The following is a 121,896-nucleotide window of genomic DNA, read 5'->3' on the forward strand; positions in this document are numbered from 1 at the left end:
CTCTGGTTCTTTCCCTTATTCCCCTCCAGTAAAGCGTCCAATCGAGTCTTTCTGTCTGCAATAGCGCTGCATCACCCAGTAATTTACACAGAACATACAGTATGATGAAGGGTGTGCTGTCTGGTTACAAACAAGTGACACCACCCTGGAAACAAGTGGAATTACCTCATGTGTGCCAACACAGCTTCAGCACTGAGTGAAATAATTATCTATGACATGGAGAGTTTCCCTGCTATCGTCTTGTCAGTTTCTTTGGTTTTGAGTCACCGTTGCTGTTGTTTCTCACAGTCCTCTCCGAGTCCTGTGTGCAGCAGTAAAAATGCTGCAATCTCTCCTGAACACTGGTGCCTCACTTGCTGGAGGAAGCTGTTCTCACACACATGTTTTGAAGTTGTCATTGTGATCCCGCTCTGACAGCTGGGTGAGTTGTGGAAAGTCTCTGCGTTGTTATATTTAACCACATTCGGTGTCCAGAGACTGTTTTGTCACTGCAGTGTGTAATAGTGGACATTTATGAGTGAGGCAATCCTCTTTCTGTTTTCTCTGTGCTGTATGAGCAAAGAGGAAATCCCTCTGTAGCTCATGCATCCTTTCTCACTGTCTCTTTACTCTCTCTTGGTCGGTTTACACCTGGCATTAACATGTGTCTGGGGTAATCCAAACACAAGTGGACAGCTCTTAGTACGTCTGTTCACACCTGGCCCTACAGTGGTTCTCCGCATGCGTATCAAGTGACCACTTGTGATCGGATCTCACTTCCTCGTTCTCTATGCAAATAAAAACCTGGATCGTTTCTGTTTGCAAAGACCAAGCACTCTGTTGTTTTTAGCCTCAAACACACCTCGACAAATGGCGCCAATGTTTTTCACACAAACAAAGAAATGACTTTATGTATAACATTTGCCTAATTGACAAGGGGGTCCAAATAATTATGAATTTGTTGGTGACAGCATTTCACAAAGTTTAGAAAATTTCTCCTAACGCAACAACTCACAGAATAGCACAGCTTTTTAAAGGGAGTCTGGGGACACATGTTTACCATCAACAAAATGCTGTCTTGTTTCCATTTAATCATTGTGTTCAAACAGCTCAGAGAGCACATAACATGAAATATAGTGAACCAAAAAGATGTCACAGTGTGTGTCGTGTGTACTTCTGCGGAGGATGTCAGTTGCGTAGGTGGTCCTTTAACCAGGATTGCACGCACACACTGCTAGAAGGACGTGGCCACATGTGGCCCAGACCAGCTCTGAATATGGTTGAGCAATTCTCAGATCTCGATGCATCCCGGGTGCATTCAGAACATTCATCGGGCTGCCCGCTTGTGATCGGATCACGCAAACACGCATGTTAATGCCAGGCGTGAACAGGGCCTCTAATTCTTTAAGTCTTTGTCAGTGTTTCTCCCTGTAAGTGAGGCGTGGTTTGCAGAGGAAGTGGTTTCGTGACTGAAGGGGTGTCAGCCCTTTCTGTGGAATCAGCACACCTTTCCTGTCTGATTCAAATGTATTTCCAAACAGTCATTTAGGCAGGAGTTTAGCTAAATAAACCTCCATTTTCTTATTTACATACAGTATTTTGACACATTTAGCACAGATTGTTTCACTAATACGAGCGCCAGCCTGTTGAGTTAAAAGAACAACCTCACACACCTCACAGACAACCAATCACATACTGTACCAGTGCTTTGTGACAAATGTTGTTGTTGTTGTTGTTGTTGTTGTTGTGGTATTTATAAATGCAACTTCCTGTATTATTACATCAGGAATCACTCCAGCATCATGACAAGGACAGGCAAGAACATTTTGTAATAGAGTAGGAGGTCATCTGAGGGATGCAAAGTCACTCATGCTCTGTGTGCATCAAAGTCACATCAAAATATGGACTCTCATGCTGTACTATGGCGCAACCCTTTCACCTCATATCTGCTGCATTTTTCATTTATGGACGTTCATTTGAGGGTGTCTTATACGCTGGTTTTGGGAGGAGGAGAGGGTGTTTATTTCATGCTCTTCATCTCCTCATAACAGTGACAATAACAGGCTGCTGGTACAGCAGGTGGTGTTTAGCATGGCCTCTTTTGTTGACTGTGTTAACATGCTAACATTTGGGTAAGCACAAAACACAACGTATTGCGGAGGCTGACGTGATGAATAGTCAGTGGGATTCATCATCTGGGTACCATGAATGTCTGTACAAATTTTCATGGGAATCCATTCTGTAGTTGTTGAGATATTTCTGGATCAAAGTGGTGGACCGACAGCCTGTTGCCATCTCCAGAGCCGTGCTCTTAGCAGAGCTAAAAAGCAAAAGTAGTATATATACATATAGAGAGAGTGCATATACTGTGCTACTATAATTATATGATGATCTCTGGCTAATGAAGGCGTACTTTGTCCTCTCTTCACCCAGAGTTGACATCACTAAGAGTCAGTATTACATGGCTTCTAGGCCACTTCACAGCATTGATCCAGCTTGCCTTTGAAATCCTTTTTATAAAACTGTCTCTGAAACCAGAAGATGAAACGCATAAAATCATGGCTCTAGACCTGTCTGGCTTGTCTGATAGTAATTTCATCCCAAGGCCTTGTGTGCCTCCTGTACAGCTTTATATATTGTGGGATGCTGGCAAATCTTTATCAGCGTGTTATAAACATGTTTTTTTTACATGCACGTGCATCTGCTGTATGTAATAGGACATTCCTGCAGCAGTATACTAAATTTGCATGTGCATGCATGCACGTATGCATTGCTTGATCTTAGAGAAACATCTGCTTAATCTGACTATGAAGGAGGTGATTTACCACGACGACCACCACCACATTAAATGTGTTGCAAGATGCCTCTCTCAAGGTCGAAGCTGATTTATGAGGAAAACATTTCACTTTCGGGATGCGTGGTCAATGAAAGCTCTTTGTCATTGCAGATTTTATCCGCTGCAACTAGCTAGCCCATTAACTCTGCAGAATGATCTCAATGTGTAGGCTACATGATGTCTACATACACAGGCTCGAGCAACACGGTCCAGGCATCCTCGCCAGCTGACGATCCATGAGATGTTCCAAGACTTGTCGTGTTAAATAAAGAGCATTTTTGTTTTCTTATGTCGAGTAGAATTAGTTAGGCGTAGTATCAATAATACAGTAATTGATATAATTAAAATGTTCTTTTGTTCTAATATCATTTCAGATGCTAGCTATAGAAAAACAGGGAGTTTGCAGATTGCCACTAAGAGAGATCTAAGAGAGCCTGTTTACGGCTTCTTCTAAGGAGGACAAATGAGCTGGGATCAACTACATATACAAAATCCACCCTCGTTAACTGGCTGTTATTTCTTGTCTTTTGCTCAAAGAAGCCATTTACGGTCTTTGTCTGCGATCTGTCTTGCCTCAACTTCGGTCAAGCATTCCTGGACTCTCAAGTTTGTGGTTTCGAATGTCTTTACAACGTGTGTGGATGTGATTTCCATGAAGGCAAATTAAGCTGCTTTAAGAGCTATTACCCGAAGAATGTTCCTGCATCAGGGTGAAGAAGATTCTCCAATGAAAGCATGAAGTCAGGCTGGAAAAGGAAAGAAACTGAGGGGTTTTAACCCTTTTTTGGTACAGACGTGACCTTCTCATTGCTTATGTTGTCTTAACTGGGTCGTGACTGACTGAAGAGAGCATCATCTAATTGTTACAAAAACTGTTTTAAAACTTAGAAAATTTCTAGCAAACACAGAGTGCACATTATTTTAACTATTTTTATCATCATCTGCAGCATTAGCTTATAGATCAAAGATCATTACAAGTTCAAATCTAGGAGTAAAAGTAAAGTCTAACCACTGTGCTGATCTGCATCTGGGTCTGACGTACTCACTTCCCCCAAAGCTATACTTTCCTGTGTGCACGATGACCTGGTAACCCCTCGCTCAGAAGCTGCTTTTCTAACCTTTGACCTACTGTTAACCTCCAGTTCATCAGCTGATGGCTGCAGAGGGAAGATAAGGGCAACTCTAATGTACTATATATATAACTATGAAATTGTTAAGATTTGTTTACTTCAGTATTTTTTGATGTACGACAACGAGAACTATCGGAGAGAACTTCAGAGAAGCTCAGTCCTGGCAGTTAAACGCCGATGCAGGGATGTTTGGACATTTGTATGAATATTTCTCATCTCATCTCATCTACCAAGCAGAGGATCCTTCTCAGAACGAGAGAGGATTGAAAAGTGCAAATGAAAGTGGAAAATATTATTCATCAACAACTTCTGCCTCTGTTGCCAGTTATAACTAACAACTTTCTGTTTGACTAATTTGGAAACTGATTTCCTGGAAATCAGTGTGGCATTTATGCCTGTGAGCTGTTTTTTGAAAACCTAGACAGTCATTGTGAAGATTCACAGTCATCCAGGTCAATGTTATCCAAGGAGAGTTGAAACAAGGGCAACCACACTTGGTTGTACAAAGAGGGACTGTAATGACTAGACTGTGTACATCAACTGACCTTCACTTCAATTTCACGTCATTTTACCATCCTTCAGTCAGTGCTCTTGGCCTGGCACGAAACTGAGATTGTAACTGCTATTTTAACTTCTTTCAGTGTTCATATTTCAACTGCCCCTTGAATTGCTTCAACTCCCTCTTTCTATTTTCAAGATGTCTTTGGTCAAAATTGATACTGACAAGACCGAGGCGTGACTGAGTTTTGTCACTTAATAAATATTCACTAAAAATGCCCAATTCAAGCAGTGCATTTGCAGACTGTTACACAATATGTGAGTATATTCTGTCATCACACACATAAGTTTCTTTGAAAGCACATAAAAACATGGATTACTTGCTATGCTGATGACACCTAGCTTTATATCATATTTAAATACAGTCGCAGTGTATTTGGGAAACCTGTTTTTGAATCCTGAATGCCAGGTGGCAAGACATGAAATGGAAAATACTGAAGTCATTTGACCAGGTGGTCTGGCTGGAACGACCAAACATAACCTTGTGCCAACATTGTGATTCTTGACTTGCCTCCACATTTGACAAAAGCCCTGCTGTGAAAGTCAGCTCTCTTCTGCTATAGTGTGTAGCCACAATTAAGCAATTTCTTGTATTCCTCAAAGTGGTTTCAGGTTTCATGGTAATTGCTGTAATTTTCTGTTCATGTTGTCTTAATTACTCATCTTCAGCTTGCCTGCAACTGGTTGGTTTGGCCCAGGGGTCAAAGGGGTCGTAAACATCCCCTTGAATATTTTATAAATCTCCACTGCTCCTGTCACAAGGTCAGCCTCCAGTAATATGATGCCAATATCTGCAGTGAGCAAAGTAATCTGCACACACTCTATTACAAACTTGACACATGTCAGCTCCTTCCTTCCTCTGGCCTAATCAAAGCACAAGAAGACAAGAGATTATCCAATTAAAGAGACAGGCTTAATTAATCAATTAATCAATTATGTGGCGTAAACTCAGTTAGTCCAGATGTCTGGTTAGTCAGTTGGATGTAATTGTTTATTGGTGGGACATTAATTGACAGAAAGCAAACAAGATATATTGGGAATTGTGGGTAATTATAGGGGGAAATTACGTTCTTGTCAAAATGTGATCAAATGACGTGTACTTACGAAGGTGCAGGCTTGAGTCTGACTCTCAATACATCAGTCCTGATTTCCCATGATGGCCACTGTTTGACTGTAGGTAGTATGAGCTTAATAAGGCGGTGTCATTAACAGAGGACATTATTACCTGCCAGCACTGCTGTTTGATGTGAGCCTAGCAATTGAATTGAATTGTGCAATGGTTTGGTACATATTTCCTAACTTTACTGTTATTTGCTAATCAATTAACCTTTAGAAAACATATTATGGACCATGATGAAATATATGGAATATGTAAAGATCACTTGGTGTATATGTGAATTGGAATACTTTGCCTCCAGTGTTCAGCAGTGGTGGGAAAAGTACTCAAATCTGGCATGTGAATAAATATATCAGGACTGCGGTGCGTAAATACTCTATTCAAAGTTTTGCATTCAAAGTTTTGCTTAAACCTGCATTCGTTTAGATTTGTAAATGACGCTGATGAGCGCTGATGTTGTGGGTCAACTGAAAGAGGCAAAAAATTCTCCACATAGCTGAGGGGAACTGCAGAGTCGAGTGATAATCGCCATGAATGACCGCTGTCACACGCCGTACAGTCGGTGTAATTATTTATTCTGTAGACCCTCTCACAGCAAACATTTTGGCAGTCCCAGCAGGACAAAGATGGAATTGATTTGCACAAGAAATAACTGCGTGCCTTTCGGTTAGCAGCGACTCTCACAGCCTGCTCTTATCAGTCGGCGGGAGGAAAGCCATACTGGCTTTTGGAGGGAAAGAGCGCGGGGGCTGAAGAACATCTTTACTGTGGTTATCATTGTTAATATATTTTATCAGAGGAAACACCTGTGACTCATCTAAAAGCCATGCAAAGACACAGGAAGTCTCTATTACATAACTTCAGTCACACTAGAAGACAGATGTTTTTTTAGAGACTTTAATATCAAATCCATTTGCCAACACTTTTAATGCACTTGGTAGTTCATACAGTAGCACCAGGAGGTAACAATCAGATATTCCCCTTCAGCCACTCACACTTTAACACACCAACACACACTCTAACTGATAGACTGTTCGCACCAGTGCCTGATGCCAAGGGGCTCTTAGTTTACTGTTGTTGGAGGGACAAATGAACAGAAAGAGGGAGGGAAGGAGGGAGAAGGAGATTAATTTGGAGAATGGACTGCAAGACAGGGAGAGGGCGAAATGGGCACCTAAATAGGTTGTGGCATTTAATGTCTCCAATGCCGAATCATAACTCTTGATAAATTCGATTATCTCACATCCACCGGCTAATGGTGGGAGGAGAGGGGAGAAGGAAATGTCGCAAGAAGAGGGGAGGAAGGAATAGAGAGACACTTCATGAAATTACACTCATCTGACGGGTAAATGTGCAAAAGACAAAATTTGCAAAGTGCAGCGGCAGCATGAGAGAGGAGATTCTTTCTAACTGCCTTATTTGGTGTGGTCACCTCTCCAAACACACAAGAGACGGCCGGAGTATGAAAGCAAAACACAAAGCTGGAGTCATGTAGGGGTTTATCTGTTGACACCACAATAACATGTGTATTCAGATTTATACTAGAAATGTATAAAGACACCGTTTCATTCTCAAGTTTAGCAGCTCACAAAATACACAAAATCATGTTTCAAGCGTGTGCCTACACGAATAATAAAAATGATTTCTATTTGAACCTCAAAGTAGGAGCTGTGTTCCTGTGATTGGTGGTGGTGCAGATGAATAGTGGAAATAGAATGTTTTAACAATGGAAAAATCCATGTGAGAATTGCATTAGGCTGCATTGCATCATTTCTCTTCAGAAGGAAGTTGTGCATGCAGTGGGTGGAGCCGCAGATGAAAATGAAGTCGGTCTGAAGTGTCCGTGACACACAGTGAGAAAGCGGTTGACAGGAATCTGAAAAGCCCTCTTGGCCATTTTTATCTGCTTTCCAGGTGGCCCTTATCTCCACCCCCCCAAATTTCCTGCCCATCTTCAAGATAGCAAGGTGCCAGACTTCCATATCAGAACATGAAATAGAAATAACATCTGTCCTACATCTGTCAGGCTTTCTTCATCAATCTGATGTGGTTGTGAGGATGAACGTCAGTATGTTGAACTTCAGTCTATCTCCACCTCTGGGGTTTAAACCTGTAGCCTTATTGTTTACATTTTGGTAAATCTGTATGAATGTAAAGCCATGCTGCTTTGGCTCACTGCACAGACAACAATCAACCTGGATTACTGACACAGTTAGAACATGCACTTTGTTCTTAAGTGGATTTATGTACATTTTACCTCTTATCCAATTGTAAACTGTGTATTATGTCTGTGATTTGGCAGAGCTGTGACTCTTAGAGGAGGTGGTATTAAGTCTGTGGCAAATTGCCTCAAGCATGGTATGGTTTGTATCTGTTCAGATGTGAATAATATATTCATATTCATCTGCATTGGTATTTTATGTCCCTATTAAAGGTTGTTTTTTTCCTTTCGGGCTTTTAAATTTGATGGCAAACATTGTTTCCAGTTTCCAAGTCCCGTCAATTTTCTTCTGTTGATAAAGCGTCATGAATGAAGAACACAACGCCAGAACAATTTAGCACATTTCTGATCATCAAACTGCGGCCTCAAACAAAACAAATGACCCAGCTGATTGTGATCACGAGACAGCTCTTGACTTCCTGTGTGCCGATTCGTCAAAAGACCACATAGGCCGATGTGGTCAGTGCTCACGCTCAAGACATTCAGAATGTTGAAGGGAGAGAGAGCATGTATGTTGTGTTCAAATGATCTGAGCATAACACACACACACACACAGCAGAGTGCTGCAGACATACAGAAACTGAAGCTCACACATGTCTGACTGAAAGATTCAGTTTTATTGTCCACATCTGTAACCTATTCACAAACTCTATGAGTGTGTGTGTGTGTGTGTGTGCGTGCGCGTGTGCGTGCGTGCGCGTAGGTAGAGGGTTACAAAGCAGGTCGGACAGAATAAGTGGAGGATGAGATGTTTATTTACACGAGCCGTAAAACACACACATACATACCGGTGTGCTCAGTGCATTCAGTTTCATCTACAGTACTTTATAATTACAGAGTACAAGACATCCAGGTAGGTAGCATTCTCGTTTGGCATCATTACATTTCAGTGCTGTCTGTCTCACTCACACACACGCACACACACACGCACACACACACACACGCACACACACACACACACACACACACACACATTAGCATGCTCATATAAATAAGCTTGAACAATTCGAACATTTATGGGAAATAAAAAAAATGAGCACACTCACAAAAATGCAATAGGAAAAAGCACTGGCACACACACACAGAAGCAAAATTCACACACAACACCCACAGGAAGCAGTAAGTCACTGTCGTAAACACTGAACATTTTGATGCTGAGCTCAGAACCAACAACAGACCGATGGAGGCAATAAACTGCAGTTCTCACAACACAATAGCAACATCAGCAGTGCACACATGCACACGCCTGGACTTCTATCCTTGTGAGGACCCTCATTGACATAATGCATTCCTCAGCCCCTTACCCTAACCTTAACCATCACAACTAAGTGCCTAATGTACACTTAATTCTAACCATGAAAACCAAGTCTGAACCCTCAAACAGCCCTTAGAAAGTCTGTTTGAAAGTGTGGACCGGCCAAAACGTCCTCACTCCTCAGGTCCTAAACTCAAATTGGTTCTCACAAAGATAGAAGTGCAAGCTCTCTCACACACACTTCCTACTTTCAAATAAAGGCTTACAGCCCTAAAAATTACCTGATGATCATACATTTTCTGGCATCTTTAAAATGAGATAGTTGAGAACTTGTGTTTTTTTTTTTTCTCACGTTACACACTTGAGAACCAGACTCAACTTTCAACTTAAACTGGACTCCTGCTGTTGCATAACCCAAATAACACCAGCAAGTTTTTCTATTTTCAGATTTATGACCGGAGGTCCTGCAAAAAACTCGGTAGTAGCTTCTTTTCTTGCCAGACACTTGAGCCCTGTTTAAATTGGATCCACTGTTAAGTGATGGTGTAATAGTTACAATTCCCCATGGCGTTGTGTAACTTCAACCAGTATGAATCCAACAACATTTAACTTGTACCAGCATGCAAAAAAAAAAAAGAAAAAAAAAAAGAAAGAAAGTGAAGAAAGCTCCCATCTTTTTCCAGGAATCTGATTTCAGCAAGCCGGTCAGAGCTGACATCACTGTAATGTAACGATGTGTTACGTTGGTGGGCGGCAGATCACATTACCCATGAGCTGTGTAGGCTAACTGCAAAATGACTAATGGAGTTTATTTTTAGATTTAGATGTTTATAGGTGGACCTGAAAGCGAACCTGCATTTTCTGGGTTTGCTTTAATTGGCTGGTGAACTTGTTTGAGCAGCATGAGGATATAATCCGGCAAATTAAGCAGAAGTCTTTAAAGATAAGATAAGATCAACTTTATCAATCCCCAGCTGGGGAAAATTTGGTATGAATGGTGGTCCTCTGGAAAGACACACTGAATAAAAATAACATTTCGAGATGTTCCCTTGTAAAACTAATGCAGTTCAAATGGCATTTTAGTCGTAAAGTTAATGGATAAAAATGAAGGGCCCTCTTTTCATAGTTTCCACATAACCTACAGGCAGCGTGACAGAACAAAGTATCTGGCAAGAGAAAGTAAAAAAAAATTAGAAAGTTGCTCAGAGTTCCATCCCAAGATGACTTGACTACTAGCTGAACTTATGGAACAAATTGAAAACAAAACCTGGTCTTCTTTAACCCTATAATGCCGTGGGTATCATATTTGATACATGCATTTGTGAAACGTTTTGCATTACCATGGGGTAAAAACTTTGCTCAAAACGATACAAACGAAAAGACATATTTGCAAATTTTTAATTTTTTTTTTAATTGTTAAAGGGCCAAATAAAGTCTTGATATTCAAAAAAATAGATTTTTCTGTCCATTATTTCTTGGGTCAGGCATTATAGGGTTAAAGGTTAATTTATATGAACAACATACAGGCTTGATTTAATTGATTTTACATTTTAGATTATATGCTGTATAATAATATTACATTTTATAAACGAGATTTTCAGGTTATTGAACGATTGTATCTCATTTTGAACAGCATTTTTTAAAAAATGATTACAGTTAAAGGGATCGTGTGACTTTTTTTCACACTTTTTGTATGCATGGGCCTCGTTTTGGCCACACTCACAAGGACACGTGCATGAAGACCGGCGACAAAATGCACATTACTGCCAGTTGGATGTGGGCATTCCCAGGAAGTAACCCTGAATGTAAACACCCCTTTGTTTGTTTACAAGAAAACGCCACAGGGCACCTTTAATTTCAGCTCCAGCATATATTCATTCAGGAAAGAAAGAGTAACCTCAACTTTTATCCTTGTAGAACAAAAATTAACATATCGACAACCTGATCAGTAAAAGCATTTTGACAAAATGATCTTGTGTTATTTTGGAATCAAAGGCAGCAGCTCGCTCTTTAAAAAGTACCATACTTGCTCCAGTCGTGTGCTATCATTCATTTCGTATTTCATAAACCTGATCATGCAAGAATATTTACTCTCTGTGACTTAATGATGTAAGAAGAATAAGTGCAGTTTCATATGAAGAACTTTTTGGAAAATATCTTTGCTTCATATTGTGCATGTAACTATAAATGAAGTATGAGCCCTGCAATCAACATAACCTTTGGTTTGTGTGTTTGTTTGCTCTCTCTCACACCCAGTCCTTGAAGTTCAGGGAAAGTCTGGACTATCTTGTCCACCAAAACGTCTTTCCAGGAGGAATGTGGTCAGAGTGCGAGGGGGAAGGTTACCAAAGCGGGCCAGAGCTTCAGGTCAGAGGTTAAGAGGCTCAAAGGTGATGAAATAACGCTCTCAAGATGATGACCCATAACAGCTGAACTGTTCATGCCCATATGTCTAGTATGAAATATTCAAGCTCTCATTCAAACTTGTATAAACATGTCTCATGTCTAGATTATATCTAGATATGCTTTAGACATGAATCACTTTGCTTTCCTGTCGCAAAAGTCCAATTTTCTGGTAAAAATACCCCACCAAGCTACCGTACTACACCATCATCCTAATTGATCTGAATGTGCTGTTTTTGTAGGCGTGCCATTAAGTTTGTCTTGGTTCCTATTCTTTTTACCTGATATGGACTCCATGCAGGATTTTTTTTGACTGTGCTCTGCGCAATTACATGTAAACGCCAATTTAATTTGCATCAAGGGGCTTTAAAAAAACCTGGAAGAATGTCTGGTCTGTCACATTTCTTTGCAGAAGCTTCTCCAACTCTTTGTGGAACACAATATAGACAAAAGCACCCGCAGTTTGTCTGTCCCAGACCATCACAGAACCTGAATGAATCTCTCTCTATTGCCAGCTCCCATCAGCAGCGTTTTTCATTTCATTGATTAATCGGCATAAAATAGAAGCAGCAAATGAGGCAAAATGTTGAGCTTTTACACTTAGAATATGGAGCTCTAGAGGAGCCGGTATGCATTCAACATGCATAAACTTAGCTCAAAGGCCAGACGTGGATGGAAATGTAAATGGCAAGAAGCAGCCACCAGCTGATGGAGCTGATAAACATATCAGTTAAACGGATGGGGTCGTTCTCTAATGGAAACACCCATAAAATGTCGTGGTCCACGAAACCTCTCCGCTTCACGTGATCGCTAAGTCAAACACACTATCCAATACTGTCCAATAAATAGAAATATCAAACAATCAAATACTGTTGTGGTCATACGCTTTCCTCAGTGTGAAAATGCTCAGTGTACTCCAGCGTCGGCCGAGACTGTTCTAGGTTCGGCGGAGTGTTCTCTTTGGCCAGCGATGATTTAAACACGGAGCCCCTGGAGATTGCCAGGGGGGCCCGGCAGGCCGAGGCCCAGAAAAAGTGCAGCACGCTGGGGGAGAGGAGGATGAAGACCCACGGGTCGATGATGGAGTTAACGGAGATGAAGCGGAGGGCAATCAGGTCCAGACGGTGGGACTCCTTGCGATCCCCTATGGAGTTTAGGTAGACCCGGATCTGAGAGAAGGACAGAGGGAGGAGAGAAGAGGCGGGGAGAGGGAAAAAAGAAATTGTGTGTTGAATTAGCTGCCACAGGATAATCCCTCCGCCAACACCATCCGTGACAGGCCCACATATCCCTGCTAACATCCTGGTTTAACACTAAACCCTCTAGAGCAGCAGAAACAGATGGAGACTGGGACCAGTTGGTGGGAGCAGCGGGTCAACCTGATATGGGAGATGAACAATAGAAACTGAAGCCACTAATCTGTTGAAATGTCAAGCTGATGCGTTTTGTGCATTTTTAACCTTAAAGTCAGCTGAATGCCAGCATTGCTGACTCATAGTTTGATGTGACAACATATCTGATCTCATTGTTGAGGACACACTGTTGTACAAATACATGAAAGAGAAGGTGGGACAGAAACCAGTGACCTTTCTTTGATTCTAATCATGCCAGTTCAGCAAGATGTTAATCCCCCCCCCACACAGGAAACTGTCCTCAGCTCTGAGTGTGGCACGCTGAGGGTACCTGTCAGTTACCAGCATCTCCAAAGACTGTTTACAGAGGTCGCTTGAGTGACTGTGCGCTTTAGGTCTTAGTCCAAATACGTGTTTGCTCACACTAACTAACAAAAAAAAAGTTGCCTTTGTAGTTTCAACAAAGAGCATGCTTCCCAGTTTTCTCATCTTCCATGCAGAGAGCGCTGTCACTGATCCCAGGACACACGGGATGTTTGCAGAGAGCGGAGCATCGCTCTCATTCAGAGAGGATATTTGAATTACTCTCAGCGTGATTTTGTTTGCCTTTCGGTCTGAGTGCCCAGGCAAACACAGGCAGCCTATAAATAATAGAGAACGTGTGTGTATTTTTCTGCTTTTAGGAGGCTGAGGGGCAGATGTTGAGTTCTATGGCCGAGCCAGACTGAGATTCCCATGCTGATATCCAGCTGAGTTGGATTACTAACTGCATTCAACAGATAATGTGAGAATCCTTGTTGCGTGGATCGCATTCATTATTGCTGTCATCTGTCACTATCTGCACAGTGGATTCATGCACTTTCACATAATATGACATAAAACAAGCTAATAATTTACAGCCTGGCGAAGTGGAGAACTCCAGGACTCTCTGGGATGAGGACGGTAGCCGTAATTCATGCTTAGTAAACTGAAAAGATTTGCTTCTCATCACACAGTCACATTTATATCACTACTTACTTTATATCAATCATGATGCTGTCTGTCTTATATTTACAGTATTGAAATTAATACAATAAATTAATCTTAAATTCTCAAATCTGTTATTTCAAGGTAGCTTAACTATACAAAATGCATGAATTCCATTAGCATCTGAAGCCAAGATACCTTACTAAGCTGGGCTAGCTACCTGCTCTATATTTAGCTCCAGAACTCATCCATGTGGGATAACGAACTTATCAATGTTTTGTCATAATTTATATTTTTTAATTGGCGAGTAAAGGCCAGCTAACACCGTCTTATCAGAGAGCTTGAACTTCACGTCGCTCTCTTACCCGGAGTGCAGTTGCCATGCTTTGCTATTACTCATTTATATAATTACCACATAATTGAACTGTTTTCACAGAAATTACAGGCTGCATTTCTGTGGCTTGTTATTATTTATACGGTACAACAGATGTCAGGAAGTCCGACTCTGCTCTGAACTTCATTTTGACCTAATGTGGTTTCTGGGTTTTGCCTTCGCAGGGCACCATAGTAGAACGTAACAATATGTTTTTAATCTTTGAAATGAATGCCTGTCTTGCGAAATGAGAAATATACGCAACCTTCAGCCAACTTCCAAACAAATAAAACAGGAAAGATGGAAATCTACATTCCAGCTCGGTATATTACGCACACACACTGCAGTGACGTGTGTTCCTCTGCAACTCCATCGCCGCTCTATTACAAAGTCTTTGACCTTTTATTAGGGAAAGTGCTTTTGAATGCGGCTGTTTTTATTAGCACCGGCGAGGCCAAGAACGAGCAGCTGAGTTCACTTATTAGTTCCTCATCTGTGGTTGAAATATGTCAGTGAAATCAGCTACTGCTGCGATTGGCTGGACTGAAAAGCAGTAAACTCGCCGGGCTGACGGCCACAAGGTTGGGAACCAGCACATGAATACAATCCATGGAAGCTATGAGTTGTTCACAGCTTTAGGAATTCCTGCTGCCGGTCTCTCTGGAGGTCAGAGAGGAACAATATCCAGTTAAATCTGATGGGAGCGCTGGTCGTAAAACAGGTCGTAAGGCCAGTCTATTGACACAGCACCACTTCTCTTTTTTCATTTTCTACTCTCTCTCACTCTCTATCCTCATCCGTCCACCCAGACCTTTTCTCAGGTTGTTTCATCTCCATCTATCTCCTCATGCCCCCCCCCCCCCCCCCCCCTCCATTAGAAGGTTTTCTTTCCAAACCGACTCCAGTAAAAGCACCCAGTTTCCAAAGATTGCGCTGGTTGCCCAGCATCGTCACGCCAGCCTCATTAGGCCAATTTCCTGTTGCTCGGTCACGCAGCCGAGTGGCTGAGTTGTTGCCATGAAGATTAATTGGGTATTTTTGAGCAACTGCCTTCCCAGCAATCTACACAGCTGCAAATGAGCTTGAGGGCACATCAGCAGCTGTAAGTTGACAGATGAGCTCTCTTAAATACTGAAGTTTCCAGATTTTCTCAACAACTGCAGGGGAATGCTGATTGTTGCGCATCTCATTTAGGAAAAGTTGGTTCAAACTTTAAAAATGATGTAAACGCTCTGAGAAATCAAACAGCTTTGGAATGAAAGATGAATGAGGTGTGGAGAGTTTTTTTTTTTCTTAAAGAGTAGAACAACTCCTTCCTAATCCCACTGCCGTTTTAAACAAAACCACATGAGATCATTACTGTGATTAGTGACAGGCCTCGCCATGTGTGCGAGACAAAACCAGAGTAGGCGAAGGCTTGTGTGTGCGTGTGGAGGCAGATTTTGTGTGTGTGTGTGTGTGTGTGTGTTTGTCCAGGCTCAGCCGTGAAATCCAACTCACACTGCGAGCCCATTTTCTGCCCCTTTCTCAGCACCAACAGGAAGCGCAATAAAAGTGTTGATGTGAAGTGTCTGCCCGGGGTTGATGCTCAAAGGACGAAACGCCGTCCTCTGCTCCAGTTTCATTTTCTAGACTTAAAACTGTGCTGTGAAAATACTCGAGTCAGAGTCTGCTTCTGGCTTTTTTCCTTTATTTGGTCCTCAATATGAGAAACAATTCAAAATATCTCATTTCAAACATGCATGCTGGTCTGTTCCCACGCGCCTTTAAAAGCTGTAAAAGCATCCTGTTTGCAAATCCCCCCCAAAGCAACGTGTTTGGAGCTAACAGCTGCACCATCCACACCTCGTAATGTGATCATTTCAGTCTTTCTTACACCTACACCAGTAGATCAGCCTCTCCATCGAGGAGCCGCTGTTTCTGTACCTGAAAGGCTGTTGTCTGGGCCTTTTCAATTTTTAATGCCACCACAGAAAACTGGGAGCACATCACACACACAAAAACATAATCGACACACAGTTTCATACTGGCAGAAAAAGGTAATGTGATCTGTGTGTGTGTGTGTGTGTGTGTGTCTGTGTGTGTGTGTGAGAAAGAGAGAGAGAGAGAGATGTCCTGACCTCAGACTGTGGTATCACATTATTGGCTGGACATCCACGAGTGTTTATATACGGCTCCTGATAAATTATGCATTTGTCCTATTGTTTAGCCTTTGAATATGTAGCCTTGGGAAGCTTGTGACCAAAAGCTGATACAGAAGACCTTTAAAATCTGAATACAAGAGTAATATACAAGTCAATCGTGCCACTCTTCATCTCAGACTGAAGTATGCATAAGCAGTTCACTCCCTGGTAAATTTGATCAGTTGTAGCTGGTTAGCTTATTAGCTAAAGCTAATGTTAATTCTGTGAGTTGGTCGAAAGTTGCGTCTCCAGCCGACTTTTTAATGTTTGATACGTCAAGTGGAACCCAACAAAATAACGTAGTTCGTGAATGAAAAAATGTAAAAATAGTTGAGATCAGTAGATATTTTTCATAAAGAAAGGAAATAAAACTTGAGTGTGGATGTTCCTTTAAAATAAGAGGCGTGATCCCCCTCAGCATAGGCACTTAGCGTGTGCTTTGAATGAAATATGGTAAAAGCCTTCCTACGTCTTCCTGCAGGGCAACCAATGGAAATGCCTGCCGACACGTTAATGTGGCCATTCTGCAGAAATATGGCGAGACGACAGAAGAGGAGAGACGACTGTGACAGCCACAGGTAAGTGATTCACGGGTATGTGTGACACAGGCTTCCCATTAAAAGAGGAATTTATGGGATATGGCTGACGTTAATGCTAACTTCCTCCTGCAGTGGGGAAAGGCCTGGTGACTGTTACTGGATATCAGATGAAGAGAAAGTATGACTGGCTAATGGGCGGACACGACAGAAGCAGCCTCATGAATTAAAGGATCAGTGCGCTGGCTTGTAATCAGGGTGTAGAAACACAAAGACCAAGCCAGCCGAAGTTGAAATCAAGAGAGATTGAACGAAAAGAAGCAAAGCAAAAGGGGGCTGTGAAGTTATGCTGGAGCAACATGAAATTTCAACTCTCCCTTGACAAGACATCGCCAAATGTTCATACACATGTGTGTCAAAATGTTTGGAGCATCAATATTAGTTCATAATCCTGATAATTTTGTCAGTTTTTGAGTACGGAAATATAAACTGTAATAATATCTGCATATTTTTCATTTCTTAAAAGCGGATCGAACCATTTTTGGACATATTTGTGGTAACAGCATGTGAAGCTTCAAGCGTCCGAGTGGGTGTTTCCCATGGCAACGGTCAGGTGACAATTAAGAACTTGGTGTTGCCAGGAGACACGCTGTATAACGAGGTGTCTTCCCATTGTGTTGGATGCTCCTGCACAAAAATGAATACCGGGGAGGACATGTCATGTTATTAAGTTTGTATTAAACTCAAAAGGTGGATGCTGGCAAGCTAGGCTAACTAGCTCCTACTCAGAATCCTTCTCTCCTGCTGCCTCCTCTCTGTCTGTCCTTGTTTCACCTCCTTCACAGAGTCATCTATTTTATTCAGCCTCCTAATGAAGCAGTGAAGACAGCCAGCGTGGAAAGCTGATACCAGCGTCCTTTACCTGCCAACAGCAGTCGACACCGGGTACATTATCACATGGAGGAATCTGCGATACAGGCCGTGCCCACTTTGTGTAGAGTTTTAAAAAGACTTGTGTCAAAACGTTCCGTAAATTGATGACTTGATTTACCTCGCCGACTGTGTCGAAGCCGATTCTCTAAAAGGCCTAATTAGAGAATGCTGCTCGTGCAATCGCCTCTGTCTTCATGTGGTCTGTGTTTGTGATGTTGTCAACGCTATTAAAGGAAATTGTAATGCAGAATTTGGCGGCCGCTGCAGAGACGACAACTCTGCCTGTCAGGCCACAGCTGAGACACAGCGGTGCACAACATGGCACTCTGGCCCATTACTGCAACAACATCACATACTGCTGGGAAACTTATTGATTTACCATTTCAAATCCAAAGTGACACTTTCAGAACTGAGGTGGTTACACACAGGCTGGCCGGGCGCCTTGCTGAGACAGCATAATGGCTGATCATTGGCTAGTGAGCCATTTGTGGGTTGAATTTGCTCTTTGCGCTCTCCAAAATCAACTTCCTCACTCACATTTTAGCCAATCGAATTAGACGCATGTCAAAGTTCACTGAAGTTACAGCGCCAAAGCCTTGTGCCAGCACTGCCATCAGCTAATCAGAATCCTGTTTCAGATTTATCTCTAGTACCATTGGCTCACGGTCAGCGTACGGTGACCTACAGCAAGGTTGTTTGCAACCAGGACAGCTCAGAAAGTTGCTGTTCCTGACTGCTGCTGGCGTCCATCCTCACTTCATACGTCCCCTGTGTGTGATTCGTTCGCGTTGCAGGCGCAGCGAGTCTGAGGCTGTTCTGCTGCGGCGGGTCGATCTCATTAACATGTTATTGCAGCCCATCATTTGAGCCTGTGACAGGCACGGTTAATGATTATTAGGTCCATCCCACAATCAGTCACAGATGGTTTTTTGTTGTTGTTGCTGCTGCATTTGAGACCAAATTCGTAATTACAGTCTCTCAGACAGACGCCCTTATTTTCTCATTCCGGCCTCTGTTCAGATTGCTTCCCAATGAAATAACTCATTAAATCCTTAACGGACATTTACAATTATCCTGCTTTCTTTATGTACAGTCAGCTGTTTGTATGGTGGAGCTTCTCTTTAAATATCAGCTCTGTCTGATTGTGATTTTGCGTACTCTTATCTTTCACCATAGATGAATTAATGGTATAACCAGCACACTGACGAGGGCAAACTATTCGCTGAAATCACCTTCAAGTCTTGGAAACATCACATTTTATTTTAATTACATTTTTCACAATTAACTGAGACAATGATTGCCAGCTTAATTAACTAATAATTAAAATAACCATCACCTGCAGCCCTAATTGAGACCCTGTGACCTTGTTTGCACATGTAATTTTAATGCACTCCATACTTTTAGACTGAGTTCTAAACAAAGCACTTTAGTTTTCTTTAAACCCAATGAAGTCAGATCAGTTTTATTTATATAGCACCAAATCAAGGCACTTACTGGAAAGAGCAGGTTAAGAAAAAGTTGAAATAATATAAATATTATCACTTAAAAATAATTTGTCAGTTCCAAAAATGTTAAAAAGTCCCATGATCTGAGGACTTTAGCAAGACACCTACATCTGCACTGACCCGATATCTATATTTAATACCTGTGGCATTGAAATAAGCAGCTGGGTCAGACGTGCTGTGAATGGCACTGATAGAGGGCTTCCTGTCTACAGCTTGGCATCAGAACAGCCCATAGTCTATTGTATTATTTCTGAATAGCAGCATGTCCCCAAAATGCCACAAGTGCGCACACACATGCACACACACACACACACACACACTGATATATCAGATTACATAACAAGTAGTATGTATTGAATCTACTCTGGGTGACATTTAGCAGCATTTTATCTTTCAACTGCAACCAGCTTACATTAGGAAATTAGATATAAAAGGAAATATATTGTATTACAGGAAATAGATATATCCTAAAAGGAAGTGTTCCCATCAAAATTGTCTTTCAATGAGACTTGTAACAAGATCCCACTAAAAAACTTGCATATCTTTGTGTCTCTAATGATTTATGTGCCTTTCTTCTTAATGCTGATTGTGCCTTAATCACTCTCCATGCAGAAATCGGCCCAATATCAATAAAACCTAATGCAAACACAAACTATTTCCTGTGCAAGAGCTTCAACCGAAACAAACCCTCTTTGTTTGGCTTGCGAAGCCAAGCAATAAATGAAAGTCATATCCATGCTGCGCTGTCATCAGTCGTTTGTAGAATTGTGATTAATTAAGCTCATCGGATCTTATCTTCAGCGCTGTTTCCTGGTCTTAATGGCTGCATTACAGTTTTAGCTACAGCACCAATAGTCATACCCGCAATATTGTCACATTACACCAACTAACTCATTGATTTTGTGAGGAAAGCCCTTCCTCAGAGCCTTGTTGTCCTTCAGTATTGTTTACATGCTCATATCAAGTCTGATCTAACACTTCTATTTATGTAAATGCTGATTATAGATACAGTATTTGCAGGCTGCTGCTCACTCACAGCATCATGGACCTTTAGAACCAGCAAACTGAACATATGTGGATTCACACAGAACGGGCAAAGCATGCATGTGAGTAATCAAATGTCATCTTACCACCAGGGGCAGTGTGCAGATGATGAAGATGATGGTCATGAACACCAGCAGGATGAGATGCTCCACCTCCTCAGCCATGGACATCGCCCTGCGCTCGCTTTTGGATCTCGTGGACGCCATCACCGAGCCGCCGTTCCTCCTCCGACGTTGGTACATCTTGAACAGCTGGTACACCACGAAACCGTTGCACGCCACGATAGCCAGCACCAGCACTAGCATAACGGTGGCGTACAGGTTGGCGTAGACCCGGTCCTCCTTTCCCACTGGGTTCATGTCAATGAAGCACCATGTGCCGGGGCAGTATTGTACATACTTACCAAATCCGGCAATCTCCGGCAGGAGACAGAACAACGTACATAACAGAAACACCACCGGGATTGTGATGTAGGCACATTTCTTGGTGACGTGCTGGCTGTACAGGTAGGGGTAACCAATGGCGAAGCATCTCTCTAGCGCCATAGTGAAGAGAAGCGACATGGTGGCCAGGCTGAAGAAGGTCATGCTGACACCAAAGTATTTACACACGCTGTGAGTTTCAGGCGACATGCCCACCAGGGTGGTGTTGCGCGAATACGACAGCTGCACCAACGGACTGACCAGGCAGGTGCCCGCCAGGTCCGTGACCACCAGCGACGTGATGAGGATGTGAAACAGTGAACGCCGCCGCGTGTTCCCGGTCCTCGTGTCCCTGCATCGCCGGATTTCCAGGATCACCAGGGCGGCCACGTTGCCGAAGATGCCTGCGGCGAACATGATGGCGCTGATCAGCGGGCTCTTGGTGGAGTCGATGTGGTCCTTACTGTGGCACGGGTCGTCGTCTAGATCCATGGCGGCTGAGAACTGGCTGGGCTGAATGAGGGAATGTGTCTGCTTCCGAAAACAAGCGTCACAAGTGTGTCCTTAAAAAGTTGTCCCCAGCCATCCTGGTAAAACAGAAAGGAAGAAAGAGCGTATGTGAGACGGAGAGCTGCAACGGTTAGTCGATGCATGGATTAGTCGATCGACGGACAATGAATCTGCAACTACTTTGCATCATCTAAAGTAGTAGCAGTCGATCAAAGGGTCAAACAAAGACATGCAATTTGATTTCATGAGTTTCAGAAAGTTAAAACAAAAATTTTAATGAGAAAACAATCCTCAGATTCATTAATAATGAGAATAATTTTCATCGCAGTTGCAGCACCGGTGAGATGAGCAGAGTTTTAGAAGAGAAACAAGCACCACAGCGCTGATACCACTGGTGACATGGATGATCTCTGAATTTACACGCGACGTCTCGGCTGCCAGAGAATTAGATCCTGACCAAACTTTGGGGAGGGCTACAAATGAGTGCTGTGTTCCAGCATTTTCAGAATTACACTAAAGCCGACCACAACATTTGTTTACTTACTCGTTTGCCCGCAGAGATCCTGCATCATTTGTTTACGGGTCTCCTTTACTTTCAGACTCTTGTTTTGACTCACTGTCAAAAATGTTGACTCAACTCACCGCTTTAATTTGATGCTTTGCGAGCCCTTGTCTAACCGAGCCGATCCCATGCGTACACAGAAAAGCGAGAGCACCTTCTTCCTCTCTCGTATGCTGAGAAAATCCCTGCTCCAGTGTGAGCTCTGGAGTTGTGAAACCCAAATTTGTTCCCTTTCTGTCTGGCCAGTGAGCAGACATCAGCTGACAGGCTGAAGGTTCAAGTCTTATGCCCAGATTCTCTCTCGGGTGTGTGACTGTTCTGCAACTAGTAAATATAGGCCTGCATAATATTACACATCTGTTCCATTTGTATGACTTGCATGTGTTTGTGTTTGTGTGTCTTGGCTTTCACTGGGTGTGCTATAACTGACTCACCTACTTGCTCTGTCTAATGCACGACGTGTCCACTCTGGTGATGCCTGCTGGAGTTTAGGGCTACAAATGTCACCAAAGCAGTCCAAAAAAAAAAAAAAAAAAGTGCGCCGTCTGCGTCAAAACGCACAGTCCAGCCCTGACAGATGCGTCCAGGTGTTGGGTCCTTGGATGGCTGGCTGTGCTTCGGTGGAGTTTAACGCAGATTCTGCGCCACTTGTGATATAAGCTGGATAAAACTGTAAAACCAGACGCGTAAGAAAATCGGAGTTATTGACATGCCCTTCTTCCGTTTGGAGAAATGCCAGATTACTTTAAAACAGGCAAATCAAGCGTTCCTTGCTTGTGGTGACAGAATACGGGTTAGAACGGAACTAAAGTCCACAAAGACACGAGTCTGGTCTGCAGATGAATTAGATTATATTAATTGAGTGTGAAAAGAGTTAGTACAAGGGTGTCCAGCGCACACAGCGTGCTGGCAGTGAGGCAACCGGCGCGTAACTCGTTGAAGTTGGAGTTTATTTGTGAAAACGTGCTGCTGGATGTGTTAAATGTGTGCCGAATGGAAGGTCGACTACAGACATGCAAAGTTATTTCAGTCAAGTTCAGACAGCATGACCGTTTTTTAGTCAGCAAGGAAAATTTACACTTCTGTAAATGGAGTTTTGCTCTCAGGTCGCTCCGAATGAGAAAGCAGCGCGAGGCAACAGCTGTCACATCCGCGTGGACCTCACCGCGAGGAAAAGCATCCAAATAATTAAGTTCTCACCTTTTGAACAACTTGCTCCTCGTAGTGTAGACAGTTATTTCCGTGTTTTACAGTCCCGACTGAGAGAAATGTATTCCAACGTATTCACTCCTAACGCTGCTCGTGTTTAAAGGTGAGGTGTGGCGAGGGCGACGCGCGCGGCACTGTGATGAGGCAGGCATGAATGGACCCGGGGTACAGGGAGCGATGCGGTGACGTCACGCGGAGTAGGTACACCCCCGGCGGGTTTCAGGCTGGAGGAGGCGAAAAACTACCAGAAAATGCCATTAACCTCAGTGTGCATCTGAAAAATACATGGAATGATACAGCACTCATTTAACATTAATACTAATAATAATATAGTACTCATTTAATACTGATTTCTTTTCATTTCCAAACCATTTTAAAGTGAGAAAAACTCTCTTAAACTCACAATTCCCAATTTTCCCCAGCTGGGGATTAATAAAGTCTTATCTTTTTTTATTGACTTAATTAATTTGCTTTTAAAGAAAGGGTTTGCACACATTCCTGGAAACATGCACAGTCACACAACAGTTGTTTTAATCCATTTTTCAATTAGTTGATTAATCATTTAGTCTGTAGAAATAAACAAAATAGTCCAAAATCCTAAATTATTGTGTTTCAACTTATATAAAACAGACCTAAAGCAGCATATTTTCTCACAGTATTTCTCAATTAATAAATAAATACCGAATAATTGATCATCCAAATTGTTAATAATCCATTTTCTGTTCAACGCCGACTCAATTAATTGACTGATTGTGTCAGCATCAATGGAATTATTTTGCACAGTAGTCCAGACAAACAAGAGTGATTCATGATTTGCAGAGACGACCGAGGCTACTGTTGTGTGTTTTGTGTGTTTTGGATAATGGCAGAATCGAGCCGCTCACCTCGGCTTGAATTATGCAGCACACGCAAAGTGTCGACTGAGTGAGACAATTTGTTTAGCATAAAAGAATCAGCAAACAACAGGGAAAAGGTCTGCCAGGCGTACATGGCACTGTGCAGATGTCCTGACCTGCAAATAATATGGCGGCAGCAATGAGGAGGAAAAAAAGGCATCGTGTAAAGCTCTGTGTCAAAGTGTGGGTGCACACATGTGTTTGAGCACGTCCTCTTTTCTTCCCCCTTGAATGTAAATTCAAAGTATCCAGCATGAAAGATGTGTGTTTTTTCCTGTGTGTCTTTCAGTGTGGAGATTGCCTGTCGTTCTCCTGGGCGTCCTCCCACCATCACATGGATTTGAGGCCCTTAATTTCCCATCTGGATGTCTTCTGCCATAACCCCGTTCCCTCATGACCCTAAGAAGGCGAATGAGACGGCCAGTGTGACAATTTCACATTTTATCGTTTTGCTTTTCAGGGTTGTGTCATGCCTTTGGTGATTTTGCGCAGCCAGGATGACATCAGTCATAAAGGCTTCTGTCCATTTTCAGCAAAACAGCCTTTAAAAACTCACTTAATGCGTTAGAACATGGCCATATTACCATTATGCCATCCTCTCTCACTCCGGCCCTCTCCTTTGGCCTACACCTGCCTCTCTTTCTGCACCTTCTGTGCCTTTTCCAGAATGATCTCAGTCACTTCAGTATGTGCCTGAGCCGATGAGGTGTTGAAGTTATGGCGTAAGCCACGTAAACGTTTTACAACCTGACTCGCCAAGACCTGAAGGTTATTTCTACTTTTGACAGCACTCGTCAGACACAGGGATCCTACGCTCTTCTCCTTTCTACTTCTCTGCCACTTTTTATCTTTGTCTTTGTGTTGCGTCTCTTTCTCTCTGTTTATGTAGCTCAGTCAGTTGATTTATTTCTCTCTCTCAGTCTCCTTTTGTCCTTGCTCTATTTTTATTTGCTCTTGCAGCGGAGGCCTCTTTTACCTTGTCCCCTGCCCTCACTGACACCAAAAATTCCTTTCCTTTCCTTTCCTTTCCTTTCCTTTCCTTCCTTTGCTTTGCTCTGCTGGTAAACAGCCTTTGTTTAGGGCTTGGCACGAGTTAAAGTGCTGACACGTGCTGTATATATTGTCAGTCTGTCTCTCTCTCACACACACAAAAAATACAGTGTGCCACTGCGAGGCCTCATTTCTCAGGTCACCCATTCATGTCAACACAATACGTTGATGCGTGCACATACAGCCTGCTAATGGTCCGCGTCTGAATCATTGATGAGTTCATTGATTTTGTTGAATATCTGATGCTGGTCAGTCAGTCAGCAGCCTGTAATTACACTCTGCGATACTGGAAAACATCAGCAGGGAAGGAGACATGATCTCATTCGATCGTAATGATTTAACTAATTTGTTTATGTGCGCTCCTTGTTTGAGAGCACATGTGACATGAGGGTGTTTGTGTATGTTTGTGTATATTTTGATCATTTAATACATGGTAAACTGCTGCTGTAAGAATATTTTGTCACATATACAAAGTTCAGCATGGCTAATAGTTGTCACACACCAAATAAGTGAATGAAAATGGACTTTGTTGTCATGCTGTGAGTTTAATCATCTCAGCCTTGCCTCTGCCTCCCCCTACAGGTTCCTCTGGGTAAGTACAAGTATCGTCTGCGGTTGAACAGCATCACTAGAAGGCATTTTCTATGACTATGCCCTTTTTGTAATTTTCTCGCTGTTTGTGGTAGACAATAGTAAGCTTATAACTACTTTAACACGAGCCGATATGTACAGTGGAAAGTATTCAGCCAATTGTTGCACACATTTATCGTGCATGTATATTCTATAAACATTAACATTTGAAAACAAGGCAAAAAACTATGATTTTTTATTCGATTTTTTGTAAATTTATCAAAAACCTAAAACTGCATTTATACTTTATATGGACTCTTTGCAATGGCAGTGCAGTTGGTATCCTGTTTGTTTTGGTTGTCTTTTAACTATCTCTAGAACTTGATTGATTTGTGCCAAATTCAGATCATTGAACTTCGATCAAGAAAGGCACACACCTGTAAGTATCAGGTCTGCAGTCAGCAATCGATCGGGGCAACGTCCACAGCAGTGTGGAGGGCGCCATTCACCGATTCTCTGGTCTGACGAGAGAATAATTGCAACTCCAAGCGCCACATCTGGTGAAATCCAGGCACTGCTCATCACCTGGAGTCCAGCCAAAGCTGGACCTGAACCCCAGAGAACATCTGTGGAAAGACGGAAGACAGACGTTCACCAGCTAATGTGAGGATGAAGGAAGCTGGCCGACATGGGGCAAGAGCAGATGTTGTAGTTGCTGTTGCTGCTTTGTCATAATGTGTCACAATGTAAAAGTTTAAATGAACACCATGAAGTGAAGTGTAACACACAACTTTATGTTCTCTGCTGGACTGACGCCATGTGTTTGACTGACCAGTCATCCACATTCCACAAAATTGTGTGATGATGATGATGATGATGATGATGAACTTGTCCTCTCTTTACACTGCCAGAGCATTTCTGTGCTGGACCCCGGCCCATCCTTGGACCTCTCTTTCCCCTCTGGCTGTTGCTGCCTCATACCAGATGTTTGGATCTGGATCCTGGTCCTCCCGGAGACTCAGCCTCACCTCTTATCTCCCTGCGTTCGAATTGTGTGCTTCAGTTTTGCCTCTTTTCTGCAGTCTGTCCTCTCTCCGGGTCTCTGTGGTGAGGAGGTCATGTGGTTCAGGTCTGGAAGTTGCTCCACGTCCTCCCAGATCATATTCTTCATTTATGCTGGCAGTCTATCTAATATTGTCATTCTGACTTTTCATATTCTAGTTATATTATCGTCTATCTCATGACATCTTATTCCTGAGGTTTATTCCTTTTTTTCCCAGTTAAAGAGGTTTTATGGGGAATTTTTCCTTATCAAATCCAGGGTCTAAGGACAGAGTGTGCTGTATACTGTACAGATTGTACAGACCTTTGGGCCTAATTGGTCAGTTGTAATTTTGGGCAGTAAAAATAAAATTAACTTGACTTCATTCTCTGTCCAGCCATCCAAAACCCAAAGATATTAAATTTGTAATCATAAAACAGGGCGACGTGCTAAATCCACACATTTAAGAGGCTGAGAGAATGATCATTGTATAAGATAATTCTTGAAAAAGTTAATCAATCAATCGTTTCAGGGTTAGTGTAAAACCACTACAGCGGAGTAACCCTAAGCTGCAATGTGCTCTTGCAGACACCAGGTGGCACACAAGGTTCAGAGTTCTAATGTTGCGTCTGTTGCCTTTTAATGAGTGAAAAAGTTAGTAAAATAAAAGAAATAAAAATAAAAAGAGAATAATTATGTGATATATGATTGATGACTGATTAAGGTACATTCAAAAGATAAAAAAATGAACAAAATAAAAGGTGACGGTAATGAAAATGCCTTTAGTCTGCTTGAACGGAAACATTTAACCGCGGATATTTTTTATTTAAATCTGGATTTTAAGGGATTCTAAAATAATACGTAATGTGTTTTAAGAAATATGTGTGTCCGTATGCGTTTCCATTGACACTGATATCCTGTTTAAATGTCCTTCAGTGAATTTAAACCGGTTTTGTGTGTGTGTGTGCGCGCGCGCGTGTGTGTGCGCGTGTGTGTGTGCGTAAAAAATTACACAATGTCTCTTTTCATTGTTGTTAAACAGATAAAGTTACATCCGGATTAAAAACGCTCTATTTGTCTTTTCTCTAACTCGAGCCAGATGTTACCTCCAGCACTGTCACTCACGCCGCCGCTGGCCAATGAGAGCGGGCCTAAACTCCTCCCTTCCCTCCCCGCGGAGCGTCGGCGGCTCGGCGGAGAAGAGGAGGAGAGGAGAGGAGGACAGCTCTCCTTCTTTCTGCCTCTCACGCTCAGTCCATCTGTACCTCTCTCCCGCTGCTCCCTCTCGTAGCGCGGCTCAATCACCCCCCCACCCCCCCAGCTCTACAATGGAGAGAGGGGAAATGCTGGCCGTGTGTCTGCTCTGCTGGAGCTGCAGTGTGTGTGTGGTTGCAGCCATCCAGAGGGCTGATATGTTTCCTTATGGCACTCTGAGTGGAGATTTTATTTTGGCGGAGGGCGACGATGAGACCTCCAGAGTGCTGTCCCTGCCCAGACCCTTATATTTCTACGACTCCCTCTTCTCCCAGCTATACGTAAGTACAGCTCCACTGCTACTCATTTGCATGCTCGGTCTTGCGTGTGGGACGCGTGAAATTGTCCTCTGGAGTTAACAGTTTGCAGATGATCTTGCAGCTGCTGGATGTGCTCCGGCGGCTGCGTCTCACGGTGCCAAACGGAGGGAGCCGTTAACCAGCACTCCACTTTACACATCTTCACCCCAAATGCAGCCTGTATATGGGTAGTAGAAATACCACACTGTAGAAGTACTCCATTACAAGCAAAAGTAACACAGCATTCAAAATATTACTTCTAATTATTGAATTAATGGTGACAAAATGTGCTTAAATTAGCCAGAATGGCCCCTGCTGCTGTTCCATTGCTGTGTAACTGGGCAGTGGTGGACATTAAGTTTGTATTCAAATACAGTTTTGAGGTACTTGAGTATTTGTATTTCATGCTGCTGTATGTTTCTACTCCACTACATTTACCCAGCAGTTTATAAAGTGATGTACACATGAATGCATCCATAGTTATAATCTGACCCAACATATATAGCATATATGATTCTGAAAAGGGCCTTCACTGCATAATAATGAGTACTTTTACAATTGATACTTTAAGTATATGTTGTGTAATAGAGTATTTTGCTGCTGCTCAGTTAAAGATCTGGGTGCCTCCCTGGCCACTCTAATTAGATCTCCGTTAATGATGCATTAGGGTTTATTGTGTTTAAATGTTGTGGTCAGTGGTGAAATAAGTATTTTCAGAATTAACTTCAGTAAAAGTTGCAGTACCACAATGTAGCAGTACTCCATTACAAGTGAATCTCCTGTATTCAAGACCTTCATTAAGTAGATATACAGAAGTGTCATCGGCAAAATGTACCCCAAGTTGGAAAAGTAGCTCATTAAGCAGACGAACAGCCTGTGTCAGTGGTGTATTGTGCTATATTGTATTAATGTTTCTAAAGCATTAACATGATAGCAGGATTTATGTGTTGTAGCTGAAGTACAAGTACTTCAAATCTGTACCTAACTGCAGTACTCGAGTAAATGCCCTCTGCTCCATTCCACCACTGATGAAATCCATTCAAAATGCAGATATAAAGCTAACGTTTCGCTTTGCATGACGCTCGCGCACATCATCAGAATGTGTTTCCAAGAATTAGTCAGGGACCAGACCTAGGGATCCTTGAAGGGGCCCCAGAGGTCCTTGAGGAGGTTCCAGTGGTTTATGAGTGGAATCTTGGGGTTCATTATGTGATGATAGGGGTCCGCGAGGGGGTTCCAGCAGTGCCCAAGGAGGTTCCAGTGGTTAATAAGGGGGTATGGGTTCATTAGTAGGTTCTGTGGGTTCATGATGGTTGTCCAGATATTTCTTAGAGGATTTAAGGTTTTCATGATGGGGTTTTGAGGGGTTCTGGGGTCCAGGGTGGTGTGCAGGAACACAGTTGGTATCCATAATTAAACTGCTGGCACCCTCAACTGGTGACTTTCTCTGCCTGCAGGTGGCTACCAATGGTATCATATCAGCCCAGGACCTGCCGATGGAAAAGCAATACGTCGACGACGGCTTCCCCACGGATTTCCCCGCGGTGGCTCCGTTTCTGGCTGACATCGACACCAGCGGAGGACGTGGACAGATTTACTACCGGGTGACCGAAACACCCAGTGTCCTCAACAGAGTGGCCCAGGTCTGTTTAGCCACTTAAACAAGAGAAATCAAATCCAATTCTATGACTGCAGATTGATTAAAGAGTTTTGTTGTCTTGATTCAAGGTAGAAAAGGCTCGCACTGTACTTAACGACACATCTGGATTCTTCCTTTTTTCAGTTGTCATCCATTAGTTCAGCCCATACATTCCATCTCTCCTTTTTGTTTTTTACTTCTTTCCCACCATCATTCATTCATTCATTCCTTCATTCATTCCTGTGCTCACCCAGGAAGTACACCGAGGGTTCCCAGACGCAAAATTCACACCCACTCATGTTGTGGTTGCGACGTGGGAGAACGTCGCGGCGTACGAGGAACAAACTCGAACCAGTGGACCGTCAAACAAGGTAAGAGGGACGGGAGGGGGTGAGAGCGCTCGCGCCCTGTCTGCCTGTGTGTGTACTGATTTATGAGCGAGTGAGTTTATCATCATGTAAACAGCCCACGTATCGCTCACTAGCATGTTTTAGTTCTCGTGAGAGACACAATCCCGAATTCCTGGAGGACGTGCATCACTTGTAATCAGCCTGGGGTGGGGGGTCTATTTGTAATTCCCCTTCCCCTCCTAATCTGCCTCTTAACCTTTCGGAGGGATCAGAGGTCATCTTTAAAGGTCATCAAAGTGCCCCGTCCCCTCCCGACTTGTTATCCCCTCCTCCAGTTCACACACAGGTAGACGCAAACATGCTCTGACTGTTCGTGCTCTCATGCTCTGTTGGACATCACTGCCCTCCCTGATTGTTTCCAGTTAATAACTTGGTTTAGTGTTACAGTACTCATCTCCAGCGATGCAGTTTCACCTCAGCGATTATTGAGCTTCTTACACAAATTTCATACCTAAGAAAACACACAAGCAGGTTTTAACTCCTGTTATTATGCTTTGTCTCGCTCTGATTTGGGGGATAATTACGCTGTAAGTTTTGGAACTGCTGTTGGCATAATTTGAGGGAGATGTAAACAGGATGTATAATGTTTCCGTGGAGTCTGTTATTAGTTGTGAGCTACAACTTCAGCCCTGTTTTTTTTTTTTTTTTTTGTCTATATTTGCTTACATTTTTGACAAATGGACACCATTAAAAGTATGCCGAATTAGCTTCTAGCAGTTCCTGTATGCACTGTACCAAGGAATGTACAGACAGCAAAGACGCGATTATTTGATAGTGAATTAAACTTAAAAAATGCTGATTCTCAGGCAAGTTCTGGATTTACGTAGGAGTCTTTTTTTTCTATTCTATTTCCATTCATGATGACATGTGCTATGATAGTATCCTCAGAAAGTGTAAGTCTCGTTGAACATGAAACATGCACACCATGTCTTGGTCTTCAGATTTGACTTAGTTAGGAATTTGGAAGGGAGTGAAGAGTCTTGTTGCAAATCATGGCAACTGTGTCACAGCCAATGCTGCAGCTCCACCTGCCAACCTTGTCGATAAGCGAACCAAATCATCGGCCCAAACGAATATAACTCACTTCCAGAACACCGGCATGCACCTGTCCCTTTCGCTTCACATTTTTGTCTATGCCTCACACCCTCCCCCTACAGTCCAGTTCAACTCTCCCAGGACCCTCTGGGGAGGCACGCCTCACAGTTTGAAATCCTCTAGAGTAGGGTAACACCTTATTTTTACACGTCCGTAATTTTCTAGGAATTTCTTAGGAATTGTCCTGGAAATAAGCATGTAATTTAGCACTAATTACAGGGAAAATGGGAATTTTCTTGAAAGAAAAAACAACTTAACATCCATTCATTATTCACTTATTATTAGAAACTTTACTCTCAATGTTTGAGTCTGTCACATTTCTGTATTTTCAGATAACCTGCCGTGCACTGACTACTTTTTGCAAGCAGCTGAAAATTAAAGGGTCACTCCAGCAATTTAGTATTACACTTCCATAGAAATGGGGCACTCATAAGGCACAAATTTTAAAAAGGATGGTCAAGATCAAAGCAGCAGAGGCCGCAATATCTGGACCACATGGGTCCAAAAATGCTGTATCCTACATTTCCCATCATGCAACTCCGTTTTTAATCTTGCATTCAACCCTCCCTGCCTCTTAAAAGCTTTTAAACTGCACAGCTCCGCTTTGTAAGGCAGGCTTTCTCTTAAAAATGTTGAGACGACGACACAGACGCACTGGAGGCTTCGTGTAAGTTAATCCCTGGGAAAGACTCCAAGTAAAGCCAGGCCCACTGAACTTATCGATCAAACAAACAGTGCTTTGTTGTTCCTGGTTTGCAGCATGTGGGATGGAGGGATGAAGGGAGTGGCAGATTTGAAGGAAAAACCCCAGGAGATCCTTCCGTGTCTCTCTCCCTCATCTGTTTGTCCTTTTTCTTTAGTCTCATGGTCTGGCTTCTTTTATGCCCCGTCTTTCTTCTTGATTGATCAAAAGCTAAGCGTTTAAATAGTATAGCGGGGATACGCGGCATTAAGCCTCTTACATTTCTGCTAACCGAGGGCTCCTTTTGATTGCACTGCTGCCAAACGGACAAATCAGCGGCAGCATCTTTTCCGAGCCTCAAATATCGGATTGAAGTCTCCGAGTCCAAATGTGCTGTAGACCGAATGCGGATTAGAAGCTGGAGTCCACCTCTTAAAGGGCAAAATGTTTTTACTTGTGGTTTGTTTTCTTATTTAAAGGCCCTGTCTGGCTTGTCAGATTGGAGCAGTCGGGGTCCCGGCTGGGATTTGCTTCAGTGGGTCTGTCTTCAGACTGATAGCATCTTCCTTTGAAGTGATTAGCCAGAGGTGCTGGGTGGGGTGCGTTGGGGGTAGAGTGGTATGTGTGTGTGAACTGATTAACCTGAGGTGTGTGTTTGTCAGGATGTGTATTCGGGGTGGCGGGGTGGAGTAGCGTTTTCGGGGGGGGAGGGTGCAGACCGGGTGGTGTTTGGGGGTCGGATGCAGGGATGAGAACAGCGGCAATGGAAGAAAAAAAGCAGGAAAATAGAGGAGAGAAAATGAAAGTTCACATCCCTAGAAAGTGGGCTTGTGTTTTCTATGAAATTAGTCTTAAAGAGGCTATTATCATAATTGGAAAGTAATTACCTCTCTTGAAAGCTAAAACACACATTCTGTTGTATCTGCTACCATGTAGCCCGCTTCGCTAATGACCGGAGCCATTAACACAGAGAATCTGGCCTTCTGTGTGTTGACCGGGCTTTGCTTTGAGCAACATGTTGCTAATCCCTCTTCACACGGGGACACCTGTCATGTTGGTGGATGCCTATACGCAGATTTCCTCTCGCTTCCGTGACTGTCAGCTCCTTCGTTGCAGGATGCTGCGCGTGCGGCGTGCATCAATACTTTAAATTGACATATTTCTCAATTAGAAAATAAGCACCCATCCTCCACATCCTATTCAATGCGCTGGGCTGTGATGCATGCGGGGTTCACAATATTAAAAGCTATGACAGGAAATGGCACAGAGGGACAGTATAAGGAATGTCTTACAATATATACAATATTGCACATCTGTCCTCGAGTTCCCTTCCCAAGAGCGTTACTGTATGTGAGCAGCAATTTGAAGTGGAATGTGATTGTACATTCGACCACAGTGGAGCATTTCTTCCCCCCGGAGCTCTCTTCAAAGCTGCATGTCCAAAAGTATGTTGAAGAGCATATACCATGTCTGCTGTGTGGAGATCAGATCGGGCTGCATGAATGAATAAATGGCCTCCTCTGTTGGAGCTGGCCCTCGCCTTTCATATTGCTCTCTTTGCCTATCTTCCTCTGGCCTCTCCTCTTCTCTGTTCTCTTCTGTAGCACAATAGGAACTATTGTTTCTGTTAGTGTTGTTTGTTGTTTCTGGGGCCCCCCTTGCAGTGACACAGGGGGCATCCCTTGAAATATGTGCATCCTGGTTCAAAGGAGGCTCTAACTGAACTTCAGCTTTCATAATGTGCAGTGGCGTGCACAGACTTTTTGAAGGGACTTTACTTGAGCACGCGTTTTGGCGTCCAAGAGGGCACTTTAGCGCGTGTTTTGGTATCCAAGAGGGCACTTTAGCATGCGTTTTGGCTCCGTGGGGGCACTTTAGCACGCACTTTGGCTCCCAGGGGGCACTTTAGCATGTGTTTTGGCTCCCAGGGGGCACTTGAGCATGCCTTTTGGTGTCCAAGAGGGAATTTTAGTACGCGTTTTGGTGTCCAAGATGGCACTTTAGCACATGTTTTGGCCCCAAGAGGGCACTTTAATGCGCGTTTTGGCTCCCAGTGGGCACTTTAGCACGCGTTTTGGTGCCCAAGAGGGCACTTTAGCACGCGTTTTGGTGCCCAAGAGGGCACTTTAGCACGCGTTTTGGTGTCCAAGAGGGCACTTTAGCACGCGTTTTGGTGCCCAAGAGGGCACTTTAGCGCGCGTTTTGGCTCCCAGGTGGAACTTTAGCACGCGTTTTTCAACAATTGGGCCACGAGGGAGGCAGTCGCCCCCCCCTGCCCCCCCTCTGTGCACACCACTGATAATGTGTTATTCCGAATTTGTTTGTCAGTGACCACTGGGCCTGTCTATACCATAGCCTCACCTTAAGCAGCAGAGCTCACTAAGATAAAACAGCCACTAGAATTGAGACTTGGGATCTCAGGGACTTTACTAATTACTAGTACAGTCACAGTGCTCTGGTTTGTAGTTGCGGGAAAGATGTTCATGTTCGCGAACCTTTCAGGATCTAAGAAAAGCAGCTCTGGTTTTAGCCACCATGTGTTCTTGAGCTGATCAAAAGGGGTTTTGAAAAGCTTTCAGGAGGCCCGAAGTTTGTACAATTTCCTCAAGCTTGAGAGGAGCAGGGAATCCTTTCGAGTGCAGCTGAAGTTAGAACAGGAAAGTCACCCAAAAGGAGGCAGGGATTTTCATATGACAACAGCGAAATACTGACTGCACTGTTCCTGGCTGCAAGCCTGGCCTCTGTGTGTGTGTGTGTGTGTGTGTGTGTGTGTGTGTGTGTGTGTGTGTGTGTGTGTGTGTGTGCGCCCAGTTCCCACGCTGTAGGCAGTTCTGTTTGTAGCACTCTGGTGAGGCTGGCAACTGGACTGCAGCTGCTCGCCGCCTCTCTCCCCTGCCCGCTCGCAGCTGTCCTGCGGCCGACAGGCTGGAAAACCGGCAACCAACAAACAAGTGCGGCGCAGTCGTCCCGAGCCCCCTCAGTCTCCGGCTCTCTCTTCCGGGATGTTCCAGGCGAAGCCAAGTGGGATCCGGCTCTGGATAATTACAGCATGATTCAGAGCATTTGCCGCAGAGTGTTGAGTCACTTATTTGAAACACAGTCTAGATGAGGAGTCGGCTAAGCATCTTCATGTATGGAAGAGTAGACTAAACCATTATCAAGACAGGGTAAACCACTCCAGTAAATAAACAAATACTAAAAGACCAAACTAAGGTAGACTATGGAGAAACTAAACGACGCAAAATGAATTCCACACAGCGTCTGATACGTGTTAGCCGCTGCTGTCGGGTTTGCGAAGGTATTACGAAGCCATGTTATATTTTTACACGCTCTGTAACTAGTTAGATGAGAAAATCAACACCACTCTGATGTGTGTGTGCTGAATATAGAGTTAGAGCCAGGAAACAGTTAGCTTAGCTTACCATAAAGACTGGAAACAGGGGGAAACGGCTAGCCTGGCTCTTGCCAAACGTAACAAAATATAACTTTTAGTTAGCTTTAGAGGTGGATCGAGAATTAATGCTAAGCTAAGCTAATCGTCTGCTGGCTCTAGCTTCATATTTAGCTCACAGACATGACCATGGTGTTGATTTTCTCATCTAATCCTTGGCAAGAAAGCGAATAAGCTTTTTTTCCCCACAAAAAATTGTCGAGCTATCCCTTTAAAAGCGAAACAATGACAGTTGTTATGGTGATTGTAGACACGCGTCATGTCTGTTTAAATGCCTGGGGATAGTAAAGTGTGCACAAAATTCAACAAAACAGAAGGCAGCAGAATATCAGCCACATGTTCCCTTCTGATCACCTGAAACGAGAATATGAAACTGACTTTGAAACAGCTCCTTGGAATTTGGGAAGTAAATAAAATGACGCGTTTAGTTGCTACTCAGTGATCAAAACAAACTTCCTGCATTTCATCGAAAGACGTTTTTATTTCCAGACTTTCCGACACCCACTGTGCAGCAGACAAATCTCACAGATTGACGATGTCGCCACTTAAAGCTCAACCGGTCAGGACGGCCCCCGATCAACCAGCATTTGTTGCTCCCGGAAACAATTAGCGGCTGTGCGTGTGTCTGCTCGGCGCGAGGAGTGTGAGGACGCTCTTTTAAAAAAAGGTGTTATAAAAAGCCTGTAGGGAGGTCGAGGGTTGTGTGTGTGTGTGTGTGTGTGTATAACTCGCATGCATGCTGAGCGACACGCACTGTCTGAAAGTCTTTGATGTGTGTTGGCTGCAATTTGTTGTCTTCCAGCTGTGAGTCTGTAAAGCACATCAGGACTACTTTACGCACACAGACAGACTCATAGACAGCCAATGACCACACAGATGGAGGAGGGATGGAGAAGAGAGCACACCTTAAAGAAGCTTTATTTTCTTTCTTTCTTATTTCTTTAATTTCCAGCTGTGAAGACGCAGTGGTGTATAATTTTCAACTACAGCCACCGCTTTGAGCTAAATGCTAATTGTAGCACTAGATGAGACATGATCACCAAAGTTATGACAATTCATCCCGAGGGAGACATGAATGTGCGAAGTGAATGCTGCAGCGATGCAAGATCACAGATACCAGCCTCGTGGTGGCGCTAGAGGAACATTCAGGGCTGTTTTAGTCAGGTCAACACCGTCATCTATGCAGCCACGAGAAAACACATTATGTGTGAACAGAGAAATCTGAATTCATTAAAAGAACAGTTTTCCACACAAAGCTGTCCTCTTCTCTGTCTCCCCATATTTCACCCATTGTAAACCAGACCTACGGCCTCTCTCGCCACCCCCCTGCATCCTTTCATCTCCATATCTCTCCATACCTCTCTCCTCTACCCCCTCCTCAGTCGCTTCTCGTCTTTTTCTCTCTCCCCTCTCCTCCTCCTCCCAGGAAGAAGGAGGGGTAGCAGGAGAGAAAACATTTAGAAGGGCATTTAGACAAAGAAAAAGCAGATCCCCTCTCGGAGCTCCAGCGTCCTCGCCTCCTTCCCTGAAGACAGAAAGGAAAAAAAAAGAAAAAAGAAAGACCCCCTCCTCACTAATTACATAGAGCCTGGAGGCTACAAAGTCCTCCCCGCCCACAAACAACAAGATAGTTTAAAGATGTTGATGTAAACAATTAGGAACACACACATACATTCACATGAGACCATTGTAGGTGGAGGGACATCTGTGCTCGCGTCCACGCTTGCGCTGGTGTGGACGTACGTGCGCCCCATGTCTCACATTGTAACGACGTCTGGTTTACATGCTGTAACATCGCCATGAAAGATGTCCAGACACACAGGAAGACAGCTGTGGAGATCAGCATCTGGGCTGGGGGTTGAGAGACCGAGGTGTGTGTGTGTGTGTGTGTGTGTGTGTGTGTGTGTACAGATAATCTGATTCCGTCCCAAAGGAAAACAACATGGAATCACTCAAAGTCTTCCCCTCATTCACCAAATCTGTGTTTTTTTAACTGTGGTTTTGGGAGGCAGAGTGGGCTGGACGCCCCCACATACACGTAGGAAATAAGTTCCTCAAGCTCTCTGTTTACAAGAGACGTTCTGGTCGAAAGAGTCCCCTGATCCATCGGTCAGTGCTGCCTCGGCTCCTCTAATTCATCCTCATTTGCGCGACATCCGAACGCTGAGGTCAGCAATGTCAATCGGTGCCGGTCGGAGGAGGAGGGGGGGTGGTGTGAAGGGCGAGGAGACGAAACCTGGATCCCAGCAGGGCAGGAGATGAGAGAGGAAGAGGAGGAGACGCAGGGAGGTGTGAAGTTTAAATATGAGGAGTGAGTGTTAGAATAATTTGAGGGTGGTTGAGCTGGGCCGACCCCGCGCACACAGGAGGTGACACCTCTGAAGCTGTTACGACACACCAACGAGCTGCAGGCTCATCTTCCATCAGGGCCACAAAATAAAAATGTGGAATTTGCTTTTTTAAGTTTGCCAGAAAACGAGGTTACATTTAGTTTTTGTGCTGTTTTTATTCTAGTTCAGACTGACCATGTCCCCCGTCTCCCTCTTTAGCTCAACACGTTCCAGGCGGTCATTGGTTACGATGAGACCGACTCCTACGTTCTCTTCCTCTACCCTGAAGGTGGCCTCAACTTCTTTGGGACTCGGCCGAAGGTAGACTCGTTCCACACAAGGCACTTTAACACAAGCGCCACTTAAGTGCGCGTTTTCTTAATTTTACTCTTTTCTCTGCTTGCAGGAGTCTTACAATGTTGAGATAGAGCTTCCTGCTAGAGTTGGCTTCAGCAGGGGAGAAGTCACGTATCTGATCTTCTCCCGGACCGAGGGACCTCACTACAGCGTTACCAGCGACGAGCAGAGCGTTAAAAACCTCTACCAGTGAGCACAAAGCCTCGAGCTGGCATCACAGATCTTCTCGCAGCCGTGTCGAGCGACATCAGAATTAGCCTGAACATTAGCTGTGCACACATAGTGGCAAACCTGAAATTGAGGTTGATTATCTATGGAATTAGACAAGCCTTGATGTTAATGAACACACACAGAAGGATTCCCAAACGTATTTTGTGATTTTAAGCTAATTATGTGAGACAGAGAGTAGTAGAGAGCAAAGGTTACACTAAGCTACAGACGTTAGCTTATTGCTAACTAGCTAGCAGGCTACTTGAGCAAAACAGCTGTCGCTTGTCAGCTGTTGTTGCTAACAAACAACACACCTGTGATGCTAGCTTTGATAAAGTACAGTTGGTACTTGGTAAACAAACTATCTCACTATCAAAACACACAATTAGATTTGGTATCTTGCTCAAAAAAAGTCCTTCACTTTCACTTTCGCGTCCCAGCTAATTGCCTCCAGTTCCGCTTTCAGGCTGTGCTTTGCACCTGAAAGTATTTAACCTTCTTCCACGTAGTGATTCTGACATGTGATTGCAGGAAAAGCACGGGTGTAATGAGTAACACTGATGACGATGTAAACTTGAGGTGAGGTTGGACAGGACTGTGAGCTCTCTCTGACTGGTTCCTTGCTCTCCAGGGTCGGTAACACGGGAATTCCAGGTGTTTGGCTGTTCCACACTGGAAACCGTTACTCTTTCAGCAACATCGTTCCTGCATCCATTGGTGGCCTCCTTGCTACTCCACCGCCTCGAGGACACGGCCTCTCCTTGGTAATTCTGTTTCATTCACTTTATTCGCAGTGAAGAGTTGTTGTTGTTGTTTTTTTGTGACACGACATGTGACTCCTCCATGATTTCTGCCTCCAGGAGACCACCACCCCTGAGTACGCCGAGTTTGAGGAATATCCAGACAACACATTTGACCCTGATAACCAGGATGAAGAGGACGATTACCCTCTGACAGGAGGGGACCCTGAATTCCAGCCAGCCCCTGCTGGTGGTGACCACTCAGAGTCCTTTCCACCAGCAAGTCCGGACGCTCCCTCCTCCCCTCCAGAGGATTCTGGTCGCCAGGCGACGTACGGCAGCGTAGATGTACCGTTGACCTCAGAACCCAGGTACATCTCAGAGCCAGAAGAGAGGCAGTATGCTCCCCCTAATCCTCCAGAAACGGCACCAGAAGGAGGTGCTCAGCAGACTCCAGAACAGCAACCTCAGGTAACACCAAAACATCCCTGCAAATGAAATTAGCACGTCCATGTATGTTTCTAAACACATATTTACGCAGCAGCATTTTCTTTTAAATCAGAAACATTGCAAAGCTGCCAGACCATTATGGCACAAGAGCTCATGCAGACAGCAGCACCGTGTGGTGCCTGTTCAAGTTCTCTGGAAACCCCGCTTGTTGCAGTGGATATGCAAAACGAGGAATCGAAACTGGCAGAGAGTTTTGTAATAACGATTTGAAATTGTAGTGGCTCTTTGAAAACCCTGTGGTTACAATGGAACGCTGTTTTGGAGACAGTATGGTGGCGTCAACAAAGCGCTGGCACAGCTGCGATCACGATACCCTACATGCTGTATATAATATGTAGAGTATGCGCAGCCCTCTGGTTTATAGCATCTGGACAGAGTTAAAATGTATTGCTTGGCTCTCAATGACAACAGGAAAAACATATTTGATGTTAAATATAGCCTTTTCCTGCCGTATCTGTCTCTGTAGGTTCCTCTGGAGGTGGTGGACGTCTACCCCCCTCACAGAAATGAACCGCCTCTTTCCCCCGGGGGTCATGTGGTCAGCGTGGACGAAGACGATGTTGATTTTGACACAGGAGGTAAGAGACAAAGCGTGTGTGTGTGTGTGTGTGTGTGTGTGTGTGTGTTCCCGTGTATAAGATGTATATATGTGTAGTTGTCGTCTGAACTCGTGAAGGGACGTTCACTTTCAGAAACAGGAGGGTAACATTACCTCGCCCTCTGCTCTGCAGCTCAGCAGCTGGCAGCACAATACCGCCGTTGTGCTGGGCAGCTCCCAGGTGTGTGTGTGTGTGTGTGTGTGTGTGTGTGTGTGTGCGTGCCCGACACTCCCTCCCCTGCAACTACTCCCACAGGCTTTTGCTGTAAATAAGAACGTGCTCTCAGTCAGTTTGCCTGGTTACATAAGGGTCAAAAAATTAAAAAAAATGATCATCTTAGCTCAGTTTAGGGAAGATGCAAAGAAATATGTCAGCTGATTGAGGGTTTTCCAGGAATCAAGTCCAGTCTTTGCTTTGCTTTGCATCCCATCAATGAAAAATCCTGGTTTGTTTTGAGGAAAAGTAGATTTTTAAGACTTAATACTCAGAGCAAATGAGCAAATCTTCCTTTCCAAAACGTCAAATTATCAGAGTCTGAGAAAAAGCATGATTTTCCAATACACATGCTTACAATCAATGCCCTCATGGCTTCAGTGTTTACGAAACTTAAACAAACCATCATAACATTGTGATATTAGTATCATGGCTTTTACTCCACAGAATTTGCGTGCGTGCGTGTATATGAATGTGAAAGCACAGTGATTTGTCTTTTGTGTGAGTGCGGCGCCTGAGAAAATATCCTGACATCCTGTGTTCGCCTGTGTGTGTGTGTGAAAGAGGGAGAGTGTGATGCCCCTGTAGAATGATAGAACGCTGCATTTTGATCCCAAATCAGCCATGTACCAACAAGACAGAGCGCTAAGTGTTAGTCATAGTTGCTGTGCTAGTTGAGCTCTGCATTCCCATCAGTTGCGTCAGTTTGGAGGAGACATCAATAGCTTTGAATCCCTTTTGAGACGCCGGTCTGAGAAATGTTAGGATAAAAGTCAGTCTAATTCTTTTTTTGCCTGCTCAGCAGTGGTGGCCACCACTTTTCATGCTGACTATCCAGTTCTTTTTCTGTTTATTCCAAATAAATCTAGAACAGAGAGCATCACTTCCTGTGTGTCAGAGGATTTTTCATCCCCAAGAGTTCAGAGCAGCACATGTAAAAGCTCCTAAGCCCTCGTTGGAAGTTACTTTATCAACCAATTGTGATGTTTTTTTTTTTTTTTTTTAGTGTTCAGACCTCTAAAATATGTGTTGAAACATTTTAGGTGCTTTTGGGAGTTTGTGAGGCAGCAGTTAATGTGTGTGTGTGTGTGTGTGTGTGTGTGAGAGAGAGAGAGGATCAGTGGGTGTGGGAGGCAGGGCTGCAACAGCTGGTTTCTCTCTAAGGGGTGCCTTGACGTGTATGTTTTTGACTGTGTGTGTGTGTGCGTGTGCGTGTGTACATCTCCCTGGATCTTGTCCACCTTCTTATTCTTCCTGTCCATCTGCACTTATATGGAAACGAGTTTTAATGGTCTTCATTTAAACTTGCGTGTTGTACAATGTAAATACTGGAAAGTGTTCCAACAAACCTATCCAGCTTCACTGCCACTTTTACATCTTTCCATTTCTTCTTCTCTAAGAAGTAAATAATAAACAGAAGTAAAGTACGGGTAAAAGCCGTAAAAAATAATATGCAGTAGTGCTGGGTTGAAAAAATAGATCCGCCGATTTTGAATTGATTCTCATTTTATTTTTAAAAAATCGATTCTCGCGTCCAAAGATCGATTTTCTATACATTTATATACGTATTTTCCGCACTATAAGGCGCACCGGCTTTTTTCATATATAGGGCGCACCGCATTATAAGGCGCATAGAAAGAAACTACCGTACTGTGGTGTCTGGGGTTGCGTTACGCATCGACTAGATCAGGGGTCGGTAACCCGCGGCTCCGGAGCCGCATGCGGCTCTTTCATCCCTCTGATGCGGCTCCTGAAAATAATTAGTAAGCATTTATTTAAAATGTTTTAGTTTATTTTAGTTTGTTCGTTTGAAACAAACACCGCGCGCGCTCACAGATGACAGTTTATCCTGCGTAAAGATGCAGGTGACTGCGCACAGCGCTGATATGCAGACGCCTTGCGCTGAGGCTCAGGAGCAGAAATCACATTAACCACGTTTGATTAATATTTTAATTGGCTATTATTTGGCACATATTCAAATTTTTTCATCGTTCAGTGGAATAGTCATCTTATTATTCAGGTTGACAGCTGACAGCACGCGCCAGTAAAAGGATGACGGCACGCAGAGAGTGGTATACCGCTGTTACTTCGGCCACGCCCCCTGACTACAGAATCGAATCGATTCTGAATCTCAAGAATCGGAATCGAATCGATTCTTGAAATCTGAATCGATACCCAGCCCTAAAATGCAGTACAGATTAAGCTCAAACCTTCCATCTTGACATTGCAGATGACTGTTTAGTTCATGCACATGCTTCTCTGTGTTTCCTCCCATTGACACTTTACTAGGATCTTCATTATGAGACATTAGGATACTAATTATATATTTATTGTATATGCAATGTGTAATAATGATTATTCTCTCTCTCTCTCTCAGTGATTCAGTACACTACAGAGAATAAGGAAACATGTGCCAGGTATGTAAAGACGAGACAGCATGACATCCACCTGTTGTTGCTGCTGTCCTAATTATTTGTAGTGGTTGTTAATTATTTTAATTAGTGACTGTGAAAATTATAGGGAGTTGGAGGGAGGCTGAACAGTCCCTTACCACTCTGTCTTGTCATTTTAGATTCCAGCAGCAGTGCTCCCAGAATGCACTTTGCTCCGACTACGCCACAGGCTTCTGCTGTCACTGCCGGCCTGGCTTCTATGGAAACGGACGCCAGTGTCTGCCAGAGGGTTAGGGCTCCACTGTTGACTCATAGATTTACATTCATCTTATTCCTGATTTTCAATCTGGCGGTAAACATTTCCATAGTAATTTCTTGAAACGTTGCGTTTCCTGTAACCTCTGCGGTACTCGTCCAGGTGCTCCACAGCGCGTTAGCGGTAAAGTGAGCGGAACGGTGACCGTGGGTTTGACTCCAGTGGAGCTGAACAACATTGATCTTCACGCCTACATCGTGGTGGGAGATGGGAGAGCGTACACGGCCATCAGTGAGGTATAAAATCATTTCAGATTGTTAATCTTGTTTTCTTTAAGATCTCGATATAGATTCTCCTGTTCTCATGTGCGTTTCATTTCCTGGTTTCCTTTGAAAACTGTGTGCCAATTGGTCAGGTACCTGAGCCAGTGGGCTGGGCACTGATGCCACTTGCACCAATAGGAGAGCTGTTTGGATGGTTGTTTGCTTTGGAGCTGCCCAATAGCCAAGCAGGATTCAAAATCACAGGTAAAATGTGTGTGTGTGTTGCCTTGTACATCTTGACTCTTGTATAGAAACAAGGGAACTCCTCTGCTGTGGGCGGTGTGTGTGTGTCTGTATGTGTGTGTTTTCGATCTCTCAGCCAGCTGTATTGTCTCCTGGGATGTGATGTGATATCAGGCTTCCACCTCCCCTCTAATAGGAAACAGCTGTGTGTTGATGTGTGTGTGTGTGTGTGTGTGTGTGTGTATGCATGCATGTATGTGTGTGCAAATGTAACCACTGCAGACATTCCGCTGCGTTAGTGTGTCTGCAGTAATCTCCAATGCAAACTAATCTATAAATAGAAGAACTGCTTGATCGATCGATTGATTGTACTCCCAGGCGCCGAGTTCACCCGTCATGCAGAGGTGATCTTCTATCCTGGCAACCAGCGCCTGTCAATCATCCAGACTGGCCGTGGCCTTGATGACCACAACCACCTCACCGTGGACACTGTACTCAGTGGCAGCGTGCCCTTCCTGCCCCCTGGGGCTGAAGTTACCATGGATCCCTTCAAGGAGACCTACCAGTACTACCCATCTGGTAACCATATCAACCACAAAAGACAAACTGTGTGAAACATCTGACGCCGATGTTCACCTAAAAACCTTTTCTTGCTGTCTCTCCAGTTGCCACCTCCACCTCTGTGAGGGAGTTTTCAGTCGTTTCGGCAGAGCGAGGCTCCGAGTCCTTCTCCTTCCAGCTGAAGCAGAACATCACCTACCGCGACTGTCGCCATGACAGCCGCGCCGTCACCCCGGAGACGCTGCAGATCACCATGGAGAGGGTTCTTGTAATGTACGTCAAAGAGGAGCGGATCCTGAGATACGCTATCACCAACAAGATCAGCCCAGTCGGAGGTGAGTCAAACCGAGATTAGATGGATACATCACCTGCAGATATCAGGCTTTTATTACAAACCAGATGACTGAGTTAGAGTTTTTTTTATCATCCATCCTCTTTACTTAAAAAGTGACATTAATATTAAACAATAATATAAGTAGTATCTAAGGATTATTCCTTTCCAGGAGAGTACAGCTGTGATGAAAGACAGAAAGAAAAGTAAACTGTAATTAGTTACTGAGAGGCAATTTGTTTTCCGCCAGTGGTCATTAAAACATGCACAGGGGACAGAAGCGGTTACAATTCATCAAACCTAAGAACAACAAGAGCTAGAGTGAGAACACAGTGTGCTGAACAAGAACTAACTCAGGTGTATTCATCAGCCTTCATAATCGTACATCACCAAGATGATTTCTCTGGTCATCAATCTTAAATATGCAATATTATGAACATGAACAGGAAACAAAACCATCTGGCAAGGGGCAGGCACTTTCAAAAAATACTTGGCAGGTGACTGGATGAGCCGTCTAAACTCATATCGACAAACCATAGCTAGTTGAAGCCAGTCGGGAAAAAAGCAAAAGCATCTTTTCCATTGATAAAAGCCTTCAGTGCCGTCCTTGGCTGTTCTTCCAGGGAAGAAATGCTCTCCAGGTCTGTAATAACCGATGCTGTAGCAGAATCTATGCTAACGTCTTTAGCCACCATTGTTGGTTTCAAATGACCAGTCGCTTCTCTCGCTGTCGTCACATCTAAAACGTGCCTGTAGCTGCCAGTAGTTCCTCACAGGACTCTGACTGGTCACAAGCACATTACTTCAAGGTGAAAAGATGCTTCTGTGCTTGTGTGATCCCTTATGATTTCACATGATGTCACATGATCTTGTGAATCTACCTGGGCTCAGGAAGGATCCATCGCGTGGACAGAACTGACCGGCTAATGGCTGGTCTTCAACAAAAGGCAAACGTTGGCCCATTTTATCGTGAACCCAGAATCTGAGTGACTGCCTTAATCCATTCCAGGCCGTCACTGTCAACTTTAAAGTGTGTGGACACACTGGAGGTGTTGAAAACGTGAGGTTTTCTGTCCCAGAGCCACAACTAGAACACAGACCGCTTCATAATTGTCGCAGCGCTGCCACAGAAACCTCAGCCAAACCACGGCGCAGAGTTGGACAGGGCCGGGATTTAAACACACAGGCTGCAAGCTGAGGGCTAAAAACCACAGAGAACAATGTTAAAACGTCTGTGTAACCTCTGCTGTTTCTGGGTTCATTGTCTACTAAAGGCTGCAGACACACTACACCACTTTAAGAATCACTGTAACCGCGATTTGCGTCACAGCTGACTTTAGACATCTGTCTCGGTTGGGTTGTTCATGCAGACGACTGGTATTTATGACATGAACCTGGACAAGTGTCGAGTGAGCCGGTCTAGCAGTTAAAGCTAAGATTGGTGAAACATAAATAAATGGAGAGAAGAATGTCCACCTCGTTGTTTGGTTTGGTTTCTGTGTGGCACCAGAACACAAAACCAAACCCACAAAGCATACTGGCCATAATGATTTTAATCTACTCAACCAATCTGATTTTTTTTTGAGCATTTTGAATGTACTTTTTGAGTATGTGATGTGATGAACTGTAAAGAGTATATACACTGGAAACCTGAAATTAGCTTTTAAAAGGGAAACTCATTCCACATAAATTCAGATAGATGGTGCTATAAATTCAGTTTTGATTAAATATCAGAATGCATCCCATAGATCTATCATCCTCCCCTGCATGATATCCGTTCACCGCACACCAGCAGAAAAGCAGAGAATTTACAAAGATGGGAACACAGCACGAACATGTGTCATGTTCTTTTTCTGTCAACACACGCTGGTCATGCTTTCGTTACCCACTCTGTCTGATGAAAACCAGAGAGACAAACGGAGAGACAAGAGGCCTCAGAAGATGGAGAGGAAGAGGAGGATATTGAAGGAGAGAGAGAGAGAGACTGTTTTTTGTTTTTTGTTTTTTTCCCCAAGTTTTTGAATCCAGCCCAAGTTTCTGTCATTGAAACATCAGCACGTTGATTAAAAAGGTTATGATGACACCTCTCACACATGCACACGTGCACAGGCTGATACACCCCGAGCACAGCTGGAAGAGCTTTCGGGATCAGGGGTTTTGTAAACACGGGTTAAGTGGTGTGTGCGTGTGAGAGGCAGCGTGCGTTTGTGTGTTTCTTCAAGGGTCTTACGCTTTCTGGGAAATAATATCACAGCCAATGACAGATTTTCCTAGCGGGGAGGGGGTGTTACCGGGCAGAATAGCTGCTCACTGATGTCATGAGAATCAGAGATTGCAGGAGAACTTTAAGACACTGAGCAGGGAGTAGCCGAGTCCACACGCACACGGGTAACTTTTAAAACTGGATTTTTCCAACACAAAATCTGTCTACATGAAATCACAAAAAAAAAATTGAAATTATGTCAAGCGCATGACCAGACCAGCAGACAGCGATATAAACGTAACCCTAAAAGCCAAATTGGCCAATCAGAAGCCTGAAAAAAAGCCATTACTGGTAGGCTGCTTACATTGATTACGAAAAAAAGGTGAGTCTTGCCAGTAACACAGCCCAGCAGTCCAGCGACTTGTTGACATCAGCCTCTGTTAAATATCTGGACTCCCTGAACCTTGAAATACATCTCACCGTTCAACCTTATTCTGTAAAAGCTCATGTTCAGACCAGCAGTGACGAACACCACACCTAAATCCGCAAAGGGACCTCCCAGCGGAACTAGATGTAGTGTGTCCACTGCACACCGTCAGTCAGCAAAATGTTTAATCGTTACAGCGAATCCTGACAGACAATACACTAATTGTAACTATTAGAACTTTCAAGTTGTAAAATCCTCTCTCATTGGATTTTAAAGCGGTACTCCAGGAAGAAAGACTGGAGCAGTAGAGGTCATTTAGTTCTAGTATGAGGCCTCTGAAGCTCTGGATCTTATATTTCCTATAATGTAACTCATTATTGTCTTTCATGAGACCCTCCCTGCCTGTTAAATGCCTTTACCTTTTAAACTCAAGACATTCTTGATGGCACCACTATGACATCATCAGGGTTATTTTCCCAGATTTCAGAAACCTCCTTTAGTAGTCAATTTTTTTTTTCTCAGGCCAGTATATGAACTGACATTTATATGTAAAAATGGTGGAGTGGCCCTTTAAACTTGGGGATCTCTTCGTCAAACTGGACACTCTGGATCCTGTTTTATCTTCTCGCTACCCCTTGAATTTCTTTAGCAGAGTCCCACTAAGAGGCTGCTTTCATCCCTTTCAACACCACATTCTTTTAACCGTCCGGTCATTTCAATATGTCAGTAAAAGTCAGTGATTACAGATCGACAGTTTTGTCGTTCATTGGATTTCAAGAGCAGCCAGGGCACTTTGGTCAGCTTGACATGCTGTGTGTGTGTGTGTTTGTGTGTGTGTGTGTGTGTGGAGGAGTTTTGTAAAAAGCAACAGGTGGGAAACTGCAGTCATTGCTTTGATGGTGTGTAGTGTGTGTGTGTGTGTGTGTGTCTCCACCCCTCTCCCTCTCTCCCTCTCTCCCTCTCTCCCTCTCTCTCTCTCTCTCTCTCTCTCTCTCTCTCTCTCTCTCCCTCCCTCCCTCCCTCCCTCCCTCCCTCTCTCTCTCTAATTACCCCTCAGTCTTTTCTCCCGTCCACATGCATCTCGCCCTCTCATCTCTGCGTCTTCCCGGCCACATTCAGGACTTTGAAGAGCCTCTCTCTCTCTTTGATAATGAGCCAAACGTGGCTTCTGGCTGTAAGAGATGGAAGCAAGCTGTGCCTAATGCCTGTGTGTGATTTTTTTTTTTTAGGTGGAAGTGTGTGTGTTGTTGTTTATAGTGGATAATGCCCCTTATTGTAAAGAAAAAAACATCATTAAAAACAGATATTACTGACGATTTAAAAAATTTTCCTCAAGGTGGTTTGCTTTTCTTTTGGTGGATAACTGCACACATGTAAACATTTTGACTGACTGCACTCCAAACCTCCAGAGATATTAAGACAATTCTGCCAACAAAGTCATCCATCAAAATCAAACACTTAAAACACATTTTTCGAGCACTATTTAAACTACGGGACAGCAAATCCACAAAGAAACCAGACAAGTGGTCTCTCGCGTGTTCGCGTGTGTCTAACCTTATCCATATGTTGAATATCGAGGACATGAAGGGAGTCACTTCCCCAGAGGAAACCGTCCTATGGGAATTCGTCTGGAGTGATTCTGCAATCGTCAAACTTCTCCTGGTGAATAATCCAGATCTCAATGCTGCAGGATCTGTGCAGTTGTTCTCTGGATGCACAGACTTTCATGTTAATGTTTTTGATAAATCTTCCTGTCCTGGGTGTTTTTCAGAGGACATTCTTTCTTGAACATTAACATTTTCTACTTTACATTTCTAGTCTACTTCATTTATTTGGCAAATATACTATATTTATCAATTTATGTATCTAAAACGCTCACAAATTTATCCAAATGCTGGTCTGACTTTAGCAGCTTGGGGTTCAGGGTCTTGCTCGGGGACCCTCCAACATGTGGACAGGCGGAGCTGAGGATCGCACCGCCAACCCTGCGTTTAACGACCCACTCTCACAGCCGCCACAGCTGCAGTTATGACTTTACATTATAAGAACATGTGATGGAATAATAGCATCCAATGCCTCTTCAAACCTTAAACCAGTAGATTCCACACGACCTCTCTGGCTTGCGACCTCGGAACAGACAGTTAGCGTCTAGTTGGGGTCTTCTAATTCCACCAGAGATTTCAAAATATTTCACAAAGCAAAGTGAGAGAAAGGTCCAAAAAATGTAAAATGTAAAAAATCATCTCCAGACCCCCCAGATTCATCCCGTTATCATTTGGAGGGGTGGAAGCCTTTGGTTGGGAACCATGGACGAAGCTGCTAAACTGTGTGTAAAGTAGCTACAACAGTAAATTTCTTCTTATTGATGCATCAGTATCACAGTCAAAAAGGCCATTCTGCATAATGAGTATTTGTACTTTAAATACATCTTGGTGGTAATACTTCTGTATTTTTACTTTGTTATATTGCTACTTTCACTTCTTTCTCTTGTAACCCTCATTAAACGTCTCTCGTCCTCTCTTTAGTTGAGCCAACCGGGCCGGAGCTGGTCAACCCCTGCTATGCTGGGAACCATGACTGTGACACCACGGCCCAGTGCATCCCACTGGAGGGCCAGGCCTTCCAGTGCCAGTGTGCCACCGGTTACAGAGGAGATGGACGCAACTGCTACGGTACGGACATGCGTGCACACATACAGCGTCCTGGATATACTGTCCGGCATCGTGACAGTGCTGCTGAGTACAGTGCTTTACAGTGCTTTGCTTAGTCTAATGGTGTCTCTCCCCCTCATGCACCTACCCACACGAACACAAGCAGACTAAAGGCAGTTCAAGGCAGCTTGTCTGTGTTTCATCAACATCTGTCCGTCCAGTGTAAACGGGTCAAGTACAGGCTGGGTGGAAGGAACCATCTGCACTCTCATCTTTCCCTCTTTTCTCTTCCTCTTCATCCCCTCCTGGCTCCCCCTCCTCCTACAGGCTAATTCTGCAGTTAACAGGCCTTGCAGGACTTTAAGCTGTTGCATGGCCTGTCATTAGCCCAGCAGCAGGTCTTTCTCTCCTGCTGACAGCACTAGGAAAGCCCCGGGCTTGGCCTTAGTTCCCACGATTGGGCCTCAGTACCTCTCTCTGGTCACATTATGTGCGTGTGGTTTTGTCCTGTATTTTGCACATTGAAGACATTTAAGAATGCAGTCAAGAATCCATGTGTGGGGGAACATGTTCCAGTGCTCTCACACCCCCAGCAGGCACACAATGTATATATACAAGCACCAGTAATGACCCTTAATCACAGCTTTTACACTCACCTACACATGCATCATGCTTAATGTTGTTGGAAAGGGGATTCCTGGTTTATAGGCTCATGAGTTCGCATAGAACCGTCTCACTTTCTCTCCTTTTCTCTCACTGCAGACATAGACGAGTGTGCTGAGGGCTTGAGTTCATGCGGTGCTCACACGCAGTGCGTGAATCTGCCCGGAAGCCATCGCTGCCAGTGCCAGAGTGGCTATGAGCTTGGTTTTGACGGGCGTACCTGTGTTGGTGAGTTGCAAAGACTGCAGTGTGCTGAATGCAAGGCTACACCGTCCAGCCTGTGCTTTGGACCTGGGTTTGAGCTCTCAGCTCAGACTCAAGAGCCTCCAGCCACGCTGGAAACTGTGTGAGGTTTTGACCTGATGATGGTGCTAAATGAAAAAGTTGCTGTGTGACTATGTAACTTTTGACAAAATAGATAACACAGTGTACTAATCACAAATGAAAAGTTGAATCCATAAGCAATAAAGCACACCTTTGGCTGCTTCAACACACTCACAGCCTTATTTGGTCTTGTCTGACCAGTCGCTTGTGGTGGCTAATGTTAGCAAATGTTAGCTCATGTTAGATGCTGTGTAACTGACATGACCAAGTCTTTTAGCTGATTTGACAACTCTGCTGTGCTTTTGCTTTTTGTAACGCTAATTGCAAAGTCAGGGGATCCCCAGAGTTATTACAGTTCATCCTGAATGCCAAATTTAACAGCCATCCATCCAATAGTTGTTGAGATGTTTCAGTTTGGAAGAGAGCAGTGATATTTTTCTTTGATTAATTTGATCACAGTTGCTAAATTAATTACCAAAAGGCAGCTGCTTAGTCCTTGAAAGTTCCCTGAGCAGGATCACGTGTGATGATGTGTGTTTCTTTGTCTCTTGAAATTGTTTAAAACATGTCGCAGCATAATTATTCTCTCAATTGAATGACGAACCCGTCACTGTGGTTTGTCTTTGAGCTGAGCTCCATGACACTCCATCATTTAACTGAAGACTACATTATGGATGGCGGCTAAAGCCATGAAACATAAAGGCTTGACTTAGGAAAAACATCAACTTCAACCACTAAACGTGCTGATGCTGCAGTTTGTGCTGAATCAAGCGGTGTCAGCCTGCATGTACTGTAATTATGATGAATAAATAAGGAACCCTCTGCACACATACACTTTATTACAATAGCAAACATGTCATTCTCCCAGCTTCGTTATGCTCTCAGCTCGGTCACATAAGAGATGTTTTGCTCATGTTCCAAAATGAGCTGAATATTTGGAAGAGACCCACATATTTGTCCAGGCGCAGGCATCACATTTCTTCCACAACAGTAACGCACAGCTGCAAAAGCTAGGAAAACACAGCGAGAGGGGAGGATGGGTGACAAATGTGAGAACAAGAGTGGGAACGGGAGGGCTAATGTGAGAAGGAGAGGGCGAGATTAGACAGGAGAGGGGGTGAAAGTGAAAGACAAATGGAGCAATGACACAATGTGTGTTTTGCTTTGGAATGTGTGGAGGAGAGAGGTCCTGTGTTTGTGTGTGTGTGTGTGTGTGTGTGTGTGTGTCCTCCTTTCACCCATTAGTATGAACTTTTGATGAACTTCCTCTGAACCCTCCCTACCCTCCTCCTTGACAGATAACATAATACTTAACATAAAATTGTCCATAAAATACTGATAAGATACCTCGAACTGAATTATTTCCAGCCAGACAGAATTTTCTATATCAGTATAAATATGTTGAGTTAGTGGAAAGTACTTTTCTGATTTCCAATTTGTGGTTGTTGATTTCTTTTCTGCTCCCTCTGTTGTCTTAGACATAGATGAATGCAGCTCCTCTCCGTGTCACGTCAGTGCCAGATGCATCAACGGACTGGGATCCTTCCAGTGTCGGTGCCTGCCTGGACTATATGGTGATGGTTTCTCCTGCTCCCAGCAGGAAGGTCGGTAAAATTGCCATCATGGTCGTGCAAAATCGTGACAAAAGTTGCTGTATAATTTTCAATGACAGTAATAAAGATCTGATTTGAGGTGGAACTATTCTAATCATATTTTTAGAATGATTTGTTCAGTTAGGGATCATTATTGTCTATAATTCCAGCATTTATTTTGACATTTCAGTTCACTTTCAGTTTCGCTTAATCTGAACTCTGCCCCCAAGTACTGACACTGCAGTTTTGTTGCAGTTTTTGAGACATATCAGAAAGGGAGCAAAAAAGTATTTCTTTAATTGCTCGTCAACAGGACAGACAGTTCGTCCAAAGAGCCAGTGTGAGCAGCACAGAGACAGTCTTCAGAGTGGAGTGGAACACACCGGTCGACCGAGTCTTGGAGCCTTCATCCCGCAGTGCGACTCTGACGGACGGTACCGACCACTGCAGGTGAGCGCCGGCCGGTGATGAAGTGCATGTCTGACTGATGACTTCAGTTTCGTCATGTACAACATATGTAACATATAATTCATCACAGTGCCATGGCTCCACTGGACATTGTTGGTGTGTGGACAGTAGGGGGCAGGAGAGAGCAGGAACCAGGACTCCACCTGGTACAGCACCCAGAGACTGTGACAAACCAGGTGAGATATACGCCCGCTGACAGGAACGCACTTACAGTGTCAAAAAAGCATCAGAGTGATTGCTCGACAGCAACATTTAAAAAAAATATTTTTTTCCTATTTTGTTCATCTTCATCTCCCCAGATGAACCAGAGCGTCCTAAAACTCACTGTGAGCACCACAGAGACAGTGTCCAGACCACCAGTCCAGAGGGGTATCCAATAGTTGGTGCCTATGTACCGCAGTGTGATGCTAATGGCCAGTATATACCTTTGCAGGTTCGTAACAAATTAATCTTTTAATAAAGAAAGATCTACTAAGAGGAGATGTTTGTAGTTTCAGGCTAATAAAAATACTTTTCTGATATTATTTGCTGCAGTGTCATAGTTCCTCTGGACATTGTTGGTGTGTGGAAAGTAATGGACAGGAGAGGCCCGGAACAAGAACACCACCTGGTACAACACCCACAGACTGTGACAAACCAGGTGAGGAAAAAGCATCCCAGACTGTAAAAGTTCTCTGAATGTACCAGTGTGGTATGATTGTTCTACACAAAGACACAAATGTTGCCTTGACATGTATGGATTTCAGGTAAGAGCCACTCACATTGAAGGGCTACTTCAAAAAATAGAACAAAATAAAAACAGTTGAAATTGAAGCATCAGAGGCCGAGATTAGCGTCCTACATTTCCCATGATTCGTCTATGTAGCATCTTCGACTCGATCTGGTGAACACCCGCGTCTTTCAGGCTCCACGCCTCCGGTTTGTAACGCAGAATGTCAGTTAGAAATGTGTAGTCGCCAAGCCAAGCTGAGACAACCTCATGACTTCACCTTCACTCCATCATCAGGGGCGTTTTCTCAGACGCGACAAAGCTCCTCCAGAGACACAGAAGACATTATACAACTGTTTTCCCGGGCTCTGTTGGATTAAACATAACCATTAAACTCAACTTGTGATGTAAGATCAGTGGAGGGCCCCTTAAAAAGCCCCTGAGCAACCCCCCACTAAGCATAAACTTTAACACCAGGATGGAACATTAGCTGCTGCAGCATGTTATTAATGGATCTCAACTTGAATTCAGTGTTACGTCTGGCCACTAAAACCACAAAAAAGCGGGACACCGCTGTACACTTTTTGAATGGGAACCCTTTTTTTTTACCCTTTTCTACCTTTACAGATGAACCAGAGCGTCCTAAAACGCACTGCGAGCACCACAGAGACAGTGTGCAGACCACCAGTCCGGAGGGGTATCCTATCGCTGGAGCTTACGTGCCTCAGTGTGACGCTAATGGACAGTATAGACCATTACAAGTCAGTGCTTGTCATTTGTTTAATCCATGAAACATTATTATTTTCTTATCAGTAACTTAACCATAATTTCGAAAAAGTCAAACACGTGAGTTTATGATGGTGACTCTTGGTGTTTTAGTGTCACGGCTCATCTGGACATTGCTGGTGTGTGGACAGTAGGGGGCAGGAGAGAGCAGGAACCAGGACTCCACCTGGTACGCTGCCGAAAGACTGTGACAGACCAGGTGAGACTTCGACTGGCAGCATGTGCGCGCTGCGTTTAGGTTTAGGTTTAATTGAATTTGAAGGAAGCTCCCAGACAGACAACCTGGCATCCTTCTTGCTGGAGAGACCTTCAGTCATGAAAGGAATACTTCAACATTTTGGGAAATCAGACTTAAATCAACAGATTTTCTTAAAACGTAGCATTTGTTTGAACTCATTTCTTTTCCTTCCTCCCCAGATGAGCCAGAGCGTCCTAAAACTCACTGTGAGCATCACAGAGACAGTGTCCAGACCACCAGTCCAGAGGGGTATCCAATAGTTGGAGCCTATGTACCACAGTGCGATGCTGATGGACAGTACACACAACTGCAGGTCAGCATTAATGACCGATCGGCTGACTGCCAGACAGATGAACTGAAACTGCTTTTGAGTTTAATGTAATATAGCATGATAATCGTGACTGCATGAAACTGATTAAATGTGTATTTTCAGTGTCATGGCTCTAGCGGATATTGCTGGTGTGTAGACAGTCGGGGACAGGAAAGAGCAGGAACCAGGACGTCACCTGGCGCTCCACCTACAGACTGTGACAAACCAGGTGAGAAAGAAAAACACGGTGAATAGACAGACCTCTCCCTCTATTCAGCCCCCCATGAGTGTTTAAAGCTGTTTGTTATCCGGAGTAAGAGCACCAGCGTCAGCAGGTGTATTATGTCATGGCTCTCCAAGGCTTTCTTGCTAAACACTGACCTGTGATCCCCCTAATTCCTCAACTCGATGACAAGTCAAACAGACCGCACGTTTACGTGAGTGTGTGTCTAACCTTGTAAGTGGTGCACTGTGGAGGTCGTTGGGTCAGAGCCTTGGAATGCCTGGAAAAACAGGTGATATCACGGCCAGACTGTGTGTGGTAGGAGAGGGTGACAGCAAGAAACTGAAGGCGAGGCTAAGAAATGTGAGAAATAAATGAAAAAAATGACATTTGGTTGATATATTGTTACAATCAGCAAAAAGTAAATGCAACTCTTTCTTATACTTGATAAAATGTTGACACAAATATATCAGCTGAATGGATTTTACAACCTTCAGCCCTTAAAACTATGAGCCTGAAGTCGAAGCCTGTGTAGAAAAGGATAAAGTAATTCTAATACAAAGTGATCATTTCCAAACTGATGGTTAGCAAACTCTTTAAAATGTACATTTATTAAAATGTATGGTCTAATTGCTAATATAAGATAGGAATATGATCCTGTTATCTGTCCTAACCAGATGAACCAGAGCGTCCTAAAACTCACTGTGAGCAGCACAGAGACAGTGTCCAGACCAGTCCAGAGGGGTTTCCTATACTGGGAGCCTTTGTGCCTCAGTGTGATTCAAATGGACAATATACAGCTCAACAGGTAAGACCTGCTTTTAATGTATGGAGGCGTTAATGTCTTCTTTGCTCTGTCATTATGATTGTTGTTATTGTGTGTTTCAGTGCCATGGCTCCAGTGGACATTGTTGGTGTGTGGACGGTAGGGGACAGGAGAGAGCAGGAACCAGGACTTCACCCGGTACACCACCTGTAGACTGTGACAGACCAGGTGAGACTGCTGTTCCTGGCTACACAAGGCTTGTTCTGTCCAAACTTGTCAGGACGAATTGACAGATTTAAAGATTGGGTCTCAGCTAAATGGGTAAGCCAGAGTGAGGGGGTGCATGATAGCAGAGGAGCTCTGGCTGGAGATAAGTCAGAGGGGTTTCAACAAGAAAACATAATGACTCACCTCTGTTTTGCAAGCAACACCTACGTTTCCTAATGCCTTGTAAAAATGTACACATTTTTCTGGTCCAGATGAACCAGAGCGTCCTAAAACTCACTGTGAGCACCACAGAGATGGTGTCCAGACCACCAGTCCAGAGGGGTATCCAATAGTTGGAGCCTATGTACCCCAGTGTGATGCGAACGGACAGTATATACCATTGCAGGTGATCATCTTTTGACTTATTTTACCTGTGTTTTAATTTGTTTGGACGTGAATAGAATAGTAGACAGAATACCTGAATGATCTTTCCTTATTGCTTCAGTGCCATGGCTCCAGTGGACATTGTTGGTGTGTGGACAGTAGGGGGCAGGAGAGAGCAGGAACCAGGACACCACCTGGTACACAACCTAAAGACTGTGACAGACCAGGTGAGGCTGCAGTTTCACCCTCGGACTATGTCTCAGATGTGAGAGTTCCAGTGGATAAAACGAGTTGGTTTTAACAGGCGCTGGATGATTACATGGATTTTGGAGGAAGACACAAACACTCTGGAGCATTCTTAATGAGCTGTACAGGCTGAGGAGAATCCTTTATGAGGCCAGCCAGGCATATTTATACTATGTAGTGTATACAGGATATGAGAGGATCTTGAACAAGCTGAATGCTGTAGATCGCAGACCCATATAACAATAAATATCCATGATGCATGCCAGATGGTTGTCAGGGATTGTATGGAAAGAACAGTCTGTGCGTTAGTATTGTTTTAACAATAGAGAGGTGTTGCAGAGGTCAGGGTTTATGACTGCAAAGTTCTTGCACACCAGAAAGTCTAAAACCAAAAATGGCTTAAATAAAGTAAGAGCAGGCCATTGACAGAAAGCAGGATTTTATGGTTCAGGGTTCAACTAGATTCTTTCTTTACCAGGACAGAATCGAGTTTTCTTACAGCTGACTTGAGGTGATGTGGAGACAGCTTGACACGCACTGGCTCCATCATCTCAATCTGTGCGCCTGATGCAGAAAAAGAAAGATCAGTGTCATCTGCATAGAGCTGGTAGTGCAGGATAAGGCCTGACTGAGGACATTCTTGACAGGAGACATTCAGACACGTGAAGGTCCAACAGACAGTAAATCAGAGCGACTTATATAAATTGTTTTGCCAAGAACCCTCATGTGTTTCTGAATAATTTATGTAAATGTGTTAATTTTCTCCAGATGAGCCAGAGCGTCCTAAAACTCACTGTGAGCAGCACAGAGACAGTGTCCAGACCACCAGTCCAGAGGGGTTTCCTATACTGGGAGCGTTTGTGCCTCAGTGTGATGCTGATGGACAGTACACACCTCAGCAGGTAAAACTGATTTCATTGCAAACACGCATGGATTCTTCTTTTTCTTCTGTTCTGTTCCTCTTGTTTTTCTTCTCATTATCATAATTGATGATTTGTTTTGAATGGTTTTGTGTTTCAGTGCCAAGGTTCGAGTGGACATTGCTGGTGTGTGGACGTCAGGGGACAGGAGAGAGCAGGAACCAGAACTTCACCTGGTACACCACCTGTGGACTGTGACAGACCAGGTGAGACTGTCAACACAGCTTTCAACACTCTGGGTTTCATAGATATTGATTCATTGATCAATAGTTGTGTAGGCAGTGTAAAACATGCATTTGTACTTGTTGAAGATCTAAAAAAAGAAGAGGAAATCTAGTGAAATCCTTGCAGCTATTAACAGTCCAAACTCTGTAGTGCTCTCTCGCCCTCACACTCACACTCTAATGTACACACGGGGGCCGTTCTATAAATTCAGCTCTTGCTATAAATTCCATTTATGACCATCTAAACATCTGAAGTGGTCATCTTGCGGTAAGATGAGCTGCTCGCTGTCGCCAGGCGACCAAACCAAAACAAGACGGGCCGCCTGACCGGCCGAGCGCTGCACCCGCCCTGCACATGCAGACGGACAGAAACGCACGCTCGTGCATTTGCTTTTTTTAAAACCCAACTTATCTGAACTCGTGGATTTAATTCCTGCTTTGCCTCATATGCAGTCGCACTAGTTCACGCCTCAAGTCTGCAGCCTGCAACCACAGTCTTATTTATTTGTTTATTTTGGTGGTTGCTGCAGTGGATTACACAGGGATTCTTCTGTAATAGTCCCTGATGAGGGCGGCGAGGGCTTTTCCTGCTCATGTCCACTGGTCCACATCATGAGTTGAGGAAAATAAACACTAGTTGCATGGATGTAACCCCATAATTTGACAATTTTAGTTGTATTCACAAATTAAATTTGCGACCAGTTTAGCAATTTACGTGATGCAGGCATGAAACGCCCACATTAAACTGTCAAATTTGTGTGCTGGTCGAAGTCTGCATTTATGCCTTCCCACAGTAAGTCATTGCCAACACAGTTAGTCAGCCTGAGGATTGAAATATCATTCATTTAGTGGACAATCCACACGCTGTTGATTTCTGGGAAGGATGTCAGAGACACAGGAGCCACGAAATTCAGTTGGTCATGTGGTTAAACAGCAAATAGAAGTAAAACCAAGTGATTCATAAGACTGGATCGCAGCTTGCTGACCTCCGCTACAATAAATCCTGCTGGAAAAACTTCTTACGAGACATCAGTCTAATTGTTTGGTCAGCCTTTGCCTCTCTGATCTCTCACTTAAGAGCTCCCGATCTCCTTCTTAGTCTTGAAGCTGTGCAGTTTCACATTGGAGAGAGAGAGAGAGGCCAGTATAAACAAGAGTGGAAGACTAAAGTGGTTTTGGGTTTAGTTTTAAAGCTCTTCTATAAAATGAGTTATTAAAGAGATTTTACAAGGTAAACAGTATTGATAAAAGCAAGATGTGTGTTATGTGCGTGCGCCTCTTTAAACCCAGGGCCTCCCCGCACCATTAATCAAGCACTCCACCTATCACTGTAATATAAACTTGAGCTGGAAAACACCCCAGGAATATAATTAAATCATGATGGACTGCTGCAGAGCAGGATCTGAATTGTAATTTTACAGCCATGCAGCATTATATTTAGTAACTTTAAAGCGTTGGGTGTGTTTGATTCGTGTCCCCCTCAGTCCCTGTGGCTCCGACCCAGCGCTCCGAGAGCGTGTGCGAGCGATGGAGGGCCAGTTTGATTGAGCACTACGGTGGAAAACCAGAGCCGCAACAATACGTGCCGCAGTGCGAGCCGGACGGACAGTTCAGGTACACGCCACGTGCACACATGCGGCTACAAACAGGAGTCGGCGTTGTTTTTTTAATGGCGGGTTACTCATGACTTGTCTCTCAGCCCAGTCCAGTGTTACGGAGAGACCACGTACTGCTGGTGTGTGGACCAGGACGGCCGGGAGGTTCCTGGTACCCGATCGCATGACGTCGTCAAGCCTGCGTGTGAGTGTTGCCTGTTGAGACTGTGCTGTTTTTTTCCACCAATCGTGGCTTATTTTAATCCGTCCAATCTCGTCTCAGGCCTTCCCTCGGTCGCCCCGCCTACCGTGCGCCCGTTGCCCCGCCCAGATGTGACCCCTCCGCCAAACACTGACATCACACTGCTGTACGCTCAGGGACAGAAAATAGGGGCGTTGCCTCTCAACGGGACCAGACTGGATGCAGCTCGGTCCAAAACACTACTGACTTTGCATGTAAGAGATGAGCGGATGGAAACCTGCTCACACACACATTCTGTCAGCGTTTACTGCTTGTATTTACTTTGTTACTGAGTTCTTATGCACACACATCATTCTCGTGGTTCTTTGCCCAGACTCTTTACATTTACGCACATGTGCAACCAGTTTTAAAATATAACTGACTGTCAGAGCTGAAGGGCAATGAGACCTGTAATTATGAGAACATATCTGGTTAAATGTGTGCTCACGTTCATATATTTGTGCGTCCAGGGTTCCATAGTTGTTGGTATAGCCTATGATTGCAAAGAGAACCGAGTCTATTGGACAGATTTGTCTGCAAGAACAATCAACAGAGCTTCGATGGCGCCAGGAGCCGAGCCTGAAATACTCATTAACACAAGTAAGAACACAAACACACACACACACTCCTTTACTTCTGTAATAGCCGTAGTTTATGATGTTTTAGATGATGTCATGTGGTCTCCCTGCTCCATGTAGATCTGGTCAGTCCAGAGGGCTTGGCGGTGGACGTCAATCGTCGGTTGATGTTCTGGGTCGACTCGAACCCTGACGTGATCGAAACCTCCAACCTGGACGGCAGTGGGAGGCGGACGCTGTTTGACTCAGACTTGGTCAACCCCCGGGCCATCATAGTGGTCTCCTCCACCGGGTAAAGCCCCCCGTCCATGTATCAGCTTCTCTTTTTGTCTTTCTGTGTTCTGGCACATTTCTGCCTTCATCAAAGCTGCAAAATAGAGAAAATAGAGCATCATCAGTTCATTTTCCAAGGTACCATATCAACGGGCACATCAAAGTCTGTCCACTGAAAGTGTTTGTTTTTGCCGCTGACAGGCTCAGATTGTTATTCTCAGTGTCTGGAAACATTACCGTAAGGATCCCTGCAGAGGTGGACCTTTTTGTTAGAGTAGGATGCTCCAGTTGTTTAACCAGAAACAGCCATTATTGCTCACCTCAAAGACAAAAACAGCAATTTTACCACAAGACACATTTCATTCAAACTCAACAGAAAAATAAAACTCAAAAAAATATTTGGTCTTTAAACTTTTCCAACAATCACCAGCTGTGGTTCGGTCAGAAAAAACCCAAATTCGCTGAGTTAGATGTGAAAATATCCTGCTGACAAGCTGTTTCCTCGCTGCATTTCTCTCTCTTGCCAGTCCAGTTCATATCAAACCCGTCCCATATTAGATAAGCGGTTGTGATTGGCTGACCCGGGCCAGGTCGGTTTAAAATCTGTCTGAAGAGCTGCCGCTGCGAAGCCTCGGGCCAGTTTAGTCTGGATTTGCAAACACGTACAAATCTCTTCCAAGAAACAAACAAGCGCCCACACACTCTCTTCACGATCGAGTGTAACATCCCGGAGGTGCTGCACTGAAGCACCGTGAGCTTCCTCTGCATCAAGAGCGGTATAACATCAGGAGACGGCGCAGATGGTTCTCAGCCCATTAGCACGAGCAGGAAATCCAACACAGTTAAGTCCTCAGACAGGCTATGAGTCAACCACGCCAGCATCTCATTCATTAGCGCAGTCCAGATTACACTGAAAGCCATTTTGCCAAAAGGCTCCATGATGAGTCTGGTTTCTAGACTTGGGAGGCTGTGACCCAAACTTGACTTGATCAGCGAGAGACAGGAGATCACAGAGAAATCGATGGGATGTGGTTTTCAGGGTGGAGCGAGTCTTTGATCATTCTGTCATATGAGACTTTTATGCTCTGTATGACAAACTGAGAGAACAAAACTGCGCTGGATTTAATGATGCTGTGAGTCCTGGACAGTCACACACACACACACACACACACACACACACACACACACACAGGGTAAAAAAGCATGCGGCCTTCATCGGTCATCTCTCCAGGAATAACATCTGCTTTTCATCATCGCAACTAATCACATAATCAACAGGTGTGTGTGTGTGTGTGTGTGTGTGTGTGTGTGTGTGTGTGTGTGTGTGTGGGTGCGTGCGTGTGTGTTAATGTGGTCGTTACAAATGATTAAACATTGCAGCAATAACCCAAATCATAAAACCGTAAATGTATGTTTCACATTATTGGTTTGACAGTTTAAAGTGCATTTTCTGACTGAAGGCCAAGTGTGTGTGTGTGTGCATGTGCGTGTGTGCGTGTGCGTGCAATTATTGCTTCACATGGCTACACTTATGATTAAGAATGTGCTCTGTGATTTCTGAGCCTGCACATGTTGCCCTTCCACACACACACACACACAGCAAAGCAGACGCACAAAAACTACGTGCACACACATTATAAAAGCATGTGCACGTATATGAGCGTCTCGTACGCCAACATCTGCTCACCCGTAGATTCGTCAAACTGATGAACGTACACACTCGTAAACACACGGCCCGCGTCTGTGTGTGCGTGCGTGTAAGTTGATTGCTCATGTGGTGTGTATTAGCCGTCGTTCCCAGCGGACTGCCCACATGTACACCATCATCTACAGATGAAAAGCCACGTGGCGTCATACGCAGCCCACACACACTCTGCCTGAAGCCCTGCTGTCATCCCGCTGCGCAAACTTCCAAACGTTGCAAACAATGGATTATAATTGATCCGTCACAACAACACACCCATGAGAAATATGGCGGGACTAGTTTATTGAAAATGGACAAATGTGCCGATTTACGTTGTCCATATTTTCCGATGTGAACGGCCAAGACGCAGCTGGAGGTCAAAGGTCACACGTTGCTCAGAGTAACCTGACCGTGACCTCATCAGCATGAGACAGCTGCTCCCTGGAGGCCTTCGCTCTCGTACCTTCATGTAGCCGCTCGTGCAGCTACATTTGATGCTCGTGCAGGTTTCCTCTTGTCTCATTATGTTAGCCAGAAAACATCCATGCAAGAACGCAAAAATGGGTTTAGTCGTCCCTCCTGAGGCGAACGGAGCCTGGATGATGTGGGTGGAGTTGTGCCTCACGCCTGTTTTCCTCCCTGCAGCACTCTGTATTGGACAGACTGGAACCGAGAAGCTCCGAAGATCGAGAGTTCGTCGGTGGATGGTCAGAACCGCAGGGTGGTGGTGTCTGACGGCATCGGTCTGCCCAACGCTCTCACGTATGACTCCTCTGTAGGACAAGTCTGCTGGGCCGATGCAGGTAAACACACACTGTGAAATGTAGGACTTGAACTTGTAATAGAGTATTTTGACATCATGGTCATGATGCTTTAAGTACAGGATGTGAGTTCTTCGGCTAAAAGCAGTGTTAGCAGCTGTGCTAACACTCTTGGCCGTTATCAGCCGATAAAGTCATTTTGAAGTATGATGGGAGCCCCAGTGATCCACTTCTTCTTTTTCTCTGCACGTCAGGTACGAAGCGTTTAGAGTGTGTATCCCCAGATGGTTCAGGCCGAAGAGTGATCCACCCCAGCCTCAACTACCCGTTCAGCATGGTCTACTACAGGAACCACTTCTATTACACGGACTGGAGACGGTAGCCGTGCTTCTTCTTCTTTGTTGTGCAGCACTGTTGTCTCAGTTCATCACTGATCACCTCTCAATGAGCCGTCTCTCTGTCTGCCCCCCGCAGGGACGGAGTGATCGCAGTGAGCAAAGACAGCAGTCAGTTCACTGATGAGTACCTGCCTGACCAGCGCTCTCACCTGTACGGCATCGCCATAGCCACCAGCCACTGTCTATCAGGTGAGATGTGTGGATTGTGCAAACAAGTATTTATTCACACTTTAGTAAAGTGGTGTGTGGTCACCTTGCTTGCTCTTTCTCACACACACACACACACACACACTCTATGTTCAGACAGGTTATTTCGGGTTTGTGTAATAACAACCAAATGTCTCCCTCTGTCTCTCACACACACACACACCTCAAGGTGTACCAGACAGTTAGCTCATTGGTCTGCGTGCAGTGATGTCATCACATCACTCAACTCCCGCCAGATGTCGCCTTAACCCCGCAGGCTGCACTGAGACAGAAAACACAGGACATATGAACTTCTTACACAATAATACAGCCAGGCTGTGCAGAAAGCAGCAGGTTAGCAGAGCAGCAGCTTCAGCGCCGCGGCTGTGTCGACACAGGATGCGTTCAGGTACAGCATTCAGTGTAGGTCAGCTGTGCAACACACAGGCGCTGTTTTATGTGCTGAAAAACGGAAGACAAAAAGTTTGTTATAGTTTGAACTGTGATAGATTCATACGGTACCTACCTCTGGAGAGTGAGAGAGAAGCTTATGTTGAACCTTATATTGCAATGAGAAGCTCTGAAGGTTAAACATTTTTTTTTCAGTGGATGTAAATGCAACTCGAGCTTGTGTTTCATCGCCCTGCAGCCAGAAAACAGTCATCACACACCTCTACCTGTGTGTGTGATGACTTCACATCCAGCCATGAACAATGATTACACAGCTGTCTGTGTCCCTCTACTTGCGGCCTGTGTGTGTGCGCACATGAGACCAAAAGACAATGATCACACAGCTGTGTGCGACCCTCTACCTGTATTCTGTGTTTGTGTGCGTCACGCTTGATGTGCTGATGTCTGCAGATGGCTTCGAGTCCGTTCAAAGCCTCCCGTTAAAGTACAAAGTCGCCCTCTAAACACAGGATAATCCCCAAAGTAGCACCTTGGCAGGTGTCGCTGTCAGAGCCACGCACATCTGCGGAGAGTTTCAAATCTGCTCACGACAGAAGGGTTTGCGCGTCCGACTGTCAGAACAGTCAGAGCGACGAGGCGAGAGCCGCACGACAAAGCCTCAAGACGAAATAACAGCCGGCGGCTTCAAAGACATGTGGTGTAATTTTGACCATGATGACAGCTCTAAAACACACTTGTTAAGGGTTTGGGAGCCGGTTGTAAGAGGCTTAAAAGCTGTTATTGTTGAATACACTCGCACACACTCACACATGCTCTTTAAGGAGATAATTCACAGTCGCCACAAGTTGTTAAGTGCAGGGCTTTGTTGTTTGTTCTGTCATTAGGCTGCCGCAGCACTTAAGCCCTCATCCTGTCACATTTGGGCTCGCACAGGAAGAGAAAATCAGACCTTTAACTCTTCATTTCCTCCCGGAGCTATACATTTCATTCCGTCTTCTCAACTTCTGATTTGTGTCTCAGGGATCCACTAACGACAGACTGGCAGCCGCGGGGTCCTTTGGTGCTAAAACTCTGGGGAGATTCCTGATCAGAGGGCGGGACCACCCGAAAAACTGTCCTCTCCAGTGTCCCTCAGAGGAAAGGACACTCAGTGAGGAGTAAGATGGCTTCTTGTTGCAAGATCGACCGTCAGAGCAAATTTACATCCCCTCCACTCACCCTGACCCCGACCCCATTATCTCACCTTAAAGATATAACCCCAACATAAATGTTTTGTAAATTTGTTTTATACCTCATTTTTAGGTTTTTTTTTTTCTACTGTATTTTTGTGCGTGAGCTGTTTTTGTTTTTCTACCAGAACAATGAAATCAGATTTTAAAGTGTGGCTACCAGAGCGTCGGTTTTTCTGTTCTTTAAAGCCAAAGAGTGAAGAGTTCATTTCTTTTTGGTCGTCTGGCCACATTGGCTTTGAAATGCAGGCTCATTGGCATTTACAGCTGATTCCAGACAGGAATAAAAACAGGAAAAGGGAATAGTTGAATGTTTTGGGAAAGGTGTTAATCTTACAGGCAGATGTTCAGATCGATGCCACTCTCATGTTTGGACAATTTAATATAAAGCTGGAGCCAGGAGACGGTTAGCATAAAGACTGGAAACGGAGAGAAACAGTACAAGCACCTGCAAAGCTCACTAATGAACATTTTATATCTTGTTTGTTCAATATGTGTAAAAAGCGAAGTGTAAAAACAACAATTTGTGGCTTCAAGGTGTAAGTTAAAGGCTATTTCTTGGCAGGAAGCCGGGCTACCTCTTACCGTTTTTAGTCTTTACGCCAGGCTAAGCTAAGCTTATTATTTCTGAGCTCTAGCTTAATATTTAGACAGAGGTATCAATCTTCTCATCAGACTCTCGATAAAAGGCAAACAAGCTTATTTCCCAAAATGTCAAACTATGACAACTGAAGAAAACCTGATTTCTAACAATTTAACTGATGGAAGTTAAAGTTACCTGATGACAAATGGAATCAACATGTTGCATTACATACTCAGAAACCTGGTTTTTCTATTGTTTTTAATTCCACAAAATATGCTAAATGGAAAATAATTGCCAGTGACTTAAGTAGTTATTGTAATCAGATTACAAAGTCCTAATGTATTTCCCTGTATGAGTCCTGTGTGCCGCGGTCAGATCGCAGCGACTGCAGCCCTGCCATATGTCTCTGCACTACTAATCCGGATTTCACACACGAAATGACGTTTCTTTTTTTGCCAAATATTTTTACTACTACTTTTCAAATCTTTATCTTTTTATAAGATGTGATATTTATAACAATAAAATGTGATTTGGTACTTGACGGACATTTGAGGTTATTTTGTTTTTCAGCTTTACGCCCAATTATCACCAAGCACAGGAGCCACACTCTGTTCAGCCGTATTTATATATTTTCCCACACAGTCAATGGAAATAACTTCAAAACAAGCTTTCCACCTGCAAAAAACATTTTCTCTGTCAGACAAAAGATAGAAATATAACTCAGTTGGAGGGAGAGATGGTGGAGCCAGGAGATGATCAGAAAGTTCAACAAAACTCTGAAGAAACTCACATCCACATTGGTGGAAATGAGTTTTTCCAATGCTAACTACTCAGCAGCTATTCTACCGTGTGTTCTGCTGTGGACTTTCCCATGCTGCGGTACAAAAATGAAAGGTAGCATCTGAAAAAAAAAACTCAACTTTGCTCCAAATACCCGATTCGAACAGTCTGATCTCATGCAACAACAGAAAAAATACAAACTCATTTATGTCCAATTCATATGACAGGCTTCTTCTCTCAAAATCAAACTGAAACCCCCGTAGTCCAGTTCCTTCCTCCAGCGTCCCTCTTCATCCTCACTCTCATCTGCCAACTTTGCCCAGCCTGTGGTCCGTCTTGGGGTCGGCTATGATGGCCTGAACGGCTACGATGGCCTCGTTGATCTTGGTCTGGAGCTCCCTCAGCTCCTCGATGTGCAGCAGGCGCAGGATCTGGGCCGCTTCGTTCAGAGTCGCATCTGAGGAGAAATTTATTTTACTTTGCCATCCGTGACTGATCAGTGCTTCCCCTCAGAAATCCTTAAGATAAGTCAAATATGTTCTACTTGCACCTCTTCGGGCCTTCTTACACCCAAAAATTCAGCTCTCACCTCCAGTGTCGAAGCCCAAGATGTGCTTGTCTAAAGCTACTGGGACACCCTGCAAAACAAAGACACATATACACGTTACCAATATTTAACTCATTTAAACCACTCAAAGGGATTTTATACAGTACTTAACACTGTCGAGACTAATCCTTATTTCCACTTTGTGGGACTCTTTTTATGGCCCATCTTTACTGAGCCGTGCCGTGCAGTGGACACAAGGGATTAAATTCTGGCAATCTCGGCCTCTGCTGCTTCAATCATTCTCGATACAAAATATGTGCATCTTCAGTTTACAATACCTCTCTGTTCTGGTTGGCTTTAGTGATAGCTTCTGGAGAAAGTCTCTCCTGGATCAGAATACGAATGGCCTGCCAGGAATACATGAAAACACAAACAGATTAATATGACAATTTACTATTAAATATGTATTGTTCATAAAAATCTGAATATGTTTGACAGAGATTAAATGGCAAACACACACACATATATAGAGCACGAGCATTATCCCACCTTCAGCATAACCAGGTAGTCATCGTGCCGTTGTATCTTGAGGATGTTGGACAGAGCAAGCACTCCCGCTTTGAAATCTGGAGAATTCGCTGCAAAAGACAAGCAAATGATGACTTCGCCTGTCACCTGGAGCGAAGAGATGACGGGATCCAAGAGAAAAGGGAGAGAACGTGCAAAAGCAGAGCGTAAGGACGGACGGAGGATCGGGCGAGGCGTTTCTACTCACTGTCAAGGTTGACGAGGGGGTCTGCTGCTTTGTTGCTGTTGCTGGAGGCTGCCAGCGGCTCACAGTTCCTGTACTTCTCCACTGAGAGGAGACACCAAACACACCCTTAGACACACCGACCTCTGAGAATGGGAGTCAGTGCCACTTTGTGTGATTGCACAGAGAATATATAAGCTTCTTTTGAACGTGTTTTCTGTTAAAGACTAGCTTGGATTGTGCAACTAAGAGGGGGCCAATGAGCTGGCATCATCAGAAAACATCCCCTTTACAATGTCTCCATCTACTGGTCAACATCAGTATTACAATAAAGTAGCAGAGCATGAGTTGGACATATTTACAGACCTATTTTTGGTAGAGAGATGGTCAGCTCAGACTAAAACAGGAAAGTATGAGTAACAGCCACTATATCCAGAGTTAACTCCTCACTGACATCATCTCAGTCTAATCAACAGTGCTGACATCCTACCGTTGTCTCCATATTCATATCGCACAGCCAGGCCCAGCAACCAGTCCACAGCCTCCTGCCTCTCCTGAACTCCAAATGGACAGTTCACGTCCTGCAGGTACTGCACACAGGAAAAGGACACTCAAACACAGAAGAAGGCGCCGACACATCAATGATGTTACAGTTCTCTCCCAGCAACCGAGATCAATTTCCTATCCAGCGAATAGAATAGAATTCAAGTCAGCTTTAAGGTGGTGCTTTCTTGAAATCAAACGGGTCCTGAAGATTTAAACTGGAAGCATGATCACCTTCTGGTAGGCTTGGGGCCAGTCTGAGCTCGGGATGTTCCTCAGGTTTCCTCGGTCCTCGATCTTATAATGTCGAATCTTCTGGTCCTCCAGCCACACGATGCAGTTTCTGAACTGTGTCTCATCTGAGCAGAGAGGGGAGACAGACACACGTCAAGAGATCAATGGACACATGTCAGCATCTCAGCAGCTGCACACGGTGATGTGTCCGAAGAGGAAGCGAAATGCATAAATTAATAAATCTCAGCGTCAATAACGTTGAATCAATGACTGATTAACTGCTGAACAGGACGCAAATAGCTAGTTAGCATTTAAAGTCAATACTTTGACAATATAAATTCTGTATTTACAGTCCTATTAAAAAAAGCAAGGACTCCAAGTGAGGATAGTTTTCAAATAAAATATGTTTTTCATATTATTAGATATTCTGCTAAATTTCCCACTTTCAACGCAAAAATAACCAACAATTTCTTGAACAGAATTGAGCGTTTTCTGTTAACTGTACTTTTGAATGAGACATGCCGAATAAAAGTGTTGTGTACTAAGAAGTTGTGAAATATTTTATCTCGTGTTATATTAAACATGAGTGTTTTTATTCCCAAAAGCAGCATGAAAGTACTGTTTTTTTAAGCAGGGTTTGGCATATCGTTGTCTCCATTGACAGGACATTATTGCACGCTAGTCGGCTCCATGTTAAACTCGCCGGACCAAATTCAAGCGCTCCTACACGGGTTTTTTCTTACCTGTGCAGTCAAAGCCATTGGGGTTGTGATAATCTAGGGCTGTCAGTTTCCTCCGAAACATTTCAACGTATGTTCGTGTGTTATCACCGCTTTCTTTAGCTAACAGTCGGCTAACTTCGCTGTACCCTCTGCCGCTAGCTGCTAGTGTGTGGCATTACGCATGCGCTGACGGAGAGCTAGCAACTTCCTGTTGAAACTATCAAGATAAAGTTCTTCTTACTGAGCACCTGCACTTCAATAACTCAAAGAAGTAGGAACAGGAAGTGTAGAAATTGAATTTACATACACCTACACATGATGTCCGATAGATTTAAAGGTTTACTCTGCTCCCTGTTCCTGAGTGATGGCGTTGAATTATTATGACATTATGATGTCACAGTGAAATTGACCTTTTGGATATAAAATGTCATCACTTCTTCTTTTTTAGTCCAAGTGACCATTTGAACAGAAAATGGACTATTGGATGGATTGTTATTATTATTATTATTATTATTATTATTATTATTATTATTATTGTTGTTGTTGTTGTTGTTGTTTCTGGCTGAAAGGCAACTCTTTGCTAACATCTTCATCTTCTCAGCTTGTTGACGTGATGATATTATATTTACAGCCTTTACCTTGGGACGACACACCTGTTGCAGTCAGGTATGAAGACTCTGTTTCCACCCACTGCTTTTGTTGCACCTTCCATTCTTTTTGAATTCTGACCTCCATCCAGTTGCAATGAGAGTAACTCATTCATGTAGATTTGGCTGTAGCCTAAGCAGTGTGCATGTGTTTCAGTTTTAAGGCTGTGATCTCTCCTCTAAAATGTCCATACAGCCAACCACACAGATACTGCAATTAACCTGCACTCGTGCTGATTTGCTCACCAGTTTCACTGTATTTGGAGATTGATATTTGCATATTTATTATGATGTTGATATTAAAGTGAAAAATAAATTATACAATCTGTCTGCTGAGCGGAGCTGCATCACCCTTAAGATGTCCTATTTAAGATGTCGTTCTGTACATTTGCCTGATTTGCACAAACTAATCTGGTGTGTAGAAATAACATGGATAAAATGGACTCTGCCGTTCACACAGCAGTTTTATTCCACACAGTCACACTCACGCTGGGCTGACACTACAAGATTCATAATGAAGGCATCAGTTCACGAGAAGTGGCCTGGCTTCATGTCGGCGACATGAAGGAGATGACTTGAACAAACAAGTTCATTTTCTTCCAAGCGTAATCCGCTTTGGCTCACAGCGGGAAAACAACAACACATCGTTTGACAGATGCCTCCATGAAAGTTTAAAAAAAGAAAAAGACAATGGGAGAATGTGCACACCTCACACCTGTAAACATGCTGGCGACAGTGACAAAATAATCAAATACAGCCAAATGCTGTGAACGCCCCTTCTCACACAGTTCATTCATGAGCAACAATGGCTGCTCTGTGAAGGATTTAATGTCTCATTATATCCACTGCGAGCTGTAAAGACTAAACACTAAACACAAAGCACAGCTGAGACCGACCGGCATTAGTTTTGAATTGCATTTGATCAAAAAGCAAAGAACTGGGAAAATTGTGACCTGATGATAAATGAAATGCTCAGGGACCTGGACAAAAGCTCAGATCAATCCATCCACGCTGTTCGTGTGGCTGCAAATGGCTGAGCATATGAAGGGTGTTAGGAATTTTTTCCTGGGCAGTTTTCGTTCTTCCATGTGGCCACCTTCATTTTACACACGAGGTGTGACAGAGGTGGAGAAAACAAGGCACTCATCACCTGTTAACTAGCAAACAAGCTTGTGACTCTACTGACACTAACTTTGAAATGTTTGATACATTTCTGCCTTATCTGGTTTTATTCTGAGTTTGATTTTGGAAAGTTTTTTGTAACATTGTTATGAAAGGTGCTATATAAATAAAGTTTATTATTATTATTATTATACATGCATTGTTTCTGTAGTGTTGAAGTTGGTGTCATTTGCCAACAACTCTGGCATCTTAAATCTCCTGGACTTCTGGCTGAAAGGCAACTCTTTGCTAACATCTTCACCTTCTCAGCTTGTTGACGAGATGATATTATGTTTACTTTTTTTGCACCTTCCACTCTTTCTGAATTCTGGAACCTAAGCAGTGTGCATGTGTTTCAGTTTAAAGGCTGTGATCTCTCCTCTAAAATGTCCAATCACACAGATGCTGTCATTAACCTGCACTCGTGCTGATTTGGTCAGCCGAGCTGTCAGTCACCACTGTTCTCAACACACCAAAACAACCGCTGGAATATAAAGTAGTCACATCTGTCACCTTTTTCTCCCTGTTTTCAATTATAAGACACACTTTGGTTTTTCTGTTACAAGTCCAATAAGTTTATTTCAGGCTGTTAACAATCCAATCTACACAAACAATACACTTTAGCCACCACCTAATTCCATAAAGTCAAATACAGTTTTGGGTTTAATTTTAATTTTGTTTATTTTTCAGAATAATTCATTCTTTGACTCCTCGCGTTGTATGACCGAGCCTTGGAGTCGCCTTCGCAGGCGGCTTTGCTCTGTTTTAGAGCCTCCTCTGCGTCATTCAGCTCGGCCATGGTGACGGAGTGAGCTTTGGTCCGAGCTCGTCTTTTCTTGTTGGCCCTGCTGATCTCTTCGTCTTTCTCCATGAGGACCTCTTTCAGCTGGCTCATTTCTGCCTGCCAACTCTCTTTCAGGGCCCTCACTTCACTGGAGGCTTCAAGCTCATCTAAAGAGGCTCTCATCCTCTCGGATTCCTCTTTCTCAGCGAGGAGGCTCTGATTAAGAGAGGCCATCTGCTCATCTCTCTTTTTCAGGTCCTCCATTACCGTCCTGTGCTCGTGGTCCCAGGCATTGACGGTTTCCTCATGTCTGCGCAGCAGCTCACTCATACGTAGTTGCACAGAGCCGATCCATTCTTCACTGTGACGGATCTCCTTGTTGGCATTCTGGAGGTGGGTCTTTAACTTCTTGTTCTCCTCCTCTATGCTGGAGAGTTTCTCCAGCAAGGTCCTTCTCTCTTCCAGATGCGACCCCCAGTTGTTGGGTTTAATTTTAATTTTGTTTATTTTTCAGAATAATTCTTTCTTTGACTCCTCACGTTGTGTGACCGAGCCTTGGAGTTACATTTTATTTGATTTCTGTGTTTTTCGGACTCCATTTTTCTATAAACGTGCCTGATTAGCCAAATTTTTTTTTTCAAAAAGTCTTTCAAATTTGTTTATTTTTGCACCTAATCTTGTAATTCTGCTGCTGTGACACAAAAGTTTCCCTAATTTTATATTGTGTCTGCAGGAAGATGGATCAATGTTTTTGGAAATCAAATTGAACAGAAATCTAAAAGTAATTTAGGAAGGGGAGGGGCATCAAATTTTAAAAAGTGACCTCCAGAAGCTCTTCTTCTTCTTCTTCTTCTTCGTTGTGAGCTGGATGTTTTCTTGCGTGAGGCGTTTGATGTCATCGTTCATTGCTGCCTCTTTTTGCGCCCATGTTTGCTCTTTGAGCAGCAGCATCTGTCTCAGCTCTTCCTTCTCTCTTTCCCACTGCTCTACTCTTCTGGCCCAACTCTCTGAGAGTCCGGACAGCTCCTCTTCGTACCTGTCTTGTGCAGCTGAGAGCTCCTTTCTGATGCTCTCCTCTCTGTCCTGGAGCTCCTTCTTGAAGCTCTCCTTGGTCTCAGAGAGCTCCTTTCTGAAGCTCTCCTCTCTCTCAGAGAGCTCCTTCATGAAGCTCTCCTCTCTGTCAGAGAGCTCCTTCTGGTGGCTTTGGTCTCTTGCTGCCAGCTGCTCTCGTAGTTCTTCCTCAAGAGCTTCGCAGGCGGCTTTGCTCTGTTTTAGAGCCTCCTCTGCGTCATTCACCTCGGCCTTGGTGACGGAGTGAGCTTTGGTCCGAGCTCGTCTTTTCTTGTTGGCCCTGCTGATCTCTTCGTCTTTCTCCATGAGGACCTCTTTCAGCTGGCTCATTTCTGCCTGCCAACTCTCTTTCAGGGCCCTCACTTCACTGGAGGCTTCAAGCTCATCTAAAGAGGCTCTCATCCTCTCGGATTCCTCTTTCTCAGCGAGGAGGCTCTGATTAAGAGAGGCCATCTGCTCATCTCTCTTTTTCAGGTCCTCCGTTACCGTCTTGTGCTCGTGGTCCCAGGCATTGACGGTTTCCTCATGTCTGCGCAGCAGCTCACGCATACGTAGTTGCACAGAGCCGATCCGTTCTTCACTGTGACGGATCTCCTTGTTGGCATTCTGGAGGTGGGTCTTTAACTTCTTGTTCTCCTCCTCTATGCTGGAGAGTTTCTCCAGCAAGGTCCTTCTCTCTTCCATATGCGACCCCTGTGCAGAATGAGCAAAAGAATGCCGCTGTCTCTGGTTAGAGTAATTTATCACTCTGCCTGTATACTCTCTTCTTGCCATTGCGGTTAATGTTGTCAAACAGGATCTACGATGAAATGACTGAACACAAATGTTCTCAAAAAAAGCTAAACTGTCTCTTAATTCAACAAGTTAATACACCAAAAAATGAGTTTCTGACTTATTGGCTCTGGGGTACCTGTATTCATAGTCGGTGAAGATCGAAGGACAGAAAAGTGCTTTGATCATTGACGTCATATGTGGAGGTTGACTCCGCCTTAAGAAACGTGCGCGTGTGAGTTCTGTGCGCATGCGTCTTCCTGTCGCTCCGGCTACAGCTGAAGTGAAGGTAAGCTATTTACATCGGGCTGTTGCTGTGTATAGTACGAATGCAAATGGTAATTAATGAAATGATGAAATATTCCACTTCGCTTGTATTCGGCGTGAGCCTGTGTTGCGTGCCATTACTTGAAACGAAAGTTTGAATCTGTCCCTGGCGGCACCATGGCTGCTTTAAAATCGGGAGCTGAAGGAGGAACAGAGTTACTTTTATTGTTGGCCGGTCAGCTGTTTGTTTGCTAGCTACGTCAACTTCTATGTGCTATGCACTAACATGTCTAGATCTAAGTTTTTATCGGCATGACCCAAAGAGTATTGCATTTTGTGTTTGTCCACACACCGCATTGCAAGCTTAGCTCCCAAACATGTAGGTAAAGTTAGTAGCTTGCTATCATCACGTAGCTAACACTAGCAAAGCAAGTCTGCTGCTGGCTTGTTGCTAGCTGTTAGCACCAGCTGCGACATCAGCATCATTTCTGTGGCAAACTCACACGCGTTTCAATCCTGGAACATCCCAGGTGACTTTTTGAACAAAATAAGCCAATAAGGCTGTTGTGTTAGTCGGCAGCCTGTGGCCGAGGTACTGTGTTATAAGTCAAACACTATTAAAACAGTGTCCAGACGTGATACGCACGTTTATTGCTAACATCAATGCTACATGACGTCCATAAAGCGAAGCCCACTGACATCGATCAAGCAGTATTCATTGATAATGTACAATGCAAATACTTGGTAACAGCACAGCACCTGTGCTGCTCTGTTGTCATTTTCATTAGTCCCTGAAGTTTGTGCTTTTTGCCTTGTTTTTTCTGATGCTTTCAGTAACTGCAGACACAGTCGTGTTATCTCCCAATAAATGAAACAGTAGACAGTAGTAAATGTGTGTATTATGTTCTCATGATGATAATGTTGTGTTTCATCAGAATGGCCCACCGACCTCAACACCCAGCAGGTGTGAAGAAGCACCACCTGACTGCCATGTTCACCATCACCGCTTCACGTTCACTCCACCAGTGAGTGTTTTAAAGAATATTCTAGCTGACTGCATTGATTTACAGAACTAATGATTCTCAAGCAGACATTAAGCCCATGTCCACCAGCTAACAGCAAGGTGATGTAAGTCTGAGGTAACTAAACCACTGTAGGCTAAATCTTTAAATTATGCTTTTCTTGTCATGTATAATTTGATTAATGGAAGTGAACTGTGGTCTTTTCAAAAGAATACAAAGAGCTTAAGTGTCTACGCTGTCAAAGTCAACAAAGCTTATGACTACATCCCCTCTCTCCAGGCCCACATTCCCTCCAAGAGGCTGGCTGCAGATTCAGAGCTGCCTCTCCAAAGCCTCTGTGACCAGGTGACACAAGCACACCTGTCCTTGTCCCGTTGTGTCAGCACCAGTGGAGGAGCTTCTACAACTGACGTCAGGAGAGGTCTAACTATCTGTATACTATTTACAGAGTGAAAGACGGGCACATCACACGGGTTAGTTGTAATTCAACTTATTCTGTTTCACTCACAAAATTAATTCAAGGAGAAACTGAGTCATTTCAACATGATGTATTTTTTCTATTTGGTATGGATTTATTAGCATGGTCAAGAAATGAGACAGTCAAACCACTTTCTGTAGAATATGAGATCCTTGTGCATAAAAACCTGTTCCTGACCCCCCTCTCTCCCCTCTCTGTCTCCCTATTGCTCTTCCAGATCCGTCCCCAGGTGACTTCAGCCATGCCCAGTTCAGCTGGACGTCATCATGCTCCTGCCACCTCTCATACTGTCCTCTCCAGGTCTTCCCTCGTCTTCGTCCTGGCTGTGGCTGCAGCTTGGTGGCTGATGGTCGTCTCTGTGCTGCTGTGGCCCCAAGGTGTCATATTTTACCCTTCACTACAACACATCCTTCCCCAAGTTATATTTTATGGAACATGTGGATTATTTAGTCCAGAATTTTACATATTTGAAAATTTTATATTGTTTCAGATAATTTGATCTAAAAATAAACTTCAAGCAAATCCTTGTCTTATGTTGATCTTTGTGGTAAAAATGAGGTTCACTGAAGTTTTTCCATATTGACAAAAATATTGTCTGCACTGAATAGTTTATGATATTTGTCAAATAAGTTCTGGCTTGACTAGGAATATCCGTATATAGTTTGTGGAATCCATACAGAGTAAAACACTGCCTAGTGAACACAGAAAACTCAGGGTGATCTCCTCACAGCTCCTTTTTCTTATTGAGTAATCTGGATGTCCAAAAACAGGAAGATATATAAAATAAAGCTAAACTAAAATCTTTGTTAGCTAGACATCTGCTAGCACTAGCTGTGTTACCATTAGCTTGTCAGCTTAAATGTTTTAGCAGCTCAAATAAGAGTTTATACAGCGATGTTACACTCTATATAGATAATTGTCATTATGTGCACTGAGTGGTGACAAAAATTAGCTGTAGATTAACTCTGAAGTGTCATCAGTCCCTCTACAGGATTATGAATGGCAAAAATGGATAATAGCTATGTTAAATGCAGGTTTTCATTCCAACCAAGGAGGAGCACACCAGGCTGGACTCATTTAATCAGCTGATCTCAGTCTTCAGCTGATAGTTAGGTGACCGCCTGCTTTAGTCCAACTTAAATCATGGCATGTCTCCAGGATATAACAAGTTGCCTTGCCATCAGTTTAAAGAGGTGTTGTTTTTTCTCTGTAGCTCACAGATCTTCACTCCCGCCATTTTTTTCTTTCTTTTTCAACTCATTACTTTATAAAGCAAGTTCAGTCAATTTGACACATTTTTCAAGTCCCCAAGAAAGCGACCTCGGGTGCCCACTTTACTCGGGGATCAGCCAGGGCTCCCTCCACCATCTGCAGGTGCTGCAAAGCAGCGCTGCTCAATTCTTTACAGCAACAAAGAGGCATGATCGCATGACATCTCTGCTTGCCTCTATCAGCCACTGGCTCCCTGATAGACTTTGAAATGGTTTAAAAAATTGTATTTCCTACATTTAAGGTCTTTTAAATCTCATCTTGAAACTTTCCTTTTTGTGGAAGCTTTTGGAAATGTTTGATCCATTTCTGCCTTATCTGGTTTTATTCTGAGTTTGATTTTGTAAAGCTTTTTGTAACATTGTTATGAAAGGTGCTATATCAATAAAGTTTATTATTATTATACATGCATTGTTTCTGTAGTGTTGAAGTTGGTGTCATACGCCAACAACTCTGGCATCTTAAATCTCCTGGACTTCTGGCTGAAAGGCAACTCTTTGCTAACATCTTCACCTTCTCAGCTTGTTGACGAGATGATATTATGTTTACTTTTTTGCACCTTCCACTCTTTCTGAATTCTGGAACCTAAGCAGTCATGGACGGCTCCACACTGGGGCTAGAGGGTGCTATAGCCCCGTCAAAAATCTGTTTAGCCCCAGTTAAGCCCCTCCAGAATTTTATTTCATATTATAATACATGTATATTAAGTTAAAAAACAATTTCAATAATTTCATTGTATATTTTAATATTTTTTTTTTGTTTAAAAATAAACATTAAAAAGTTCACGAGTTCCAATCCATCCCCGCTTGCCTGTTTCCCATTGATTAGTGTAGCCAAATGCGCCGTCTCTTGGAGAGAAAAAAGGAACAAGGTGAAGCAGTCAACAGCACGCTGGAATTTCTGTCCATGCTTAAACCTTTCAAAGACTCATTTGAGGACATATATAAACTTTTGCGCATATCTGTTACACTGCCTGTAACCTCCGCTTCATGTGAGCGCAGTTTTTCCTGCATGCCGCGCGTAAAAACCTGCCTGAGAAACAGGACGGCAAACCCTCGACTCAGCAACCTGGCCTGCCTGTCCATATACGCAGAACGAACCAAGGCCTTGGATGTCCAGAAGATTATAGACTCATTTGCACTTAACCACAGCAACAGACGCATCGTCCTCTTATAGGACGATCACCAGAGTCTGGTGAGTTTTCCCCTGACGTTGCGATACATTTGATGTGATGATGTGAGGTTTAATCTGTTACACTGTAATGAATGCACAGCGGGACGTGGCATGTATTTTTGTTTGTGGTAAAAATATAATCACCAAGATTGTGATGAGCATGTTCCTTTTACGTTCTTTGAGTGTCTGCCTTGCCCATTTAACAGGCACAGGGTGTTTGTTGTTTCTTCTCGCTGTGGCTATTAATTCCATTTTTGACCGTAGCCTATGTTGTGATCCAAATGAAGCTGTTCTCGTTGCGGCGGCATTTTGTAGCCTTATTAATTTCACTGTTATTTAATCTCTTATGATGTTGTGATCAAAGACAACATTGCCAATGCATAGTTGTTAGTTTTCATTAAGTGCTATGGAATAAATACATTTGTCGCATTTTGGGTATTGTCTGGTTATTGGCAGGCGCATGGTCGCTGTCCGGTGCTGAATCTGTCACTTTTGTACGTGAAACATTTTAGCCATCGCTTTATTGTGTTCGCTTGTATGAGGTTTAGATAATTTATTGAATATTCTTTGGCCAAATTCAATTATAAAAAAAACTCGAACATGCGTGTGCTGTGTATCATTTAGCTGCTTTTATTGAAAAAAGAGAACTCTTTATAAAGTTACCAATCATGAAAATCGATTATTTTCTTAGCACCCTCACGTATTGGTCAAGACCCCCCTTAGCACCGGTAGAAAAAAAATCCTGGCGCCGTCCATGTAAGCAGTGTGCATGTGTTTCAGTTTAAAGGCTGTGATCTCTCCTCTAAAATGTCCAATCACACAGATGCTGTCATTAACCTGCACTCGTGCTGATTTGGTCAGCCGAGCTGTCAATCACCACTGTTCTCAACACACCAAAACAACCGCTGGAATATAAAGTAGTCACATCTGTCACCTTTTTCTCCCTGTTTTCAATTATAAGACACACTTTGGTTTTTTCTGTTACAAGTCCAATAACTTTATTTCAGGCTGTTAACAATCCAATCTACACAAACAATACACTTTAGCCACCACCTAATTCCATAAAGTCAAATACAGTTTTGGGTTAAATTTTAATTTTGTTTATTTTTCAGAATAATTCATTCTTTGACTCCTCGCGTTGTATGACCGAGCCTTGGAGTCGCCTTCGCAGGCGGCTTTGCTCTGTTTTAGAGCCTCCTCTGCGTCATTCAGCTCGGCCATGGTGACGGAGTGAGCTTTGGTCCGAGCTCGTCTTTTCTTGTTGGCCCTGCTGATCTCTTCGTCTTTCTCCATGAGGACCTCTTTCAGCTGGCTCATTTCTGCCTGCCAACTCTCTTTCAGGGCCCTCACTTCACTGGAGGCTTCAAGCTCATCTAAAGAGGCTCTCATCCTCTCGGATTCCTCTTTCTCAGCGAGGAGGCTCTGATTAAGAGAGGCCATCTGCTCATCTCTCTTTTTCAGGTCCTCCGTTACCGTCTTGTGCTCGTGGTCCCAGGCATTGACGGTTTCCTCATGTCTGCGCAGCAGCTCACGCATACGTAGTTGCACAGAGCCGATCCGTTCTTCACTGTAACGGATCTCCTTGTTGGCATTCTGGAGGTCGGTCTTTAACTTCTTGTTCTCCTCCTCTATGCTGGAGAGTTTCTCCAGCAAGGTCCTTCTCTCTTCCAGATGCGACCCCCAGTTGTTGGGTTTAATTTTAATTTTGTTTATTTTTCAGAATAATTCTTTCTTTGACTCCTCACGTTGTGTGACCGAGCCTTGGAGTTACATTTTATTTTGATTTCTGTGTTTTTCATACTCCATTTTTCTATAAATGTGCCCAATTTGCCTATTTTTTTTTTTTTCAAAAAGTCTTTCAAATTTGTTTATTTTTGCACCTAATCTTGTAATTCTGCTGCTGTGACACAAAAGTTTCCCTAATTTTATATTGTGTCTGCAGGAAGATGTATCAATGTTTTTGGAAATCAAATTGAACAGAAATCTAAAAGTAATTTAGGAAGGGGAGGGGCATCAAATTTTAAAAAGTGACCTCCAGAAGCTCTTCTTCTTCTTCTTCGTCGTTGTGAGCTGGATGTTTTCTTGCGTGAGGCGTTTGATGTCATCGTTCATTGCTGCCTCTTTTTGCGCCCATGTTTGCTCTTTGAGCAGCAGCATCTGTCTCAGCTCTTCCTTCTCTCTTTCCCACTGCTCTACTCTTCTGGCCCAACTCTCTGAGAGTCCGGACAGCTCCTCTTCGTACCTGTCTTGTGCAGCTGAGAGCTCCTTTCTGATGCTCTCCTCTCTGTCCTGGAGCTCCTTCTTGAAGCTCTCCTTGGTCTCAGAGAGCTCCTTTCTGAAGCTCTCCTCTCTCTCAGAGAGCTCCTTCATGAAGCTCTCCTCTCTGTCAGAGAGCTCCTTCTGGTGGCTTTGGTCTCTTGCTGCCAGCTGCTCTCGTAGTTCTTCCTCAAGAGCTTCGCAGGCGGCTTTGCTCTGTTTTAGAGCCTCCTCTGCGTCATTCACCTCGGCCTTGGTGACGGAGTGAGCTTTGGTCCGAGCTCGTCTTTTCTTGTTGGCCCTGCTGATCTCTTCGTCTTTCTCCATGAGGACCTCTTTCAGCTGGCTCATTTCTGCCTGCCAACTCTCTTTCAGGGCCCTCACTTCACTGGAGGCTTCAAGCTCATCTAAAGAGGCTCTCATCCTCTCGGATTCCTCTTTCTCAGCGAGGAGGCTCTGATTAAGAGAGGCCATATGCTCATCTCTCTTTTTCAGGTCCTCCGTTACCGTCTTGTGCTCGTGGTCCCAGGCATTGACGGTTTCCTCATGTCTGCGCAGCAGCTCACGCATACGTAGTTGCACAGAGCCGATCCGTTCTTCACTGTGACGGATCTCCTTGTTGGCATTCTGGAGGTCGGTCTTTAACTTCTTGTTCTCCTCCTCTATGCTGGAGAGTTTCTCCAGCAAGGTCCTTCTCTCTTCCATATGCGACCCCTGTGCAGAATGAGCAAAAGAATGCCGCTGTCTCTGGTTAGAGTAATTTATCACTCTGCCTGTATACTCTCTTCTTGCCATTGCGGTTAATGTTGTCAAACAGGATCTACGATGAAATGACTGAACACAAATGTTCTCAAAAAAAGCTAAACTGTCTCTTAATTCAACAAGTTAATACACCAAAAAAATGAGTTTCTGACTTATTGGCTCTGGGGTACCTGTATTCATAGTCGGTGAAGATCGAAGGACAGAAAAGTGCTTTGATCATTGACGTCATATGTGGAGGTTGACTCCGCCTTAAGAAACGTGCGCGTGTGAGTTCTGTGCGCACGCGTCTTCCTGTCGCTCCGGCTACAGCTGAAGTGAAGGTAAGCTATTCACATCGGGCTGTTGCTGTGTATAGTGCGAATGCAAATGGTAATTAATGAAATGATGAAATATTCCACTTCGCTTGTATTCGGCGTGAGCCTGTGTTACGTGCCATTACTTGAAACGAAAGTTTGAATCTGTCCCTGGCGGCACCATGGCTGCTTTAAAATCGGGAGCTGAAGGAGGAACAGAGTTACTTTTATTGTTGGCCGGTCAGCTGTTTGTTTGCCAGCTACGTCAACTTCTATGTGCTATGCACTAACATGTCTAGATCTAAGTTTTTATCGGCATGACCGAAAGAGTATTGCATTTTGTGTTTGTCCACACACCGCATTGCAAGCTTAGCTACCAAACATGTAGGTAAAGTTAGTAGCTTGCTATCATCACGTAGCTAACACTAGCAAAGCAAGTTTGCTGCTGGCTTGTTGCTAGCTGTTAGCACCAGCTGCGACATCAGCATCATTTCTGTGGCAAACTCACACGCGTTTCAATCCTGGAACATCCCAGGTGACTTTTTGAACAAAATAAGCCAATAAGGCTGTTGTGTTAGTCGGCAGCCTGTGGCCGAGGTACTGTGTTATAAGTCAAACACTATTAAAACAGTGTCCAGACGTGATACGCACGTTTATTGCTAACATTAATGCTACATGACGTCCATAAAGCGAAGCCCACTGACATCGATCAAGCAGTATTCATTGATAATGTACAATGCAAATACTTGGTAACAGCACAGCACCTGTGCTGCTCTGTTGTCATTTTCATTAGTCCCTGAAGTTTGTGCTTTTTGCCTTGTTTTTTCTGATGCTTTCAGTAACTGCAGACACAGTCGTGTTATCTCCCAATAAATGAAACAGTAGACAGTAGTAAATGTGTGTATTATGTTCTCATGATGATAATGTTGTGTTTCATCAGAATGGCCCACCGACCTCAACACCCAGCAGGTGTGAAGAAGCACCACCTGACTGCCATGTTCACCATCACCGCTTCACGTTCACTCGACCAGTGAGTGTTTTAAAGAATATTCTAGCTGACTGCATTGATTTACAGAACTAATGATTCTCAAGCAGACATTAAGCCCATGTCCACCAGCTAACAGCAAGGTGATGTAAGTCTGAGGTAACTAAACCACTGTAGGCTAAATCTTTAAATTATACATTTCTTGTCATGTATAATTGGATTAATAGAAGTGAACTGTGGTCTTTTCAAAAAGAATACAAAGTGCTGAAGTGTCTACGCTGTCAAAGTCAACAAAGCTTATGACTACATCCCCTCTCTCCAGGCCCACATTCCCTCCAAGAGGCTGGCTGCAGATTCAGAGCTGCCTCTCCAAAGCCTCTGTGACCAGGTGACACAAGCACACCTGTCCTTGTCCCGTTGTGTCAGCACCAGTGGAGGAGCTTCTACAACTGACATCAGGAGAGGTCTAACTATCTGTATACTATTTACAGAGTGAAAGACGGGCACATCACACGGGTTAGTTGTAATTCAACTTATTCTGTTTCACTCACAAAATGAATTCAAGGAGAAACTGGTTCATTTCAACATGATGTATTTTTTCTATTTGGTATGGATTTATTAGCATGGTCAAGAAATGAGACAGTCAAATCACTTTCTGTAGAATATGAGATCCTTGTGCATAAAAACCTGTTCCTGACCCCCCTCTCTCCCCTCTCTGTCTCCCTATTGCTCTACCAGATCCGTCCCCAGGTGACTTCAGCCATGCCCAGTTCAGCTGGACGTCATCATGCTCCTACCACCTCTCATACTGTCCTCTCCAGGTCTTCCCTCGTCTTCGTCCTGGCTGTGGCTGCAGCTTGGTGGCTGATGGTCGTCTCTGTGCTGCTGTGGCCCCAAGGTGTCATATTTTACCCTTCACTACAACACATCCTTCCCCAAGTTATATTTTATGGAACATGTGGATTATTTAGTCCAGAATTTTACATATTTGAAAATTTTATATTGTTTCAGATAATTTGATCTAAAAATAAACTTCAAGCAAATCCTTGGCTTATGTTGATCTTTGTGGTAAAAATGAGGTTCACTGAAGTTTTTCAATATTGACAAAAATATTGTCTGCACTGAATAGTTTATGATATTTGTCAAATAAGTTCTGGCTTGACTAGGAATATCCGTATATAGTTTGTGGAATCCATACAGAGTAAAACACTGCCTAGTGAACACAGAAAACTCAGGTTGATCTCCTCACAGCTCCTTTTTCTTATTGAGTAATCTGGATGTCCAAAAACAGGAAGATATATAAAATAAAGCTAAACTAAAATCTTTGTTAGCTAGACATCTGCTAGCACTAGCTGTGTTACCATTAGCTTGTCAGCTTAAATGTTTTAGCAGCTCAAATAAGAGTTTATACAGCGATGTTACACTCTATATAGATAATTGTCATTATGTGCACTGAGTGGTGACAAAAATTAGCTGTAGATTAACTCTGAAGTGTCATCAGTCCCTCTACAGGATTATGAATGGCAAAAATGGATAATAGCTATGTTAAATGCAGGTTTTCATTCCAACCAAGGAGGAGCACACCAGGCTGGACTCATTTAATCAGCTGATCTCAGTCTTCAGCTGATAGTTAGGTGACCGCCTGCTTTAGTCCAACTTAAATCATGGCATGTCTCCAGGATATAACAAGTTGCCTTGCCATCAGTTTAAAGAGGTGTTGTTTTTTCTCTGTAGCTCACAGATCTTCACTCCCGCCATTTCTTTTCTTTCTTTTTCAACTCATAACTTTATAAAGCAAGTTCAGTCAATTTGACACATTTTTCAAGTCCCCAAGAAAGTGACCTCGGGTGCCCACTTTACTCGGGGATCAGGCTCCCTCCACCATCTGCAGGTGCTGCAAAGCAGCGCTGCTCAATCCTTTGCAGCAACAAAGAGGCATGATCACATGACCTCTCTGCTTTCCTCCACTGGCTCCCTGATAGACTTTGAAATGGTTTAAAAATTGTATTGCCTACATTTAAGGTCTTTTAAATCTCATCTTGAAACTTTTCTTTTTGTGGAAGCTTTTGGAAATGTTTGATCCATTTCTGCCTTATCTGGTTTTATTCTGAGTTTGATTTTGTAAAGCTTTTTGTAACATTGTTATGAAAGGTGCTATATAAATAAAGTTTATTATTATTATTATTATACATGCATTGTTTCTGTAGTGTTGAAGTCGGTGTCATACGCCAACAACTCTGGCATCTTAAATCTCCTGGACTTCTGGCTGAAAGGCAACTCTTTGCTAACATCTTCACCTTCTCAGCTTGTTGACGAGATGATATTATGTTTACTTTTTTGCACCTTCCACTCTTTCTGAATTCTGGAACCTAAGCAGTCATGGAGGGCTCCACACTGGGGCTAGAGGGTGCTATAGCCCCGTCAAAAATCTGTTTAGCCCCAGTTAAGCCCCTCCAGAATTTTATTTCATATTATAATACATGTATATTAAGTTATAAAACAATAAATAAAACAATTTCAATAATTTCATTGTATATTTTAATAATTTTTTTTGTTTAAAAATAAACATTTTTAAACAAAGCCATCGCTTTATTGTGTTCGCTTGTATGAGGTTTAGATAATTTATTGAATATTCTTTGGCCAAATTCAATTATAAAAAAAACTCGAACATGCGTGTGCTGTGTATCATTTAGCTGCTTTTATTGAAAAAAGAGAACCTCTTTATAAAGTTACCAATCATGAAAATCGATTATGTTCTTAGCACCCTCACGTATTGGTCAAGACCCCCCTTAGCACCGGTAGAAAAAAAATCCTGGCGCCGTCCATGTAAGCAGTGTGCATGTGTTTCAGTTTAAAGGCTGTGATCTCTCCTCTAAAATGTCCAATCACACAGATGCTGTCATTAACCTGCACTCGTGCTGATTTGGTCAGCCGAGCTGTCAATCACCACTGTTCTCAACACACCAAAACAACCGCTGGAATATAAAGTAGTCACATCTGTCACCTTTTTCTCCCTGTTTTCAATTATAAGACACACTTTGGTTTTTTCTGTTACAAGTCCAATAACTTTATTTCAGGCTGTTAACAATCCAATCTACACAAACAATACACTTTAGCCACCACCTAATTCCATAAAGTCAAATACAGTTTTGGGTTAAATTTTAATTTTGTTTATTTTTCAGAATAATTCATTCTTTGACTCCTCGCGTTGTATGACCGAGCCTTGGAGTCGCCTTCGCAGGCGGCTTTGCTCTGTTTTAGAGCCTCCTCTGCGTCATTCAGCTCGGCCATGGTGACGGAGTGAGCTTTGGTCCGAGCTCGTCTTTTCTTGTTGGCCCTGCTGATCTCTTCGTCTTTCTCCATGAGGACCTCTTTCAGCTGGCTCATTTCTGCCTGCCAACTCTCTTTCAGGGCCCTCACTTCACTGGAGGCTTCAAGCTCATCTAAAGAGGCTCTCATCCTCTCGGATTCCTCTTTCTCAGCGAGGAGGCTCTGATTAAGAGAGGCCATCTGCTCATCTCTCTTTTTCAGGTCCTCCGTTACCGTCTTGTGCTCGTGGTCCCAGGCATTGACGGTTTCCTCATGTCTGCGCAGCAGCTCACGCATACGTAGTTGCACAGAGCCGATCCGTTCTTCACTGTAACGGATCTCCTTGTTGGCATTCTGGAGGTCGGTCTTTAACTTCTTGTTCTCCTCCTCTATGCTGGAGAGTTTCTCCAGCAAGGTCCTTCTCTCTTCCAGATGCGACCCCCAGTTGTTGGGTTTAATTTTAATTTTGTTTATTTTTCAGAATAATTCTTTCTTTGACTCCTCACGTTGTGTGACCGAGCCTTGGAGTTACATTTTATTTTGATTTCTGTGTTTTTCATACTCCATTTTTCTATAAATGTGCCCGATTTGCCTAATTTTTTTTTTTTCAAAAAGTCTTTCAAATTTGTTTATTTTTGCACCTAATCTTGTAATTCTGCTGCTGTGACACAAAAGTTTCCCTAATTTTATATTGTGTCTGCAGGAAGATGTATCAATGTTTTTGGAAATCAAATTGAACAGAAATCTAAAAGTAATTTAGGAAGGGGAGGGGCATCAAATTTTAAAAAGTGACCTCCAGAAGCTCTTCTTCTTCTTCTTCGTCGTTGTGAGCTGGATGTTTTCTTGCGTGAGGCGTTTGATGTCATCGTTCATTGCTGCCTCTTTTTGCGCCCATGTTTGCTCTTTGAGCAGCAGCATCTGTCTCAGCTCTTCCTTCTCTCTTTCCCACTGCTCTACTCTTCTGGCCCAACTCTCTGAGAGTCCGGACAGCTCCTCTTCGTACCTGTCTTGTGCAGCTGAGAGCTCCTTTCTGATGCTCTCCTCTCTGTCCTGGAGCTCCTTCTTGAAGCTCTCCTTGGTCTCAGAGAGCTCCTTTCTGAAGCTCTCCTCTCTCTCAGAGAGCTCCTTCATGAAGCTCTCCTCTCTGTCAGAGAGCTCCTTCTGGTGGCTTTGGTCTCTTGCTGCCAGCTGCTCTCGTAGTTCTTCCTCAAGAGCTTCGCAGGCGGCTTTGCTCTGTTTTAGAGCCTCCTCTGCGTCATTCACCTCGGCCTTGGTGACGGAGTGAGCTTTGGTCCGAGCTCGTCTTTTCTTGTTGGCCCTGCTGATCTCTTCGTCTTTCTCCATGAGGACCTCTTTCAGCTGGCTCATTTCTGCCTGCCAACTCTCTTTCAGGGCCCTCACTTCACTGGAGGCTTCAAGCTCATCTAAAGAGGCTCTCATCCTCTCGGATTCCTCTTTCTCAGCGAGGAGGCTCTGATTAAGAGAGGCCATCTGCTCATCTCTCTTTTTCAGGTCCTCCGTTACCGTCTTGTGCTCGTGGTCCCAGGCATTGACGGTTTCCTCATGTCTGCGCAGCAGCTCACGCATACGTAGTTGCACAGAGCCGATCCGTTCTTCACTGTGACGGATCTCCTTGTTGGCATTCTGGAGGTCGGTCTTTAACTTCTTGTTCTCCTCCTCTATGCTGGAGAGTTTCTCCAGCAAGGTCCTTCTCTCTTCCATATGCGACCCCTGTGCAGAATGAGCAAAAGAATGCCGCTGTCTCTGGTTAGAGTAATTTATCACTCTGCCTGTATACTCTCTTCTTGCCATTGCGGTTAATGTTGTCAAACAGGATCTACGATGAAATGACTGAACACAAATGTTCTCAAAAAAAGCTAAACTGTCTCTTAATTCAACAAGTTAATACACCAAAAAAATGAGTTTCTGACTTATTGGCTCTGGGGTACCTGTATTCATAGTCGGTGAAGATCGAAGGACAGAAAAGTGCTTTGATCATTGACGTCATATGTGGAGGTTGACTCCGCCTTAAGAAACGTGCGCGTGTGAGTTCTGTGCGCACGCGTCTTCCTGTCGCTCCGGCTACAGCTGAAGTGAAGGTAAGCTATTCACATCGGGCTGTTGCTGTGTATAGTGCGAATGCAAATGGTAATTAATGAAATGATGAAATATTCCACTTCGCTTGTATTCGGCGTGAGCCTGTGTTACGTGCCATTACTTGAAACGAAAGTTTGAATCTGTCCCTGGCGGCACCATGGCTGCTTTAAAATCGGGAGCTGAAGGAGGAACAGAGTTACTTTTATTGTTGGCCGGTCAGCTGTTTGTTTGCCAGCTACGTCAACTTCTATGTGCTATGCACTAACATGTCTAGATCTAAGTTTTTATCGGCATGACCGAAAGAGTATTGCATTTTGTGTTTGTCCACACACCGCATTGCAAGCTTAGCTACCAAACATGTAGGTAAAGTTAGTAGCTTGCTATCATCACGTAGCTAACACTAGCAAAGCAAGTTTGCTGCTGGCTTGTTGCTAGCTGTTAGCACCAGCTGCGACATCAGCATCATTTCTGTGGCAAACTCACACGCGTTTCAATCCTGGAACATCCCAGGTGACTTTTTGAACAAAATAAGCCAATAAGGCTGTTGTGTTAGTCGGCAGCCTGTGGCCGAGGTACTGTGTTATAAGTCAAACACTATTAAAACAGTGTCCAGACGTGATACGCACGTTTATTGCTAACATTAATGCTACATGACGTCCATAAAGCGAAGCCCACTGACATCGATCAAGCAGTATTCATTGATAATGTACAATGCAAATACTTGGTAACAGCACAGCACCTGTGCTGCTCTGTTGTCATTTTCATTAGTCCCTGAAGTTTGTGCTTTTTGCCTTGTTTTTTCTGATGCTTTCAGTAACTGCAGACACAGTCGTGTTATCTCCCAATAAATGAAACAGTAGACAGTAGTAAATGTGTGTATTATGTTCTCATGATGATAATGTTGTGTTTCATCAGAATGGCCCACCGACCTCAACACCCAGCAGGTGTGAAGAAGCACCACCTGACTGCCATGTTCACCATCACCGCTTCACGTTCACTCGACCAGTGAGTGTTTTAAAGAATATTCTAGCTGACTGCATTGATTTACAGAACTAATGATTCTCAAGCAGACATTAAGCCCATGTCCACCAGCTAACAGCAAGGTGATGTAAGTCTGAGGTAACTAAACCACTGTAGGCTAAATCTTTAAATTATACATTTCTTGTCATGTATAATTGGATTAATAGAAGTGAACTGTGGTCTTTTCAAAAAGAATACAAAGTGCTGAAGTGTCTACGCTGTCAAAGTCAACAAAGCTTATGACTACATCCCCTCTCTCCAGGCCCACATTCCCTCCAAGAGGCTGGCTGCAGATTCAGAGCTGCCTCTCCAAAGCCTCTGTGACCAGGTGACACAAGCACACCTGTCCTTGTCCCGTTGTGTCAGCACCAGTGGAGGAGCTTCTACAACTGACATCAGGAGAGGTCTAACTATCTGTATACTATTTACAGAGTGAAAGACGGGCACATCACACGGGTTAGTTGTAATTCAACTTATTCTGTTTCACTCACAAAATGAATTCAAGGAGAAACTGGTTCATTTCAACATGATGTATTTTTTCTATTTGGTATGGATTTATTAGCATGGTCAAGAAATGAGACAGTCAAATCACTTTCTGTAGAATATGAGATCCTTGTGCATAAAAACCTGTTCCTGACCCCCCTCTCTCCCCTCTCTGTCTCCCTATTGCTCTACCAGATCCGTCCCCAGGTGACTTCAGCCATGCCCAGTTCAGCTGGACGTCATCATGCTCCTACCACCTCTCATACTGTCCTCTCCAGGTCTTCCCTCGTCTTCGTCCTGGCTGTGGCTGCAGCTTGGTGGCTGATGGTCGTCTCTGTGCTGCTGTGGCCCCAAGGTGTCATATTTTACCCTTCACTACAACACATCCTTCCCCAAGTTATATTTTATGGAACATGTGGATTATTTAGTCCAGAATTTTACATATTTGAAAATTTTATATTGTTTCAGATAATTTGATCTAAAAATAAACTTCAAGCAAATCCTTGGCTTATGTTGATCTTTGTGGTAAAAATGAGGTTCACTGAAGTTTTTCAATATTGACAAAAATATTGTCTGCACTGAATAGTTTATGATATTTGTCAAATAAGTTCTGGCTTGACTAGGAATATCCGTATATAGTTTGTGGAATCCATACAGAGTAAAACACTGCCTAGTGAACACAGAAAACTCAGGTTGATCTCCTCACAGCTCCTTTTTCTTATTGAGTAATCTGGATGTCCAAAAACAGGAAGATATATAAAATAAAGCTAAACTAAAATCTTTGTTAGCTAGACATCTGCTAGCACTAGCTGTGTTACCATTAGCTTGTCAGCTTAAATGTTTTAGCAGCTCAAATAAGAGTTTATACAGCGATGTTACACTCTATATAGATAATTGTCATTATGTGCACTGAGTGGTGACAAAAATTAGCTGTAGATTAACTCTGAAGTGTCATCAGTCCCTCTACAGGATTATGAATGGCAAAAATGGATAATAGCTATGTTAAATGCAGGTTTTCATTCCAACCAAGGAGGAGCACACCAGGCTGGACTCATTTAATCAGCTGATCTCAGTCTTCAGCTGATAGTTAGGTGACCGCCTGCTTTAGTCCAACTTAAATCATGGCATGTCTCCAGGATATAACAAGTTGCCTTGCCATCAGTTTAAAGAGGTGTTGTTTTTTCTCTGTAGCTCACAGATCTTCACTCCCGCCATTTCTTTTCTTTCTTTTTCAACTCATAACTTTATAAAGCAAGTTCAGTCAATTTGACACATTTTTCAAGTCCCCAAGAAAGTGACCTCGGGTGCCCACTTTACTCGGGGATCAGGCTCCCTCCACCATCTGCAGGTGCTGCAAAGCAGCGCTGCTCAATCCTTTGCAGCAACAAAGAGGCATGATCACATGACCTCTCTGCTTTCCTCCACTGGCTCCCTGATAGACTTTGAAATGGTTTAAAAATTGTATTGCCTACATTTAAGGTCTTTTAAATCTCATCTTGAAACTTTTCTTTTTGTGGAAGCTTTTGGAAATGTTTGATCCATTTCTGCCTTATCTGGTTTTATTCTGAGTTTGATTTTGTAAAGCTTTTTGTAACATTGTTATGAAAGGTGCTATATAAATAAAGTTTATTATTATTATTATTATACATGCATTGTTTCTGTAGTGTTGAAGTCGGTGTCATACGCCAACAACTCTGGCATCTTAAATCTCCTGGACTTCTGGCTGAAAGGCAACTCTTTGCTAACATCTTCACCTTCTCAGCTTGTTGACGAGATGATATTATGTTTACTTTTTTGCACCTTCCACTCTTTCTGAATTCTGGAACCTAAGCAGTCATGGAGGGCTCCACACTGGGGCTAGAGGGTGCTATAGCCCCGTCAAAAATCTGTTTAGCCCCAGTTAAGCCCCTCCAGAATTTTATTTCATATTATAATACATGTATATTAAGTTATAAAACAATAAATAAAACAATTTCAATAATTTCATTGTATATTTTAATAATTTTTTTTGTTTAAAAATAAACATTTTTAAACAAAGCCATCGCTTTATTGTGTTCGCTTGTATGAGGTTTAGATAATTTATTGAATATTCTTTGGCCAAATTCAATTATAAAAAAAACTCGAACATGCGTGTGCTGTGTATCATTTAGCTGCTTTTATTGAAAAAAGAGAACCTCTTTATAAAGTTACCAATCATGAAAATCGATTATGTTCTTAGCACCCTCACGTATTGGTCAAGGCCCCCCTTAGCACCGGTAGAAAAAAAATCCTGGCGCCGTCCATGTAAGCAGTGTGCATGTGTTTCAGTTTAAAGGCTGTGATCTCTCCTCTAAAATGTCCAATCACACAGATGCTGTCATTAACCTGCACTCGTGCTGATTTGGTCAGCCGAGCTGTCAATCACCGCTGTTCTCAACACACCAAAACAACCGCTGGAATATAAAGTAGTCACATCTGTCACCTTTTTCTCCCTGTTTTCAATTTTAAGACACACTTTGGTTTTTTCTGTTACAAGTCCAATAACTTTATTTCAGGCTGTTAACAATCCAATCTACACAAACAATACACTTTAGCCACCACCTAATTCCATAAAGTCAAATACAGTTTTGGGTTTAATTTTAATTTTGTTTATTTTTCAGAATAATTCATTCTTTGACTCCTCGCGTTGTATGACCGAGCCTTGGAGTCGCCTTCGCAGGCGGCTTTGCTCTGTTTTAGAGCCTCCTCTGCGTCATTCAGCTCAGCCATGGTGACGGAGTGAGCTTTGGTCCGAGCTCGTCTTTTCTTGTTGGCCCTGCTGATCTCTTCGTCTTTCTCCATGAGGACCTCTTTCAGCTGGCTCATTTCTGCCTGCCAACTCTCTTTCAGGGCCCTCACTTCACTGGAGGCTTCAAGCTCATCTAAAGAGGCTCTCATCCTCTCGGATTCCTCTTTCTCAGCGAGGAGGCTCTGATTAAGAGAGGCCATCTGCTCATCTCTCTTTTTCATGTCCTCCATTACCGTCTTGTGCTCGTGGTCCCAGGCATTGACGGTTTCCTCATGTCTGCGCAGCAGCTCACGCATACGTAGTTGCACAGAGCCGATCCGTTCTTCACTGTAACGGATCTCCTTGTTGGCATTCTGGAGGTCGGTCTTTAACTTCTTGTTCTCCTCCTCTATGCTGGAGAGTTTCTCCAGCAAGGTCCTTCTCTCTTCCAGATGCGACCCCCAGTTGTTGGGTTTAATTTTAATTTTGTTTATTTTTCAGAATAATTCTTTCTTTGACTCCTCACGTTGTGTGACCGAGCCTTGGAGTTACATTTTATTTTGATTTCTGTGTTTTTCATACTCCATTTTTCTATAAATGTGCCCGATTTGCCTAATTTTTTTTTTTCAAAAAGTCTTTCAAATTTGTTTATTTTTGCACCTAATCTTGTAATTCTGCTGCTGTGACACAAAAGTTTCCCTAATTTTATATTGTGTCTGCAGGAAGATGTATCAATGTTTTTGGAAATCAAATTGAACAGAAATCTAAAAGTAATTTAGGAAGGGGAGGGGCATCAAATTTTAAAAAGTGACCTCCAGAAGCTCTTCTTCTTCTTCTTCTTCGTTGTGAGCTGGATGTTTTCTTGCGTGAGGCGTTTGATGTCATCGTTCATTGCTGCCTCTTTTTGCGCCCATGTTTGCTCTTTGAGCAGCAGCATCTGTCTCAGCTCTTCCTTCTCTCTTTCCCACTGCTCTACTCTTCTGGCCCAACTCTCTGAGAGTCCGGACAGCTCCTCTTCTTACCTGTCTTGTGCAGCTGAGAGCTCCTTTCTGATGCTCTCCTCTCTGTCCTGGAGCTCCTTCTTGAAGCTCTCCTTGGTCTCAGAGAGCTCCTTTCTGAAGCTCTCCTCTCTCTCAGAGAGCTCCTTCATGAAGCTCTCCTCTCTGTCAGAGAGCTCCTTCTGGTGGCTTTGGTCTCTTGCTGCCAGCTGCTCTCGTAGTTCTTCCTCAAGAGCTTCGCAGGCGGCTTTGCTCTGTTTTAGAGCCTCCTCTGCGTCATTCACCTCGGCCTTGGTGACGGAGTGAGCTTTGGTCCGAGCTCGTCTTTTCTTGTTGGCCCTGCTGATCTCTTCGTCTTTCTCCATGAGGACCTCTTTCAGCTGGCTCATTTCTGCCTGCCAACTCTCTTTCAGGGCCCTCACTTCACTGGAGGCTTCAAGCTCATCTAAAGAGGCTCTCATCCTCTCGGATTCCTCTTTCTCAGCGAGGAGGCTCTGATTAAGAGAGGCCATCTGCTCATCTCTCTTTTTCAGGTCCTCCGTTACCGTCTTGTGCTCGTGGTCCCAGGCATTGACGGTTTCCTCATGTCTGCGCAGCAGCTCACGCATACGTAGTTGCACAGAGCCGATCCGTTCTTCACTGTGACGGATCTCCTTGTTGGCATTCTGGAGGTGGGTCTTTAACTTCTTGTTCTCCTCCTCTATGCTGGAGAGTTTCTCCAGCAAGGTCCTTCTCTCTTCCATATGCGACCCCTGTGCAGAATGAGCAAAAGAATGCCGCTGTCTCTGGTTAGAGTAATTTATCACTCTGCCTGTATACTCTCTTCTTGCCATTGCGGTTAATGTTGTCAAACAGGATCTACGATGAAATGACTGAACACAAATGTTCTCAAAAAAAGCGAAACTGTCTCTTAATTCAACAAGTTAATACACCAAAAAAATGAGTTTCTGACTTATTGGCTCTGGGGTACCTGTATTCATAGTCGGTGAAGATCGAAGGACAGAAAAGTGCTTTGATCATTGACGTCATATATGGAGGTTGACTCCGCCTTAAGAAACGTGCGCGTGTGAGTTCTGTGCGCATGCGTCTTCCTGTCGCTCCGGCTACAGCTGAAGTGAAGGTAAGCTATTTACATTGGGCTCTTGCTGTGTATAGTACGAATGCAAATGGTAATTAATAAAATGATGAAATATTCCACTTCCCTTGTATTCGGCGTGAGCCTGTGTTACGTGCCATTACTTGAAACGAAAGTTTGAATCTGTCCCTGGCGGCACCATGGCTGCTTTAAAATCGGGAGCTGAAGGAGGAACAGAGTTACTTTTATTGTTGACCGGTCAGCTGTTTGTTTGCTAGCTACGTCAACTTCTATGTGCTATGCACTAACATGTCCAGATCTAGGTTTTTATCGGCATGACCGAAAGAGTATTGCATTTTGTGTTTGTCCACACACCGCATTGCAAGCTTAGCTCCCAAACATGTAGGTAAAGTTAGTAGCTTGCTATCATCACATAGCTAACACTAGCAAAGCAAGTTTGCTGCTGGCTTGTTGCTAGCTGTTAGCGACACCAGCATCATTTCTGTGGCAAACTCACGCGTTTCAATCCTGAAACATCCCAGGTGACTTTTTGAACAAAATAAGCCAATAAGGCTGTTGTGTTAGTCGGCAGCCTGTGGCCTACGTACTGTGTTATAAGTCAAACACTATTAAAACAGTGTCCAGACGTGATACGCACGTTTATTGCTAACATTAATGCTACATGACGTCCATAAAGCGAAGCCCACTGACATCGATCAAGCAGTATTCATTGATAATGTACAATGCAAATACTTGGTAACAGCACAGCACCTGTGCTGCTCTGTTGTCATATTCATTAGTCCCTGAAGTTTGTGCTTTTTGCCTTGTTTTTCTGATGCTTTCAGTAACTGCAGACACAGTCGTGTTATCTCCCAATAAATGAAACAGTAGACAGTAGTAAATGTGTGTATTATGTTCTCATGATGATAATGTTGTGTTTCATCAGAATGGCCCACCGACCTCAACACCCAGCAGGTGTGAAGAAGCACCACCTGACTGCCATGTTCCCCATCACCGCTTCACGTTCACTCGACCTGTGAGTGTTTTAAAGAATATTCTAGCTGACTGCATTGATTTACAGAACTCATAATTCTTAAGCAGACATTAAGCCCATGTCCACCAGCTAACAGCAAAGTGATGTAAGTCTGAGGTAACTAAACCACTGTAGGCTAAATCTTTAAATTTGCATTTCTTGTCATGTATAATTTGATGAATAGAAGTGAACTGTGGTCTTTTCAAAAAGAATACAAAGTGCTGAAGTGTCTACGCTGTCAAAGTCAACAAAGCTTATGACTACATCCCCTCTCTCCAGGCCCACATTCCCTCCAAGAGGCTGGCTGCAGATTCAGAGCTGCCTCTCCAAAGCCTCTGTGACCAGGTGACACAAGCACACCTGTCCTTGTCCCGTTGTGTCAGCACCAGTGGAGGAGCTTCTACAACTGACGTCAGGAGAGGTCTAACTATCTGTATACTATTTACAGAGTGAAAGACGGGCACATCACACGGGTTAGTTGTAATTCAACTTATTCTGTTTCACTCACAAAATGAATTCAAGGAGAAACTGAGTCATTTCAACATGATGTATTTTTTCTATTTGGTATGGATTTATTAGCATGGTCAAGAAATGAGACAGTCAAACCACTTTCTGTAGAATATGAGATCCTTGTGCATAAAAAACCTGTTCCTGACCCCCCTCTCTCCCCTCTCTGTCTCCCTATTGCTCTACCAGATCCGTCCCCAGGTGACTTCAGCCATGCCCAGTTCAGCTGACGTCATCATGCTCCTGCCACCTCTCATACTGTCCTCTCCAGGTCTTCCCTCGTCTTCGTCCTGGCTGTGGCTGCAGCTTGGTGGCTGATGGTCGTCTCTGTGCTGCTGTGGCCCCAAGGTGTCATATTTTACCCTTCACTACAACACATCCTTCCCCAAGTTATATTTTATGGAACATGTGGATTATTTAGTCCAGAATTTTACATATTTGAAAATTTTATATTGTTTCAGATAATTTGATCTAAAAATAAACTTCAAGCAAATCCTTGTCTTATGTTGATCTTTGTGGTAAAAATGAGGTTCACTGAAGTTTTTCAATATTGACAAAAATATTGTCTGCACTGAATAGTTTATGATATTTGTCAAATAAGTTCTGGCTTGACTAGGAATATCCGTATATAGTTTGTGGAATCCATACAGAGTAAAACACTGCCTAGTGAACACAGAAAACTCAGGGTGATCTCCTCACAGCTCCTTTTTCTTATCGAGTAATCTGGATGTCCAAAAACAGGAAGATATATAAAATAAAGCGAAACTAAAATCTTTGTTAGCTAGACATCTGCTGGCGCTAGCTGTGTTACCATCAGCTTGTCAGCTTAAATGTTTTAGCAGCTCAAATAAGAGTTTATACAGCGATGTTACACTCTATATAGATAATTGTCATTATGTGCACTGAGTGGTGACAAAAATTAGCTGTAGATTAACTCTGAAGTGTCATCAGTCCCTCTACAGGATTATGAATGGCAAAAATGGATAATAGCTATGTTAAATGCAGGTTTTCATTCCAACCAAGGAGGAGCACACCAGGCTGGACTCATTTAATCAGCTGATCTCAGTCTTCAGCTGATAGTTAGGTGACCGCCTGCTTTAGTCCAACTTAAGTCATGGCATGTCTCCAGGATATAACAAGTTGCCTTGCCATCAGTTTAAAGAGGTGTTGTTTTTTCTCTGTAGCTCACAGATCTTCACTCCCGCCATTTTTTTCTTTCTTTTTCAACTCATTACTTTATAAAGCAAGTTCAGTCAATTTGACACATTTTTCAAGTCCCCAAGAAAGTGACCTCGGGTGCCCACTTTACTCGGGGATCAGGCTCCCTCCACCATCTGCAGGTGCTGCAAAGCAGCGCTGCTCAATCCTTTACAGCAACAAAGAGGCATGATCACATGACCTCTCTGCTTTCCTCCACTGGCTCCCTGATAGACTTTGAAATGGTTTAAAAAATTGTATTTCCTACATTTAAGGTCTTTTAAATCTCATCTTGAAACTTTCCTTTTTGTGGAAGCTTTTGGAAATGTTTGATCCATTTCTGCCTTATCTGGTTTTATTCTGAGTTTGATTTTGTAAAGCTTTTTGTAACATTGTTATGAAAGGTGCTATATAAATAAAGTTTATTATTATTATTATTATACATGCATTGTTTCTGTAGTGTTGAAGTCGGTGTCATACGCCAACAACTCTGGCATCTTAAATCTCCTGGACTTCTGGCTGAAAGGCAACTCTTTGCTAACATCTTCACCTTCTCAGCTTGTTGACGAGATGATATTATGTTTACTTTTTTGCACCTTCCACTCTTTCTGAATTCTGGAACCTAAGCAGTCATGGACGGCTCCACACTGGGGCTAGAGGGTGCTATAGCCCCGTCAAAAATCTGTTTAGCCCCAGTTAAGCCCCTCCAGAATTTTATTTCATATTATAATACATGTATATTAAGTTAAAAAACAATTTCAATAATTTCATTGTATATTTTAATAATTTTTTTTGTTTAAAAATAAACATTAAAAAGTTCACGAGTTCCAATCCATCCCCGCTTGCCTGTTTCCCATTGATTAGTGTAGCCAAATGCGCCGTCTCTTGGAGAGAAAAAAGGAACAAGGTGAAGCAGTCAACAGCACGCTGGAATTTCTGTCCATGCTTAAACCTTTCAAAGACTCATTTGAGGACATATATAAACTTTTGCGCATATCTGTTACACTGCCTGTAACCTCCGCGTCATGTGAGCGCAGTTTTTCCTGCATGCCGCGCGTAAAAACCTGCCTGAGAAACAGGACGGCAAACCCTCGACTCAGCAACCTGGCCTGCCTGTCCATATACGCAGAACGAACCAAGGCCTTGGATGTCCAGAAGATTATAGACTCATTTGCACTTAACCACAGCAACAGACGCATCGTCCTCTTATAGGACGATCACCAGAGTCTGGTGAGTTTTCCCCTGACGTTGCGATACATTTGATGTGATGATGTGAGGTTTAATCTGTTACACTGTAATGAATGCACAGCGGGACGTGGCATGTATTTTTGTTTGTGGTAAAAATATAATCACCAAGATTGTGATGAGCATGTTCCTTTTACGTTCTTTGAGTGTCTGCCTTGCCCATTTAACAGGCACAGGGTGTTTGTTGTTTCTTCTCGCTGTGGCTATTAATTCCATTTTTGACCGTAGCCTATGTTGTGATCCAAATGAAGCTGTTCTCGTTGCGGCGGCATTTTGTAGCCTTATTAATTTCACTGTTATTTAATCTCTTATGATGTTGTGATCAAAGACAACATTGCCAATGCATAGTTGTTAGTTTTCATTAAGTGCTATGGAATAAATACATTTGTCGCATTTTGGGTATTGTCTGGTTATTGGCAGGCGCATGGTCGCTGTCCGGTGCTGAATCTGTCACTTTTGTACGTGAAACATTTTAGCCATCGCTTTATTGTGTTCGCTTGTATGAGGCTTAGATAATTTATTGAATATTCTTTGGCCAAATTCAATTATAAAAAAAACTCGAACATGCGTGTGCTGTGTATCATTTAGCTGCTTTTATTGAAAAAAGAGAACTCTTTATAAAGTTACCAATCATGAAAATCGATTATTTTCTTAGCACCCTCACGTATTGGTCAAGACCCCCCTTAGCACCGGTAGAAAAAAAATCCTGGCGCCGTCCATGTAAGCAGTGTGCATGTGTTTCAGTTTAAAGGCTGTGATCTCTCCTCTAAAATGTCCAATCACACAGATGCTGTCATTAACCTGCACTCGTGCTGATTTGGTCAGCCGAGCTGTCAATCACAACTGTTCTCAACACACCAAAACAACCGCTGGAATATAAAGTAGTCACATCTGTCACCTTTTTCTCCCTGTTTTCAATTATAAGACACACTTTGGTTTTTCTGTTACAAGTCCAATAAGTTTATTTCAGGCTGTTAACAATCCAATCTACACAAACAATACACTTTAGCCACCACCTAATTCCATAAAGTCAAATACAGTTTTGGGTTAAATTTTAATTTTGTTTATTTTTCAGAATAATTCATTCTTTGACTCCTCGCGTTGTATGACCGAGCCTTGGAGTCGCCTTCGCAGGCGGCTTTGCTCTGTTTTAGAGCCTCCTCTGCGTCATTCAGCTCGGCCTTGGTGACGGAGTGAGCTTTGGTCCGAGCTCGTCTTTTCTTGTTGGCCCTGCTGATCTCTTTGTCTTTCTCCATGAGGACCTCTTTCAGCTGGCTCATTTCTGCCTGCCAACTCTCTTTCAGGGCCCTCACTTCACTGGAGGCTTCAAGCTCATCTAAAGAGGCTCTCATCCTCTCGGATTCCTCTTTCTCAGCGAGGAGGCTCTGATTAAGAGAGGCCATCTGCTCATCTCTCTTTTTCAGGTCCTCCGTTACCGTCTTGTGCTCGTGGTCCCAGGCATTGACGGTTTCCTCATGTCTGCGCAGCAGCTCACGCATACGTAGTTGCACAGAGCCGATCCGTTCTTCACTGTGACGGATCTCCTTGTTGGCATTCTGGAGGTGGGTCTTTAACTTCTTGTTCTCCTCCTCTATGCTGGAGAGTTTCTCCAGCAAGGTCCTTCTCTCTTCCAGATGCGACCCCCAGTTGTTGGGTTTAATTTTAATTTTGTTTATTTTTCAGAATAATTCGTTCTTTGACTCCTCACGTTGTGTGACCGAGCCTTGGAGTTACATTTTATTTTGATTTCTGTGTTTTTCATACTCCATTTTTCTATAAATGTGCCCGATTTGCCTAATTTTTTTTTTTCAAAAAGTCTTTCAAATTTGTTTATTTTTGCACCTAATCTTGTAATTCTGCTGCTGTGACACAAAAGTTTCCCTAATTTTATATTGTGTCTGCAGGAAGATGGATCAATGTTTTTGGAAATCAAATTGAACAGAAATCTAAAAGTAATTTAGGAAGGGGAGGGGCATCAAATTTTAAAAAGTGACCTCCAGAAGCTCTTCTTCTTCTTCTTCTTCGTTGTGAGCTGGATGTTTTCTTGCGTGAGGCGTTTGATGTCATCGTTCATTGCTGCCTCTTTTTGCGCCCATGTTTGCTCTTTGAGCAGCAGCATCTGTCTCAGCTCTTCCTTCTCTCTTTCCCACTGCTCTACTCTTCTGGCCCAACTCTCTGAGAGTCCGGACAGCTCCTCTTCGTACCTGTCTTGTGCAGCTGAGAGCTCCTTTCTGATGCTCTCCTCTCTGTCCTGGAGCTCCTTCTTGAAGCTCTCCTTAGTCCGAGAGAGCTCCTTTCTGAAGCTCTCCTCTCTCTCAGAGAGCTCCTTCATGAAGCTCTCCTCTCTGTCAGAGAGCTCCTTCTGGTGGCTTTGGTCTCTTGCTGCCAGCTGCTCTCGTAGTTCTTCCTCAAGAGCTTCGCAGGCGGCTTTGCTCTGTTTTAGAGCCTCCTCTGCGTCATTCACCTCGGCCTTGGTGACGGAGTGAGCTTTGGTCCGAGCTCGTCTTTTCTTGTTGGCCCTGCTGATCTCTTCGTCTTTCTCCATGAGGACCTCTTTCAGCTGGCTCATTTCTGCCTGCCAACTCTCTTTCAGGGCCCTCACTTCACTGGAGGCTTCAAGCTCATCTAAAGAGGCTCTCATCCTCTCGGATTCCTCTTTCTCAGCGAGGAGGCTCTGATTAAGAGAGGCCATCTGCTCATCTCTCTTTTTCAGGTCCTCCGTTACCGTCTTGTGCTCGTGGTCCCAGGCATTGACGGTTTCCTCATGTCTGCGCAGCAGCTCACGCATACGTAGTTGCACAGAGCCGATCCGTTCTTCACTGTGACGGATCTCCTTGTTGGCATTCTGGAGGTGGGTCTTTAACTTCTTGTTCTCCTCCTCTATGCTGGAGAGTTTCTCCAGCAAGGTCCTTCTCTCTTCCAGATGCGACCCCCAGTTGTTGGGTTTAATTTTAATTTTGTTTATTTTTCAGAATAATTCGTTCTTTGACTCCTCACGTTGTGTGACCGAGCCTTGGAGTTACATTTTATTTTGATTTCTGTGTTTTTCATACTCCATTTTTCTATAAATGTGCCCGATTTGCCTAATTTTTTTTTTTTCAAAAAGTCTTTCAAATTTGTTTATTTTTGCACCTAATCTTGTAATTCTGCTGCTGTGACACAAAAGTTTCCCTAATTTTATATTGTGTCTGCAGGAAGATGGATCAATGTTTTTGGAAATCAAATTGAACAGAAATCTAAAAGTAATTTAGGAAGGGGAGGGGCATCAAATTTTAAAAAGTGACCTCCAGAAGCTCTTCTTCTTCTTCTTCTTCGTTGTGAGCTGGATGTTTTCTTGCGTGAGGCGTTTGATGTCATCGTTCATTGCTGCCTCTTTTTGCGCCCATGTTTGCTCTTTGAGCAGCAGCATCTGTCTCAGCTCTTCCTTCTCTCTTTCCCACTGCTCTACTCTTCTGGCCCAACTCTCTGAGAGTCCGGACAGCTCCTCTTCGTACCTGTCTTGTGCAGCTGAGAGCTCCTTTCTGATGCTCTCCTCTCTGTCCTGGAGCTCCTTCTTGAAGCTCTCCATAGTCTCAGAGAGCTCCTTTCTGAAGCTCTCCTCTCTCTCAGAGAGCTCCTTCATGAAGCTCTCCTCTCTGTCAGAGAGCTCCTTCTGGTGGCTTTGGTCTCTTGCTGCCAGCTGCTCTCGTAGTTCTTCCTCAAGAGCTTCGCAGGCGGCTTTGCTCTGTTTTAGAGCCTCCTCTGCGTCATTCACCTCGGCCTTGGTGACGGAGTGAGCTTTGGTCCGAGCTCGTCTTTTCTTGTTGGCCCTGCTGATCTCTTCGTCTTTCTCCATGAGGACCTCTTTCAGCTGGCTCATTTCTGCCTGCCAACTCTCTTTCAGGGCCCTCACTTCACTGGAGGCTTCAAGCTCATCTAAAGAGGCTCTCATCCTCTCGGATTCCTCTTTCTCAGCGAGGAGGCTCTGATTAAGAGAGGCCATCTGCTCATCTCTCTTTTTCAGGTCCTCCGTTACCGTCTTGTGCTCGTGGTCCCAGGCATTGACGGTTTCCTCATGTCTGCGCAGCAGCTCACGCATACGTAGTTGCACAGAGCCGATCCGTTCTTCACTGTGACGGATCTCCTTGTTGGCATTCTGGAGGTCGGTCTTTAACTTCTTGTTCTCCTCCTCTATGCTGGAGAGTTTCTCCAGCAAGGTCCTTCTCTCTTCCATATGCGACCCCTGTGCAGAATGAGCAAAAGAATGCCGCTGTCTCTGGTTAGAGTAATTTATCACTCTGCCTGTATACTCTCTTCTTGCCATTGCGGTTAATGTTGTCAAACAGGATCTACGATGAAATGACTGAACACAAATGTTCTCAAAAAAAGCTAAACTGTCTCTTAATTCAACAAGTTAATACACCAAAAAAATGAGTTTCTGACTTATTGGCTCTGGGGTACCTGTATTCATAGTCGGTGAAGATCGAAGGACAGAAAAGTGCCTTGATCATTGACGTCATGGATGTGTGCCCATATATGGAGTTTGACTCCGCCTGAAGAAATGTGCGCATGCGTCTGCCTGTCGCTCCGGCTACAGCTGAAGTGAAGGTAAGCTATTTCCGTCGGGCTCTTGCTGTGTATAGTACGAATGCAAATGGTAATTAATAAAATGATGAAATATTCCACTTCCCTTGTATTCGGCGTGAGCCTGTGTTGCGTGCCATTACTTGAAACGAAAGTTTGAATCTGTCCCTGGCGGCACCATGGCTGCTTTAAAATCGGGAGCTGAAGGAGGAACAGAGTTACTTTTATTGTTGGCCGGTCAGCTGTTTGTTTGCTAGCTACGTCAACTTCTATGTGCTATGCACTAACATGTCCAGATCTAAGTTTTTATCGGCATGACCGAAAGAGTATTGCATTTTGTGTTTGTCCACACACCGCATTGCAAGCTTAGCTCCCAAACATGTAGGTAAAGTTAGTAGCTTGCTATCATCACATAGCTAACACTAGCAAAGCAAGTTTGCTGCTGGCTTGTTGCTAGCTGTTAGCACCAGCTGAGACATCAGCATCATTTCTGTGGAAAACTCACACGCATTTCAATCCTGGAACATCCCAGGTGACTTTTTGAACAAAATAAGCCAATAAGGCTGTTGTGTTAGTCGGCAGCCTGTGGCCTAGGTTCTGTGTTATAAGTCAAACACTATTAAAACAGTGTCCAGACGTGATACGCACGTTTATTGCTGAAAGTAATGCTACATAACGTCCATAAAGCGAAGCCCACTGGCATCGATCAAGCAGTATTCATTGATAATGTACAATGCAAATACTTGGTAACAGCACAGCACCTGTGCTGCTCTGTTGTCATTTTCATTAGTCCCTGAAGTTTGTGCTTTTTGCCTTGTTTTTCTGATGCTTTCAGTAACTGCAGACACAGTCGTGTTATCTCCCAATAAATGAAACAGTAGACAGTAGTAAATGTGTGTATTATGTTCTCATGATGATAATGTTGTGTTTCATCAGAATGGCCCACCGACCTCAACACCCAGCAGGTGTGAAGAAGCACCACCTGACTGCCATGTTCACCATCACCGCTTCACGTTCACTCGACCTGTGAGTGTTTTAAAGAATATTCTAGCTGACTGCATTGATTTACAGAACTAATGATTCTCAAGCAGACATTAAGCCCATGTCCACCAGCTAACAGCAAAGTGATGTAAGTCTGAGGTAACTAAACCACTGTAGGCTAAATCTTTAAATTATACATTTCTTGTAATGTATAATTTGATTAATAGAAGTGAACTGTGGTCTTTTCAAAAAGAATACAAAGTGCTGAAGTGTCTACACTGTCAAAGTCAACAAAGCTTATGACTACATCCCCTCTCTCCAGGCCCACATTCCCTCCAAGAGGCTGGCTGCAGATTCAGAGCTGCCTCTCCAAAGCCTCTGTGACCAGGTGACACAAGCACACCTGTCCTTGTCCCGTTGTGTCAGCACCAGTGGAGGAGCTTCTACAACTGACGTCAGGAGAGGTCTAACTATCTGTATCCTGTTTACAGAGTGAAAGACGGGCACATCACACGGGTTAGTTGTAATTCAACTTATTCTGTTTCACTCACAAAATTAATTCAAGGAGAAACTGATTAATTTCAACATGATGTATTTTTTCTATTTGGTATGGATTTATAAGCATGGTCAAGAAATGAGACAGTCAAACCACTTTCTGTAGAATATGAGATCCTTGTGCATAAAAAACTGTTCCTGACCCCCCTCTCTCCCCTCTCTGTCTCCCTATTGCTCTACCAGATCCGTCCCCAGGTGACTTCAGCCATGCCCAGTTCAGCTGGACGTCATCATGCTTCTGCCACCTCTCATACTGTCCTCTCCAGGTCTTCCCTCGTCTTCGTCCTGGCTGTGGCTGCAGCTTGGTGGCTGATGGTCGTCTCTGTGCTGCTGTGGCCCCAAAGTGTCATATTTTACCCTTCACTACAACACATCCTCCCCCAAGTTATATTTTATGGAATACGTATTATTTAGTCCAGAATTTTACATATTTTTCAGATAATTTGATCTAAAAATAAACTTCAAGCAAATCCTTGTCTTATGTTGATCTTTGTGGTAAAAATGAGGTTCACGAAGTTTTTCAATATTGACACAAATATTGTCTGCACTGAATAGTTTATGATATTTGTCAAATAAGTTCTGGCTTGACTAGGAATATCCGTATATAGTTTGTGGAATCCATACAGAGTAAAACACTGCCTAGTGAACACAGAAAACTCAGGGTGATCTCCTCACAGCTCCTTTTTCTTATTGAGTAATCTGGATGTCCAAAACCAGGAAGATATATAAAATAAAGCGAAACTAAAATCTTTGTTAGCTAGACATCTGCTAGCGCTAGCTGTGTTACCATTAGCTTGTCAGCTTAAATGTTTTAGCAGCTCAAATAAGAGTTTATACAGCGATGTTACACTCTATATAGATAATTGTCATTATGTGCACTGAGTGGTGACAAAAATTAGCTGTAGATTAACTCTGAAGTGTCATCAGTCCCTCTACAGGATTATGAATGGCAAAAATGGATAATAGCTATGTTAAATGCAGGTTTTCATTCCAACCAAGGAGGAGCACACCAGGCTGGACTCATTTAATCAGCTGATCTCAGTCTTCAGCTGATAGTTAGGTGACCGCCTGCTTTAGTCCAACTTAAATCATGGCATGTCTCCAGGATATAACAAGTTGCCTTGCCATCAGTTTAAAGAGGTGTTGTTTTTTCTCTGTAGCTCACAGATCTTCACTCCCGCCATTTCTTTTCTTTCTTTTTCAACTCATAACTTTATAAAGCAAGTTCAGTCAATTTGACACATTTTTCAAGTCCCCAAGAAAGTGACCTCGGGTGCCCACTTTACTCGGGGATCAGCCAGGGCTCCCTCCACCATCTGCAGGTGCTGCAAAGCAGCGCTGCTCAATTCTTTACAGCAACAAAGAGGCATGATCGCATGACCTCTCTGCTTGCCTCTATCAGCCACTGGCTCCCTGATAGACTTTGAAATGGTTTAAAAATTGTATTGCCTACATTTAAGGTCTTTTAAATCTCATCTTGAAACTTTCCTTTTTGTGGAAGCTTTTGGAAATGTTTGATCCATTTCTGCCTTATCTGGTTTTATTCTGAGTTTGATTTTGTAAAGCTTTTTGTAACATTGTTATGAAAGGTGCTATATAAATAAAGTTTATTATTATTATTATTATACATGCATTGTTTCTGTAGTGTTGAAGTCGGTGTCATTTGCCAACAACTCTGGCATCTTAAATCTCCTGGACTTCTGGCTGAAAGGCAACTCTTTGCTAACATCTTCACCTTCTCAGCTTGTTGACGAGATGATATTATGTTTACTTTTTTGCACCTTCCACTCTTTCTGAATCCTGGAACCTAAGCAGTGTGCATGTGTTTCAGTTTAAAGGCTGTGATCTCTCCTCTAAAATGTCCAATCACACAGATGCTGTCATTAACCTGCACTCGTGCTGATTTGGTCAGCCGAGCTGTCAATCACCACTGTTCTCAACACACCAAAACAACCGCTGGAATATAAAGTAGTCACATCTGTCACCTTTTTCTCCCTATTTTCAATTATAAGACACACTTTGGTTTTTCTGTTACAAGTCCAATAACTTTATTTCAGGCTGTTAACAATCCAATCTACACAAACAATACACTTTAGCCACCACCTAATTCCATAAAGTCAAATACAGTTTTGGGTTTAATTTTAATTTTGTTTATTTTTCAGAATAATTCATTCTTTGACTCCTCGCGTTGTATGACCGAGCCTTGGAGTCGCCTTCGCAGGCGGCTTTGCTCTGTTTTAGAGCCTCCTCTGCGTCATTCAGCTCAGCCATGGTGACGGAGTGAGCTTTGGTCCGAGCTCGTCTTTTCTTGTTGGCCCTGCTGATCTCTTCGTCTTTCTCCATGAGGACCTCTTTCAGCTGGCTCATTTCTGCCTGCCAACTCTCTTTCAGGGCCCTCACTTCACTGGAGGCTTCAAGCTCATCTAAAGAGGCTCTCATCCTCTCGGATTCCTCTTTCTCAGCGAGGAGGCTCTGATTAAGAGAGGCCATCTGCTCATCTCTCTTTTTCATGTCCTCCATTACCGTCTTGTGCTCGTGGTCCCAGGCATTGACGGTTTCCTCATGTCTGCGCAGCAGCTCACGCATACGTAGTTGCACAGAGCCGATCCGTTCTTCACTGTAACGGATCTCCTTGTTGGCATTCTGGAGGTGGGTCTTAAACTTCTTGTTCTCCTCCTCTATGCTGGAGAGTTTCTCCAGCAAGGTCCTTCTCTCTTCCAGATGCGACCCCCAGTTGTTGGGTTTAATTTTAATTTTGTTTATTTTTCAGAATAATTCGTTCTTTGACTCCTCACGTTGTGTGACCGAGCCTTGGAGTTACATTTTATTTTGATTTCTATGTTTTTCATACTCCATTTTTCTATAAATGTGCCCGATTTGCCTAATTTTTTTTTTTCAAAAAGTCTTTCAAATTTGTTTATTTTTGCACCTAATCTTGTAATTCTGCTGCTGTGACACAAAAGTTTCCCTAATTTTATATTGTGTCTGCAGGAAGATGGATCAATGTTTTTGGAAATCAAATTGAACAGAAATCTAAAAGTAATTTAGGAAGGGGAGGGGCATCAAATTTTAAAAAGTGACCTCCAGAAGCTCTTCTTCTTCTTCGTTGTGAGCTGGATGTTTTCTTGCGTGAGGCGTTTGATGTCATCGTTCATTGCTGCCTCTTTTTGCGCCCATGTTTGCTCTTTGAGCAGCAGAATCTGTCTCAGCTCTTCCTTCTCTCTTTCCCACTGCTCTACTCTTCTGGCCCAACTCTCTGAGAGTCCGGACAGCTCCTCTTCGTACCTGTCTTGTGCAGCTGAGAGCTCCTTTCTGATGCTCTCCTCTCTGTCCTGGAGCTCCTTCTTGAAGCTCTCCTTGGTCTCAGAGAGCTCCTTTCTGAAGCTCTCCTCTCTCTCAGAGAGCTCCTTCATGAAGCTCTCCTCTCTGTCAGAGAGCTCCTTCTGGTGGCTTTGGTCTCTTGCTGCCAGCTGCTCTCGTAGTTCTTCCTCAAGAGCTTCGCAGGCGGCTTTGCTCTGTTTTAGAGCCTCCTCTGCGTCATTCACCTCGGCCTTGGTGACGGAGTGAGCTTTGGTCCGAGCTCGTCTTTTCTTGTTGGCCCTGCTGATCTCTTCGTCTTTCTCCATGAGGACCTCTTTCAGCTGGCTCATTTCTGCCTGCCAACTCTCTTTCAGGGCCCTCACTTCACTGGAGGCTTCAAGCTCATCTAAAGAGGCTCTCATCCTCTCGGATTCCTCTTTCTCAGCGAGGAGGCTCTGATTAAGAGAGGCCATCTGCTCATCTCTCTTTTTCAGGTCCTCCGTTACCGTCTTGTGCTCGTGGTCCCAGGCATTGACGGTTTCCTCATGTCTGCGCAGCAGCTCACGCATACGTAGTTGCACAGAGCCGATCCGTTCTTCACTGTGACGGATCTCCTTGTTGGCATTCTGGAGGTGGGTCTTTAACTTTTTGTTCTCCTCCTCTATGCTGGAGAGTTTCTCCAGCAAGGTCCTTCTCTCTTCCATATGCGACCCCTGTGCAGAATGAGCAAAAGAATGCCGCTGTCTCTGGTTAGAGTAATTTATCACTCTGCCTGTATACTCTCTTCTTGCCATTGCGGTTAATGTTGTCAAACAGGATCTACGATGAAATGACTGAACACAAATGTTCTCAAAAAAAGCGAAACTGTCTCTTAATTCAACAAGTTAATACACCAAAAAATGAGTTTCTGACTTATTGGCTCTGGGGTACCTGTATTCATAGTCGGTGAAGATCGAAGGACAGAAAAGTGCTTTGATCATTGACGTCATATGTGGAGTTTGACTCCGCCTTAAGAAACGTGCGCGTGTGAGTTCTGTGCGCATGCGTCTTCCTGTCGCTCCGGCTACAGCTGAAGTGAAGGTAAGCTATTTACATCGGGCTGTTGCTGTGTATAGTGCGAATGCAAATGGTAATTAATGAAATGATGAAATATTCCACTTCGCTTGTATTCGGCGTGAGCCTGTGTTACGTGCCATTACTTGAAACGAAAGTTTGAATCTGTCCCTGGCGGCACCATGGCTGCTTTAAAATCGGGAGCTGAAGGAGGAACAGTTACTTTTATTGTTGACCGGTCAGCTGTTTGTTTGCTAGCTACGTCAACTTTTATGTGCTATGCACTAACATGTCCAGATCTAAGTTTTTATCGGCATGACCGAAAGAGTATTGCATTTTGTGTTTGTCCACACACCGCATTGCAAGCTTAGCTGCCAAACATGTAGGTAAAGTTAGTAGCTTGTCATCATCACATAACGCGAACTGACAGTGCTAACTGTCAGCACCAGCTGCGACATCAGCATCATTTCTGTGGAAAACTCACACGCGTTTCAATCCTGGTGACTTATTGAATAAAATAAGCCAATAAGGCTGTTGTGTTAGTCGGCAGCCTGTGGCCTAGGAACTGTGTTATAAGTCAAACACTATTAAAACAGTGTCCAGACGTGATACGCACGTTTATTGCTAACATTAATGCTACATGACGTCCATAAAGCGAAGCCCACTGGCATCGATCAAGCAGTATTCATTGATAATGTACAATGCAAATACTTGGTAACAGCACAGCACCTGTGCTGCTCTGTTGTCATTTTCATTAGTCCCTGAAGTTTGTGCTTTTTGCCTTGTTTTTCTGATGCTTTCAGTAACTGCAGACACAGTAGTGTTATCTCCCAATAAATGAAAGAGTAGACAGTAGTAAATGTGTGTATTATGTTCTCATGCGGTGAGTTTGGTGAGTTTGCGTGGTAAGATACAGAGTTGGCTTGTTTTTTGATCTTTTTGGCTGTTTTCCTGTTTTGTTTGCTTCTTGAAGGAAATGTTAGGGTTTGTTTTCCTGCTTTGTTTGCTTTTTGAAGGAAATGGTAGGGTTTGTTGCTTCTTGAAGGAAATGTTAGAAGAGGCTGTTAAATCTAGTCTGTGGTTTAGGCCTCCACCTTCAGCACCCTCTAAATTTTCCACCCCCTACCCGAACAAGGGTCTGTATCCAATCCCTACTTTCATCTTTTCACTCTACCTCTTTATTTTCCACCCCCTACCCGAACCAGGGTTTGTATTCCCACCCCGCTTTTTTTGGTGCAGTTGGTGAGAGGCAGGTGTAGATGATGGTAGTGTGGCAATCGGCAGTTACATGTGGCATCTAGGCCTGTGGTAGCATTGTAGCAGCTAACAATAGCTAAAGCGGTGAGAGTATGATAGTATCTTAGCAGTTAGTATTGGTAGCTAGCAATTAACATTAACAGTATAGGTGAATCTAGCTTTATTGTCTTCTTCTGTTCCTCTTAGCAGGTAGCGGTTAGCACGTAACATTAGCTAAATGGTAGCATCGGAACTGTACTGTCTTCTTCTGTTCTTCTTAGCGGTTAGCATTAGCATTAGCAATAGTTAAATGGTAGCATCGGTACTGGCCACTACCTGGAGCATCTCTGGGTCAGTTGGACGTGGCGGTGCTGTTTGGATTGTGTAGGAGCAGTGTGAACTGGCACTAGGGGGGGTGACTCTGGGACGCCGGAGTTCACTGCCTAACCTCCTGGAGGTGTAGTGGGACTAAGTAGGCGAAACACTGTTGAAGGGAGGTTTCCACCTGACGACCCCCAGAGACGTGTTAGGAATCACTGCTCTTTGGCAGGTATAGAGGCAGATTAGAGCTCCAAGGTTCTTCACTGAGAATGAATCCTCTTTTTGAGCACAAGTATCTTGTGTTTAAATTAACTAACATGATGATAATGTTGTGTTTCATCAGAATGGCCCACCGACCTCAACACCCAGCAGGTGTGAAGAAGCACCACCTGACTGCCATGTTCACCATCACCGCTTCACGTTCACTCGACCCGTGAGTGTTTTAAAGAATATTCTAGCTGACTGCATTGATTTACAGAACTAATGATTCTCAAGCAGACATTAAGCCCATGTCCACCAGCTAACAGCAAGGTGATGTAAGTCTGAGGTAACTAAACCACTGTAGGCTAAATCTTTAAATTATGCATTTCTTGTAATGTATAATTTGATGAATAGAAGTGAACTGTGGTCTTTTCAAAAAGAATACAAAGTGCTGAAGTGTCTACGCTGTCAAAGTCAACAAAGCTTATGACTACATCCCCTCTCTCCAGGCCCACATTCCCTCCAAGAGGCTGGCTGCAGATTCAGAGCTGCCTCTCCAAAGCCTCTGTGACCAGGTGACACAAGCACACCTGTCCTTGTCCCGTTGTGTCAGCACCAGTGGAGGAGCTTCTACAACTGACGTCAGGAGAGGTCTAACTATCTGTATACTATTTACAGAGTGAAAGACGGGCACATCACACGGGTTAGTTGTAATTCAACTTATTCTGTTTCACTCACAAAATGAATTCAAGGAGAAACTGAGTCATTTCAACATGATGTATTTTTTCTATTTGGTATGGATTTATTAGCATGGTCAAGAAATGAGACAGTCAAACCACTTTCTGTAGAATATGAGATCCTTGTGCATAAAAAACCTGTTCCTGACCCCCCTCTCTCCCCTCTCTGTCTCCCTATTGCTCTTCCAGATCCGTCCCCAGGTGACTTCAGCCATGCCCAGTTCAGCTGGACGTCATCATGCTCCTGCCACCTCTCATACTGTCCTCTCCAGGTCTTCCCTCGTCTTCGTCCTGGCTGTGGCTGCAGCTTGGTGGCTGATGGTCGTCTCTGTGCTGCTGTGGCCCCAAGGTGTCATATTTTACCCTTCACTACAACACATCCTTCCCCAAGTTATATTTTATGGAACATGTGGATTATTTAGTCCAGAATTTTACATATTTGAAAATTTTATATTGTTTCAGATAATTTGATCTAAAAATAAACTTCAAGCAAATCCTTGTCTTATGTTGATCTTTGTGGTAAAAATGAGGTTCACTGAAGTTTTTCCATATTGACAAAAATATTGTCTGCACTGAATAGTTTATGATATTTGTCAAATAAGTTCTGGCTTGACTAGGAATATCCGTATATAGTTTGTGGAATCCATACAGAGTAAAACACTGCCTAGTGAACACAGAAAACTCAGGGTGATCTCCTCACAGCTCCTTTTTCTTATCGAGTAATCTGGATGTCCAAAAACAGGAAGATATATAAAATAAAGCGAAACTAAAATCTTTGTTAGCTAGACATCTGCTGGCGCTAGCTGTGTTACCATCAGCTTGTCAGCTTAAATGTTTTAGCAGCTCAAATAAGAGTTTATACAGCGATGTTACACTCTATATAGATAATTGTCATTATGTGCACTGAGTGGTGACAAAAATTAGCTGTAGATTAACTCTGAAGTGTCATCAGTCCCTCTACAGGATTATGAATGGCAAAAATGGATAATAGCTATGTTAAATGCAGGTTTTCATTCCAACCAAGGAGGAGCACACCAGGCTGGACTCATTTAATCAGCTGATCTCAGTCTTCAGCTGATAGTTAGGTGACCGCCTGCTTTAGTCCAACTTAAATCATGGCATGTCTCCAGGATATAACAAGTTGCCTTGCCATCAGTTTAAAGAGGTGTTGTTTTTTCTCTGTAGCTCACAGATCTTCACTCCCGCCATTTTTTTCTTTCTTTTTCAACTCATTACTTTATAAAGCAAGTTCAGTCAATTTGACACATTTTTCAAGTCCCCAAGAAAGTGACCTCGGGTGCCCACTTTACTCGGGGATCAGCCAGGGCTCCCTCCACCATCTGCAGGTGCTGCAAAGCAGCGCTGCTCAATCCTTTACAGCAACAAAGAGGCATGATCACATGACCTCTCTGCTTTCCTCCACTGGCTCCCTGATAGACTTTGAAATGGTTTAAAAAATTGTATTTCCTACATTTAAGGTCTTTTAAATCTCATCTTGAAACTTTCCTTTTTGTGGAAGCTTTTGGAAATGTTTGATCCATTTCTGCCTTATCTGGTTTTATTCTGAGTTTGATTTTGTAAAGCTTTTTGTAACATTGTTATGAAAGGTGCTATATAAATAAAGTTTATTATTATTATTATTATACATGCGTTGTTTCTGTAGTGTTGAAGTCGGTGTCATACGCCAACAACTCTGGCATCTTAAATCTCCTGGACTTCTGGCTGAAAGGCAACTCTTTGCTAACATCTTCACCTTCTCAGCTTGTTGACGAGATGATATTATGTTTACTTTTTTGCACCTTCCACTCTTTCTGAATTCTGGAACCTAAGCAGTCATGGACGGCTCCACACTGGGGCTAGAGGGTGCTATAGCCCCGTCAAAAATCTGTTTAGCCCCAGTTAAGCCCCTCCAGAATTTTATTTCATATTATAATACATGTATATTAAGTTAAAAAACAATTTCAATAATTTCATTGTATATTTTAATATTTTTTTTTGTTTAAAAATAAACATTAAAAAGTTCACGAGTTCCAATCCATCCCCGCTTGCCTGTTTCCCATTGATTAGTGTAGCCAAATGCGCCGTCTCTTGGAGAGAAAAAAGGAACAAGGTGAAGCAGTCAACAGCACGCTGGAATTTCTGTCCATGCTTAAACCTTTCAAAGACTCATTTGAGGACATATATAAACTTTTGCGCATATCTGTTACACTGCCTGTAACCTCCGCTTCATGTGAGCGCAGTTTTTCCTGCATGCCGCGCGTAAAAACCTGCCTGAGAAACAGGACGGCAAACCCTCGACTCAGCAACCTGGCCTGCCTGTCCATATACGCAGAACGAACCAAGGCCTTGGATGTCCAGAAGATTATAGACTCATTTGCACTTAACCACAGCAACAGACGCATCGTCCTCTTATAGGACGATCACCAGAGTCTGGTGAGTTTTCCCCTGACGTTGCGATACATTTGATGTGATGATGTGAGGTTTAATCTGTTACACTGTAATGAATGCACAGCGGGACGTGGCATGTATTTTTGTTTGTGGTAAAAATATAATCACCAAGATTGTGATGAGCATGTTCCTTTTACGTTCTTTGAGTGTCTGCCTTGCCCATTTAACAGGCACAGGGTGTTTGTTGTTTCTTCTCGCTGTGGCTATTAATTCCATTTTTGACCGTAGCCTATGTTGTGATCCAAATGAAGCTGTTCTCGTTGCGGCGGCATTTTGTAGCCTTATTAATTTCACTGTTATTTAATCTCTTATGATGTTGTGATCAAAGACAACATTGCCAATGCATAGTTGTTAGTTTTCATTAAGTGCTATGGAATAAATACATTTGTCGCATTTTGGGTATTGTCTGGTTATTGGCAGGCGCATGGTCGCTGTCCGGTGCTGAATCTGTCACTTTTGTACGTGAAACATTTTAGCCATCGCTTTATTGTGTTCGCTTGTATGAGGCTTAGATAATTTATTGAATATTCTTTGGCCAAATTCAATTATAAAAAAAACTCGAACATGCGTGTGCTGTGTATCATTTAGCTGCTTTTATTGAAAAAAGAGAACTCTTTATAAAGTTACCAATCATGAAAATCGATTATTTTCTTAGCACCCTCACGTATTGGTCAAGACCCCCCTTAGCACCGGTAGAAAAAAAAATCCTGGCGCCGTCCATGTAAGCAGTGTGCATGTGTTTCAGTTTAAAGGCTGTGATCTCTCCTCTAAAATGTCCAATCACACAGATGCTGTCATTAACCTGCACTCGTGCTGATTTGGTCAGCCGAGCTGTCAATCACCACTGTTCTCAACACACCAAAACAACCGCTGGAATATAAAGTAGTCACATCTGTCACCTTTTTCTCCCTGTTTTCAATTATAAGACACACTTTGGTTTTTCTGTTACAAGTCCAATAAGTTTATTTCAGGCTGTTAACAATCCAATCTACACAAACAATACACTTTAGCCACCACCTAATTCCATAAAGTCAAATACAGTTTTGGGTTAAATTTTAATTTTGTTTATTTTTCAGAATAATTCATTCTTTGACTCCTCGCGTTGTATGACCGAGCCTTGGAGTCGCCTTCGCAGGCGGCTTTGCTCTGTTTTAGAGCCTCCTCTGCGTCATTCAGCTCGGCCATGGTGACGGAGTGAGCTTTGGTCCGAGCTCGTCTTTTCTCGTTGGCCCTGCTGATCTCTTCGTCTTTCTCCATGAGGACCTCTTTCAGCTGGCTCATTTCTGCCTGCCAACTCTCTTTCAGGGCCCTCACTTCACTGGAGGCTTCAAGCTCATCTAAAGAGGCTCTCATCCTCTCGGATTCCTCTTTCTCAGCGAGGAGGCTCTGATTAAGAGAGGCCATCTGCTCATCTCTCTTTTTCAGGTCCTCCGTTACCGTCTTGTGCTCGTGGTCCCAGGCATTGTCGGTTTTCCCATGTCTGCGCAGCAGCTCACGCATACGTAGTTGCACAGAGCCGATCCGTTCTTCACTGTAACGGATCTCCTTGTTGGCATTCTGGAGGTGGGTCTTTAACTTCTTGTTCTCCTCCTCTATGCTGGAGAGTTTCTCCAGCAAGGTCCTTCTCTCTTCCAGATGCGACCCCCAGTTGTTGGGTTTAATTTTAATTTTGTTTATTTTTCAGAATAATTCGTTCTTTGACTCCTCACGTTGTGTGACCGAGCCTTGGAGTTACATTTTATTTTGATTTCTGTGTTTTTCATACTCCATTTTTCTATAAATGTGCCCGATTTGCCTAATTTTTTTTTTTCAAAAAGTCTTTCAAATTTGTTTATTTTTGCACCTAATCTTGTAATTCTGCTGCTGTGACACAAAAGTTTCCCTAATTTTATATTGTGTCTGCAGGAAGATGGATCAATGTTTTTGGAAATCAAATTGAACAGAAATCTAAAAGTAATTTAGGAAGGGGAGGGGCATCAAATTTTAAAAAGTGACCTCCAGAAGCTCTTCTTCTTCTTCTTCATTGTGAGCTGGATGTTTTCTTGCGTGAGGCGTTTGATGTCATCGTTCATTGCTGCCTCTTTTTGCGCCCATGTTTGCTCTTTGAGCAGCAGCATCTGTCTCAGCTCTTCCTTCTCTCTTTCCCACTGCTCTACTCTTCTGGCCCAACTCTCTGAGAGTCCGGACAGCTCCTCTTCGTACCTGTCTTGTGCAGCTGAGAGCTCCTTTCTGATGCTCTCCTCTCTGTCCTGGAGCTCCTTCTTGAAGCTCTCCTTGGTCTCAGAGAGCTCCTTTCTGAAGCTCTCCTCTCTCTCAGAGAGCTCCTTCATGAAGCTCTCCTCTCTGTCAGAGAGCTCCTTCTGGTGGCTTTGGTCTCTTGCTGCCAGCTGCTCTCGTAGTTCTTCCTCAAGAGCTTCGCAGGCGGCTTTGCTCTGTTTTAGAGCCTCCTCTGCGTCATTCACCTCGGCCTTGGTGACGGAGTGAGCTTTGGTCCGAGCTCGTCTTTTCTTGTTGGCCCTGCTGATCTCTTCGTCTTTCTCCATGAGGACCTCTTTCAGCTGGCTCATTTCTGCCTGCCAACTCTCTTTCAGGGCCCTCACTTCACTGGAGGCTTCAAGCTCATCTAAAGAGGCTCTCATCCTCTCGGATTCCTCTTTCTCAGCGAGGAGGCTCTGATTAAGAGAGGCCATCTGCTCATCTCTCTTTTTCAGGTCCTCCGTTACCGTCTTGTGCTCGTGGTCCCAGGCATTGACGGTTTCCTCATGTCTGCGCAGCAGCTCACGCATACGTAGTTGCACAGAGCCGATCCGTTCTTCACTGTGACGGATCTCCTTGTTGGCATTCTGGAGGTGGGTCTTTAACTTCTTGTTCTCCTCCTCTATGCTGGAGAGTTTCTCCAGCAAGGTCCTTCTCTCTTCCATATGCGACCCCTGTGCAGAATGAGCAAAAGAATGCCGCTGTCTCTGGTTAGAGTAATTTATCACTCTGCCTGTATACTCTCTTCTTGCCATTGCGGTTAATGTTGTCAAACAGGATCTACGATGAAATGACTGAACACAAATGTTCTCAAAAAAAGCTAAACTGTCTCTTAATTCAACAAGTTAATACACCAAAAAAATGAGTTTCTGACTTATTGGCTCTGGGGTACCTGTATTCATAGTCGGTGAAGATCGAAGGACAGAAAAGTGCTTTGATCATTGACGTCATATGTGGAGGTTGACTCCGCCTTAAGAAACGTGCGCGTGTGAGTTCTGTGCGCATGCGTCTTCCTGTCGCTCCGGCTACAGCTGAAGTGAAGGTAAGCTATTTACATCGGGCTGTTGCTGTGTATAGTACGAATGCAAATGGTAATTAATGAAATGATGAAATATTCCACTTCGCTTGTATTCGGCGTGAGCCTGTGTTGCGTGCCATTACTTGAAACGAAAGTTTGAATCTGTCCCTGGCGGCACCATGGCTGCTTTAAAATCGGGAGCTGAAGGAGGAACAGAGTTACTTTTATTGTTGGCCGGTCAGCTGTTTGTTTGCTAGCTACGTCAACTTTTATGTGCTATGCACTAACATGTCTAGATCTAAGTTTTTATCGGCATGACCGAACGAGTATTGCATTTTGTGTTTGTCCACACACCGCATTGCAAGCTTAGCTGCCAAACATGTAGGTAAAGTTAGTAGCTTGTCATCATCACATAACGCGAACTGACAGTGCTAACTGTCAGCACCAGCTGCGACATCAGCATCATTTCTGTGGAAAACTCACACGCGTTTCAATCCTGGTGACTTATTGAATAAAATAAGCCAATAAGGCTGTTGTGTTAGTCGGCAGCCTGTGGCCTAGGTACTGTGTTATAAGTCAAACACTATTAAAACAGTGTCCAGACGTGATACGCACGTTTATTGCTAACATTAATGCTACATGACGTCCATAAAGCGAAGCCCACTGGCATCGATCAAGCAGTATTCATTGATAATGTACAATGCAAATACTTGGTAACAGCACAGCACCTGTGCTGCTCTGTTGTCATTTTCATTAGTCCCTGAAGTTTGTGCTTTTTGCCTTGTTTTTTCTGATGCTTTCAGTAACTGCAGACACAGTCGTGTTATGTCCCAATAAATGAAAGAGTAGACAGTAGTAAATGTGTGTATTATGTTCTCATGCGGTGAGTTTGGTGAGTTTGCGTGGTAAGATACAGAGTTGGCTTGTTTTTTGATCTTTTTGGCTGTTTTCCTGTTTTGTTTGCTTCTTGAAGGAAATGTTAGGGTTTGTTTTCCTGCTTTGTTTGCTTTTTGAAGGAAATGGTAGGGTTTGTTGCTTCTTGAAGGAAATGTTAGAAGAGGCTGTTAAATCTAGTCTGTGGTTTAGGCCTCCACCTTCAGCACCCTCTAAATTTTCCACCCCCTACCCGAACCAGGGTTTGTATTCCCACCCCGCTTTTTTTGGTGCAGTTGGTGAGAGGCAGGTGTAGATGATGGTAGTGTGGCAATCGGCAGTTACATGTGGCATCTAGGCCTGTGGTAGCATTGTAGCAGCTAACAATAGCTAAAGCGGTGAGAGTATGATAGTATCTTAGCAGTTAGTATTGGTAGCTAGCAATTAACATTAACAGTATAGGTGAATCTAGCTTTATTGTCTTCTTCTGTTCCTCTTAGCAGGTAGCGGTTAGCACGTAACATTAGCTAAATGGTAGCATCGGAACTGTATTGTCTTCTTCTGTTCTTCTTAGCGGTTAGCATTAGCAATAGTTAAATGGTAGCATCGGTACTGGCCACTACCTGGAGCATCTCTGGGTCAGTTGGACGTGGCGGTGCTGTTTGGATTGTGTAGGAGCAGTGTGAACTGGCACTAGGGGGGGTGACTCTGGGACGCCGGAGTTCACTGCCTAACCTCCTGGAGGTGTAGTGGGACTAAGTAGGCGAAACACTGTTGAAGGGAGGTTTCCACCTGACGACCCCCAGAGACGTGTTAGGAATCACTGCTCTTTGGCAGGTATAGAGGCAGATTAGAGCTCCAAGGTTCTTCACTGAGAATGAATCCTCTTTTTGAGCACAAGTATCTTGTGTTTAAATTAACTAACATGATGATAATGTTGTGTTTCATCAGAATGGCCCACCGACCTCAACACCCAGCAGGTGTGAAGAAGCACCACCTGACTGCCATGTTCCCCATCACCGCTTCACGTTCACTCCACCAGTGAGTGTTTTAAAGAATATTCTAGCTGACTGCATTGATTTACAGAACTAATCATTCTCAAGCAGACATTAAGCCCATGTCCACCAGCTAACAGCAAGGTGATGTAAGTCTGAGGTAACTAAACCACTGTAGGCTAAATCTTTAAATTATACATTTCTTGTCATGTATAATTTGATTAATGGAAGTGAACTGTGGTCTTTTAAAAAGAATACAAAGAGCTTAAGTGTCTACGCTGTCAAAGTCAACAAAGTTTATGACTACATCCCCTCTCTCCAGGCCCACATTCCCTCCAAGAGGCTGGCTGCAGATTCAGAGCTGCCTCTCCAAAGCCTCTGTGACCAGGTGACACAAGCACACCTGTCCTTGTCCCGTTGTGTCAGCACCAGTGGAGGAGCTTCTACAACTGACGTCAGGAGAGGTCCAACTATCTGTATACTATTTACAGAGTGAAAGACGGGCACATCACACGGGTTAGTTGTCATTCAACTTATTCTGTTTCACTCACAAAATGAATTCAAGGAGAAACTGGTTCATTTCAACATGATGTATTTTTTCTATTTGTCTCATTTCTTGACCATGCTAATAAATCCATACCAGTCAAACCACTTTCTGTAGAATATGAGATCCTTGTGCATAAAAAACCTGTTCCTGACCCCCCTCTCTCCCCTCTCTGTCTCCCTATTGCTCTACCAGATCCGTCCCCAGGTGACTTCAGCCATGCCCAGTTCAGCTGGACGTCATCATGCTCCTGCCACCTCTCATACTGTCCTCTCCAGGTCTTCCCTCGTCTTCGTCCTGGCTGTGGCTGCAGCTTGGTGGCTGATGGTCGTCTCTGTGCTGCTGTGGCCCCAAGGTGTCATATTTTACCCTTCACTACAACACATCCTTCCCCAAGTTATATTTTATGGAACATGTGGATTATTTAGTCCAGAATTTTACATATTTGAAAATTTTATATTGTTTCAGATAATTTGATCTAAAAATAAACTTCAAGCAAATCCTTGTCTTATGTTGATCTTTGTGGTAAAAATGAGGTTCACTGAAGTTTTTCCATATTGACAAAAATATTGTCTGCACTGAATAGTTTATGATATTTGTCAAATAAGTTCTGGCTTGACTAGGAATATCCGTATATAGTTTGTGGAATCCATACAGAGTAAAACACTGCCTAGTGAACACAGAAAACTCAGGGTGATCTCCTCACAGCTCCTTTTTCTTATTGAGTAATCTGGATGTCCAAAAACAGGAAGATATATAAAATAAAGCTAAACTAAAATCTTTGTTAGCTAGACATCTGCTAGCACTAGCTGTGTTACCATTAGCTTGTCAGCTTAAATGTTTTAGCAGCTCAAATAAGAGTTTATACAGCGATGTTACACTCTATATAGATAATTGTCATTATGTGCACAGAGTGGTGACAAAAATTAGCTGTAGATTAACTCTGAAGTGTCATCAGTCACTCTACAGGATTATGAATGGCAAAAATGGATGATAGCTATGTCAAATGCAGGTTTTCATTCCAACCAAGGAGGAGCACACCAGGCTGGACTCATTTAATCAGCTGATCTCAGTCTTCAGCTGATAGTTAGGTGACCGCCTGCTTTAGTCCAACTTAAATCATGGCATGTCTCCAGGATATAACAAGTTGCCTTGCCATCAGTTTAAAGAGGTGTTGTTTTTTCTCTGTAGCTCACAGATCTTCACTCCCGCCATTTTTTTTCTTTCTTTTTCAACTCATAACTTTATAAAGCAAGTTCAGTCAATTTGACACATTTTTCAAGTCCCCAAGAAAGCGACCTCGGGTGCCCACTTTACTCGGGGATCAGCCAGGGCTCCCTCCACCATCTGCAGGTGCTGCAAAGCAGCGCTGCTCAATCCTTTACAGCAACAAAGAGGCATGATCGCATGACATCTCTGCTTGCCTCTATCAGCCACTGGCTCCCTGATAGACTTTGAAATGGTTTAAAAATTGTATTGCCTACATTTAAGGTCTTTTAAATCTCATCTTGAAACTTTCCTTTTTGTGGAAGCTTTTGGAAATGTTTGATCCATTTCTGCCTTATCTGGTTTTATTCTGAGTTTGATTTTGTAAAGCTTTTTGTAACATTGTTATGAAAGGTGCTATATAAATAAAGTTTATTATTATTATTATTATTATTATACATGCATTGTTTCTGTAGTGTTGAAGTCGGTGTCATTTGTCAACAACTCTGGCATCTTAAATCTCCTGGACTTCTGGCTGAAAGGCAACTCTTTGCTAACATCTTCACCTTCTCAGCTTGTTGACGAGATGATATTATGTTTACTTTTTTGCACCTTCCACTCTTTCTGAATCCTGGAACCTAAGCAGTGTGCATGTGTTTCAGTTTAAAGGCTGTGATCTCTCCTCTAAAATGTCCAATCACACAGATGCTGTCATTAACCTGCACTCGTGCTGATTTGGTCAGCCGAGCTGTCAATCACCACTGTTCTCAACACACCAAAACAACCGCTGGAATATAAAGTAGTCACATCTGTCACCTTTTTCTCCCTGTTTTCAATTATAAGACACACTTTGGTTTTTTCTGTTACAAGTCCAATAAGTTTATTTCAGGCTGTTAACAATCCAATCTACACAAACAATACACTTTAGCCACCACCTAATTCCATAAAGTCAAATACAGTTTTGGGTTTAATTTTAATTTTGTTTATTTTTCAGAATAATTCATTCTTTGACTCCTCGCGTTGTATGACCGAGCCTTGGAGTCGCCTTCGCAGGCGGCTTTGCTCTGTTTTAGAGCCTCCTCTGCGTCATTCAGCTCAGCCATGGTGACGGAGTGAGCTTTGGTCCGAGCTCGTCTTTTCTTGTTGGCCCTGCTGATCTCTTCGTCTTTCTCCATGAGGACCTCTTTCAGCTGGCTCATTTCTGCCTGTCAACTCTCTTTCAGGGCCCTCACTTCACTGGAGGCTTCAAGCTCATCTAAAGAGGCTCTCATCCTCTCGGATTCCTCTTTCTCAGCGAGGAGGCTCTGATTAAGAGAGGCCATCTGCTCATCTCTCTTTTTCATGTCCTCCATTACCGTCTTGTGCTCGTGGTCCCAGGCATTGACGGTTTCCTCATGTCTGCGCAGCAGCTCACGCATACGTAGTTGCACAGAGCCGATCCGTTCTTCACTGTGACGGATCTCCTTGTTGGCATTCTGGAGGTCGGTCTTTAACTTCTTGTTCTCCTCCTCTATGCTGGAGAGTTTCTCCAGCAAGGTCCTTCTCTCTTCCAGATGCGACCCCCAGTTGTTGGGTTTAATTTTAATTTTGTTTATTTTTCAGAATAATTCTTTCT

The 121,896-nt window shown here is 43.5% G+C and overlaps 3 protein-coding genes and 7 long non-coding RNA genes across 26 annotated transcripts; 8 read left to right on the forward strand and 2 right to left on the reverse strand.

The window, feature by feature from the left end:
• Nucleotides 1-9,371: 9,371 nt before the first annotated feature.
• On the reverse strand, nucleotides 9,372-23,223 carry ptger2a (prostaglandin E receptor 2a (subtype EP2)). 4 transcript variants are annotated; one of them, XM_041966157.1, is made up of 3 exons: nucleotides 23,086-23,223; nucleotides 20,478-21,400; nucleotides 9,372-12,668 (listed from the first exon to the last, which is right to left on the reverse strand). In XM_041966157.1, the coding sequence occupies exons 2-3, from the start codon at nucleotides 21,303-21,305 to the stop codon at nucleotides 12,378-12,380; spliced, it is 1,119 nt and encodes a 372-aa protein (XP_041822091.1). In that variant the 5' UTR covers nucleotides 21,306-21,400; nucleotides 23,086-23,223; the 3' UTR covers nucleotides 9,372-12,377. The 4 variants fall into 4 exon arrangements, with proteins under 4 accessions (XP_041822091.1, XP_041822092.1, XP_041822093.1 ...); XM_041966158.1 differs by lacking the exon at nucleotides 23,086-23,223 and adding an exon at nucleotides 22,320-22,387; XM_041966159.1 differs by lacking the exon at nucleotides 23,086-23,223 and adding an exon at nucleotides 22,324-22,352.
• A 3,075-nt stretch (nucleotides 23,224-26,298) lies between these two features.
• nid2a (nidogen 2a (osteonidogen)) lies at nucleotides 26,299-65,219 on the forward strand. The gene is made up of 41 exons (XM_041965803.1): nucleotides 26,299-26,303; nucleotides 27,944-28,187; nucleotides 29,663-29,848; nucleotides 30,099-30,215; nucleotides 38,032-38,133; nucleotides 38,219-38,358; nucleotides 39,011-39,143; nucleotides 39,240-39,590; nucleotides 40,096-40,207; nucleotides 42,819-42,858; nucleotides 43,014-43,123; nucleotides 43,253-43,386; nucleotides 43,506-43,617; nucleotides 43,975-44,175; nucleotides 44,262-44,492; nucleotides 49,644-49,790; nucleotides 50,532-50,660; nucleotides 52,235-52,360; nucleotides 52,662-52,798; nucleotides 52,887-52,992; nucleotides 53,116-53,249; nucleotides 53,351-53,456; nucleotides 54,153-54,286; nucleotides 54,405-54,510; nucleotides 54,729-54,862; nucleotides 54,983-55,088; nucleotides 55,760-55,890; nucleotides 55,971-56,076; nucleotides 56,328-56,461; nucleotides 56,561-56,666; nucleotides 57,454-57,587; nucleotides 57,706-57,811; nucleotides 59,314-59,443; nucleotides 59,529-59,629; nucleotides 59,708-59,880; nucleotides 60,136-60,265; nucleotides 60,364-60,535; nucleotides 62,846-63,003; nucleotides 63,216-63,339; nucleotides 63,436-63,548; nucleotides 64,977-65,219. The coding sequence occupies exons 1-41, from the start codon at nucleotides 26,299-26,301 to the stop codon at nucleotides 64,985-64,987; spliced, it is 5,412 nt and encodes a 1,803-aa protein (XP_041821737.1). The 3' UTR covers nucleotides 64,988-65,219.
• Nucleotides 65,220-66,375: 1,156 nt separating this feature from the next.
• rtraf (RNA transcription, translation and transport factor) lies at nucleotides 66,376-69,503 on the reverse strand. The gene is made up of 8 exons (XM_041966222.1): nucleotides 69,367-69,503; nucleotides 68,624-68,748; nucleotides 68,337-68,436; nucleotides 67,871-67,951; nucleotides 67,645-67,733; nucleotides 67,434-67,502; nucleotides 67,138-67,186; nucleotides 66,376-67,005 (listed from the first exon to the last, which is right to left on the reverse strand). Exons 1-8 carry the CDS (start codon nucleotides 69,425-69,427, stop codon nucleotides 66,851-66,853), a joined length of 729 nt encoding a protein of 242 aa, XP_041822156.1. The 5' UTR covers nucleotides 69,428-69,503; the 3' UTR covers nucleotides 66,376-66,850.
• Nucleotides 69,504-74,004: 4,501 nt separating this feature from the next.
• On the forward strand, nucleotides 74,005-76,073 carry LOC121627494. Of its 2 annotated transcripts, none has more exons than XR_006008034.1 (4): nucleotides 74,005-74,068; nucleotides 74,982-75,071; nucleotides 75,348-75,541; nucleotides 75,764-76,073. It is a non-coding gene; the product is annotated as an uncharacterized LOC121627494 (long non-coding RNA). The 2 variants fall into 2 exon arrangements; XR_006008035.1 differs by lacking the exon at nucleotides 74,005-74,068 and adding an exon at nucleotides 74,077-74,117.
• Nucleotides 76,074-81,273: 5,200 nt separating this feature from the next.
• Nucleotides 81,274-83,332, forward strand: LOC121627477. Of its 2 annotated transcripts, none has more exons than XR_006008030.1 (4): nucleotides 81,274-81,326; nucleotides 82,240-82,329; nucleotides 82,607-82,800; nucleotides 83,023-83,332. It is a non-coding gene; the product is annotated as an uncharacterized LOC121627477 (long non-coding RNA). The 2 variants fall into 2 exon arrangements; XR_006008029.1 differs by lacking the exon at nucleotides 81,274-81,326 and adding an exon at nucleotides 81,332-81,375.
• Nucleotides 83,333-87,639: 4,307 nt separating this feature from the next.
• LOC121627474 lies at nucleotides 87,640-89,698 on the forward strand. 2 transcript variants are annotated; one of them, XR_006008027.1, is made up of 4 exons: nucleotides 87,640-87,692; nucleotides 88,606-88,695; nucleotides 88,973-89,166; nucleotides 89,389-89,698. It is a non-coding gene; the product is annotated as an uncharacterized LOC121627474 (long non-coding RNA). The 2 variants fall into 2 exon arrangements; XR_006008026.1 differs by lacking the exon at nucleotides 87,640-87,692 and adding an exon at nucleotides 87,698-87,741.
• A 4,326-nt stretch (nucleotides 89,699-94,024) lies between these two features.
• LOC121627578 lies at nucleotides 94,025-96,050 on the forward strand. Of its 3 annotated transcripts, none has more exons than XR_006008077.1 (3): nucleotides 94,025-94,057; nucleotides 95,325-95,518; nucleotides 95,742-96,050. It is a non-coding gene; the product is annotated as an uncharacterized LOC121627578 (long non-coding RNA). The 3 variants fall into 3 exon arrangements; XR_006008076.1 differs by lacking the exon at nucleotides 94,025-94,057 and adding an exon at nucleotides 95,108-95,151; XR_006008075.1 differs by lacking the exon at nucleotides 94,025-94,057 and adding an exon at nucleotides 95,112-95,162.
• Nucleotides 96,051-102,546: 6,496 nt separating this feature from the next.
• Nucleotides 102,547-105,749, forward strand: LOC121627573. Of its 3 annotated transcripts, XR_006008061.1 has the most exons (4): nucleotides 102,547-102,581; nucleotides 103,494-103,583; nucleotides 103,861-104,054; nucleotides 104,277-105,749. It is a non-coding gene; the product is annotated as an uncharacterized LOC121627573 (long non-coding RNA). The 3 variants fall into 3 exon arrangements; XR_006008063.1 differs by lacking the exons at nucleotides 102,547-102,581; nucleotides 103,494-103,583 and adding an exon at nucleotides 103,615-103,686; XR_006008062.1 differs by lacking the exons at nucleotides 102,547-102,581; nucleotides 103,494-103,583 and adding an exon at nucleotides 103,642-103,697.
• A 2,691-nt stretch (nucleotides 105,750-108,440) lies between these two features.
• LOC121627576 lies at nucleotides 108,441-120,645 on the forward strand. Of its 4 annotated transcripts, none has more exons than XR_006008070.1 (3): nucleotides 108,441-108,473; nucleotides 110,714-110,907; nucleotides 111,131-111,440. It is a non-coding gene; the product is annotated as an uncharacterized LOC121627576 (long non-coding RNA). The 4 variants fall into 4 exon arrangements; XR_006008069.1 differs by lacking the exon at nucleotides 108,441-108,473 and adding an exon at nucleotides 110,372-110,436; XR_006008068.1 differs by lacking the exon at nucleotides 108,441-108,473 and adding an exon at nucleotides 110,451-110,550.
• On the forward strand, nucleotides 116,655-119,580 carry LOC121627574. 4 transcript variants are annotated; one of them, XR_006008066.1, is made up of 3 exons: nucleotides 116,655-116,687; nucleotides 118,854-119,047; nucleotides 119,271-119,580. It is a non-coding gene; the product is annotated as an uncharacterized LOC121627574 (long non-coding RNA). The 4 variants fall into 4 exon arrangements; XR_006008065.1 differs by lacking the exon at nucleotides 116,655-116,687 and adding an exon at nucleotides 118,548-118,680; XR_006008064.1 differs by lacking the exon at nucleotides 116,655-116,687 and adding an exon at nucleotides 118,595-118,691.
• Nucleotides 120,646-121,896: the final 1,251 nt, after the last annotated feature.

This window comes from Chelmon rostratus, chromosome 24 (genome assembly GCF_017976325.1).
Source record: "Chelmon rostratus isolate fCheRos1 chromosome 24, fCheRos1.pri, whole genome shotgun sequence".
NCBI classification, from domain to species: Eukaryota; Metazoa; Chordata; class Actinopteri; order Chaetodontiformes; family Chaetodontidae; genus Chelmon; species Chelmon rostratus.

Coding starts and splice junctions, on each gene's coding strand:
- ptger2a (XM_041966157.1), bottom strand. CDS start 21,305: ATGGATCTAGACGACGACCCGTGCCACAGTAAGGACCACATCGACTCC. Junction 12,669..20,477: donor TCTGCACACTGCCCCTGGTG/GTAAGATGACAT, acceptor TCCTTCTCTCAG/ATCCGGGTCTACCTAAACTC.
- nid2a (XM_041965803.1), top strand. Junction 54,863..54,982: donor GACAGTACACACAACTGCAG/GTCAGCATTAAT, acceptor GTGTATTTTCAG/TGTCATGGCTCTAGCGGATA. Junction 59,630..59,707: donor TGACGTCGTCAAGCCTGCGT/GTGAGTGTTGCC, acceptor ATCTCGTCTCAG/GCCTTCCCTCGGTCGCCCCG.
- rtraf (XM_041966222.1), bottom strand. CDS start 69,427: ATGTTTCGGAGGAAACTGACAGCCCTAGATTATCACAACCCCAATGGC. Junction 67,952..68,336: donor ATATGAATATGGAGACAACG/GTAGGATGTCAG, acceptor GTCTCCTCTCAG/TGGAGAAGTACAGGAACTGT. Junction 67,734..67,870: donor CCCCCTCGTCAACCTTGACA/GTGAGTAGAAAC, acceptor TGTCTTTTGCAG/CGAATTCTCCAGATTTCAAA.